Below are 144,179 nucleotides of genomic sequence, written 5' to 3' on the forward strand. Positions count from 1 at the left end.
CTAAAGCAAATCCCATTTAGGACCAAGGAAATACATCCTTTCGAGAGACTAAGTTAAAACATCCGCAGACGGAGGTCTCTCTTCCCTCCCTCCCATGACCATCCTTTGTCTTGGTGCAGTCGTTACTTGAGTCGGTTGTTAATACTGATTTTTGAAGAGATCCCTGATGGTGCAACTACAGGGTTTTACCTCTAACTCCAAAAAAAAAAAAAAAAGCTAGGCATGTGCACAGCCTTGTATGCTCACATGTGTGTTTGTGTGTGTGCCCGCTCTCTTCTATCTCACCCTCCCGTTTTCACAGTACTGTGCAGGAACATTACAACTGCCCCTTCATTAAAGTGTCAAGCCCTTGAGACTAATACTGTGAATGCATTTTTAGGGACCACCAATATGATGCTGAAGACAGGTATGATTTTTCTGTGGGATGACCCTTTCCCCTTGCCCTTCCCTTTGAAAATCTGGGCTCCTTTCAGCTGTCTCGGCCTTTGAATGCTGCCCAGTTTCCACTGCTGATGTTTTGGCTGAGCGCTGCTTCCTGGGGTACCCCTCAGTGTTGGCATTAGCTGCTTCCTGCCGTCACCCAGTGGCGAGGAGCTCTTTGTGGGACAAGACGTGACAGGACAACCCAGGCAAGTCCTCTTTGCATGGGGTCATGGGGCTGTGCAGTCCCCCACATGCCCTACTGCTGTGCCCTTGGTCAGCAGCCTTGCCCAGCTCTGGCACCACTCCTGGTCTTGCTACGCAAATCCAAGGTGGTTCCAGGCTCAGCAACAGCTTGATCATGACATTTGGTCTCCTGGTCATTTTATTCCTGTAAAGCACCTGAGGGGCTGGCACTCAGTAGGAAGCTGGGTCTTGCCCATTGCTGTCACATCAAGATGAGATCGCTGCCTGTGGCCACAAAACCCATCCCCAGTGACCTTCACCACCTTTCATGGGTAAGAAACGAGAAACCATCTGCCCATATCTGTCCACTTCTGACTGCAGAGCCTCAGGGTGGCTGCATTTCAACAAGCTGGGCCACAGGGCTATTGAAAGAGGTATGCCTCTATGAATATTCACCTATTCATACATGGAGATGCCCCAGTGAGCTTCACCTCATCAATGGTAATGCCTTACCCCAAGACAGAGGGAGTGGGAGCAGCAGGTGCACACACACTGGGCAGACTGGGAGATGCTGTTCAGCTATCTAGCATTCCCATCTGCATGCGCAGATGGTTTCTTGTGAGGAAGCCTGCCATGGAAGTACTGGCTGGTCATTAAGGTGTGTGGATAGGTCCTGGCCTCGTTTGGTGCAACATCTAGACAAAACAGGACAAAGCTGATGTCAGGATCAGGGAGGGAGAGCAGCATACCCGAGTCTAACCTCTCCCTGGAGTTTAAGGGGTCAGGGAAGCTAGAGAAGCGTGTGGGGCTGGACGTGGGACCTTCGGTAGCCTTCTTCACCCAGGCTCAGTGATACACACTGCCCTTGACCTCTTCCGTTTTGATCCCATGACCTTTGGGCAGAAGAGGCTGCTTTGAAGGAGAAACATATGTGAGATGTGTTGTGCATCCTCCTTTGGAGGAATATAGACACTGCTGAGCAGCAGGCCTTTCTTTGGAAGGGACAGCATGGGGATTTCTGTGAGGGGAAACGAGTCACCACTTCTACCAAGCAGCTGTGTCCCCTGTTCCTCTAACATGGACCCAGCTTGATATGCCCCTTCTGTGGTGGGCCAAAGCAATGCAGGAGTAGGGGTTGCACACGGACTACTTCCCTCCAGAAGTTTTTTTCTCGGACAGATCTGCCCACCCAGAGTGAAAGTCTCCCCAGCTCACAGAGACCTCATTCCTGTCCTTGTCAGGAGAAACACCCTTCCTACAGGTTGGAAGGGAGGGACAGATGCTTTATCAAAGAGCCTCATCCTACCGTTCTGGACAATTGGCCACAGCAAGCAATTTGGTGTGAAACCCTCCACTGCGGCAGAGCAGAGAGAGCGTAACAAGCCTGTGCAGAATCTAGCCTGGGATCTGACGTGCCTCTCTGGGGTCTCCATTCTGTACAGTATGTACATTGCTGCCGCCTTCTCCTTTTGAAGATATTTTTTAATGTCTTAAAAAAAAAAAAGATTACTTTGTTACAATCATTCAGCAAAGGGTTTCTGCGCCTGTAGAAAATATTAATAGACTATTATGAGGTCCTACAACTAATTTTTCCACACATATCATCTGTCTTTGCATGGTTATTAAACTCCAACAATATTTCATGCAATGCTTTCCTGCTAAATTAATTTGGTTTCTTCTTCTCCTGCTTCTTTTTTTTTTTTCCTCCTTCCACAACCTTTAAAATTAAATTGAATCTTCATAATTATGGCTTTTTTGTTGTTCCTCATATCTTTTTCTTTTCAATTTTCCTATCAAAGTGGCTATACAGTTTAATAAAGATGTAAAGAAACAGAAATGAAAGTGTAAGGGACAGGAAGGGCTGAGTTGGGATCAGAGACGGGGAGCTCTGGGAGAGCTGGGGAATTCTGGAAAGGATGGCATGGAGGTGAGAGGAGAACTGTATAGCACCGTTCTGGGTTGGTTCCAGCCCCAGCTGAAGATGACGTGGAAAGCCATTGCTTTAAATCACTCTTAACATGACAGCTTGGAGAAAGTGGCTTCACAACAGGACTCGCCCTAATTTATCCATGGGTATGGACTTTTGGCGTTGGTCTGGGGTGGCTTGGGGAGGCAGGGCTTGACAGCAGGGCTTACTGCCACCTGCCCAGCACTAGCTGAGCCGGTAAGAGGAGGTGCCCTTCAGGCAATACCCCTTTGTAAGGGAATGCCTGGCGCACGCTCACAGGCACCATGCAGGACTCCCGGGTGCAGGACTCTGGAGGCTTTTCCAGAGTTACCTTGCCCGTAAGCTCCCCTCTGCCTCTGCTCTCCTTCTCCTGTCACCACCTCTGCAAAAATCTGGGGACGTACTTGGCAAGGAGGTCACAGCTGGGAAAACAGATGCTTTGTTTGAATTAAGGAAGAGTGGTACAATAGAGAAAGTAGTAGCTGTTCAACTTAGAAATTAAATAAATTCACATAGAACAGGATTTTTACAATTTCTTGGAGCTGATATTAGCTAAGTCCCTCTGGGAGCTTGCCCTACGGAGGAATACCCAAGGCTGAGAATATTTTGGCCTCCTGCACTTTCCCATGCTTCTTTCAGAGCTTTGTGGTTTGTATTGCCCCAAACGCACAACCCTCTTGTTAGTCCACAGACCTGTGACTGAGATCTGCCCCTGAGGATCAGCGCTCAGGCCTCTGAACTGGCAGTGGTATGAGCTGGGCACCCAAGGGCAGGCCAGTGCCCAAAAGCAGCATCCTTCTTCACAAGCCCATCCCTTCTGCAAAGAGAGGTTGTTCTTCTCTTGAATTCTCTAAGCGCTGGCATAGGGAAAATGGGAACACAGAATAAAGACGTGTCTTTCTATTTTCCATGTGCTCCATGGTTTCTCTTGGAGATTGGGTCTGCATGTGGCCAGGACCTCACTGTGTGTCCTCCAGCACATGGTGCTGCTTAGGTGGCCAAGTCATTCTGTGCCAGACCAAGTGTGGACACAAGCAGAGATCTGTGAAGGTCTGATCTGTTCAGGACTGCAGAGACTGCCACGGGAATCACATCTCAGCCTCCGGGTCAGGCTGCCTTTATGGGATAGGTCAGTAACACCTTCCCCTACCGGGCCCAGTTGCTGTGACCATGACCCCAGAAGAAAAAGTGGTGGCCAGGCTAAGCAGAGGACTGCAATAGGACTCCCTTCTCAACTCAGTAAAAACAAGTTGCTTAGTTACAAGGTCATGGCTGGGCTTGGTGGAAACTGGCCAAGGGAGCTGAAAGCCCTGACAGGACCAAGGAGTTTGCCTTCAAAATGGTCCTAGATAGTGCTTATATCATGACCATATTGGGCCATCTTTGCTGAGCGGCCCATGTCCCTATCACTATTTTGCTGGGCTGGCATGTGCACTTACCAATAGGTGGCACCAATGGAACAGAAATGTGAAACTGTTTGCAAATTTTTCTGGAGAAGAGGGTGCTGGGAATTTTCCCACACATAGCTATAGACTTTTCTACAAACATGGTATTGATAATATCCTGCTATCGTAGTTGTAATACACTGGAATCCAGGAGGATCTTCAGGAAAATGTGACAATAGGAATCAACCAAAACTGCTTGTGATACTGCTAAACCGCCTGAATCCAGATTCACAGGCACGTAAGAGTGATAGATATTTAACACACCATATTTAATTATGTGACCAGCTCTGATTCTTAACTCAGAGCTTAGTTATTATTCAGGTATGGTTCACACGAGCGTAGAAAAAACAGCTCTTCTTGAATGAAAGGAGTGATCCATTTTCAGAAGGAATCTCTAGACTTTCCGGTGTCATCTCTTTGGACACTCAACAGGGACATCTTTGGTCCCATTTAGGAAGGGCTGAATCTCCTTCCCAACAAATACAGATGGAGCAGTGGAAAGAGAGAAACCAAAACATGAGGCCAAATTCTGTTCTCCCTTGCACTGATTTTAGAACATCATTGTTTTTCTGCTTTGGAAAGAAGAGTGAAGCCAGGCTGGTATACATTGGCAACCACGTTCCAGTCTTCTTCTGTGAACAGGGAACTTTTATAATTTTTTGAAATGCACGTGTAGAAAATACAAGATTGCATGATAAAGTCCGAAATGAATTATACTGGTCACTCCATGTCATTCCTTTGGCCATGGGCACATTGTCATCCTGCCAAGGTGATAACATGCATTTTATACAGCTTGAAAACAGTAACCTTGTTTCCCAGTATTTTAAAGATGATGAACATTATCCTTCACATCCCTTTGCTCATCAGCCATGTGTTTATGTACCAAGCATCTGGCTGCATTGTTATTTATATTACAGGAGACTGAACCAAAAAAACCCTTAACAACCTCCAAGGAAATCAAACACATTTGGGCCAAACCAAAGTGAAATGCTAATTTTTCCCATATGAACCACTGCTACAACAAAATATTTGCTGTTTATGATTATGCAGGCTTCTCATACTAAGGTTTTACTGTGAGATTTATGGATATGTTTGCATTTATAAACGTCAAAAGTTCCCCAAATTGTGACAATAGTCAGTTAAGGAATAATTTAGTAGTGAAACGTAGAACTGGAAAACTAAGGGTTGTGATGCATGAGTTCTAGCCTTGAAACACAATGCCAAAAAGGATAATTTGATTTTTCCCTGTATTGCCCATTGCTGCTTTCAATGTCTATGCCATTTGTTCTCATGGAGATGGGATAGCAGTATGATTTTAGGTTAATACAGTGCTGTTATAAATTGTGTCAAAAACTCTCTTACAGGTGGTCCCTGAAAGTCCTTGGGTTATGGCTGTGAAGGAGAAGGAGGAAACACCATCATTTCAGGCATGGTCCAGGTGTCCTACTGGAGCTAGTTGCTCTGTCAGTGTGGAGGTGGTAGGTGGAAGGCAGCTAAGACCTCCTGGCCAGACATGCCAGCATTTGGAGAGTACTTGGTCCTGGACCAGGCAAAAGGCACACAATGTTCCTGTAGCTTTTCCTCTCCCCTAATTGCAGATCACAGCCAAGCTCCTTTGTTTCTCTTTCCCGTGACATCCCAATTTCATCCAACAACGCATAGAAAATGGGATACATTGGTGGTGCGATCCTTCACTCTGGTGCTTTGCATTTCCGGGAAATCTCTTTTCCCTCTGATCACTTCCAGGGCTTCTCCCTGCGTTTTAGCCTGAGCCGGAAAGACTTGACTGCAAGAATCCCTCAGAATTCAACCCGTGCTCAGAAGCATCTTTCTCTGGGAGGTGTGGATTCTGGCTGCGCTTCCGCTCACACTGTCCCCTTCCCAGAGCTGCACTTCCCTCTCCCAAACACCGATTCCATTCTGCTCACAGCACGCAGGCGCTTCTCCAGACTTGGTAGGCATTTTGTTACAGAGAACCCTCAGATTAAAATGTCATCAAGAAAACAAACCACATCATCGAGCTCTGCAAAATCCGGTCCATCACAGACTGAAAAATAGAGGCTCTCCTGAAACGTAATATAGCATCCTGCGAGCTAGCGTGCGTATGTGTATGTGTGTGTGTGTGTGTGTGTGCGCTGCGGGGGAAAGAGCGGACACGGGGTTGGACGCAAGTATCTGCAATCAGGTACTCATCAGGCTTCTGATCCAGCTCCATTTTCGGTTCAGCCTTTAACAAATCAAGGAAGAAATGCCCCTGCCTAGGGTCACAGATAAATCTTCTACCCTGGACAAAGGGTAGATCTCCTTGTCAGCGGACTGATTTATTGTGACCTTATAGTCAGACTCTCTAATTTCTGCATGTGGCTATAGGTGCCGCCAGTGATTTGTTTCCCCTTTGGATACTCTCTGACTGCTCGGTAACGGGGACTGCTGTGGGCTTGCTGCTACCTCTCTGGGCGTGAGCTTTGGGCAGCGGCAGCTCTACCTGGGTGAGATACTCCGCAGGTAGTGCAGCTTCAGCGCTGAATGGGTTTTCAGTGCTTACCAGCTGGGGCCCTGAGCCAGGTGCTCTTCTTTGCCTCCTCTAAAGCCATAGCAGGCTTGAGGAGAGTGGAGATGAACAGGTTCATGTGGAAGACATAGACCAAATTGAGAGCTGTGAAGGCTTAGAGAGAGCTGCACTCTGGCTTCCCTCCTGTTGCACTCTCTCACTGCGGGTTTTCCAAGGCTCATGCTCAGGAGGAGCAGGTGTATCTTCACTTGCAAGCAGTGAGGAAGGAAAAACACACCGTGTCGTTCATCACAGCTGGCAGTTATCCTTGTAGGCAAAATTTCAAGCTTCGCTTTGGCTTCAGTCTCCATCCATTGGTCCCAGCTGGCCTCCCTTTCAGAGGGTGAGGGGCCTTTCAGTGCTGGCCTGTCTCCACTGGGAAGGTGCCCAAAACCCCTAAAGAGCTGATGTCTCGCTTTTCTTTCTAACACACTAAAAAGGCTACGTTGTGTGAACACCTCACCACAGGCATGAGTCACCTAGACACCTTTTTGCTGCTCCCTCTCCCGCTGCACAATGTCCTTTGTGAAGCCCAGAGCCCAGGACTGGACAATTGTCCTGTCAGCTGCACCAAGGCCAAAAAGCAGAGATAAATCACCCTCTTGAACCGCAGTCTCGCACCCCTGTGCTCTCCACTAGTACCCTTAGCTAGTGCTAAGCCATTCAGAGCTAATCCAAAGAGGGGCACCCAGGCCCTCAGGAGGCAAAATTTGCATGGAGACTTTCTCCTTGCACACACTGGGCATCTGAAGGGGTTCAGGCGATCAACTTTGGAGGCACGCTTCCTTCTCAAATGAGCACGAGGAGAAAATTGGCGGGCATGAGAACAGGCAAAAGTGGCAGGAGTTTCCATTGCTACCTCTCAAAGTCTGCAATGTCTTAAACTGGCACCGCTTTCCTGTAACATACACAAATTGCCTAGCACCTGAGCTACCTAAAATGTATTTCAGAGAGCTTGGCACGGCACAGCCCTGATCTCTGTTGGAACTCCTATGCTGAGTAATTGTGATAATTTATTGCATTGTATTAATTTTTTTAAAAGGAAACCCACAGGGAATGATATTTATCTGTATTTTATGCCGCAATTTTAAAACAGGTCCCGGCAACGCAAATTCACATTTCATGCAAAACTCTTCTGCAGGAAGTCGCTTTGTGCAGCAGCCTCCAAGTCCAGCACTACCCTCTCTTTTTATTCTTTACAAACGTACAAAGGGATGATAAAACAGCTAAGAAGCACGATCAGTAAAATTTCATACCCTGAGGGGGAAAATGGCGTATACTGCCCTGAGCCTGTAGCTGAGGCCAAAATATATAGAGAGAGACCTGGGAACTATTCTCTTTCCTAGTGCAATATTTTACTGCTATTGCCCTCAGAACCAGTCAATATTTGTATAATATATATATAAAAATAACCTGAGATGGATGGATAAAAACCAAGCAAAATCCACCTCAGAAAGCCTTTTATTCCAACTGGAAAATTGCCCTGCAAATGTACTCAACACAATACCCACTACTTCACTCGAAAGTGACAGTTGCAGCTGTTAACGCAGCTACATTATCTCATCTTCAGAGACAAATTTCAGGCTATATTTCACTGTAGCCTGGTAATGTATATATGCCCTAAAGACTGCTCTAGCTAGATCTGTCTTGCTGTATAGATTTCAGATACGGCTGTATACTTCCCAGGGTTTTTCTTCCCCCCCCCCCCACCTTTTCCCCCTTGTTATTTAGGGAGTGCAAGGAGGTTAATAAAAAAACCTCACGGTGCTTCCAAAATCATGCCGATTCGGGGCAGAGGGGCGAGCATCAGGAGGCAAAGGAGCCTGCCAGCATCTTTGGCCGCGGGCCGCCATTCCCACCGGACGAGGCGAGGTGGGTGGGTGGGTGGGGGGGGGACCGCTCTGCTCGAATACAGCCGGCGCCGTGGGCGTAAAGGTGAGGGAGAAAACGGCAGGGCTCCGGTCTGGGCCCCTTGCCGCCCCTCCGCTGAGCCCGGCGGCTGCCTGCTCCGGCTCGTCCCCCGTCCCGGGTGGGATTTCCAGAGCCGTTCCTCGCTGCTGACCCCAGCTCCTTTGCAAACCGGAGCTCAGGGGCTGCAATCAGGACTTCTGGGAGCACGTCAGGAGAGAAAATACGTAAGTAAGAAAAAGTATCTTCTATTAGGATTTTAAATACTCTCCTGAGTCTCTCCATTATTTGAGACACTTAAGATCACTTGACAAAGCCCTGGAGAACGTGCAGAAGGCTAGACAGGGACCTTTGATGGATGTGTTAAACTATCTAATGCTTCTTTTCCATCTCGATCCCCTAAAAAATGACTAATTGGTTGCTGTTCTTCATTACTGCGATTATAAGAGCGTCCCGAAAGAGCCTGACACTCCCGCATGCTAGATGCTGCCTATTCATCCCCAGCTCAGCGTGGGTTGCTGCTTTTAGCCATTAATTTTCAAGGCCAGCGTCTGTGCCACACACCACAGTGTCTGCATAACATTCGTGTCCGAGAAGACCCAGTGTTTCCGTACGTGCTTGCACCACGCTGAGTAATGCTGAGAGCGTTACTGTCCGTTGAGAGCAGCCTGCGGTTGGCCTCGCTTCCCAGCTTCGAGGCAATTGCCTCCAAAGAGCCACGCTAGCTCTCTGTGCTTCAGCTGGGGCAATAACTCCCTCCCGTGGAAGTGGGCTAGCATGGACAATAAAGGCTGGTTGGCTTTGGCCAGGGGCTTACTCCTTTGTGCAAGCGTGGAATTTGGCCCCCAAACCATTCTCGTGTGGCTGGAGGTTTTGGGAACGGCTGCGGTGGAAAGAAGTCTTTCTTACTAGAGCAAAGTGTGCAAACTTAGCAAGTTTTCAACCGGCAGCTAAAGCCCGGCACTTCCAGGACAGATTCATAGGACTGGAAGAGTCCATCAGGTGGAGACAGAGAAAACCAGTGGCGGTTGAGGAGCTGCAAAACCTGTGGAAGGGCCCAGGGCAGCTCCCTTTGGCCTTTCAGGGGCAGTGGGAATGGATCAGGCAAGCACAGTGAGGAAGACCAAAGCTGGTGAGCACTTGTACTCATGCACCAAATAGGGGAAAACTTTATGCAGAGCTCTGAATAAAGTTATTAAAAAAAAAAAAAAAAGAAGCTTACATTTTTATCTAGCTAATTTTCTTTCCCGGAATTAGTTGTTTGAATGGCGAAACCTGCTGGAACAGGAAGTGAGAAAAGCCTCGGACCGAATGGCTGCGCCTCCCAGGCCCTGAAATTTAAGATCTTTATAAATGATCTGTTAAAACTATAGTGACGATAAGCTTATGAATCATGATCTATATTAATCAGGGCTGCTGATACGGAAAGATTAATTGAAACGTGCAGTTCTACACAAATGATAAAGTGGTAACAATTTAATATCAGACAAGGAGAGTGAAGAAATTACACTCCAAGCTTCATGCATCATTACTATGGATATTAATATTTTACACAGCGCAACAGCATCGGGAATCATAATGAAAATCCATAACTAGTGCACAGACATGATTAAATACAACAGTCTTTAGGTGCTGTTTGGTGACGGGGGCTTAGCCATATTTCACTCCTGCTGCCGGTGATTCGAGTGATAGAGTCTAGACGTGGGTGATTAAAAAGTGTTCCTCCTAAAGGCTGTTAACCTTTTACTACTGAAATGAATTTCTTTGATTTTTAAATTATGCCGCTCACTCTGTTCCTTTTTTCCAAATCAAAACCTTGTCCAGAATATCGATAGAGCGGGTTCCCCAGGCCGTTGACAAAGCAGAAGTCAAGCACCATGCAGCACACGCTGTGGGGTATGGAAGGGTGGGAAGGAGAAAGAGTGGGGAGAAAACAGGTTAAAAAAACAGGTTTTCAGTGCTCGTCATTATGGCGGTGCATATATTAGATGTAATACCTGGTGCTGTGGTAGGCCATAAAGGTTTTATCCGCGGGAGTGTGGAATGGGCGCATTACTCACAAGTGGCAACAGCGCGAGTGAGTTATGCTCCTCATTCCAAACTGGCACCAATAAAAACTTTATGCTGCACCACGTCATGACGTCTTTTCTCTATGCTGGATTCATCAGCTCTAATGGCCCCGCTGGATTAGGCCCGGAACGAAAGGCAGCGTGCAGGGAAGAATGAGCCCTGACTCAGCATTGCAAAAACCAGCTCTTACTTGAGAAACGCTTGGGCTCCTCTTTAAATCCCCCAAGCTCAGAGCTTGAAGACATCTTCACTATCTGGTCATTCGGGAGACACGAAAAAGGAAGGTCAAAACTGGGTTATATGTAATTACAGGCGCTAAAAATGTGGAAGATTTTAAGTCTAATAATTCACGGTCCTGCCAGCTTGGACTACACCAGTGGCTGTTAGAGGTGTCCCACCCAAAGTGACCTATCCCTGCTGGAAAGGACACTCTCCTGGCTCTGCAAAGTGTGTGAGGCTAACCTGAAATCCACCGTGGATGCAGTTTAAGTTTTGCCATTTCCATGATGTTGACCGGGAGGGACCGACTTTGACTTTTCATAGGTAGAGTGGAGTGACCAGCCGCCAGCAACCACAGCATGGGCAATAATGCAGGTAGAATTGAAATGCTTCATGTTGCCCAGAGGAGCTGGTTTGGAGTGCCTCTAGCCTCAGGTGCTTGTCTCAGAGCCCAGAGGTCAGATGTCTCAGAACTCGGACCTTGTTTGGCCCATTTTTCAGACCCCCTTTCGTAGCTGGAGAAAAATCCATCCATCTCTCCCCAGCTGTGGGATAGACATCTGTGGGCACAGTGCTACCTGTGCTTTGTTTTTTGAGAAACAGTCCCAAAGCAGATTTTTGTCAGAAAGCTGGAAGGAAGTTAGCCTTTTCCAGACAGTGGAAACCATTCTTCTCAGTAAAACAAAGCACGTGTGAGTATGGTCACAATTTGGATGCTGTGGTTTGTACTTTAATTTTCATGGCTGACACCACATTTACTCTGAAGGAAGGCCAAATTCTGGAACCAAGGAAGACTATGATGTCTGGACAACATGGGTTTTGCAGCTAGAAACATGGATCAGTGTTTTCTGTCATATCTTGAATGAAACGTGGAGAAACTTGGGGTGTAGAAAGATGTTCACTGGCCAGGGTCTCGAGTGTTAACTCTGGTTTGTTACCACAGTTGGAAGGGTAAAGTTCAGCGGTGAAGTAGACAGTGGCCAAGACATGGACTTAACATCTACAGTAACTGAAGGGCAAGTCACATCGTAAGACCCATAAATAATGTGGGTACTTGATCTTCCACGAGTAGAATACTGAAAGGACAACAGGAGATACCTTGCTTTATGGGGGGGAGGAAAAAGTGAGCAGATACCAAGGTGGTGGGCACAGTACATGAACCAGACGAGAGGACGTGCAGTAACAAAGACGTGGCAACAGGAGCGGCAGGGTGGTGGGAGATAAAAAAGCTTTGGTGCTTCCCTTGTCATCTGAATCGGGCATCCTTTGGCTACATCTTACCTTCCCCCCCCTCCCTCCAGAGGTTTGAAAACACAAGGCTGAGAGAGAGCAGCTAATAATCAATGACATTAATTAATAGATGAATGGCAGAGAGGCATGAGTATTGCCCCATAAATGAAAAGCAAATCCCAGCCAAGGGAAAACGGCAAAACTGCAGCAATTTCTACTCTGTTACCCTTGAGATTTGGCTCCAGATTCAAAGGATAGGCAGGCGGAGAGGGAGGTTTGGGAGGAGGCAGGCGGGAGGGGGAGTTGGCTCATATTCTGATGTGACCCAATTCCATACAAAGCATCCTGTAACAAAACACGTCTCTATCTACAAAGTACAAGTAATCTTTGTTTTCAGTACAATACTTATCTGCATTTAGACCGACGATGGCAGTGCTTGGCTTATTTTCATGGATCCAGTTATCCTTTTTATCCCTGTGAGCGTGTGTAAGTGTGTGTGTGTGCATGCATCTCTGTGTCTCCTCCTCTCCATTCTCCTTGCAGTCTGTTGTGCCTGTGCCAACAGAGCAGTAGTTGTAGGGTGCTATTAGCCATCGGCAGAGGTGGAAATTCTGAGGGTCAGTATCACTTAAGGACTTTCAGGCTACCCAGATTATTTGGTGACTTAGGAAAGGGTGAGCTAGGGGTCTAGTCACTGTGGCATCTAATAACATCCTGAGGAGCACCTTAGGGCCGAAAAGAGAAAGGGAAATGCTTGCATTTTAGAACACCGGTCACCAGCCTGGGACTTGGGAGAAGCTGAGAGAGCTGCTGCATATCTGCTCTCCGAGTCTCTGCATCACCTCCAGACCTTTACACATCTGACTCTGCTTGCAGCTGTAGATAGAGATGGACTCTTGCTATTTGTCTGGATTGCACCTCCCAATATGGCAACCTGGTCTCAGGAGGGCCACCTACAGACACTACTGTAAAGCAAAGACAATACCAAGTGGTGTCTAAGAGATCAGTGTCCAAGACTCCAGCAACAGAGAGTCACAGTGGAGTAACCTGACACTAACTCTGACTATCTAAGTCATGAGTTGGCTTCTCTGGTTGTGCCAAAGGGTGATGATAGGTCACCAACTCCCATCATAGCTTCTCTGTGTTTTCTGTCAAGGAGCAGGCCATAGATGGAGGGTAAAATTACGGTCCGTTCACTAACACACGGATATAGGCACGATGCCTCAAGGCAGAAGAGAAGTAACTCCACTCCCATTTCTGCTCTTCAGATGAACTAGCAAAGTCCAACTCGCAGACAAGACCTGCTACGATATGTGATTTAGGGAACGCATCTTAAAATGAGAATCAAAAGCAGCTCAATGCACTCAGGCTGTCAAAGAGAAAGCTCAGAGACCATGTCACATGTGACAAAGACAGGCAGGGGAAGAAGGCATCAGGCACGGTAAGTTCCTTTTAGCAGAGCAGAGAAAACCCAAATACAATCCTGTTGTTTGGAGGTAAAATCAGAAGAAAAATCGGTCTGAAGATCGGTTACAAATTCTGCACAGTGAGTTGAAGAGAAGAGATTCTCTCTTCTCCTCTCCATGTCACAAAAGCAATGTCCTGGCTAGAAGATACAGTGTAATCCAACAAGTCCCTGGGCTAAAAGCCTTCCCGTGCACAACAAGGATTAGTCATTTCTCCCCAGAGGACTAAGGTCTCCGAAATTTTCTGGTCTTTGTAGTGCCACAGAGTGAGACTGACTAAATGTAAAGCCCCTTCAAAGCTTCAAAAATCTAGGAGTCCATGGAGAGGATGTGCATAGGTGTGCACAGGCAGGCAAACTCCACGCTTTCGGTGCTTGTAGAACAGGGTCCCAAAACCACAGTGGGACCTGAGGAGGTGTGGTGGACAAGTCACAGCATACTGGGGCATCAGCTCAGGACCTCAGAGGACCTCAGAAGGACCTGGAGGGTCTTTTGAGGGCCAGCCCGGTCTGTGATTTTTGTCTTCCCTCTCTTCTTTAAACCTTGGCCTATTTCACGGGGCATTTACTTGTTTTTAAACCTTATCCTCCACTTACTTGCTTTAATAGTTTCTATGTTCAGCTTCTACTGAATTCCAGTTTTGTTTCTTGTATTTAATCCTTGCTTTTCATCTGAATCCAGCCCTAGAGAATGTCTATGTTTTAAATAAAAATAAGAATAAATACGAAATGTAATACATGTAATTCCACAGTAATCATGTGTTTTACAGGCTGTTGACAAATTTGCTCAGTTAGAAGTAAATATACTCAACTCCCTCCGTCCCTGCAGTCAGTGGCCTCTGTTTATTTGGTAATCGGTACAGCCTCCTCCCTAGAGAGCTACCTGAATTGGTGCTGATAGGCAGATGACTCGCTTGTTCTAGTTTTTCCACATACTTATATATTTCCGCCTGGTGATTCTTCACTCCTGGCAAACCCTTGAATTGTCTGCCAGCTTTTGAGAAGGATCTCTAGGCTATTTTTGTCCCACGGTGGAAATAACAATGTTTTTCAAGCTCCGCTCATGTCTGGACAGACATAGAAGTGGTGGATGGAGTTAAGGTTGAATATCACTTTCAGCTTAAAGCTCCCCTCTACAAAGGAATCTGTTTACTGGAAATGTACTGATATTTTTAGTGTGTTATAACAGTTGAGGGTGGGGGTTGTGGTCAGACTTTGGGGTCATCTAACAAAGTAGTTCTTGAGACATCGTCCTGGAAAAGTCAGCTGCTCATATGCATGCTGGATCTTTTTTATTACTATTTTTCATGTACAAACTCTATACCCAAACTACGAATTTTATGTATGTGCTTCAAAACGCAGCTGGAACATGGAGATCCTTGGGGAGAAAGATGCGGGAAGTGCGTAGGGGTTTCAGCTACAAATCTAAGTCTTCACATTATTAGCACATGTTGAAAAGGTGCAACCTGCCTGTTTAGCAAGGTCTGAAGGCTTTGTGAATGGTCTGCTCCTGGCAGTGCTGTCACTGAGCCGCAGTTACACATCTAAGAGCCTGACCTTTGCAGTGGCCGGTTTCAGAGAAGGTCTGCTGAATTTTGTTGGAGCTCCTTTAGGCACTTTTACTCTGCTACCAACATCTCTGATATCAGGGTGCTCTTTCAAATATTCTGAAATGAATATGCAGACTCTTACAGCTTCAGAAGTAACATCAAGGAAATGTTTGTGTTCATTGAATAAAGGAAGAGAGAAGGCATTCAAGGTCTTTTAAGCATGATCAGTAGTTGATAAAAACTTTTATGTTATATACTTCCCGGTGAAAGATTGCAGAAACCAAAACTGTGAGGGAAACTGACAGTTTAGAAAAATATTTCAGTTTGATTTCAAAAAAATATTTAAGTGCCCCCCCAAACCATTTCAGATTTTTTTTTAAAGTAAAATTTATTTAGTTCTTACTAATGCAGTCCAATAACACAGTTAAAATGTTATCTTGAAATAATTCTCAGCCTGGCAAATCTGCCTACTTCATTCTATGACTTTTTTCTCTCTTCATAGGTTCTTTGACCACTGGAAAAGAGTGTGACCAAAGGAAAACATGTTGCTTTACTCCTTCCTCAGACACAGAGTGCTATGGGAGAACCATACCCATAACTCAATGGTACACTTTTGCAACCTCAGTGAACACTACAGTTGATTATACTTTTCCTTTTCGGTAAAACAAAAGATCTAAAAATGCTGCTTTTTATCATGAGCATATATGTTTTTAATTTTACAACATGTTCTGCAAAAAGAAAACATTTCTGGGCAGGAGACAAGTGGAGAGATCTGAGGAACCATTCATGGGCAAATCCTCCAATCCTCATGTTAGACTGAATAGCCTTCAAAAAGTTGATGATGTATCCTTTATAATCCATCAAACACACGGAAACAGAACCGATTTGGGGAACAAAAAGGTGAAGAAACTCGTGAAAAAGTGACAAAATGTGAAAGAATTAAAAAGAATAAGAAAGAGAAGACAATTTCCGTGTATGTTGTCAAAGAGAGTGCTTTTTTTTCTTTAAAATTTCCATTTTCATGTGTTTTGACTTGTTGGGACAAAAACCAACTGGCAACACATTTCAGTCACAGTAACTGAGAGAGGGTCCTGAGCCAAGGCTGTGACGTGATCCGGGAGATAACGCTGAGCACAGGCAAGGCCAGAGGAGTCCTCCCCAAATACGACCTTCGGCCCTGATGACCTGGGCTGTGTAGCAGCCCGCCCCAGGCTCAGCACAGGACAGGTAGGACAGTGGCTGTAGGTCTAGAAAACATGGTCTTGCAGAAGAAGTTGAAAGAACCGTGGCTGGCTCGTCTGGAAAGGAAACAAGCAGGATGGGGAGAACAGATCACTCCTCCTGCTCAGTTTCACTCTCAATAGTCTTCTACTAGCTAAAAGGTTGCTGAAATGAGAAAGACAATAAATTGTTCTTTGTATGTGCTGGGGAAAGGGAGAGAAGTAACAGCCCTAAATTGCAGCACTGAAGATTTAAGTTAGATGTTCAGAAAAACACTCTCGTGCTACAGATAGTGAAGCACTGGAATAAATTGCCTGGGGAAGGCTGTGGAGTCCCAGTTGTTGGAAGTTTTTAAAAAGAGGTTAGATGAATATCAGGGACGCCTTAGACCTCACTGATCCTGTCCTGGGTGACAGGAATGGACTAGATGGTGTTCTGTGTCCCTCCCAGGCCTCATCCCTGCCCCTCAGAAGTCTTTCATGGCATTTATTTTGGCACCAGAGAGGAGCGTGATCTGACAAAGCAGTGGCAGGACGTGAACGGGTGGCCAGAACTGGCTTCTTAGAGTCTCTCATAGAGGGGGAAATGTAAAATCTACGCACATTGGGTGGAAAGCAACCAGTGTTTGCTTCTAGGAAGTGCCAGCATCAAAGTAGCATGCCCCAAAGCCCTGTCACCTCAGCTTTGCACCACATTTTGTCACGAATAACCTCAGGGCCTTCAGGCAGGTAGTCAGCCCCAGCAACGATCCTCTGGATGTGGGAGAAGGCACCTTCCCACTCGCCTCCACGGGACCATCCCTCCTCTGAGTGGCCATAGGGCATCACCTGCACTTCTTCATGACTTGAAAAAAAATCACTTGAGTAAAATTCAGAGCCACAGAGATGATTGGCCACATCGTGGAGCATTCGCTTGGAATAAGCTTTCCCAGGAAGAGACTGAGGAGGAGGGAAAATAATGAGCCAGACCTCCAGACAACCGTGGTAGGCTAGGTTCACTCAGCTGCCTTCAGAGGGTCCTTGGTCCTTGTACGAGCTGCCTTTCGACAAGTGAGTCTGGAAGAATAAAAAGTAGCCTCCACAAAGCCACTGCAGAGAGGTCTGGGAATTGCCACAGACCACCAACGCAGCCATCAGGACATCTTAGTCTTCTGCTGGGGAGATGACCTGCGATAGCAGCTACCTTTTGCCGGAGTAGGGTAGAGTGAAGATGCTCATGATTGCAGGAGAGGAACTGTCTGAGAACTGGAGCCCTCTTCCATCCGTACGTAGGCTTTGTCCCAAAAAATAAGCGTGAGCCCCAGTACTCCACAGCTCTGAAAACGTGGTGGATTTCATCTCTGCTTCACTCTTCCTTTAGCAAGTGGCTCAGACACGCGTCAACAAGGGAACGGAAGCACTGTGACTGCAATTTCTAGGCGTTCATGAGTTATTCAGATACGGTGGCCAGCCACAGGAACCGGTAGACCGACCTTTTTTTAGGCACAAAAACAGACGCATAAAAACGTTGAAAAGGAACTAAGCTGCGATGCGGTCCGCTTCCGCGTGGGAGAGAGAGAGCGAACGAGCCGCATGAAAAGTTTTGTGTCACCTCTCCCCACCGAATCAGGGTTAACCTTTTGGGATTTTCGCAGGGCGCTGGAATTCTGGGAATAAACAGATCGGCCACTTTTCCAAGGGGACACAAAAAGAAAGAGAGAGGGAGGAGGGGGAAGGAGGGGCAGGAGAGAAAAAGAGAGAGAGAAAGAGAGAGAGAGAGAGTGTGCAGGGAGGAGGGGAAATGAAAGGATATTATTTTTTTTGTATCTGTCATTTCCCTGCTATCTCCCATATGACTTCTTAATCCATCAGAATGCTGGGAAGATAATGTTTTGGGCGAAATAACATGAGAGAGAGGATAGACTCCCAAGGACCAATATCTTTATTGCTCGGAGGATAAACGGATTATGTCAGCCATTTTCTGTTGCTGACAGCTTTTCTTATTAACCGATTTTATTTTTTAATCTTCCAGGGAAGAAATATGGTTTTATGTCACAATAAAACGCCGGTCACATCTAATTCTGCCCTCAAACAAACAGATTTCTGAAAGCCTTGCAGAGAAATTTGAAATAACTTTAAAGAGGGGGTTTTTGGATAAAGTCTTTATCCAGAGGCTTGTTCAACCGCAGTGTAAAAGGTTTAGAGAGAGTGAGAGAGGGAGCGAGAGAGAGAGAGAGAGAGAGAGGGAGAAGGAGAGAAAAGTCCCTCACAGTTGTTTTTCCCGGTTGATCCCTATTAAAAGAAACTCTTCATTGTGGCGTGCTCAAGGAAATACAGCTCAGACGAGAGAGTCACATGAATGCTAACAAATATGGCTATTTGTGTGGCTTACGCGCCGCGCTGGGCTTAGAGATGTTGTGCGTGACACTCAGAGAATGAAGGAAGCAATCATTAGAATCCCAGCAACCTGCTTAGCCGCCTGCTTTCGTACTCCCCCTTTTGATCTGACACTTTTTCCTTCAGTTTTGCCGGGATTACCGCGGAAGATGCTAATAAAGTATCATGCACATTGTAGGCAGAGCGATAAGAAAGTCTGCGCTGAGGAAACTTTGGAGTTTAAAGCAAGGCAGGCTCTCACTTGTTGCTGGTTTCCCAGGGCAGACCTGAAAATTGGGAAGGTTTTCTTTATTCCCTCGTTTCCTCCCGGAAAAAAACCCTGATGATGGGTACTGCATATTTCATGTGCGTCTCCTACGGGGATTTAGAGAAGTCTCCATTAAGCTGATCATATCCCAATCTCTCATGGACGTTTCTCTTCACCAGACTGCACCGACTAAAGAAGGGAGGGAAGCCAAGCCTCATCCCCAAATTTACTGCTGTTCCCCGGAGAGAGGCTGATATTCTGCCTTTTCTTCTCTTCTTCTTTCAGAAATACGCTTTCGCTCGTCAGGAATACTCTGCCTCAAAATAGAGGTTACGGAAGTCTTTATGTATGCTGAAGAAATGGAATGAGACGTACCCTTTTTCGGCACGCTGCTGCCCCTAAGGGCTCCAGATGCCATCCCGGTGAATGGTCCGCCAGGAATTAAAACTCAAGAGCGCTTCTTGGCATTGTATTATTATCAATTGTGCTGGCGCTTTTGGCAAGTAGAGGTCCACGCGCTGTAAGTTCTGGCCGTGCTAAGCACTGTACAAATACACCTTGGCAAGCTCTCCCTCTTCTAAAGAGTTGACAATCTGAGCAAAAACCGGAGGCATTAATGGCTCTTGTTTTACTAGTGACATGCTGAAGCCCTGAAAAATTAATGCCCTACCCTCTCTAGGAGGGGCTTTCCCAGGGCAGAGGTGCCAGCATGCTATAACAGCTAAGTTGCGCTCCGCGATGGTGGAGTGAGACCTCCGGGCATAAATGAGACAAGCTGCCCTGGGAAAAGGGACGTTTCGCTGGTTCGCCACACACAGGTTTTCTGGCAACCATCTGCTGTGTGCTGTCCTAGGACAGCTGCATCTCCGGTGTCCTCACCCTGCACCTCATCTGCCAGCCCCTCCTTCCTCACTGTCCAAAATGTTGGGTGTTCAAAGCCAAGCTGGCAGCAGAGAGGAGCAACTGCTTTGCCCAAGACTGGCAAGCGCTGCAGAGCTCCTGTTCTCCATTCCCCAAGCCCAAAGTGCAGTGAAGATAAGGCCAGCCGCAGTGCAGACACGCTAGCTCAAAAGGCATGCAGCCAAAGCTGCCTGGTCTGGCCTATCACCCTCTAAACGCAGACATAATATCCCATTCCGTGATATCTTCTCTGAATTGGATGCATGAATAACCCATTTAAGAATCCCCCGGCATGCATTTAGACTGATGAGGAAAGCAAGACAAGGCTATCTGTAAAATGTGGCCCTTCAGGCTTGGTCAGTCAAGGACTTGTACCATTCTGTGATAGGCACCAATAGTTGGTTCCCACTGACCTAGCTTTTGGGGCATGACCCAATTGTCTGCCACAGGAGCCAGGTCAGCCTAGTCCTCCTGCCCAGGCAGTTGAGGGAGACATTGGTGCTACGAATGGCTCAGTCAGCTCAAGTTCCTTCTAGAGATGCCACGTTCCCCATTCACTGCAGAGGGCTTTCCCTCCTCTCTTGGATTTTGTGCTGGATTATCACTTTGAGCAGTTGAAGTTTCACCTGTCCTTAAAAAAAAATCTTTGCCATCGTTCTTAACCTCCACAGCCTCCTGTGGCAGTGAGTTCTGCAGGTTAAAAGCTGATAGTGCAAGACTATTTTTACTTCTCAGGAGCGAAGAACTGAGATTGGCTTTCCAGATCCACCTCTCCTTTCACTGCCATTCGTTATTCTGAATACCTTCAGCAGAGCTGTTCTTCTCTCTCAGGTAAGCCGTCCCAATCCCTCCATTCTCACTTCTGATTAGAGGCATGAATAACATCTAATATTCTTATCACCCGTCTCCAAGCCCCCTAATGCTGCTGAAGTCTTTTCAAGACAAAAACCAGTACTGCAAACATTACTGCAGACAAAACTGCCTCTCTGACATATATAAACGCATTACCACATTCCCCAACCCACTCCTGGGTGTCCAAATGTCTCCTGTGCTTTTGCACTGCTGCTGTGCAGGGAGCAAAGCACAGAGCTGCTTCCAGTTTCACCAGAGTCTTTTGCTTTCCTGAATTAAAATAAAACCTGGGGGTGGACAACTTCAGTGTTTGCTTCAAGTATGTGTAATGAGAGCTGCTGGCAACCTGGCTTGTAATGGCTCCCTACTGAATGTTGGCACAGGAGCAGGCTGGATTTGAGCCCCAAAGCCCAGTCTGTATCTCCACCTCAGCTATAGTACCTGTATGGTGCATCCCTTAACGTTGTCTATGGCACACAGTCTGCCATGCACTGTCCTCTCAGAAGATAAGATCTTCTGAGTTTCCTAAAACAGAAAGTCAAATCAGCACTCAGCCTGGGCCTTGGCATCTTGGTGGTAGATCTGACCAGAGAAACAGTAGAGATGTGGATAGACATGCACATGAGATCCTAAATTCTTGTGGCCCTTATGTAAGAATGCTCAGGTACTACCTACTGCAACAGGTTTTTGTCATCTGAAAGACATTTTCTGTTACACAAGCAATTTTTTATTAACAGAAATTGTTTTTTACTAAAGACAATCACTTTCATCAAAAAAATGTTTTGTTTTCCCAATAGAAAAACAGAGGTGGGGGGAGAAAAAAGGGTTGCATGTTTAATCCCTCATTGCCTGAGGTCAAAGGAGAGGAGCAGAAAGCTTGAGGGAAGAAGCATGGGAGGCTTTACTTACCAACAATGAACCAGTCAAATATTTTATCTGGGAATTGTCCACTATTGTCTTTGAAACTTGAAATTTTCTCTTAACTGACCCTTGTAATCAACTGCTAAGGCCAAATCTCAGCCTCAAGTGGATGTTGATTACATAGAGATAGGATGATATCAGTAGTATTTTAAGTGCATTAAATGATACCTGAAGCATTGCATCCAAAAAGAAGGCTATGACCATTTTGATGAACTAAGAGGAAACAAACTAATCTTTCCGGGCATTTTCTCTTCCTACAAGCAGCTGGTTGACCTGATCAAAATCTGTGAAACTGAAACTTCTCCTTAACTAGTGTTAAATACTCATATCCCATGGCATTTTCATGGGGAAGATGAGGAACCTGGGCTGAAAGTGGGGACAGGCGAAGGCCAGGGGACAAAGCAGCTCCAGGGAGGTTCAGGCCGACATTGGGGATCCATCTTGCCCAGGAGGGTAGTACAGCCCCAGGACAGGGCTCAGGGAGTGCTTTGCTCATCCATGTCAGGATGAAATTTTCATACATGTCAGGATGAAATACTTTGAAGGCCTTGAAATTAGTGTTACCGTTTCACGGGCAATCTGGAAGTGTCAACCTACTCCACACAGATAGGTCTGTGTGCCCAGTCTGTGTCAGCTGCAAGTAGCTTGTGTAGCTCTGGGCTACATCTGAGTAAACAATTTGTAACAAATCATTTATTCAGCAAGTTTAAAATATTATTGGAGCCCCTCTTCTTGATCTAAAAGCATAAAGGCTTTTTATTTTCTTCTCCTCCTACAACTGAGCTGGTAAATGTCTTTGAATAGTTTCATAGTTAGCTGTCTTCATGGGCATGCACAGTACATCTATTTTAAATGCATAAATTTATTTTGTCTTATAGTGCCATGAGTGCCTATATGAATAACAAGACCATCTCAATTTTCTGTTGCTCATGCATTTTCAAACAGTTTAATATTTATTACATCAAAATCCTCCCCCTCCAGTTAATGAAGAGTGTGATACTCATTGTAGTTTACAGCTATATAGTCTAAAGTCTCAAAGTTTAGGTCGCTTTCAAACCTCGTCCCTCCACAAAATGCAACCAAAAAAAACCCCCCAAAACAAGTGAGACAATGCCCTAATCCCAACAAATGTCACCCCAAAGCCCAGCCCAGACATAGACCAAGTTGGTGTTGTTAAAAAGATAAATCTTTTCTTTTCACTCTTCTACACCTCCAGTCGGTGCAGGGTATTTTGATAAAGACTCGCGTTCCACACACGCCTGTGGGCAAAGGAAAGATTCAGTTCCAGATAGGTATTTTTCCAGATCCTCCCTTCAAAAGACATTGGTATCTCCTCATCCCTCCAAATCGGGAGCATAGGGCGCAACTGGATGGAGCCTCTGGACCAGGGTGTAACTCTAGACCTAGGTGTATCAACTGCCAAAGCAAAATGAACTGAGCTTCTCGGGTGATTTTCCCGGGGTCAAAGTATTTGTGGTGACCTCAGCCTCTTGTCTTGGCCCTTTGAGGAGACATTTGATCCTGGTAGGTGCTGGGCTGCGGCAGGTCCTACTAATGAGCACCCTTCCCGCAACTGAGTCCCTCTGCAAGACGAAAGCAGAAGCCAAGCAGAGAACAAATAAAGCCACATTAATACCAGCTCCATTAGAAACACAGAAAATAAATAAATGCTGTTTTCAAATGTGGAAAAAGAAAAAAAAATCAATAGGGAAAGAAATATTATTTTTAATCTTCTAAGAGGTTTTTACAAACAACAGGGAGGGGAAAAATTGAAAGCCATGAAAAAAGACTTGCCAATGTCCTTTTAACCTTTATTTATTATCACTCAGTCCACATCAGCCCCTGACTGCAAGATAATTTGGAATTTCATTTTAATTTCAATGTATCACATAATTCAACACAGCTTTCCATGATTTTTTTTTATTTTTTTGTACTGGAAACTTTAAAAATCTCTCTATAGGAAATGCATCTAAAAAAAAAAACCCATAACCCTTCTGCAGCAGTTACTTAATTTATAACATGAAAAGGGTTTGTGCTAAAATATGATAAAAATAAAATCAACAAACTTCAAAAAAGGAATATTCCTTAATAACATGCTTTAGCTTGAAGGGTGGCTGCTCCTCTGCTTTTCTTTAGCTTTGTCTGCTTCTTGCATTAGAGTGCAAGTTATTTTGAGATTGGCTTTTTAGAAGTCTTGTACAGCATGTTGTTTAGATTTGCTTAATGGCCTGAGTCTGGCTGTATTAATGGCGAGTTCAGAAGGAAGCTGGGGCAGGCTGGTGAGTGAAGGGCTTATGTCACTGGTGAGAGATAAGCAGAGACGGCCTGGCTTTTCCCATGTGCCTCGGACAGCGGCCCTGTGGGGACGTGCGGAGGAGCTGCCCGGTCTGCTGTGGGTGGCGGGGGCGAGCAGAGAGCGCGCCGAGCACCTCGGTCTTTGGCTCAGTATCTGTCTCCCACCGACCCTTCTCACCACCATCAGGTTTATCGACTCCTGGGCCAAGGACTTCTCCCCAAGGGCTGAGGATCAGCAAGGCATGTGGGCAGCTGGGGGAGAACTTGGTTGGGTGGACAGAGACTCGTCTTCATTCCTTCCTCCTTTTTTATAAAATTGTGAAGCACCTTTTAAATTATCAACTGTAACCCATCTCTGCCAAAGCTAAGGGGGGACTTCTAATGGTAACATGGGGAAATACCCATGAAGGAGTATGCCAAGGCTGCACGGCAAGCCCCAGGCTCGGCAGCTAGACCCTCACCTGCTGTCAGGCTCCTGGGCACCCTTCGAGCAAGATGCTGAGGTGCCAGCTCTAGATTAAGCTGGGAAGCTGGGCTTCACCTAGTAGGTGAAGCTCATCTTAACCTGTGAAACACAATGCCTGGGCTGGAGGCCTAAGAGGAGGTCCCATCTCTCTTGGGGCTCGAGGTCTCAGTCCTGGTCACTGCGTGTGAGATGAAGTCCCCAGCTTCTGGCCCAGATCTCATGTTTTCCTGAATGCCTCTTTTCCAGGATGGCGCCAAGATTTGTCCTTCCTTCCCAGCAGCAGAGGTGCACAGAGGACTCGGTCTGCTTCAGGTGCAAGGTGCTATACAAAGAGGCAGCATAACATAGAGCCAGAGATGGAGAAGGCGTCTCTTGAAAGCTCCAGTCCTGGTTGAGTTATTTACAGCTAGCTCTGTCCTCTGCAGAGCATTAGCATCAGCACTATGCTACTGCTCTGTGGCAAGTTGCCACAGGATCAAACTTCATCAGAAGAAAATACACATCAGGCAGTCCTTTCCACCACTCCTGGTCCCCGGCACACTGCCTTCCAGGAATGTCCATCCTTCCTCATTTCATACAGGGGAAAATGAGATACAAGCAGCTGAGCTAACTTCCCCTAGTCATCCAGGCAGATGGGGTCTAAGCTGCAAACAAGTTGCAGGTCTCCTGGATGCTTCTCCCTTTCTCTGCCCATTAGGCATCACTGCCTCAGCTTTTGCTCCAAGATGAGTTAGGAGTATTTTGAATTCTTCCCAAGTGAACGTGTGCATCTTTATCTCAATCTATGCCCAAAAATCTCAAAAAGGGAGCTCGAGGGGAAGTGGAAGAGAAGTAACTTCTTGATACAAATGATCTGCTTAATGAATGCCTCTGTCTTGGACTTATTTGTTGTCGTGGAGCTCCCTTGATTGCATCATTTTTCTTGCAAATCATGACTAATTTGTAAAGAAGTTCCTCTGGCTCTTTCTCTTGTTACTGCATTTTGATTTAAAAAAATTCCAGAACATTAATTTACTTAATAGGACCTGACACAGATGGTGCATTTTGCCTAGGATCTTGGCACTGGTTATGGGCAGAAGGAATCTCATATATTCATGTCAACTTCTCTCCACAGCCATGTTTATCAGGGGCTCCTTAAGTGACAGGCACAAAAGGTTTGTTTGTACTCCAAATTACCAGTTATTACAGAGCACCAAAAGGCCCTATCTCCCATCAGTGAGCTCTTTATTGAGCCTGCAGTGAAGATGGCATAGACCTGGCAATGAACAGATAGACAATAAATTGTCTTCTAAAGAAAACTATACTTTGGTCCTCAAAGTGGTTCCTGAAAGTGCTCTCTGGAGTGGTGTTATTCCTCCTGGATAAGCGACCTAGTCATGGAAAAAGACAATAATTAGAAACGCTGTTTTGAAGTATGTTGATGCCTTGCTACAGGGGCCATTCTGCACTGCTGTGATTGCTTGCCTGGTTGTGTGCAGAAGATGTCACTAAGGGGACCTTGCATCGCAGGTACAAGTGATATTAGTTGTGACATGCCAGCTGGGTAGGAGAAAGCAAGTCTTTGGCTGGGGATGCTTTAGAACATGGGTTGAGTAAAATCAGATGGGGATGCAGGAACTAGGCACCAAGGATATGCACTGCACTCTCTGCTTAAAGTCCAGCCAGCATTGACTCCTGTTCCTCTGCATTTCAGATATGAGCGTCACTCTGCTTGCTCTTTTCTCCATGCTTTGGCTTTGGCTTTGCAAGGACCTGGGGGAGCTCTGCAGATGTCTGGCTGGGAGCCAGTGCTGACCAGGCTCTGAGTGCTACGGAGGACATATCAAGCCTACCACCCCATGGCTAGTTAGAAGCAGGAGCTGACTGATGATTCCCTTCTGTGACCAGGGGCAGGAGGAGGGATGGAGCTCTTTTTGTCCCAGGGCTGCTTCCAAGCAACCTGCCACCGCCTCGAGAGTTTTCCAGGGTCAGGTCAGCTGAATTCTCCCCAAGGAGATGAATTCAGGTGTTCTCATGCTATACAAAACACAAGGGCTGCAGGGCTTCCCCATTAGTGCATGGACAAGATGGAAAAGAGGGTATGAAGCAGTGAAGGAGAGGTAGAGTGGGACCAGAGTGGAAGGGCATTGCCAAGAACATACTGGAAAAGCTCTGTCTGAAGGTGAGTTGGGGAACACAGATTAATCCATCACCTTCACAGATGAAGAATATAATCTTAGAACAAAATGACCATCCTGAGATAAATCTTACAGCTTTGTACATCTCTGCACTGCTTCCTTCACTGAAGGATCTAGCCAAAAATTTAACCTCAGGCACTTCTGAACAGACACCATCAAAAGGAAAATGTCCAATGCCCAGATGTGGCATTTGTCTCTGACTTGGCCTGGCTCAAAGGATAGACAGGGTTCAGTCTGGGGCCTGCAACACGTTTGTAGTCAGTAGTGTTATACAGAAAGAAGGTGAATCTTGCCCCACTGGAAAGTTAGTCTTGTTGTGCCCATGGAGGCTGTGGTAGAGGATTTTAAACCTGCAATGCTCCTAGTTATAGAAATGTTTTGAGCCAAATTCCTCCTTTTTGGGCAATCTATCCAGATAGTCCACAGGCTGTTTGGCTGCAGACAAGAAGATTGGTCTTCTGAACATGAAGGACAGGTAAATACAAGGCCACACAAAAACTACCAGCGCCTGATGACCACCAAGGTCTCCAGCTCCCTGCTAGATGAAATGGGCTGTACCCAAAGCCACGCTCTGCAGGTTCCGGTCCCACAACTGCATAAAAGACTTTTGCCAAAAAATAAAATATTGGCTTTCACTTTCCAAAGGAGCACAACTCCTGGCTGGGTGGGAATGGACGCTTTCTCTCTTCTCTCACTCATATCCACTGGTTTGCAAGACTTAGAAATATTAATGGGAAAAGAGACCAGGACAGCAAATAGTGCAGAGAGATACTAAATAAAAGGACGCACACACATACACTGGAGAACACCTGGCCAGTCATGTGAGATGATACATTTATGACATATATGACACATTTATACAAGGCAAGTAGACACAAAGGGTCCTGTCTGGGAGGATGTGGAAAGGCACAGATGAGCAGCAGTCAGAAATTTGCTTCTTCCCAAAGGAGTGGGTGACGAATTAGCACATGGGGGAGCTGGAGAGTGAAGAGAGAGTAGAGAAGGCAAAAGTTGCTCTGCATCCTGGAGAAAATGGCCTGAAGGAGCCCCGTTTCTAAGCCCTGTCACCTGTGTGTCTCTTAAACAGTCAATGTGCCTAGGAGGCAGCTAGTTTCATTTCGTGCAGCCCTAAGCCCGTTGTCACATTGAAACAAGAATAACAGCAGCTGGACTTGGCTGAAAATATCCAGGTCTGAAACAGAAAAGTAGCTTTTTGAATCAGTAGAATTATCCATGAACAAATCTCCCCTTTTTATTTCCTCAAAATATATGAACAATTGATAGTTTGGAGGTATAAAATGAAATAATTTGAACGTTCAGATATTCATGGTGCTCCCATGAGTGAGACAGAAAAAGGTCTATGAAAATTAAATTTTGCCTTCATTTCGCTGGATGTTTTTATCAGGGAAAACAATTTTATGGACCTCTTTGACAATAAAAATAACAAGAATAGTTTCAAATCAGAAAATTATTATATGCTGTATAAATCAGAACAAGAGACCAGTGTGGATGTCATGCTCTGTTTAACAAAAAGTTCGTTGCTAATATGAGATTCTGACCCTTAAATTTTATCAAAAGAAGTATATCTTAAAGTAAAAGATTTCAGACCATTAGGTAGCTCCTTTCTGTGCAAACTTTCGAGACAATTTTGAGGACCGTGAAAAGATCAAGAGGAAACCATTCAGTGCCTTCCAGTTCCTTCTTCCACCTCTCTTCACACACATTCAGATCCTTTTCTTCCTCCAGTATGTCCTACCTTGTGGCATAAACAGCAATATCCTTTAAAATGATCACATCTTTCTTTTAAGCAAATTCATGCAGTTAAATAGGTAGCTATGAGGTCAGCTCTTCAGCTGGTGGAAAAGGACTCAGGCAGAGACTCGGCAGGTTTCCATTTGATGCAAAATAGCCCTGGTAGGTCACCTGTCTAGTCTGGGAAACCAGAAAAGTGTCTCCAAGGCTTGGGGTGCTGGAAAAGCACTTTTTACCCTGAATGCCTTTTCTGAAGGTGTGTATCCATTCTAGTTAATCGTAATATATATTGGTTCTATTGTATATGATTGCATATGTATGTCATAAGGAAGGGGGGGGTGGGCCACATGTTGTGGTAGATTTGATAGAACAGCTTTGTGTCAAATGAATAGGTAGGTTTATTATAGACTTCCCTTGCTCCAAGCTCCAGATGAGAGAAATCCTATAATCCCGCCCTGCTTTAATACTGGATTAATGTGGATTTGTTAATAAAATGCTAGTGAAATCGAGAATAATTTGTAATTAACTCAAACTTCTACTCCTCGCATCATTTTGAATATTTTTCAGTAGAAATGAGGAATGGTTTGAGATGCTGCACACACTCCAGCAGAGCACTGCGAGTGGGAGTTTTGGCAAAATAATGGAACTACTGCCATGTATTAACCTGAATTCATGGCAAAACAAACTCCACCAAGACGGCACTGAAATACCAGTCACAACCTGGCAGACTCAAAGAACCAGTTTCTGTTACCAGAACCCTCTAAAATTAATAAGTCAACACTTTTGAGGAGAAAAAGTAAACTATTAACCCAAAAAGACAAGCAGTACACCAACACGTAAGTTTTGCAACAAGCAAATACAATATGAACAATAAGGAAACTAAGCAGGTTTAGAATTACAGCATTAATACTGCTCAGTTCTACCTCCTCAACAGCGTTAAGACATCACGTACTGTGTACATGGATTTCAGACAAGATACCGTTCTGATCTAAAATCTTTATAGGCACGCAGAAATAGAGGATTTGTCCTCCAGATCAGAATGGTAGGCCACTCATCTCAAAATCCCGTCTCTGGCAATGGCTAAAAAACGAACAGAAAAGATCTCTTTGTACTGTTCAAAGATAACCATGCTGTGCTCTGCTGTCAGGGAGAAGAAAGGCAAAAGAATGAGGCATGGAAAGATGTGCTGGGGCCAGCAAGACAGGGAGCTGACTTTGGCTGGCATCACCTGGCTTTGACTTTGCCACTCCTGCTCTTGGTACCCCCATTTTCATCTCCCATTTGTCTATGTACTTCTCTAAAACTTTAGCCCATGTCAATGGAGGATGACGGAAGAGTTTTACTGAGTGCAGTGGATTGCAGCTTGGCGATGTGAAGATCTGCCCTGGCTAGGAGGTCTCAGATGGAGCGGTGTGCATGGTCCAGAACACAGCCTCCAAGAGAGAGGAGAGGGGCCAGAGACACCAACAGGAGATCCAGAAGACATGGTCCTCAAGGAGCAGCTGGGAGGACTGCTCTTTTCTAGACTAGAAAGCAAAAGGCTATGGGGGGAAGAGGGCATGATAACCTTAAATAAGTAAAGGTAATTGCAAAGTGGAAGGTCATAAGCTTCCTGCGTGTTCAGGAGGAGTAGGAGAATAATGCGTTTTCAATGTGGTAATGGAGATTTAAGTTAAATGTTAGCAGCCATTGTCTATCATGCAGATGGAAAATCACCAGAATAAATTGCCTGTGGAGATGAAGGAATTTCCATCATGGATGTCTTGAGGAGGAGTCTGAGAGCAAGAAACACAGAGCTGATGCTGCCTGGGCCCCTGGGCCCCTTCACACCCTTTCCCACCATGTGCTCTACCTACTCTGCTACACTCCCCTGCCACAACAGCAGCAATAAGAGCACAACCTTAACAAAGACCTCCGTGGTTTGCAGAGGTCTCCAAAATCAGAAGACAGTCATTTTGTGTCAGGAGTCATGCCAGCACCTCACAAACTGCCGTGGCCTCTACCCCTGGGATTTTTGCACAGTTCAGCAACAGCATCAAGCTCTGATCTGTCCCCCGAAATGCCTTGTCTGGCTTGCTGAGATACTCACCTCAATGGTGTGGTATGCCATCAACTACAGCAACAGATCAGAGTCTTATTGTGCTGCTTCCTTTATTTATTGCGCATGTCTGTGTCATTGGTTTCATTGGGTGATTCCATTTGCGTTCAATCTTTACTGGAAAAGAATATTTTTCTGGCATGCGTATGCTGTCATCAGTTGACCTTAGAAGCACCTTTTACACCTTGAACACTAGCTATCTGCTTCATCTAGTCACTTAATTACTAGTTCAGCTCAACATTTGGATCAAAAGGTGTCTGTTAGCGGAACTAGCTGCTGAGAAGGACTGGTGAGTAAAAAAACAGGTAGGGGGCAAACATAGCAAGTGTCAAAGTGGAATGGAAAGCCAAAACCCCTTCTCTGTAAGGGTCTCTGTGTGGGGGATATTAGGTAGAGGGACCAAATCAGACTCCTGTCCTCTGGGCTGCATCCAAACACCCAACTGGGACAGGGTCCTGGTTGTGAAAGCCACCACATCCTTAACGTTGAAGAATGGAGACAACACTTTGCTGGCAAAGGAGGGGTAATCTCCCTGACCAGGAGGTACCTTCTGACCATCTCACTTATAGGTTTGCTTTTTCTTCCCACTGCTGAGTCTGATTTAGGAGTTGGGGAGAAAACATCTCCATCCCCTGCTCCCGTCTGCAAGGGACCGTCCCCACGTTGCTCCCCCTCGCCTGGTCCCTAACTCGTGAAACCCATGGCTTCTTGGGCACCGAGGAAACCACACCTGCAGCAGCAGAGAAAAGGCTCAAAAGGGAAGAAACTACCCTGTTTTCTCTTCAGATTGCAACAACACACATCTAAACGTTCCCTCTGATTACCAGGAAGGTCGGAAACAACCGGGCAACCCCAGAAGGGGCTGTGCTGTAACTAGAGGGACCACAGGGACTACAGATACGGCCGGAATTGGACAGTGCATGCCACATAAAAGAACATCAATCCCCAGAGAAAGCCAACAAGCCCACGCAACACCTCACACTGACACTGACTATCCAAATCCCTGTAGGGAAAAGGTGCTGTTTAGTTTTCTATGGCAAAACAGATTTCTGTGAATAAATCTCACTTTGACAGGGAGTCAGACAAATCCAGCATGAGTGACGCATATCTGCAACGTTCCAAACACGGGAGGATGCTTCAGAGAGAAACAGAGAAAATCCTCTGGCTGCATTAAGCTTGACAAATTCAACTGGTGTCACGGGTCACAATCTGCAGCATTAGCCATTGTTAACATCCATTTCAGTCTGGCCTTGACCACTTCACCTGGAGCTCTTATCATTGCCCACCCTTGGCTGCAGAGAGAACCCTTGAAACTTCCCGATAACTGACCCACAGCACAGCCCTCCCCTTGGATCAGACTTACTTGCAGCTGGGGTCATCTGTCCAAAAATCCCAGGAGTGTAGCATCACTCCTTCGTCTTCCTCAGCTTTGGGGACAGTGGGGACAGCCAGCTGCTGACTGCGGATAACAAAAATAAAGATGTCTTTTTATGGCTGCTTCTATCCTCTAGGCCAAACTTTTTAAAGGACTCATAACCTATAACTGAGACCTGATATTCAAAGAGGATTTGTTTCAGCTCTGGCTCTGGCTCTCTATTTCTTCCCCGTTTTTTCAGTCTAGAGACATTATGCATCCTGGCATGAATGTTTTAATGAGAATATTGTGCAGCATAAAGCTAAGCAACTCACTAAAGTCTATTACATCCTCTCAGCTTATAAACCTGCTCAGTTTATAAACTTAAGACTAATGACCAGCTGGCCTGCAATTATACGCCCCACCTCAATGAACAGTTATATTTCTAACCTGCCACAGCTATTTTTTCAGCAAGTTTGTGCCTCATTTAGGAGAGAGTCACTTTGGCCTGCTTTGCTTTTTTTAAGCTCTAGAGAAAAGTCTCTCTTTCACCTGCTAGTCTGCTGTGATATTCCTTGAGGACATCCTCAACAGCTCGGACCTGGCATTAGTAGGGAAATATGAGCCAGGCCTGACAGATTGCACGTGCTCTAGCTTGCCCTAGTGTGCCTGGCTAAGACCCCAGCCTCCTGCCCTGGCTGTAAACGACTCTCCAGAGCCAGGATGATAACACGTAGCTATTAGACACCATACAGAAATGCATTCAACTTCTTCCACCTTTCAAATGCCTTCTGTGTTTTTCTGCCATGAATTGGCTTCACCAAAAGTTGATTTTTCCGTATGTGAAACAAGCTGCCTTGAGGAATGCTACCCCGGTGGAATCACATTGTCAGACCTGAGTTTATTCTAATCTAATAAGATATTAAGATTGTCTAGGAACATTTCTACATAAGAAGTCTGTCTGAATCTTTCTGGCTGTGTTCAGATTTGTATATACACAGCAACCTTCCAGAAAAGCACTGTGGGTTCACTGTTACCCCAAGCTCTAACTCACATCCCTCCCTCACCAGATCCATCAGAAGAGCCTGTCCTCGTGGCTATCACTTAGGCAGAACACCTTCTTCCAAACCCACTCATGAGTCTGCACTCTGAGCACCTCGGCTGCTCCCACCAGCTCTTCCAAGTGTCCTGGACTTTTTAATTCTGGACCTTGGCAGAACCCGAAGTAAACAGACACCACTCTGCTGAGTGCTGTAGACCTCTCTTCTTCTTGAGGAAACTTGAGCACAAATCACTTACCATCCAGCTGATCTCTGCTTTCATTTCTGTCCTTGGAGACTCATTGTGCTTTGAGGTTCGATGAGGTATTTATGTCTCTTGAATCCATCTAGAATCTTATGTTTAATTTGGATCGTTTTTATTTGTACCTTTGCTATCTGTCTTCTTCATACCTTTGTCACATACTGTGAGATTTTTTTTTTTCCTTTTCCTTCTGGCCCTCAGATGTTAAGTCTTTGTCTAAGGCTGCTGTTTAAAAAGACATGGACTTTGGACAGTATCATAAGAGTGTCACAAGTGCTCCCACATCAATAGAGGCAACTTTGTAGAGAGAGATCTAATAACCTTTTATTAGACCAGCTAGTACAATTGGAAGAAATGGATGAGTATTCAGGCATACAAGCCCTTTTGTATCTCTCCAAAATTCACATTCTCTTCAAACAGCACTTTGCTTGAAACACTTTGCTTGAAACAGTTATCAGAGCACTTACACAAGACGCTCTCTGGGAGGGGAGACAGATCTTCCTTCTGCTGAGAGACAATTTCCAGGTCAAAAGCTTCATTTCCGTCTTTAACTTTGGCTGGAAACAAGGATTTGGTTGCCTTTCTGTTCCTTAGAAACTGGAAAGAGGAGACCTTCTGTAGGAACTTAAAATGCTTTATACAGAGCCCAGTTTGATAGAGGCATGAACATAGTCGGCCGGCTTTGCTAAACTCACTAGAATTTTTGCAGAAAGTGATGTCTCCAGCATATGAAAAGTTAAGGCAGTCTCTAAGCTAATTCTGGAGAAAGGTGCTGGCTTGTCCTTTTGCTGATTCCAGGATTCCTGGATGATTTCCTGGATGATTTCCAGGAACTCAGACAGTTAGCTGTAAAATCTCACAGGGAGTTCTAGGATGGAGAGGCACAAATGGTATCCCACCCCTTAGAGCTTCTCAGACCAATACTGACAAACCAAAGATTGTGAGACCTTGTCTGCAGAGAAGGGTATATCAAGAACAATAAGTATAACACAGATACAGAAATAACGAAAACATTGTGTTATTCACATGTAGATAAGGCAAAGAATCCTCCTCTGAGTTAAACTTCCCCAGAGGAATCAAAGGACAGGGATTCCTAAGAGCTTTCCTCCTTTGTATAAAGGTCCTTGAATCCTGGACCAGAAACATGAGTGCACTACTTAAAATGACTCATTCTGAGCTGCAAATAACATATGTCATACTCCAGGCCTTTGGAGAAAACCCTCCACGTCTGTAATGTTTGTTTTTCTACTTGCAAAGTATGTCTGAATCCTGTGTGGATCTGAAGGAAAAATAGTGCTGACTGACTGAGTTCACAAAAGCTCTGCAAAGTTGAAAAAGCCAAATTATTTTATATATCTCTATCATGGCTTCTCTTATTCATGTCGTCTCTAAATTATATAACCATGATCTTTCTAATCTCTCTTCACATGGATGTCTTTCCATGCTCTTAATAATTTCCTTTGCCCTCCCCTAGACCTTTTCGACGTCTTCATTCGGAGGCAGGGAGACCAGAATAGAACACATTATTCCAGGTGAAGGTGTATCATGCAGTTCTGTAATTCCATTAAAACGTTTTCAGTATTATTCTCTCTTTTTCAGTACAGCCTGGCATTTTCTTGGCTTTCTGGATCATCATAGTCTTTTGAGATTCCACTGAGCTCACGGAAAAGGCAACCAGGATTTGCAGGAACGAATTACAATTTTTGTCACCTCTGTTTTCAGGTGTTTCACTTGAGATACTCTACTTGGGGTCCGATTTTCAGAAAGCGCTGATTCTCAGTGGTGAGAATGTCTGGTCCTTTCACAACGATTCATGCTGAACATTGCCATGGGATGATAGTAGGGCAGACACTTCTTGGCAGTTCTCCTTCTCCCACTCTCCGAAAAACTTGTTCTGCTCCATGATTTTCACAGAGGGACAGTCAAATTTCTAGCCATCCTTTCTATCAGCAGTCTTCCAACAGCCCAGGGCTTTTCTGTGGAGGACCATGAGCCAGCAATGTGCCCTTTTGGCTAAGAAGGTCAATGGCATCCTGGGTTGCATTAGGAAGATCTTTGCCAGCAGGTCGAGGGAGATGATCCTTCCCCTCTGCTCAGCCCTGCGGAGGCCACCCCTGGAGTGCTGGGTCCAGTGCTGGTGCCCACTATAAGAGAGATGGAGCTACTGGAGCAAGTCCAGCAAAGGGTTACTAACCTGATTAAGGGACTGGAACATCTCTCATATGAGGAAGGACTGAGAGATCTGGGACTGTTGATCCTGGAGAAGAGAAGACTGAGGGGGGATCTCGTCAATGCATCTCAATATCTGAAGGGAGGGTGTAAAGAGGATGGGGCCAGACTCTTTTCAGTAGTGCCTAATGACAGGACGAGAGACAATGGGCCCAAACTGAAACGCAGGAAGGTCTGAATGAACGTAAGAAGAAACGTTCTTACTGTGAGGGTGACAGATCGCTGGAACAGGTTGTCCAGAGAGGTTGTGGAGTCTCTGTCCTTGGAACTGTTCAAAAGCCATCTGGACACGGTCCTGGGCGACCTGCTCTAGGTGACTGTGCTTGAGCAGGGGGTTTGGACTAATTGATCTCTAAAGGTCCCTTCCAACCCCAACTATTCTGAGATTCTGGGATTTGGTGTTACAGGAGGACTCCTTAGGACCTTAGATCAGACCATCAGCAAGATCAACTAATGCTAGCTCTACTGATCTTGTTAACTTTTATGACTAAACAGGGTTTGCCATGGGCAACAGGACTAAATGAGCAATACATATCAAAGAGTCACAGAAAAGCCGCTATGTATTATTGTCTCTTGGAGATTTGATGAGGATGTGATGAACTAGGTACTAATTACATTCAAAAACATTGTATTCTAAAACAATCCCTCCTCTAATCAAAATCAACACAAACGGAGTCATTCCCATGTTATAGCAGCCTAAGCAAAATATCAGTTATTAAAGGCAACACACACTGGGCAGCTCTTTGATAGGAAGTCTCAATATATGTCTTGATGAGGCAACAGGAAACTTCCAGTCCCAAAGCAGAGAGTCAAGATGCAGGTAACATCAGGTTCCACATTTTCAGTGAGTGCTGTGTCTTTTCACACCACCACACAGCCACATGCATCTGCGCCGCCATGCATGCGGCCGCAAGCGCAAGCACGCGCGCCCGCATTGCAAAAAGCAATTTTTTCTTAGCTTCAGAAAAGTTCCCCTTTCCACTTAAATAGCTTTTTTTCATTCATTTTTACTTTTTTTTATTTTATTTTTTTATTTATTTCTCTTCTGTATCCTTTTCAATCTGGAAAGTGACTTGGCCTCTCTTCCCCCCATCTATTTTCCTCCTGCCACTATTCAGTTTAGGCATGAAACACAGAGCTAGATTGAAAGCATTCAATGGCCATTCAATCGGAGAAGAAAAGAGCCCCTCAGAGCTTTATTAGATATGAAGATCCACAATAAAAATCAATTTCTGCCTCTTTATGCAGTTTAAATGACAAAGCACCCACCCATTCTGCAGCCATTGTGCCTGGGAAATGTAATTCAGTGCTGGAGCTGGGACCAGAACACCACGGACTCCCTGACCTGCGCCGGCAGATTCCAATATGATACAGACCTTCGCAGATAATGACAGCCACTTCATCTCGCAGCAGGGAAAAAGTTATCTGATATCTTTGAGGGTTAAAAGGCTATGTGGGCAGCATTTTTAATGGCGCTCTAAATCAGCATCTTAAAAATACCTCTGCTTTCTTCCCCCACCTTTCCCACTCTTTTAGTCCCCACCGGCAAACCCCCCTTCTGGCTCCATCCGCTGCCTTGTGCAGCCTCCGGATGCTCGGGGAAGAGTCCTCCCCGGATACTTAGTTGAAAGCGAACGGATTAGAGCGCAAACTTGATGACTACAAACATTCAGTCAATCAGCGTGACCCGCAGGAATTTATTTAGGGAGTGTCTGCAGCTCTCCGGGTAAGTGAGGGCTCCAAGAGTGCTGTGGGGCAAGCTTTCAGGTTTGGCTTTTGAAATGCCAGCGCCCCGTCTGCGTTGGGCAGATCTGAACTGTCCCGGGGAACGAGCAGGATCTGAGCTACCGTCCCCCCCGGTTGGCCTGCAGCGGCCACCGCCGCGTGCGTCACACTGCAGCGTGCACCGCGCAATCTCATTTCACCCCAGCTCTCCTTAGTTACGGATCGTTGCCACAACTCTCAAGACTCCCATCTCTTCCAAAACACCCGCTTCCCTGAAATCGGCATCGTATCTTGCTCTTCCCCTATGTAAAAGGCCAGTCTTTGTTTGAATTTCACTAAATACTTGGGCTAAGTCGTGTCTGAAGACAATGAGTTCTATGGGAAAGCTGGACCTTGCATGTAAATGCCTTTTCTGTTTTTGTTTATTGTTTTTCTTTTATTCTTAGGTTATGAAAAGGGGTCAGAAAAACTGCCAAAACCAAGCTTCAGTGCTCTGTATGTTTTCGTTTCTGTTAGAACAGGACAGATCTACTTAGGTGGATTATTTTATTGGCCATCATGCTAGCACCAGCACTTACAGGCTTCAAAAACGATGCTGATTTTGTCAGCAATTAAATCAGGAGAGGAAAACACAACAAGGGAAATGAAGTTGTGACAATCCTGAGACCCACTTTCCTATCATATCCCACTTTCATATTTGGAGGAGGAAACACTTTCACTTTGTGCTTCAGGATCACTTTTTTTCATGTTTTAAAAATCCCCTTGTAAGCAACGGCAGTGAATGATGTCACAATGGAAATGCAATGCTTTGATCTATCTCAAATGATTCTAAACACTTTCGTGACTAATTTTAGGACTTTGCAGGGAATGTTCTTATTTGAAACAAAGGGGAGTTGTAAGTGCCAAAGTGGAATTTCTGGCCTCAACAGAACTCTTGCTCCAGTTTTTGATCGCATACTTCCTCCAGCATCTCTAGCCAAAATTCCTCCCTTTGTAGCATAGTATATTTTGAATGAGTTGTAATTCTTGCTATTCCCTTGGCCTCGTGTGGCTTTATCTTAATGAAGATGTGCTGCATGAATTTTTAAAAGCTCTTGGGCAACCTTGGAATAAAATTTTAAGTAGAAGGAATGTGTTCAGTGGAATTAAGTTTTTAAAAATGTAATTTTTTTAATGTTTTGGGATGTTCGCAGAATAAACTCATCCTCTGTGACTTCCTCTTACTCCTGTAGGTCTCTGGAACTACACCTGCATTTATTCCCTGGAAAACACTGCCCTTCCTGGCTGTGGAAGGATGTGGAACCTGCCACCACCCATTGCTTGGTCCTGTGTCCTGGAGTGAACTTAATGACTTACCGCTGAGCAGCTGTTTTACAGTGGAAGTGAGTCTATGCAACATCCTTGCCCACAAATCAGATACCTCAGATAAATCGAGGCACAAAACGTATGCATAATACAGGTGTGAGTTCCTGAATAAAGGGAGAAAGCCTGCCACAGGGTGGAGTGCAGTCCCCTGGTTCAGCATGGAGAGACACCACCAGACCCAGCGAGACCACGACCCTTTCCTCCTCTGTCTGAATTATGTCAGAAACGGTGCACCTGGGTGCACAGCGTGCTCAGCAGTCCATGTGGGGCATTAAGTGATAGCAACCGCTGCACCAGGTTGGGGGTTGACCTCCTGGAAAGCAGCTCTGCAGAGAAGGACCTGGGTGTCCTGGTGGATGACAGGTTAACCATGAGCCAGCAGTGTGCCCTTGTGGCCAAGAAGGCCAATGGTCTCCTGGGGTGCATTAGGCAGAGTGTTGCCAGCAGGTGGAGGGAGGTGATCCTGCCCCTCTCCTCAGCCCTGGCGAGGCCTCACCTGGAGTACTGTGTCCAGTTCTGGGCTCCCCAGGACAAGAGAGACATGGCTCTACTGGAGAGAGTCCAGCGGAGGGCTCCAAAGAGGATGAGGGGACTGGAGCATCTCTCCTCGGAAGAAAGACTGCAAGAGCTGGGCCTGTTCAGTCTGGAGGAGAGAAGACTGACAGGCAATCTCATCAGTGTGTACAAGTCTCTGAAGGGGGGGTGTCGAGAGGATGAGGCCAGCCTCTTCTCCGTGGTGCCCAGTGACAGGACAAGAGGCAACAGGCATGAACTGAACCACAGGAAGTTCCATCTGAATCTGAGGAAAACCTTCTTCACTGTGAGGGTGCCTGAGCACTGGAACAGGTTGTCCAGAGAGGTTGTGGAGTCTCCTTCGCTGGCGATATTCAAAACCCGTCTGGACGCGATCCTGTGCAATGTGCTCTAGAGGACCCTGCTTGAGTAGCAGGGTTGGACTAGATGATCTCCAGAGGTCCCTTCCAACCTCAACCGTTCTGTGATTCTGTGTAAATGGGGACCAATTTTCTGCAGAATTTGGATTTCAATCTAGCTACCCAGAGACATCAACGAGATACGATTTCACAAGCTCCTGTGTCCAATGGGGAAAGAGGATAAATAAATTATTAAGGTTTTTCCACTTAAGGAAGTGGACCTGGAAATAATTACAGAGTCGTGATGAAATCGTTTGGTGATTACTGTCTCTCGAGACACATTATCTCCTGCAACTCTCATCGCAGTATTGCCAGTGGACAATCCAAAATGTTTGTGCTGTAACCAGGTACGTTGTGCACTCCTTGCTGTCATGAGGACAACTGAGAGGAAAAGAGCAACATGCAATCAGAAAGATAGAGGCTGTGGAATCAGGCTTTGCGACAGTCTCCTCTCTGGGAGTGCCAGGAGGGAAATAGCCAGTGGTTAGGGGAGCGCAACCTGGAAACCTTCCTAAGGACTGAAGTGCTAGGCAGAAGGTACTGACAAGTCAGGGGACTGCAGCTGGCTGGCAGGTAGGTGGGATTTAATGGTTGTTTCCAGAATTTATACCCTTTTAAAATCCCAGAAGACATGCCAGAAGTTACACATGAATAATGTTAGAGCCTGTAATCATTAGTTGCTTTGTCCAGGAGTAGGGAGGTGGGGAAAATCTGTATGTCTAAGGTCTGTGATGTAAACAAAGTTCAGTGGGAAAACCTGTCCCTCTCAAGCCTTGGTGGAGCTGAGTACCTGTGAATTATCTGGTGTCTAAGAGTTGTCTGGAGAATGGTCTCCTGCCTCAGATGGTGGTGGGGAGCGGGAGGGTGAATCTACAGGTCAGTGGGAACATTAACCAGATGAAGTGAGATCCAGCAAAGCTGAGCTAGAAGGATAACACTGTTGCTGCTAATGAGACGTCTTTTGAGACTTCTTTCCTCGTGAAGAGCAACAAAAATGCATAGACATCTCACAGGAAACTATTGTGCCACAGGATTAGGAGAAAGGATGGGAATGAGCTTTGACTTTGCACATTACACTCAGCACTCAGCCAGCCAGCAAAGTCCAGTCAAGCAAAGGCCAGAGATAGGATGTGATGGTCCAGGGACATCCTGGGCATCGCGTTAAGCCAAAACTAAAACATCTGCTTCAGAAAGAAAATGGAGCATGTCCGAAGATAAAAGAAACATGGCACAATACACAGGCCTGGGTCACAGCGGCAGGGGCCTGAGGCCTGGAAGGGAGAGCCAAAGTCAAGGATGGAGAGGCAGCAGCGTGTTTTAGGGGGGAATGCAGAAGGAGAGGAAGCCGGGTTAGGTGCTTGATTGCAAGAAGAGTTGCGGTGCAGATGTAACACACGCGTATGAAAGCAAATGCAGTTCTACGATGTCTCAAGCAAAGTTTTTCCAGTAGAGAGATGGAATTATTAATGGCACTGTGCACTGCACTGGTGAGTCCTTGTTGGGAAAAGTGCCGTATATCCCAGTCACCTGCTGCTGAGGAGAGACAGATTCACCAGGAGCTGTGGTTTGGGAGGGCTAAGGCAGTGGGCAGGGGGAGAGAAACCTGGCACACAGACGGGGCAGAGAGAGCTTGCCTTCGTTACTCCAACAAAAGAAGGCTGGGGGGGATATGCGACAAATATATCAGGGGGTTAAACAGGAGGGAGAGAAAAGAACTGCTCCAGTGGAAGGGCAGCACCGGCACAAGAGCAAGGTGAGATTAAAGTAGCCATGAATAAATTTAGGCAGGAAATCTGTGACCATGAGAAGACTGAAACAGTCTCCCAAAAAAGCTGTGAACTGGCAGGAGCCAAAAAAAAAAAAAAAAGATGAAAATATATCAGATTATAAAAGGAGTAGAATGAAGAGACACACCTATTTAGTGGACATAGATAGTCCCTTCCAGTCCCATGTTCCTGTGCCCCTAAAAAGCTACATAAAGAAAAATGTTTTCTGCATACTATGTATATATACTGTTTGTACAGATGGATTATCATCAATACAATCAAGGTCAAAGCCATCACGCACTCCCAGCCCTGGAATGTTGCAGTGACAGAAAGCTGGCAACCTGATTTAAGATGGTCCCATTTTTAGTAGACTTTTCTCACGTTTGTCGTCTGTCACCAGCTCAAAACTGTTAGAAACCTACGGCAATCAGCAGGATAAAGAATAGAGAGACAAAAACAAACCTCTAGGTAAATCATCTGCTTAAGAACAATGGTGAGAGCAGATTCAGCTGATTTTGGCAGAAGCAGCGATCTGGTGCAGCAGCACTGGAAATTTTTTCTAGTTGCAGCTTGTTCACAAAAGCCACGGGAGAGGGATACACCCAGATTGCAAGGTAACGCTTGCAGCGGTTAGGAGCTGTGAGCAATTTGCCTGCTATCCTTCATGGGCTGAACGGACCATAAAGTCTGCTTGCTGCCACTGAACAGGGAGGTCCAGACAGAGCAGCAGAGCAGCAGCACCAGCCTGTACAGTGATGTACAAGGCTTGGTGCCAAAGAGCGGCACATACCAGTAAAAATGTTTGCCTAGAAACAACATACCTTGGTAGTCGGGTTTTTGTGCCCAGCAGAAAAGCATCACAAACAGCCAAAGCAGTGAAGTTACTTGGGGCTGAGACACTGGGCAGTTAAATCAGTGCCAAGTGATAAGCCGGGGATAATAAGGAAAACACAAGACGGAGCAATCTACATACGGGTCTCAAACATGCTGGGAGAAGACAGCAAAAATGTACTCACCAGGTTCCTAAAAGTATAAGAATACATGTGGAAAACTGCCTGAGTTTGGGAATGTTTAGTTTATGAAGAAAAGGGTAGATGGTGTGCGTAAGAGCCAAGGTGAGAGCAGATTCAGCTGATTTTGGCAGAAGCAAAGATCTAGTGCAGCAAACGTCAGCAAATTACTTAATTAAGCCACTAAGGGCTAATAAGCCGCTGTGTAAACCAGTGAAGGCTGCAGTGAAGCTGCGTGTTAGTGACGTCGTCAATAACAGCATCTAAATATCTGCTTTTCTCTTGGCCATTGGCTGACCCTTGCTTAGACATCTGACTGCCAGCTACCACGTGTCACATCCCAGACAGCGACCCTCCATAGGTGTGTTCCTACCCTATGGCAGGAGCAGCTTGGCTCAACTTTCCCAGCTTTCACTGTGGCCTGAAGCATCTCAAATTATGTTGCATTTGTCAAGGGGTAAGAGAGCACGCAGCCAGATACCAGGAGCGGTGCAGCATGTGGTAGCTTGTTCCATCACAGTAATGTACAAGCGTGTCTGAGCTCCAAGAGAAGAGACACCTTTGGCACTCCTAACCGGAGGGATCAGGACAAATCACTTTTGTTCCTGTGTCTGAACTAAAAAGGCCACCCCCCCCCAAAAAAATGTGTGAATAATTAGCACAGACTGGTGGTGGAATTTCAAAAGGTGGAATATCAGTTCCTGCTGTTTTGTTACTAGACCCACTTACGAACCTCGCCTTCAGAGGGCAAAAGGGCAATGAAACTGCAAAAAGGAGTTCTGGTGCAGAAGGACAGACCTCTTGTCTAGCTAGGAGGAGCTAGTTAGAGTTGGTCGCTGCAGCACTGCGGAGCTGTGGTACAGAGATACAGTCAGGGTTGTGCTGGAGTCAGTCTGGTCTGGTTCAACAAAACCCACTGTTAAGAAATACCTGCAGCAAATTCTGCTCCCTGCTCTTGCTGCCTCATGTCCCAAGACTGTCTTGTCTCTGCTTGGCTCCTGGTCCTTCTCCTCCTCCCAACCCCTCCAGGCTTGAGCCCAGAAATCCTGTAAATCATATGACAGACTAAATCCATGCTGGCTCCTTGCCCCAGCCCCAGCCCAGATAGTCATCTGGCAGAGTACCCCAGTAGACAATAGTGATTCAGCCTTATATAAAACAGGAAGAGGCAGAAAAAGTGCATGACAGAGCATCAGGCAAGAATCACAAACATGAAGCTTCAGGAAAAGCTTCAAGATAACTGTAAATCACAGGTCTAAACCTAAGAGTGTAAAAGATCTCCGTAAAATTGATATTTTTGTAAGACACGATGTTCTGCTGAACAACTTCTTGAACTGCAGCTAGGCGTTTGGGCAACAGGCAAACAATGAAAAGCAATTGTTATCCTCTGCTTAGGAGCAAGGTGGCACCTCACAAGAAAGCAACTGGTGTACTGCTCCACTGAGGCTAGAGACCCTTTTACAGGTTGTCTCACTGTCGAAGGAGAATTTTCACGTCAAGGAGAAGTAGGTAGGATATCCTGCTGTCCCATCCACAGCACTCTGAAAGAGGTCTGCAGAGAAGGACCGGGGGGTCCTGAGGAACACTGAGTTGAACAGGAATCAGCTGTGCACCCTTGCAGAGATGCAGGCTAACTGCATATTGGCTGCACCAGTAGCAGCACAGTCAGTAGGGCAAGGGAAATGATTTTTTTTGCACCTTTTCAGCACTCGTGTGGCCACATCTGGAGTACTGTGGCCTGTGTCGGGCTCCCTAGCACAAATAGGAGGCTGACAAACTGGAGTGTGTCCAGCAGAGAGCCACCAAGAGGGTTTTGAAGCACATGATGTTCAAGGAGAGCCTAAGAGCTGCGTTTGTTCAAAATGGAGAAGAGGTGAAGGGGCAGCCTGATTACAGTGTTCCACTGCTTAAAATGGGTTTATAGAGAAGACAGAGTCAACGGCCCAAAAGTTGCACAGTGAAGGCGCACAAGAGACGACGGACACAAGTTACAACAAGGTGAACTTCAGATGGACAGAAGACAAAACTCTTCACGCTGAATACAGGAGCCCAGAGAGTTGTGGAGCTGTGACTGGAGAAGGCCCTGAGAAACCTGGTCTAGTTTTGAAGCTGGCCCTGCTCTGTGTAGAAGGTTGGACCCCAGACCCCAAGGTCTCACCCAACCTCAGTTATTCTGTGATTCTGCCTGGCTCACATTAATGGCGCTGTCTCCTGTACAGGCCCAGGGGAAAGGTCTGGGAGTTTCTAACTACAGGAGCGAGAGGACAGGCAACCAGCCACTGTGGGGGGGAAGCAGCTGACCGTCAGCTACTTAAGCCGGGTAGTTAAAGCTGGATATTGACATTGAGCTCAAAGGGAATGTACTGCTGAAAGAAAATAAGGAAGACCTGTGTGCTGAAACACTGCTTTCTGGCCAGCAGTTAGAGCAAGAGTAGCCCTGCTCTGAATGAGGATGCGGTTCAGGCACCCAGATCCCTGCAACAAACAGAAGCTGGGTCCAGGAGGCCTAATGCAGATCTGGAAACATCTTCAAAAGCACACTGTCTTTTTCAGTTATTTTCATAGTTTCTGAGGCCATCATCATGTTAATCACATTTGCATTTGTGTCACCTTTTCAACTCTTTTTCCCTTAAAACCATGGGGACTGAGTTTTTATAAATGATACAGAAAGTGGAGAGCCACCAGTTCCGCTCCCACTGCAACCACGTGCCTGGGCTTTTGAGAACATGACCAAGACCACAGGAGACATGCTAAAGTCAGGAGCTGGCAATGCTGCGTTTATCATGTGTTTAGCAGAGATTATGAGAGAAGCTGCAGGTAGTGAAACCTGCCATTTCTTCCTTCCATCTGCAGCGATTAAAATGGACCCTTCTTAGCTTTGGTCTCCTGCCACGTGATCTGAGAGGTTGATCTGGCTCAGCAGATTGGCAGCGGGGGCGTTGCAAAGCAAACATGCCGTGGGGCTGTCGCCGCAGGGCTTGGTTGTGCCTTCACTGTGTGCGCTGGAGAAACCCAGCTCCCCTTCAGGGAAGCACTCAGGAATTTTGTGGGGACTATGTTTGTATTCAGCTCCACTCATCAAAACAGCAGAGAGCTGAAGCATTTAAAACACACCCTCTTCTCAACGTATTGATGAGGTAGAACAAAAAAAGGTGATAGTAGGTCTTTTCAAGTTAGAAATGTCGCCATGAGAAACCGTAACCTCTCAGAAGTGAGAGACAGAAACCCTGAGGAAGTCAACAGAGGAACATCGAAAAGTTTCTACAATTTTAACTTAAAAAGTAGGTTCCCTTCTGGGATCACAATATTCAGTTAGGCAGTAGGATATGACGCTCCTTTCTTGAGGAGAACATGTAGCCCACTATGAAAGTGGCTTTATTGAGAAATGTTTCTGCACTGAAGTCTGTTTTGGCACTAGTAAGCCTTTGTGTAAGAGTCACTCTGAATACGTCTGTGTTAGCCCCACGGTCTGCTATGGACACAGGAGAAAGAGCATTATCAGAAGAAAAAGAGGTAGTTTTTTAAGGGAGGAAAATCATAAGCATTTTCAAGTGTATTCATGTTTGATTATTAGTTCTGCATATGATGCCTATGAACTTTGGCTTTTATTTCGTTAAGTAAGTCATTTGTTTCTAGAAAGTTCAAGTGTGTAAGGAGTAACTCCCAAAGAGAAAAAGAGATATCAGATGTAATTTGGGGTAACAAAATTGCACTTAGAGAGAAAAACTCCCCGTGACCAAAAAGCTGACAAAGACACCCCATCCTCCAAGACCTTCCCATTATGGCCAAAGGGACACCTGTAGCCAGTAGGAGGAGAAAATTTGTTTTGGTAAATATCTTCTCAGGAGTGGGCAGATCTCAGGGGTGATGAACTTCAGCCATTCATAATTGCACAGAAAAACAGAGCTGCAAGTGGAGTGGGTAAAAACCATCACCAAAACTGTCTTTTAAAAGTCATCGCTTGTTTCACGGGGATGCTCCCGAGATACAGTACAGAGAAAAACTTAGTGTAAGGAAATTCCAGGCAACATGAAAATGTGAGCAGCGGCCAAGGCTATTTTCACTGCAGGCCACCGCACGTGAGCTCTGAATAGGGAAGTACTTTCTGGCAATGCAGAAAGCTCAGGGTGTACCAGTACACGTTTACTAGGACTTTATACATCAGTAGTAGCTTATGGAAGCATGCATGAGTTTTCTCTAGGTCCCAGAAATGAGTGCTAACGCATGCAGAAATTACACCCAGGATTTATAGAAAATAATATATATGTGCATTTCATTGCATCTGGTGTTTTTTCCAGGGAAGGCAAGTATTGGTGATGCTATAAGACCATTGAAGGAATTGCAGAATGTCTTAGGGCACCTGGGTAATCCAATGAGATCTTTTCAGATAAATAGACTTCAGCTTGTTTATCGAAAATTCCAGCTGTTCCTCTGAATATTTTTGGAGTTGATCTACAGTCCAGCAGGCGGTTTTGTGCAGATGTTTAAGGCAGTATTAGAATAAAATGAGCAAGATGCTTGCACCATTGTATTGCAAATTGACTGAGCCTGGTCCTCAGCTGGTGTCCTGCTGTGCTGGCCAATAGCAGGTCAAGAGCTGGCCTGCGGTTATTCGTGATGTCTATTGCAGATCCACATCCCAAAGTGCAATGGAGTTTTCTTTGCTGTTTATTTCCAATGTGCATTGTGCCTTAGATTTTATTTCTTTAGAGAAGATTTATAAAAAGAACTGATAGACCAAACCCTCTGTTCCCCTTCCTGGGGTTTTATGTCTAAACTAGAGAGGTCTGGGGAAAAAATTAAGTGTTGTTTGGAAAAAAAAAGAAGGGGAAAGAAAGAGGCATAAGATCAGTTTCAATCAGTGATATCTGCCCAAATAAATAAGGAGGGATTTTTATCGTGGATCTCAAGGGCAGATCACCTAAGCAGGCTGGCTAGAGGGACAGGGAACCAAGTCAAGAACGCATACAAAGGGATTAAACTAAATACAGAGAAAAAGTTATTGGCTAAATTATTCCAAAGATGAAGTTCAAGTGGAAAAAAAAAAAAGCATTGAAATGGGAGAGGAGAGACTTTGGGGGTATGTGAAAAGAGCAGTACTTCACACTGTTATTGCATCTAGCTCCAATAGTTTGAGATCTTTCTGTTCTTCCTCAAGTTTGTGGATCCAAAACCAGCATCCCATTCAGTTTTTCACTTATGCAGGCCAAAATGACAGAGCTTTGATTTTACAGAAGTGTTTGAGTCAGGTTCTGATTTTGCAAAAGCCATGCTAGGCATCTTCTTAATCCGGTCTGCACTTGATAAGAACCAATATGTGAGAAGGTGAATGCAGATAAATGGTTCCAGTATTGGGTTATTTAGGCTGTTTATACATGCAAGCAATTCAGGAGGCTGCCTATTCACAGAAATTGCCTGGCTGAGGATGCCTCCACCCTTTCCCCAGACCACATGCAATACGGACATAAGAAAAATAAGGAAGGCTGGCAAAGAGGGCATGGCCAAGCAAACCAGGTTCACGCGTGGATGCCAACGACTATGGGGACGGCGTAGGCCAGATTTTTGGCTGCTGCAAACGCAACCGGACTCCGTCGGTTTATACCGGCTGCAGATCTACCCTGGACTCGCAGAAGGGAATAACTGGCTAAAAGCTCCCCGTGTCTCTCCCCGCGTTTTCCAAGACCTGTCAGAAGAAAATGGAGATCAAGCATTCGGTTCTTCACGTCTGAAGCGTTTTGTCCCCAGGTTTGGCTTAGTCCTGCCTCCGAGCCCTGGGACTCCATTCCCACCCCACCCACACACGCGCGCAGAGGCAGGCAGGAAGCCCCTGAGCTGCCAACTCAAGAATACGAGGCAGCATGAAAACACAGCAGACCTCTCCGTCTAGTCCTGCAACATGCAGATCTTCCGTTTGCTCTTCCTCCCCTAAATGAGTTTTCTAATATCCTTCGTCCTCCTCCCCCGGGAAAGGGGGGAAGTGGGGAAGGGTTTATTTATTTAGACTGCTTTACTGCCTGATCAGAATTACCCGTCTGAGAGGGGGATTTGAATGGCACCTTATCTGGGGTCTTTCTCCCTCTCTTTAATGCTTGAAATCGGAAGCTTTGCTGCATTTATTTATTTTTTTTAAATTACAATGGAAAGAGAAAGGGATTGAACAGTAAAGTTAAAATAAAATTTTAAAAACTTTAAAAGTACAATGCAAATGAAAAATGATGGTTTCACTCTTTGCCTTAAAGTAAAATAGCTTTTATCTTTTTTCCCCCTTACAACAGCCTCCTCTACCTAGATAATGCATTTGGTTAGATTTATTTGCTCAGCCCAGAAAACTTGACACTAAGGGGATTATTTAGTTTTAGATTCGCTGTAGTCCATAGTAATAGCCAACAGGGAAAGGAATGAAGCAGCGATATTAGCAGGAAGATGGGAGGGGAGGGTGGACGAGGGAGGGGGTAGCAGAGACTGCAGCTAAGCAAAACTGCTTGCATAAACACCATTAAGAAGATTTAGACATTGCTTTTCTTATCATCAGCACTCCTGGAAGAAATAAAAAAAAAAAAAAAGAGAGAGAGAGAGAGAGAAAGGAGAAAGGAAAAAGGACAGGCCCTGACTTGCTGTGCATGCGTTTCCATCAAGGTTCAACAGAAAAATAAAACCAGCCCAGGGTCCGACTGCAGCAATTCTGCCGACCTCTCCAAGTTACCTCATCACGGTCTGAAAGAGACATTTGTTCCACGTGTTAAGAGGAGGAAGGAGCAAGTCGATAGAGGAGAAAACGCAGTTTCACCACACAGACTCAGGCAATTTTATACATATCCATGAGAGCATATTTATTTTTCCCTAAAAATGCTTGAATTTTCTTTGTGCACCGCTGAGAAGTTGAATGCGCTCTGCATAAGAGGAGAAAGTGGTTCATGTGAGGTAGATGTCGAACTTTAATGGGCAGAACAGTTGGCAGTCCAACTTTTAGAAAACGTATCCCAGATCTGCAGTCCCTTGACTGCATGGAAGGAGACAGCAATTGCAAGGAGCTCTGCATCAGGTGCAGACAAAGGAAGACCAGAAACTTTGCTGTTCAGCAGAAGAAAATGTGTAGGAAGTCACAGGCGCCAGAAGCGCTCTCCAAGTGGATATGATCTGGAGCAGGCCACTGAGCACACAGTTGTCCCTTCAAGGTCCCTTCGTGGATGACAACTGCTAGTGCCTTTACCACAATGTGACCCAAAGGAGGGGCATCCAACCGACAGTGTCGCCGAGGAACACGGGGTCAGACTACTTTTCTCTGTCCCTACCATGCCTGATTGCAATCACCTCTAAGCCCACTAGAGGCATACACATCTCACGAGAGCTGATGTTAAACCTCATTTGTTGAGAGCAACCATCTGCTTGTGGTCCACTGACAAGGACGCCGTGAGCGGGTCCGAGGTTTTCCCTGTGTGAATACGTTTTACCCTAGAGATTGGATGTGAACAGCCAACAGCCCAGGTGCTTGAGTGATTAGCAAGTCACTCGGTCTCCTTTTCCTCCCTGCTTCCAGCAGAAGGATATACAAGCACTCCCCTTGCCTCACTCGGTCTCTGAGCTTTCTCACCCCAGGGCATTTGCTTACAGCATTATAAAAGAAGTTACTGCCAAAGACCTGAGTCAGCAGATCTCTGTTGCCAGAGCATCCATGGGAAGGGTACACAGATGCTATTTTAGAAGTTGTAATGCTCTGACTTTTAAACAAAACACCCAGCGCTGTGGAAGAGACATAAACCTTCACGCTTCAGGGCACAAAAATCTTCCAGTTACTGGGGATTAGGAGGAAAGTGTCCTTGGAGACGGTATTGTAGAGCTGCCAATGAGGATACTTCTTGCCCTTTCTTCTGGGAGAGCTGGATAGAAAACATGAATTCTATTTCATGAGGAATTCTGCGTTTTTGTTGTTTGGTCTTTATGCCATGGTGGAACGAGACTGAGATCTTGTGAATTTTCTATTAGAAAAGAATCCCTATGTCTCATAAAAGGCGTGCATAGGAGAAGAGAAAAGGGAAAGAGAAAGGGAAAATTCAAATTCAATTGGCTAATCCATGAGATGCAGCAGGAACTGCCATTTGCCAGGTGACTGCTCTAAACACTGGGCAATTAGTTAATTAAATTAACTCTGGATACAAGCACTTAAGAGATAACTTCTGCACTGTTTGCCCAGCTCTACATCACCTTGGCAAGCAGATTATTTGATAATAAGCTCGTCTCTCCTCATTTCTGCTTGATTCCTAAGGAAGCAAGGCCTATGCTGCAGTATTTTTTCTCCTTTTGCCATAATTTCAGAACCTTGTCCACTTTCAGCCAAATTAGGAGAGAGAGAAAAGCTTCAAGCTAATTTAGATGTTATGAGTTTTGTAGGAACTTGCATCTTAATACAAGGAGGGAAATGGCAAGGCGCTGAGTGCGCTAATAAGCTGTAATTGCCCTGAGCAGCATCACCTGGGGCATTGCCCCTCCCCCCCCACCCCAACATGGGAGCCCATTTCAGCTCAGCCCATGGCCTTCAGGCCCTGCCTGGGCTGGTCAGGAGGAGGATTGGTCTCCAGCTCTGTCACAGAGCCATGCCTGTGTCTGGCCATGGCTACTTTTGATCCAGATGCTGATCTGTGGACTGACTTCCCATCTTGACCGTGGACGTGCCTTGTTGCTATGGGCCTATCTGGTAATCGGTGGACCTGATCTTGACCTTCAGGCTAGCTTCCTGGCTTCACCTCAGACCTGCCTCATCCCTGTGAACTTTCCTGATGGTCGGGACTCTTGCTTGAACCTGGCCATGGTCTCTGGGTCTGCCCTGCTCTTCTCATTTGGGTACTGTGAGATGGGACCCTGGCTGAGGAAGTCCCTGCCCTGCCAGAGGTGTTATCACCCTTGGATCCTGGCTCCCTGTCTCCTGGGGAGCAGCCAGTTCTTGCTGTGCTCTGACTGTAAGATTGTAGTATATGTTCAATAACATCCCTCTGGTTTGGCCTATTGGCTGGCTAGTCAGCATGTATTGCCTCTTGCCCTTAAGAGGCAATAAGAGAATATGAGGGCAAGCCAGGGATAGAGAAGACTTCATGGGCAGGGGAAACTGAGGAGTATGACTGGAAGTTCTCTTGGGAGTTGTGGCTATTGTGGAAGGGGTGTAGAAATTTAAGTCCAGAAGAAAATGCAATTCATTAATTCTTCTACTTGTGGAATAACTTCCTCACGTGTTGCTATTGTTTGTAAGGACCTAATTAAGAGCTCATGTGTCCAAACATATGGAGAGTCTCCTTCCTTGGATGACCAGGACTGTTCTTCCTATTCCATCTATCACCCTCATCCTTAATGGGCCCTTCTAGTTCCTACAGAAGCTGCTGTGCCCCCAAAGTGGGTTCATGCCTGGGTAAGGAGAGGAAGTCTGCTCCAGCTCACTGGCATCCTCTGTTCTTTGCCACTTTTCTTGGTCAGATGATGGCCACCTTATCTTAGAGAAGAGGCATTTCATATTGGTCTTGATGAGCAGGCATAAGTACTATGCCTTGCCAGCATTCCTAGAAAGAAAGGGGGAAGTGGAAGAGTGACCTAGGCACCCAGAGTTTGCTGATGACTAGCATGCCTTGAGGATTAAATGGAGTCCCCGGCCATTAGTGTTCCTCTCTGTGCAAGGGGGAAGAGTGTGTCAGCATTGCCTTGGAAAATGTCTGAATCACTTCTCTCTTTCCTAGAAGCATCACTTCCATCTTGCCTGGCTTGAGCTTCAGCCAGCTGCTTTTCATCCAGGAGCTTATCTCTTGCAGGCATAGTGACATTGTGTGACAATGCCTGTTGTGTCTGCAGAGAAGATGTAAAGCTGGGTCCCAGCAGCTGACCTGTAACACAAGAGCTCCTGGTCTTCATTATCTCCTCCCAGTGCTGAGTTCTGTGCCTATGCTACAAGATTAGCTGTTCTCCCATAACATGCTGTTGTGTGTATGTGGAATGGGTTATTCCTTTTTTTTTTTTTCCCCCTAGGGCAACTGTTCTCAGTTGCCAGCTAACATTGCTCTTTGTTTCAAGTGTCTCTTCTCTTTTTCTTGGTACCACTCTCCTGTTTAGAGTAAGCCTCTAGGGAAACCTATTTCTGAGGGATGATGTGTTCAGCTACTTTCCACACTAGTCTTCTGCGTCTGCAGTGTGAACTTCTCTCACTTGCCATAAAGAACTCCTCCTGTTCATGAGATGTGGTGGCAGACTCCTTAACCTCTGAGGTAGAGGAGCATGTATAGAAACAGAGACCCCATGGTCCCAGTCAACCAGAGCCATCATCCACCTTGTTCAGTCTCCTGGCTCCAGGACTGGCCATGGTAAGGGTCTAATGGATCCCATTGCTACAGAACCAAGTGTGAAAGTGTAAGAGCACCTGTAATTTAGCAAGATTCTTGGGCTTTATATGAAGGTAGTTATCGAGTTGCCATGCTCCAGAAAATCAGGAGAGATATAGCAAGGATAAGAGCTTAAACTAGTGGTGAGCCACTAATTAATGCTCTTCCTGTGTTTCACCTGCACCAAACCACCAGGTGACAATCACTAAAGATGAAACAAAGGACACAGCTGCAAACCCTCAGTGGGTACTTGCTCTCTGTTTCGTGATTACCCTCAATGTGCCTGGCTCCAGCTGACAGAAGAAGGGTAACACATGCCCCTGAGGTCACTGAAAGTGGAAGACACTGGGGGAATTAAATTTGCCTGGCCTTAGCACTGCAGTTCTTGTCTCACCACAGTTATCCTTTCTGCTGCAAAGTGGGTCAGGGTCTCACTGTGCTGAGCAGGCACACGGTAAGAGACAGTCACTGCCTCTGAAAGTGTCCAGTCTTTGGTTTGCTCAGTGAGGACAGAACAGATCTGCTTACTCCAGATTATTCCAGCTCTGTTTTCTTTTGCGACTCTCTTGGTAGGTTTCATATGCAGATATCTCAGCAATAATCCATGCTTGGAGTATCTTTGATACTGAGAGAGGAAAACTTCAGAGGGTCTATTTTATCTTTGAGAAAAGTCTCTTCTTTAAAGGTACCTGCCTGTTGCTTCACAACTGCCTGCCTTTTCTTTAGTGAGTTGCTTCAGTTCTGTCTGTCTTAATGGGCTTCAACATGATCACTTTTGGATGCGATGAGGAAAGAATGAGTTGAAAGCAGATGATGTCAAGCAATGGGTAAATGACAAGGAGAAGGAATTTAATATTCAGAATCATAGGAAATGAAAACCAGATCCATTCATCTGCGAACAACAAATAACTTGAACTCCAGCAAGCAGTTTGTCTTGTAGTCTAGTTCACGCCTGCAGCAGGGGCAAGAAGGGAAAGTACTAAACCCCATTATTGTCAGAGTAAGAGATCAGAGGAAGGCAGAAATTAAACAATTTCCATATAGACGAAGCAGCAGAACAATTTTGGCATGTTTCAACCATCCACAAGAGACATATACAGCTGTCTTGTGTAAGTTGTCAGCTGGGTTATAAAATGTATGATCTATTTATCCAATAAAGACTGTCAACAAAGGGATGGGGAAAGCGTCCAAGGAAGAATAAAAATGCTGCTGGACAGGCTGCCTTCAAATATTGTGTGTTCCCGGCGTGTTGGAAAGGAGAACCCCCCAAAGATCCCTGTGGCAGGTGCAAGCTCCAGCGGAGGTGTGTAGTAGTGCAGGCCCTCAGGCTTCAGCAGTGTTCATGGCCATATAGTTGGCAAGACCTGGCTGCAGGTATTTGACTTTATTCAGATAATCTGAGTTGGTTTAATCTGTGCAGGCTGTGCACAGGTTCTGTCCCAAGCACTCTCTTCTGCGCTTTGTTTTACCTCTGTCTTGGCTTTTTGAGTTCGCGTTTACCCTTACGCACACATAACCTTCCTGACCTTGAGAAGGCTATGAACACCGTATGAAACTGAGCACCTCTGCAGCCTTATGATTGAGAGCACGAATGTAAGAGCAGACCAGAAGTCCACCTATTCTACCCTTCTCTCTCCAGCCACTGACAAAAGCAGGTGCTGAGGAGAGATTTTAGAGCGTTATTATGAACAGGGAAAGGATAAGGTGGTGTCTCCTAAAAGTACTCCTCCAGCTTCCAGCCACCGGTTCCTCAGAGCTTCCAGAACTAGAAGTGGTATCTTTGTACAAAACCTCTCTTAAGGAATTCTTCTTCCATGGTTTTGAACCCATGTAGGCTTTCAGCACAAACATCCTGGGAGAAGGCACTGCCAGGCTTTGCGGTGTGAAGAACCACCTATTTTGTTTGCAACGTGCCACCAGCTAGTCTCTTTTGATGCCCACCTGAGGTCTCCTACTGACAGGAGCTGTGAACAGCCAAGTGCTGTCTGTCCAGACTGCATGTGATTTTATAGTCTTGATTCATACCTCCTTCAATCACCTCCCTTCCAGCCTGAAAACTACCCAGATGTGCCAGCATCCCAGAAGAGTTCAGAATGCTGATGTTGGAAGGATAATGAGATAATCTTTCAAACATTTTAATGAGAAGAAGTAGGCCAGCCTCTGCTACGCAGTCCATCTGTTACCTTGGGCAAGCCATTTAAGCTCGTTGTATATCAGCTCTTCTATGAAGTGGGGTAATAATTTTGCTCTCATCTTGCCTACTTAGCACCTCAGGGCACAATAGTCTTTTGCTATTTCTATGCTGAGTGCTTCACGCAACAAAGCCTTCTGCCAGCATTATTGTCATGTAGACAGCAGTGTGAGACAGAGCTGGGCTCTGTGGGTACCTTGGTATTTTCCCTTGGGGTCATGCCTGTTGAGTAGCCCCTCCTAATCCACCTGAGTCAGGTGAGGGCCCTCTGCCATGCAAAAGAGTATTTCCTAAAATTGCTTTAGCAATGATAAAGCAAAAGAGAGGAAAAAAATGTGCAACAAAACCCCTTTGACATTTTGCAGCAATGGTGTTAATATTCTTAGCTATTGTTCCAGATCTGCCAATAACGTAAAGTTTAAAGGCACAAGGGGTGGGCAGTGGGGGCAGAGGAATCAAAGCAGACCATTAGGAAGAATGGTTATCTAGGTGGTTTGCTCTAGGCAAACAGTTAATCCAGACCTGGGAGAGAGCACTGGTAGTTAAAGCCCTTTAATGGCCTAAGTCCTATGATAATTAGTCCTGCCCTGGAGGTAGCTAAGTGAGCCACTCCAGCCTGAAATGGAGCTCATCCACTGCTGAGGCCATAATCCTCTGTGCACAATGAAAGCTGAACTAATTCACTGAGTAAACACTTTCTCAGTTACTTACACGCTGTCTTCTTTCAGCCTGACACCAAATAGATTCACTTCCAAGAGCTGGAAAGAAAATCAACTTTTTTTTTTTTTTTTTAAGCGACTGATCTTAGTTGAAATGGTTTTGGACTCAGTATCCAGGGATAACCTGGACAGATATCATCTTCCCTCTCCTAGCAGCACAAAGCAGTTGCTTTATTTCAGTCTATTACAATGGCAGAGAGCACAAAGGAATTTCCCCATCTACTACCTGCTCTTTTTTCCTTCCTGTTTCTTTGAAAAGGAGTATGGATGAGGAGGCTTGTGTGAAGTTCGTGCAGAAACTCATGGCTCTTTAAACCATAGAGCTCTGTGTTCTCAGCTCACCCAAGGACTCAAGCTGGGAAATTTGGCGTGGAGAAAGTGTACGTGGAAGTAGCATGCAAGAAAATACCAAATATCTTCAACTGTTGCAGATTACATCAGATTTTTCTACTTCTTCTTCCTTTTTTTTAAATTAAGGAATGAAAAAGCTCATGTGTTACACTTTGCCATTTCTATGTGCCCTCTGTGAAAATGTGCTGTGGGTGTCTGGTCTCTTCTGTGTGCCTTCCACACTCATATCTTCCTGCTGGCCTTCCCCAGCACTACCCTGTTTCCAGACCCCCCCCTGTGACATCAAGCTCTCAGTGCCCTCTGTGTCCCACCAAAATGCTCAGGAAGGGAACCAAGCAGGGAGCGGGGATCATGGCAGCTCTGCATGCAGGAACAGGCGCTCTCCCTCTGGGTGAACCTACCCGTGGGGTCTTCTGCCCTTCAGTGAGACACTGAGTGTCCCTATGCCCCTGCTGAGCAATGCTGCAGCTGTCCCTGGTCCATTTACCCCAGTAATTGTTTGATCTGTGCATCAGTGTTTGGGGAGAGGTGAGCAGAAGACCTACTGGAGCAAGCAATCCTCTGACCTGCCAAATTGCTTTCACCACATGAGATATGATCTCACTGAATTTAGAGATGAACCGAGTGCTTGTTTACATCTGAACTCTCTGTTTAGGCTCGCTTTAGAGTCTACAGAGAGAAATGGACATTTCTGGGTCATGGTCTATCCCATCTGAAGACTGACCTTCAGAAGAGGCTGGATGAGTTGTAGCCCATAAAGGTGAATTTGTCTCCCTGGGCTGTCATATGAGTCTTGACCCCCCCAGCTTAGCTACTGACACTGCCAATATTCAAAGACAGGTGAGATAATTCCACTCCAAAATTAGTGTTTTTTAAAAACTGTGAGTTCTTTAAGGCAAATAGCATGGTTTTGGGGTTTGATATGTGTTTGGCACCACCTCTCTGCAAGCTTTAGTCAGGACATGGCTGCAAATCACAGCCTGGTTTTGTAATTCACTCTTCACCATTTGAAAAGGTCTATCTGAAGATGTTTTACCCCAGTGGCCGTGATTTGTCCAGCTGTGGGCACCACAAGGAAAATGCGAGCATCTTTTCTTAGGCCAAGTAAAAATACGTTGTGTATGTTCTCTTCACATAAGAACTCCAATATTTGCTTACATCACAGGGGTGTTGTCACCTCCAGTGTAGGAAAGACTTCATACGGATCTTTTCCAGAAATCGCTCTCTGTCTAGAGAGATGGCAACGGCTGTGGAGTCTTGGTGGCTTTTGATGGTTTAGAGGAAAAGGTAGAGGCAGCTCTATCTTCCCTTGACAAAAGAGGAAAATCAAATCCCACTCAAATTTTATACTTCCAAAAAGAAAAGAAAGATAAAAGAATCTGCCAAAGAGAAAAGGATCTCGTAATCAAAGGAGGAAAACAACAGGCTTTGTTATTTTTTTGATATTAAAATGCACTGAAGAGATTATCAGCTAGAATATGGCCTGGGGAAAGGAAATCTCAGCAAAAATATAGTGGAGGCTCCATTAGTACATTTTCCACTCTACCAGCAATACTAACTTTATGAACTTAGTAGAAGACCCAGTCCTGAAGACTTTATGAAGACCAAGTCCTGACCGGCCGATTGGTGAGAACAGGCCAGAAAAGGAGGATTTAGACAGAGTTCAGCCTATTCTTGCCTCCTTGGTGTGTGCAAGGAAGCATGTTCATCCTTTACTTATGACCATGTTCGCTGGCTGGCCGCTCTCCGTGTGAACGGACGGAGAACAGTGAGCCACACAGGTTTCCCTGTGCGCTCCCAGTCCAGTGGGGAACGTGTCCTGCCTTTGGACAGGCTCAGAGAGGACCCCAGCCCAACAAACCCATGGAGGGCCGGATTGAACACTCAAGGCCTTGAAAGCACACGTTGCTCCTCTCTCCCACCTGCAGCCAGGTGGATGTCCCTGGCCCCCTGGCTCAGTGCAGCCGGGCCCTGTTAGGCATGCGGTGCTGGGCTATTCCTTGGGTGCGCTGAGAGCAGCCAGGGGGGCCGTCCTGGTCCTCAGCAAAGTGCTGACGGACAGAGAACACAAAAATGGTCTCTGAACCTCTTGAATGGAGTGCTGAGAGAGGCAGGGCATGCAGGTCTGTCTTATGAATGCTCTTACGGCGTAGAACTTACTGGTGAGTGGTATTACTGGTGTTGCTTGGAGCTAGGAGAAAAAAAAATCATTTTGAAGTTTATGTTCAGAGATATTTTTTTCTTGTGCAGGGAAAATGGAAACAAAATGGGGAAAAAAGAAAAAAACCCCTCTCCGCATCAGCAGCTGCTTCTGTCTCCAGGCTCTATGGCAATGATACCTCAACCCACCCATTCAGCAATCCATTATCACTTCCCTCCTTCCATTATTCCCCTTCAACCTTATCAGACGTAAGCATCGTCTCAGAGGCTCCAACTGGAGCCTTGTAATTGTCCCTGGTTAGAGCTCGATAGCACCTTGAACCGCCAGAGTAATCTCTGCTTAAAAAAAAAAAGGTCTCCGCAAGGAGACGATGTTAGAATTTGCCTGTGGCTACGTGGGATCTTTAATAGCTAACTCTTTTCTCTCTCCCTCTCACACACACACACATACGTTCACAGATAAATGGAAAATTCTATTTTTTTTTATTTATCCTCAGCCTTTTTAGTCTGCCTGTTATGCAGTGATCACAATGTTTATTACGGGTTTGCAATATTATTACTATTAGCGCCTGAGGGCACATGGCAGAAGAGGTAGGTGGAGAAGTATAATAACGACAGAAATTGTCTCTACAGGGAAAAATGGAAATGGCATTTTCTTGGGCATCTTGGTGTGAGAAAGGGAACTGGACTCCAAGGGGCAGACTCTTTATGTATCTCAGTTTTAGGCCAGGGCACTATGAGAGCCACGTGTTCCTTAATTAGGAAAGGAATCTTTTATGCTCTCCTTTGTTTACTTATTTTGTGCTAGGAAAGAAATGAGAGCAAATGATGCATAGTCCAGTCCAAAGAGCAGATGAGGAGGCTCTTGGCTTTGCTCTGCAATTCAAGTGCCTCTTGCGTCAGGAAGGCAGCCTCCTCACGACACAGCCAGCACAAAAAGTGGCAAAGAGGTGAAATTCTGCACCTGCAGAGTAAACCCTTGCTTCAGTGGAGTCAAGACCTCCCTCAGAAGACTGAAGGGTGGAGGGCTGTTACACCTAAAACTGATTGTTTACCTCCAATAAGTGAGAACGAGCTTTCTGGTAGCGCAGGCCTCCTCCACTGACCTTCTCGAGATCTTCATGTTCCTTCCCCAGAATTGACTCTCAAGCTGCATTTTTCTGCTCTTTTCAAAATGTCATTGGAAAATTACTGTCCATCATTTAATTGCAGACCTTGCACTTGCCTGCCCGTATCTGCAAGAGTTTCCATGAAATCTCCATTGTTGGCTGGCCTTTTATTCCTCATACTTACACATAGCAGAAAATTCTTGCTTTTTCTTTTAAGATGATTGCAAAGGGGAAAATGAATTAGTGCCAGTCACTGCTTTATGATACATATTTGGAAGACTAAAGAGTACAAAAAAAAAAAAGAAATTGTTAAATTATGAAAGTATTTTTGCACAATTTAGCATTAGACGTTATGTTCAAGTTGTTTTTCCTCTAAATCTCTCTTCCATTTTGGAAGATGGAAGGTCTGTGCCGTTAGGAATAAATTGCAAGGGAAACTTAGCTGAAGGACAGAGTATTTATTTGCTGAATCTGGTACAGTGGACCATCACCTCAGTGAAATGACACGACACTGGAAATACTATAAAACCAATTTTCCACAGGCAGACATTAAATTTCTTTTCTTTTCCTTTTAAGCATGGCCCATCAGGGCAGAAAGGGACACTACAAAAATATACCAGTTGGACTGTTTCTAATGCATTTTTAAGAATGCAACAACATGAGTTGTGATTACTTCGGTCCTGAGCCTGTCCCAGGGGATGGGATAGAGGAGTACTGTGAAGTTAAAAGGAAGCAAGTGAATCATAGCGGTTCTGAGGATGTGCCACAACCCACTGGACAGGAAAAGGCATGTTCCCAAATACGTCCCATCCTCAGGTAACTGTCTTCCTCTCTTTAGGCGTCGAAGCTTAAAAAGATTTCCATTGCAGCCATGGTAATCACGTCCCTCCTCCATGCACTGTTAGTGTTGTGCTCTCATAGGCAGCAGCTATCCAGGCTTTGCTGTCGTTTATTGGGTGCAGGAGGACCCGGTGACGAAGACGGGATTCAAACTGCCCTTTTGTATCATGTATATTATCATCTAGCCAGAAGTCAGCCTAAGTCACTGGTTAGGGCTCCCTTTACATCAGAAAGGGGGGGTCACTCTCCTGATGTGCTAAATTGAATGCTTCGTGAGAGGAGGAACGAATCAACACCTGGAGATGTCTGCTGGTCTCCACTGATGGTGGCAGGATTTGGATTCATGTTAAACGAGGTGACTCTTACCCAGATGTATTTTAGCTAGAGTTTGCCAGGTGCATGCCTAATCTCTAGCCCTGGCACAAAAGATGCAAGTGGCCCTCCTACCGAAATAGATGAGGGGGACCCCATGGTGTTACTGGTATAGATGTGCGCTGCCTGCTTACCAGGCCAGCCATCGGTGGAAGGTGCCTGATTGCTGGGACAGGCTTTTCGGTAGCTCCAGCAAACGGCGAAAAGCATGGGAGGCCTCTGCAGAGTTCATTGGTAAACCAGAATGCATGGGGACAATCAGAGATAGAAAAGCCGATCAAGATTTATAGATCAGAGTTTTGCATTCAAATGAGAGAGCTGGATCTATACAGCTGATCATAAAGGTGACAGGACCTCAGAGTCCCAGGGTATAAATCAGTCTCTTATATTCCAAAAGCAAAGAAAAGATTTGTAAATGAACATTTTTTTGCTTAGAACTTATTGGCATGACTTGTGATTATGTTTTAGGATTTGTAAATCTGTTTTAGGATTTGTAAATCTATTTTCTGACTTATAAGCCAATCGAATGTTTCAGAAGTCAGTCAGGGAGTTAAATCTGATGCGAAAAGTCATGGTTTGTAAATCAAACTGCAGTTCTTAGGTTAGCTGAGAGGATTTATGAATCTGGATGGAGATATCTAAATCTGGTTTATAAAAGTACTGATTTATAAATAAAACCCCAAAGAATGGCTTGGCTCCTGGCAGGCGACGAGTCAGGAGGTGCGAAATGACCATGACAGAGATGCCCAGCTCTGTCTATCGTGTGGACCCAAGACCCCCTGTCAGCAGTCCCTGCGCTGCAGCAGATCCACCCTTCATCACAAAAGGAAAGCTCTCGCCCCCTTTCATCGCATCCGGCATAATGGCGAGAGCCTTTGGGTACAAGCCATAGGGGAGAGAAGTCATTTTGCAGCCGTTCTCCAGACTTAGGTGAGGACACCAGGACCACCTCGCTGGTGGGGAGGTGAGTGCCCCCACCTCCCTCCCATTAACACAGAAAGCCTTGTAGCCTCCTTGCTATCCCCCCAGCACCGCAATTTCCACTGAGGCCAGGGGTGAGCGTTCCTGAAACGCTGTGCTGCTTCAAAAGTTTCACCGTACAAAAGTGTCTCTTATGTTAAAAAAAAAAAAATCAAATTTCTACAGTTCTAAAACTTTTTTTTAAAGCATTTAAATTTTAAGCTGGGGATTTATAAATGGGCTATTAAAGTTTAAGAGTTTCATTATAGTTTTTTTAAAATCATAATTACTTTAGGTAGGGGAGGAGGGATAGATCTACTTTATTCCTAGTGGAAACTATACATATATATGAAGTATCTATATAAAAGCTGGAACTGAGCTTATATTAATACAGTTTAACTGATATTCAATAACTTCACCCTCCCTTTTTCCTATTGTCCATATTTAAATACTTCAAAAAGAATTCTAATCAAGTGGAAATTAATAGGGGAGGAAAGACTGGGGTAGCAGGAGAGGGCTCTAATCCCACTCTCTCTTAATATTTCAAAGTCTCTTTTATTTTCCTAATAAAAAAAAGAGAGAGCGAGAGGGAGAAAGTGGAATTAATCCAGTGCTCTGAACTGTCCTCTCGTCTTACTGATTTAAATAAATTCCAAGAGCATATCACACCAGAAGGCCTTTCCTGGCCACGTGCCAAGCTGGGCTCTCACTTCCCAACTTTCCCTTCCCGCCTTCCCCGAGAGGGGCCGGGATGGAGAAGACCCACCGGTCGCCCTCCCTCTCGCTGCAGGCAGGTTGGACACAGAGCCAAGAAACAGCCAGCTGCAGAGGGACGGGGGTGTCTGCGTCCGTGTTTCTGCAGGGGGGTCTGGGCGTCCCGCGTCACCTCTTGGTGCTGCATCCCGCACCGGCCCAGCAGGAGGACAGCCAGTCTCATCCACCTGTGGTGGCCTGGTGGGACTTGGTGCAACCCCTGGTGGAGGGCCCCGGAGGGCTGTGCGTGCTGGGACCTCCGAGGACTCGCTCGTCTCTGCTCCCAACAACGGCCTCGCAGACCTGGGCACCCGTATCCTCCGCGGACGGCGCCGGAGCAGCGGCGGTGCCTCGCTCAGCACATGAGGCCAAGGCGAGGGAGAGTCGCCATGGAGCGTTTTTCCACGGGAAACAAAGGAGAAGCGAAATAGTCTGCCTTGGTTTGTCTTTGTTTCTCTGTTAGTGGTGCATTCAACAGCTCTCTGAAGACCAAGGAGCAAACCCTCCGCTGACATCAACCTGCACGGTTACTCTGTGCAGCTCCAAAGCTCCCGTGCCGAGGGCCTGCGCATCTACAACAGAGATCCCATCCAGCATAAGCTGTGCCCCAGCCTTGAAAAGTTATTCAAGCGCTAAGCACAGTGCAAAAACTGCAAGCAGCCTTGTTAAATCACACGGAGCAGAAGTAAGAATTTAAAGCTTTAAACTAAGCAGTAAATAACCATTTTATTAACCGAACAGCGCACACTAGATGGCATACCACTCCTTACCTACCGCTTTCATGGCTGTGTTATATTGTTGTTATTATACTCATTTTAAGATAGCATCCAAATTCGCACAGCATTTTCCTAATACAGGCAAGATCCCTGTCCTGTCCCACGCCGGCAGGCGCGTATCGGATCAACATACACATGAAATCGAAAATCAGCCTTGCAAAGGCAGCAAACCTCTGTTGAACTGAAGGGCGATGTGGCACATTGTTCTGAGCTTGAATTTTGCCCCCTGCCTTGATGCCACGTAGCATAATCAAATCTCACCCAGGAAAAATCGTTTTCTTCTTCCCAGTTTGTTTTAAAGGTGCATTCTCCTGCGGGGAAAGCTGCGGCTGTTCTAAGAAGAAAGAGATGTCAGGACCAGGTACATCCTAGCAGTCGCAGCAGTCGCAGCAGATAGCAGTCTTAACAGCTTGGGAAGAGATGGTAGGATCCTCCTTTTACGAGAAGCCTCGTCACGCTTTAGGGTTGCTCTGAACTAAACATTTTCAACTGCTCAATCTGGTTACCTGACAGGTTTTTAAACAAAACTTTTCCGCAGACACTTTATTGGGAAACATATACTTTTTTTAATTTGGAGCTTTCTGTTGAAAAAAGCTGTCTTACAGATTTCCCAGTCTCCGTATGCAGGAAGAAAAATGCATTGTATAAGATATTAAGTTTAGAAGTTGTAGAACAATGAAGAACTTGTGTAAGGAATCTGCAGATCTGGGTGGGTGCCTTCGTTCAACTAGACCACAACTTAACAGAGAAGCAAAAGAGAAAATAAAAAACTACAATTTGAAAACATTTCAAGGCAAATGACGGCACCCAGGAACAATCATACTAGCACACATATGAATTAAGATGAAAGGGATAAAGAATTTTCTATATGTCTTCAAGTCTTTGGTTTCTTAGAAATCTAACAAGCAAAACAAAAAAGAAGAAAATGATACCTATTCCAAACCCACCAAGGACGAGAATTTTGAAATAATGTTATATTTGTATCTGTAATATCTTCTCATGCCTGGCTGAAAATGCATACTGCCTCTGCCCAGAGCTAATAACCAGTTATTACCTACAGTGACCCAGCTGGGCGCTCAGGAGAGAAATCATACCACAAGATATTGGTGGGAAATACAAGCACCAGGCTGCAAATAATAAAAGAGATTCAAATTCATAAGGATTTCAGCTAGCAACACATCTAGAGGAAAATTATCACAGAGTCCTTGTGAGAGCAAGAAACAGTGGGGCCGTGATGCTGCAAGACACTTGTATGGGTGGAGGTGGGCAAGCAAAGGGACCACAAGTTAATGCCCATCACACAGCAGCAAACAACAGACCCAAAAATGTTCACCGCCTTCACAAAATGTCGTTACTGAGCAAGAAGTGAGGTGACGCTGCGTTCGTCAGCTGGCCCTCAACTGGCTGGCCACCTTCGCCACGGGAGGGATGGGACAGTCCTGGAGCGACAAATACAGTAGGACACCTCCTTCCCCTTCTCCTCCATGTCCACCTGCTGGGATAGACCTCAGGGCCCTCTTGGGCCATTTTGGGACTCTTACTGCAGGCACGCTGGTGCAGCCTGGGGAGTCAGAGAGGGCAAGGTCTCAAAGCTCCCACTGGAGGGTCTTGCTGCAGCAATAACTATTAACGCAAATAAAAGGGGCTACATACTTCTGTGTGTAGCTGTAATAGAGACTCCTTGGTGCATACCCTGCCCAGTTCGTCAGATACATTCTCTTTCCTTAAAACTGGGAAAATTAAAGCTGCCAGCAATGTATTCACTAAGCGTAGCTGTGTTCCCTCCCCTCCAGCTGTTCACAACTGGACCGTGATACAAATCAGGTCACCGCTCCAAAACGATAGCAAGTTTCAACTCTGATGTCTTTTGGAGTTTTTATTATTTGTAGCAAAGTGGTGCTTTAAGAGCCAGATGTAAATGTACTCTGTTGTTCAGTCTACTTCCATTCTATCAAATGATTCTATTTTGCTTATTTTTTAATGGAAAAGGTGGTTTCTGCAGAAATCCTTTTTTTTTTTCCTGGTGGAAGCCATCAGATTTTGTCTTGGAAGACATGCAGTCTGCACTTCATAACTCTATTTTTTCCCTCTTCACTGTGCTCCTGACGAGACTTGCAACCCCCTTTAGGCATCAGCACCTCCTCCCTTCCTGCAGCAATGCGATGTTGGGTAGAAGATCCCACAGCCCTAGCACCACGGAGGGCATGGCACATGTCCCCCATGGTGCTCTGCCCATGAGGCATCACCACAAGTACCGCTCCTGTAAGCTGAAGTCAGATAGACCTAAACAAGAGAAGAGATTCATTTCATTCAGCCGTAGCCCTGTAAAGAGTTGGCCTCCAGTCTGTTCTTGTTGTCCTCCATGTCTATGACAAGCAATGGGCACCTCACTCCACCTGCCCTTGAATGCCTCCCCTGTAGCAGGATCCATCCTCTCCTAGAGCGCTCAGCTCTTTTCATTAACTACAAATGCTCCTAGAGGACTTGTTCCTAAGTGACACCTAAAGCCAGGTGAGACAAAAGCCGCCTGCAAAGTACAAAACTTCAAATCAGAATTGTTCAGCTCTTTCCAGTCTGTAAAAAAGTACCAGCTCTGATCAAGAGCAATTGTCGAGAACGCTGGGAATTCCCAGAGGACCACAATTCCAGCTTTTGTTGTCCCTGCTCCAAAGAGTTTGTGATCTGAATGAAAAAGAGTAAGAAAGTATGTCGGCTCTATTTTACCAGGACAGACATGAGGCAGAAAGGCTCAGACTGGTGTGCGTCCTCTTTCTCGCTCCAGCCTGGCCTCTGAACTAGTTTCTGAGTTCTGAAACTCGGGTTAGAGAAGCAGCGTTCATCTCACCTAGCCCGTGCCTGGAAACGGCCAGGTGTCCACCTTGGGCCAGTTCTTTAGGTCCTCTTTGCAGTCGGAGGAGAAAGATAGCTGCCTTCAGAGGGCCCTTCACTCCATCAAAAAATGACCATGTGCATTTGCTGTATGTCATTTGTGCCACAATCAAGTCCTTCAATATACTGTACTGTTTTCATTCCCTGATCAGATGATCCATACTTCCTTAGAAAACAACATGAGCCCTCCTGCACTCCCCCAAAAATTCACTCCCTTTGGCCCGTGCTTAGTATAAATATTATCCAAGTTATCTAAAAGTCAGCCAGGAGAGTTCTTCTAGTGCAGAGATTCTCCCTAGCACTCAGGCAGATGTTCAACTGTTAGGGATGCTGCCTGTCTTGTGGCAACACTCTCATAAATACAGTCTGATCCAACCAGTTATCCACCAGTAAATGAATAAAAGATTTTGTGAATAGAATTGTGACCTGGCACGGTCTATTTGCAGAAACGTTTCAGATACAGCCTTCCCAGGTTTGCATAATTTCTAGTCTCAGCATTTCTAAGACAAGTTTTACCAGCATATCTTTGCTCTGTTTAGTTGCTGTTATGGGTGAAAAGGCTTATCACTCCCTGAGCCAGAAGGTAAAAGCAATTCTCATACATAGCACTTGGCCAGGGTGGGCTGGGTCCTGCGATTGGAGCCGGAGACATTTTCCATTTACAGATGTACACATGTGTACACTCATGCACATGCAAATGCTGGGACATCACATGCACTCTCTGACATTCATTTGCTAAACGACTCGTCTCAACACAAGCCAATATGAACCTGGAGGAAAGACCGCTACACGACTGTAGGAATGCAAGATAAAGCACTGTGAATACAATAACCCATAAAACTCAGCAAATCCTCCAGTTAGAATGTAATTTTACTGGAGAGAGGGGGAAAATAGCTTTTTTCTCAAAGAAAAGGTGGTTTAAAATTAAAATTCATTAAAGAAGGCTAGCTGACACATTTTCGTATTCTTTGAGGAAGTATATCTGTTTAATTTAATGCACTGTCCAATTAAAAAGAAGTGGTCCCTTATTACAGATATGATTTATTCTCTGATAAACCACTGATTTATGGCTCACTGGGGTATATATTTAATACCGTCAAAAAAAAAATGAAAGGACACCCAAAACTATCTGCAGTGCTACAGTGACTCAGTCTGAAAAGGATCTGAGGAAGCAAAGACCCCTGGGAGTTAAATGTAATCTTTGCCTGGGATAAAAGCGCAGAGAACTGCTGATCTTTACAAAAGGATCCTTTGCCACTAGTCCCAGCCACCCTCCACGCGCTCGCACACACGCGCTTCCTCTCTGCCTTCCACAGCCCAGCCGCGCAGAGCAGAGCATGGCCTGCCGTGGGAAAGCACAGAGTTTAAACAGGAGGAAAACCGGCATCGCTGGGGTTATCTCCCCAAATTCTTAATACCAGCAAAACAATGCACTAAGCAAAGCGTTATCTCTTGGTAGCTGCAGAGAATAATAATAATTCACTCGTTAATCTGTTATTTAGAATAGCAGCTTCTTTTGCACACGGCTGATGAATCTCATCTACAGATTTCTAAGTGCTTTTCCAATTGGTGAGCCTTATTTTGGAGAACTGGAGGTCCAGGATAAGAAAAATGGTTTGCTTCAGTTGACAGTGTGGGTAAGCAGCAGCCTCAGGAAGGGGCAGCAGGATTTCTCCGTAGGTGGTAACCAGGCTGCATGGAAACTTTTACATGAGTTATTCTTGCCTTGAGCTGCAGAGCGGGGTTCATCTCCTCCCAAAGCAAGTATTTGAGAGAGGCTGGGAACTCGTTTCTTGCCATCACTTATAAAGGGAGTGCAGACTGACTACCCAAATAGGGACATCTGCATTAGAGATCCTTAAACTCTGGCAGACAAATCCCACTCAAGGTATCTCAATTCAGAGGACAAAAATGGGAAGTGCAGGAAGGTTTTCTGTTGCCTTTTCCGTTGTACAAGACTGCGGTTCTGACCGCATGCTGCAACTGGGCACCCTTGCGCTGCTCTCATTTGCTGAGCTGTGCTGGCACCACCTCCTCTTGCCAAGTAGTTCATGCTGTGCTGTGATGGAGTACTGATACCCCCAAACATCCCAAAAGCATTAACTGGACCTCAAATACAAATTGATCAATAAGCATTAGGGTCTCTGTATCTGGGTTTTTGCCTCTTCAGAAAGAGCATCGATCTGCTTTACATGGTTTTTTTCCTTTACTACTGTGAAAAGTAGCCATATACTTTTAAGTAAATGACAACTGAGGTCCTCACACGATTGCATGACTCCAAGACCAAGTATTTAAGAAGAAATCATTTTTCCAAACATTGTAATTAATGATGAAACGTGAGCCTTTGCAAGGCCAGAGAGGAGTGTGAAGTCCCCTGTTTTGGTGTATGTGCAATGGAAGATTTTTGTGGCAGCCCACAGAGGCTACAACTGATGTTCCTCCTACAGATGAAGAAGCAGCAGCCATGGGCCTTTGCAGAGCTCTGAGACAGCCCAGCCCAGAATGGGCTGTTCAGGGAGAGAGAAGGAATGTTAACTGCACTTAATATTAGGATTTTTTTAGGGATTCAGGCATGATATGAACATACTCCACCTCTGCTGCTGGATGAGCACAGTTTGGATTGATGAGAAGTATGGGACAAAATTGCACTTCACTTTATTTCAAACTTCTCCCAAAATATACCTACCCTTACCTAGACAATCTCTACCAGTGTGTAAGTAATGCTGTGTTACATTTTCTTTAGCACACCAAAACTATCTATTTTCATATAGCTAGGACATGAGCTTGGATCAAGGATCATATATTCAAGATAAAGAACTATCTTGTAAACAGAAAAAAAAACCCTTAGGAATGATTTTTCTGCTTCTGCTTCTCCTGCATTCTTGTAAAAACCAGTAGGGAAAAAAAAAAGAAAGAAAAAAAACTCTGAAAAATTGAAGGGACTTGATGGCATTTTAATTTTCTGGAAAACGTTTATCTGAAATACCACTTTCTTCCCAGGCAGGGCAAAATGAAGTAAAACTCTAAGGTTAGCAGCTGGAGCAAAGTTAGGAGCTGGCAAACCTCCACCCAAAACCAATGCCAGGCTGAAATGGATCAGACACATAAGGTGTTGTGGGTCCTGGCCATCAGCTGCCCAAGCTCTGTGGTCCTCTGGGCCCACTCTGATGTAAAGGCTGCTGTCATACTGCTGCCTCTGAGAGCTGTGGCTCTGAAACAGTATAGAGAAAATAGACATGAGCAATAATTTGGTTTCCTTTCTTTATTTTTCCTTCTCTTAGTCTCAAGTGTTACTCCAGAGACAGAGCTACACTGCTGTCAGATTGGTGCAAACAGAAGAATCAGGCTGAAGGACTAGACAATTTAACGCACTCTCTCCCTCTTCCCCTTCTTTATTCTTTGATTTTCCTTTCTGCCTCACCAACCTTTCATCTACAAACTGATCAAACCGAAGGCGTGACCTTCACTGGGCAACAACCCCGTACAGCATGGCAATACGGTACTCAAACAGACGTCTCTACCAAAAGCAGAGCCGTGTGTTGGCTGATACTGGATCTCAAGGCTACGGAAGTACAACGCACACATGTTGCCAGTGTTGGCAAAGAGAGGAGGTGGAAGGAGCCTTTCCAACCCAAGAGCTTAAAAATTCTCTGTCGCATGGGGTCCTTGGACAAGCTGCCTTTCCGAAAAGCGTGCTTGAAGCATGAACGGCCTGGCTCTGCGCTGGATGTATGGAGCTGCCTATTTTGGTGTTATCCTCGGCAACACTCCCACCCAGGCTCCTACAGGCTCGGTCCGCTGCCTGCTGCCCCTTGGCCTGCCTGGAAGCAGCTAGCAGAGGCACAGCAGCCTCCTGCTCTGTGGGTGTACTACATACGTACCATGCGTGGTGTCTACTGTACCACGGCAATCCAGCCAGGGTGTCCCTGCCCACGTTCCCATCCTGCTCCTCCGGAGGTCTCCTTGCTCCCTGGGGAGCTGCGCTACCCAAAACTTCATCGCACCTCTACGATGGAGGCAGTTTCGGCCGCTGTCTTTCTCTGTTCCCTCTGCCCCTGGCTAGCAGGCAGGTTCGAGCCTGGAGGACAAAATGCAATGGCCTCTCCTGAAGTGATTCGTCATACAGAACATCCCGCATGGAGCCGAGAAGTGTTAACTGGTTTTCCAGATACCATCAAATACATTTAAACAAGCCTGATGCTTGAATGCTCTTTGCATCGGGTGTGTTATACATAAAATATGTTGAGTCAGTGATAGTGCCCTTATCTTAAGACAGAAGCCAGCAAAATTTCATCCGGTGCACTTTGTCAGATCGTTCCTTGACACAGACTGCCAGCAGCTCGCTGTGACAAGCGGGCGATCGCATCTGGCTCTAGGGAGAGGTGGTGTTCGCATTTCCCTCAGTTGTTAACTCCCCCCAGGCTACTCTTCTCTCTGGGGCCGGTAAACGAATGGGAGGATGAAGAGCACATCCAGCAGAGTTCTAGATTGTAGTAGGCAGGCTTTACAGGTGAGCAGCATTTTGGGCAAGACCGTGGCCATGCACCTTTGCTCTGAAGAGAGGGTGGGAGGTAGCTTTGCCTCTGCAGCAGTGTCTTTATGGAAGAACTACCACCTAGCTTCTTCATCTACTTGGCCAGCAGAATGAGCAAGCAGTGTGATCAGGTTTATCTTAAAGCTAGTTAGCTTTGTTACCAGTAGGCACCACGCCACCGCAATATAGGCTCTAGGGCAGGCTCCATAAGGCCCCTGCATCCCTGGTGACCGTCTCAGTATTGGAAGCTGCTGCCCACATGCACTACCACGAAGGCTCTGTTTCCTGAGATCCTGGGTAGGGAAACGGTCTTCTCCAATCCCTGCCGAGCAGATGTTGCACCTCCTCCCCAGCAGTGTCCCTCACAAGCAGGCAGTCCTCTTCTTTTGTACGGATTACCCTAATCCTAGCAAAGTATCAAGGAACACAACGGCTCCAGGAACAGGCCCAAAGGCATGGCTCCTTCACCTGTAATTCCCTTTCTGGCCCTGCCTGCAGCTCATCCTTAAGGCCACAGGTCTTGCTGAGGCTGAGTTGAGGTCCCCCAGAGAGCAGAAGAGCAGCTGGGGACACAGCAGACCCACAAACCCCGCTTCTGCCTTTTCTGTGGAGAACTGTGTATTTGATTTTCTTTATCTTCTAGTCCCCCATCCAAGCGCTGAAACAACGACTTAAGACATTAGTCTGTCCCTTGGGGTTGTTTCCGCTCTGCAGCTGGCTTCCTGTGTGACCACGGTAAGGTCCCCTTAGCCTCCCTGTCCTGTCCTTCGGTTTCTCTTTGGTACCTGGGGGATAACAGCACTGCCTGTCTCAGAAGGGTGCTGGAAAGATAAACACAGTGACGCATCCGGCAATGATGGGAAGGGAAGCAGATAAGCACCTGAGCTATAGAATATAGGCACGGGAATTATCTGAAGGCAGAAAAGGGATTATCGCTTTGGAATGAGTCTGTCTCTGCTGAACAGGGGAATATTTGACACCGTAAAAGTCTCTTTTCTGCATGCCCTGGCCAGGCTGTGAGCATACATACGGCCCATTCGCCCACCCACCAATTGAGAAACTCTCACTGATGTTTACACCCCCACCGCCATCATTTTCAAGTGACTTTTGGCTAATTCCAGGGCTTGGAAATAAAACCACCAGGTGAGACTCATACATACTGAGACTTCTTCAAGATGAAACCAGTCTTTGAAATTTCAACTGTGGCTTAGCCATCCTTTAGTCCTGAGAGCTGCATCTGCAGCTGGTACTATCAGTGTCACTTGAATTGAGCCAGCCAGGCAATCTCTTCATTAGCCAGCAGATCATGAGAGGGCTTAACGAATTATACGTAGACCTCTTGGCTCCTGGGTACCTCATACCAATTATAAAACACAAACAGTGGAACTGTTCACATCTCTGCATTCCTGTTCATTGAAAAGGTTGTCCGGCGCGTGAATCCGGGTACCAGAGCAATTTATCTTGACAGCACTGACACGCACAGAAACGCCTCTGGCATCAGTGGCTACCATTTCTTCTCCCGGCTGGTGCACAGGAAGCCAAACCTGGTGAACGTCTGTAAAGCAGGTAACTCCTGATAGCTGCTCCAGACAGCGTGGCCGTGAGGAGGGCACACAGAGACTTCTGTGCTTCACCCGCAGAGCAATCCTTAACACAGGCTGCCCCCAGCTCCCTTCACCTGGGGAAAGGCTAAGAAGTGGTCCAAAGAAAGCAGACTGGGCTGCCTTTAACACCACGAAAGAAGCCTTGCTATGAAACTCCATAAAGCACCAAGAACTTCCTCTTCATCTTCTCTCCCTCTCTCTCCCTCTCTTGCCTTCTCCCACCTCAGAAAGTAATCTCATCCTTTCGTCACATATTATTGAAATCCCAGCTCTTAAAAAAACTCTCATTTTTGCCCAGACTGAGAGCATGTCATTCGGAAGTGATGTGCAAGGCAGGAGATAACCAGGTAGAACTCAGCGATTCGCCACAGAAAATGGCTCCATGTATGGTTGTAATGCTATCAGAGTCCGTCCCTCAATAGCTCTTTACTGCTCCCGAGCTCAGAATCTGCTGATTCAAGAACTTTGCCTGCACGGGTGGAGGAGGAGGGAATGTGGGGTGGACGGAGATGTGGAGGTATGTAAAAATAGAGCATTTGCGGTCCAAACGGAGCACATCGTAATAATGCAAAGGCTCTTCTTTCTTTCTTTCTCTTTTTTTTTTTCTTTTTTGGTGGGGCGGGAGAAGCAGAGCACGGTCTCTCCTGCTCACTCTCTCATTCTGTGTCCTCATTTCATGCTTTAGTTGTGCTGATTGGGAGGGCTGAATCCCCTCAGCTAACTGCTTAGTACAAAACATTTGCACTCCAGTCTCAAATGTAGAGAGGTTAGAGGCTAACTCCATGCAGACAGGGGATTTTACAGAGGCAAGTGGGGTCTCTGCGGGGGTGCAGCTGCACGAGTTTTTTGCACTAGGAGGTCTTCCATCACGGAGGAGTCTGAGAACAAAAGTCCCACAGTTTCCCCAGACAGTTCTCTTTTAACCAGAAATATTATATGTCTTTCTGCATAAAGCAGAAGAAACCTTGCTCTGTTCAGTAGGCTTTCTTCCAGATGTGGTGGTGCACAAGCCTTTCGGGAGTAAGCGGGTAGGAGGCGGGGTAGAGGTTCACGCGTCTGTACAGTTTTGACCCCACCAGTGTCTCTGACATCACCCTGGACTCTGCTCTTGATTTTTATTTTAACTTTGGGTGTGAGCTGAGGCATCCAAGAGCATACTGGATGGTTTTGTTAATGAGCATATTAAAATTTCAGCTCATGCTTTTTGTAGGAAAGGTCTGGGAAACTGTGGCATAGGAAACTTGGTGTAATTGTGTAACTGCTGTTTGGTAGCAGAAGACATGGCACTGTCACCCTCCAAGCAGAGGATTCATCATTTTGGCAGGGGGGATATTACTTTGCATCACCGAGACAGCAACAAAAATCACTGCAGGCCTCTCCCTGTCAGTCCCTGTGGGTGACCTGATCCAGACGCACCTGGCAATGCTGGCCAGCCTCCTGCCCATCTCAGCTCCATGCATGTTACTAGGCTGTTGGTAACTTGCCTTTGACCACCAAAGGAACCAACTCTTCCATCTCCTGGTTGAAGAGAGGGTAAATGGCTGGTAATCTTAGTGGCTGTGGCTTGTAGGAACGGAAAGGCTCTTTTTCTCTGGGTCAGCTGCTGGGTCTGTAGTGTGGCTTTCCTGGGATCACGATGTGTTACTGCTGTGTGAGAAGCTCATCGCTGTTCCAGCCCACCACAGGGCTACAGCTTGCTTTACTGGCCTTAGGACAGGATGACGCTGAACAGAATTACATGTCATCTTCACATCTCCTCTTTTCTCAGCTGTTATCATTCTACTCCGAATGATGGGTTTGTCTGATCAAGAAAGCCTTTTCTCTCTCTAAATGCAGATCTCTTGCTGGGTGATTTTTTAACAGAGAGCATGATCCCAGGGTCAGGTTGATCTTTCACTCTTTGTCCTCTGCCCCCATCATCACTAGTGCGCAGCTGGGGGATTTCACCCCCGTCCACCCTTCCCATCGGAGGTGAACTGGCAGCCAGGCTAGGCTTTAAGTTCCCTGTCAGTTTTCTAGACCTTATAAATTTAGGACCCGTCAGCAAAGTAAAGGAGGATCACAATACCATACATGGAGAACTGCATAATCTTGAAGATGAGAGTAAAGGAAATGGGATGAAATTTAAGACTACTAAATGCAAGGTCATGCACTTAGGGATTAACAAGAAATTCTGCTCTAAACTGGGAGCTCATCAGCTGGAAACGAGAGAGGAGCAGAAAGATGTGAGTGTATTAGTTAACCGGAGGATGTCTATGAGCCACCAATGAGTTGTACTATGAAAAATCAAAGTTCCTAGCCTCTATCGGGTGAAACATTTCCAGTTCAGATCAGTGACACTGCAGAGGTGTCATATACGGCATGGACAAGATTTTGCCTCGGTCGTTCTCTGTGTGGAAGAGGTTGTCAAGCCCGCAGAGAGGAATCTGGAAAATGGGTAAGGGAACAGAGAGAGCTAGTATTAAGAGAGGATCTTAACAGCTTTTGGTTTGTCTACCAGAAAACTTGTTGAAGTGGCTGAGAAAATATATTTTTCCTAGAGGCAAATGGAAGAGCTAGAAGACGCTGTTGGCACCAGAGCAAATGAACCTAGCATGAATCAGTGTACACTGGAAATTAGAAATATTTGTGAGGCATCGAGGCAGAGAAATTGTGGGACATCCTCCCCAGAGGAACAGGAGAAATAGAGAACAAAGTTGTCTTACGCGGGAGGCAGTGTCTCTATGGCACAGCTGACTGGGAGGAAGGTTCGGTTTTGGCTGAACGTGCCCATGCATGGGCAGGTTGACATACGGAAGCTGTAGGTTCATTATCCCAGTCTGCCTGCTTCCAACAAGGGAGGCGCATCTCCACCCAGAGCATCCCAACCGAGAGCTGTTGCCACAGGGCAGCAGCCTGCGTCTCCATGGCCTTCTGGATCTTAAAGAAGCTTGCAGGAAACGGCCTGGAGCTAGCAGCAATCTCCAAAACAGCAAAAGACCTTGTGGGCCTGTTTCTGGCGTGCAAGGGACACAAGACTGAGCAGGTGAGGCTGGCGTAGCTGTGAGCTGTAGCTGCGCAGAGATGCCCAGACGGGCACAGGTAGAACCTCAGCAAGGCACATGGGACCCCCCCAGTCTTTCGCCGTGCAGCTGCGTGCACACACAAACACGCACATCGCTGACACGGTGTGTCACTCTGGGAACTCCCCACCGAGCCAGATGGGTGCCCCAGCCTTCAGGGGCCTCCCCTGCCACAGCACTTCACGCACATTGCAAGCAGCCTTTCACAGGCTGCCACGGGGGATTTAGTGTGCACACTAGGAACAGGTTTATACACCATATTTACTGGCGCAGGAGCAATGTTTCAAGCTGTGCTAAGGGGGTTTTATCATCCCCTTTAGCAGATCTCACTACATAAAGCATTGCCTTTTTTCCCTCACTGACACTTCTCATCGCTTTTTCCCTCAGTGGGAAAATAGGAAAATGGGAGATTCCCTTTGGCATCTCCCAAGCCCGCTCACCAAAGCCTGTTTACAATTTCTAGGGCTTTCCTACAGTGCTTAGGCCAAACCCTTGTTTAACCAGTTTCCCAAATGCGGTGAACAGTACCGGCCCCTCAGCAGCCTTGTCACAGCCTCCGCCACTCTGAGGGTGTTGCAATTTCTGGCTAATCCAAGCAGAGTGCTTTGTGCCTGCAGTCAGCCATGAGGGTCAGAGAGGAGGGAAGAAATACTAGATAACAGCAGCGTCACATACAGTTTTTTATCATCACGGTATTTGTTATATATTCACAACTGCAAATAAGCAGCTAATATGAGTGCAAATGCTCATTCAAAAATATACTTCTAACTAAGGACACTTGATAAACAGCACAAGGGAAGGTGCCAGAAGCGGCGATGTGACAGAGAGAAGATGCCTAGATTTATGCAAGCCGGCAGCAGTTAACAGTGGGCAAAGGTTAGTCACCCAAGTACTGAGCCCACCACCAGCTCTCTGGGGATGTTACAGCTGTAGCTGCACAGAGAAGTCTTTAACCTGTATGCGTGAGCACTGCTCTCCAGCATCATCACTGACAATCAAGGAGGTAAGGAAGAAGTTACAGCCTCTTTACACAGTCTGAAGAAAAGTCCAGTAACAAAGTGAGACAAGCAACACTAGCCCTGGGTAAGGGTTGGTGTGTCCCATGGCCAAGCCATGGCTCATGATCTGTGTTCAGCCAGGATGGAGCAGCAGCCTCCTACCCCACACCATCAGCATGGACCTTTGTGCCTGCCGGGGGGTTCCTGGGCCAGAAATGGTCCTAAAATGAGGTTAAAGAGCTGCCAGCGTTGAGTCTGAAGCTCAAAACAGAGGCCCTCAGGGCTCATTTTCAAGTCATATTTTTGTGCCCGCTGTAAGTGACTTCGGCGAGTGGTGTCCCTTTTTCCAGTGCCAAAAAAGTCCTGCCAAGAAGAAAGTCTTCAGGGCCTGCTCACATTCCAGCAACACTCCGGCCTCCAGAAGTCCTTTTCACAGCACACAATACGGCATTGTGATTAGATATAAACTGAAAGTGTATTTCCTGCCCTTCAGTAATTACACTGGCTTATGGGAGCTTTATTCAGCACGAAGCCTTATTATTCTGCAGAATGAAATTCTGTATAATTTTCCTCTCCTCCAATGCACAGATGAAAAATCATATTTTGGTCCGAGTTGGGAAGAAAGGCTCAGTTATCACTTGAGAGCGTGGTGTTATTTTCCCCCGGAATTAAAAAATCCATCTGGGTGTACGACCCCGTTCACCCTCCTGCCTCTTCATTCAGCCTTTTGTATGCATATGAACCTTATCAATTTCCACTGCTGCAGAAAGGTGAACCAAAACAGCGTGCCTCCCTCGGTCCTCCTCGCTCTAATGGAAACGTGCAAGCTGGAGCAATAAATGCATTTAAAAAAACCTTGCGCCGCTAAGAAGGGGAGGAAGGTACAGATGGAAAGGCTGGTTTATGGCTGTCTCCCATCAACCAGGGTACTGGTATCAGCACAGTCCCATTGTCAGTGCAGCCAGGGATGTCAGGACAGGCGCTGCTTTACACAACGCCCTGCTTTCAAGCAAGGCTTTCCTCTCAAAGCAGCTTTGTCCAACCTTATTTGCTTGGCTCTTGGTCACCAAGGGAGCCCCTCGTGAAGGCACAGCCCGTCTAACTCCTGTCTCGTATCAACCTGTTGCTTAGTGAGACGCACCAGACACTTTCTTCCTGGCACCCCTTCCTTTGAGAGAGGACTTGGAAGGTTAAGCTCCCATTTTTTCACATGGAGAGAGTTTACCAGTGATGATAAGCTTCACTGCTGTCGCAGGCATCAGTTCACGCTAGCTGCCAGACGGCACACCTCTGCGAGTGGATTGACGGGTGGTCCCGTGGTCATACACTCCACAGTCTGCTCCTACAGCCGTGAATTACTCTCTATTCCCTGGGTGCTCGGTGATGGTGGTGCTTCTGCTGTTCTTACTGTTGCTGCCACTGTCAGAAATAATGAAGGATAATGCTTCCAATAACAGGGAGAGCTTTGCTTGCGGTAGTGGTGGTTGAAGCCTGGACTGGGAATGGATTTCATCTGGCTAAATTTTGCTGCTCAGATCTGGCATCTACGGTAAGCCGGTCACATGGGATGAATCGCTCTGTGCCCACCTGTGGGACAAGCCCTGAGCATTTCCTTGCTGAATTTCCCTTGCCATTCAATGGGAGTGGGCTGCTGAAAACTGCAAGAAAAGACTCGCAGAGATGAACGGTTCAGACAGGACAAGGAAAACCTGGAGTTAGAAAAGTAAAAGCATAGTATAAAATAATGGCGGTAGGTTGGGATCGTTTGGTGGGAGTCTCACGTTGGCCTCGTGTCCTCCGGAAGCTGGGTCTGCTTTGGCATCGTTCAGAAAACTAGCCAGCGTGTCTGAAACACCAAGGAAGGGGAAAGCTGTCAGAGTTCCCCAACACCTTGGTGTGAGTTACATTTGCAAGAGTAGCGGTGAGCTCTCACCCAGGGATCCTGTGTGTTTCAGAGGGAAAAACAACTAACGTTCACTATGGCAAAAGACCAAGTGGGAAGCTTAATTGTGCCAGGCATGGCCCAAAGCAGAGTAGGAGACAGCTTCTGCCCTGTATAAGCTCCATGTTCAAACAAAATGTTTAATCACAGCAGGTGTTCCAGCTCTCCGAGCTCCTGCATGGCTATGCTGCTGCTCCACCCGTTTCAGTAAGAATCATCTTGATATATCCCATAATAGTCACCTGCTGTGATCTCTGCCAGCCTCCTGCCCCGTCTGCATTTCTGTTGCTCTTAAATATCTACCTCTGCCCACGCGGAGTCAAGTAGATTCAGGTCCCTGTTTGTAGTCACCCAGTTGGTGCACCTCACATTAAAGCCGAAAAATCTCGAAGAAGGCTCATTTACTTCCTTTCTCCGACACAAATTTACTGTGGCTGTGGGTATGTCTAGTTTTTCTGTATTTCTGATCTCCTCAAGGAGTCTGGATACAATAATATTTGCTGCCCTTGTGAGGATCACAGAATCACAGAATCACAGAATGGTTGAGGTTGGAAGGGACCTCTGGAGATCACCTAGCCCAACCCCCCTGCTCAAGCAGGGTCACCTAGAGCATATTGCCCAGGATCACATCCAGACGGGTTTTGAATATCTCCAGCGAAGGAGACTCCACTACCTCTCCGGGCAACCTGTTCCAATGCTCTGTCACCCTCACAGTGAAGAAGTTTTTTCTCCGGTTCAGATGGAACTTCCTGTGGTTCAGTTTCTGCCCGTTGCCTCTCGTCCTGTTGCTGGGCACTTGTTGCAACTGTGTTAATGGTCGAGGTATTTATATACCGTGATGCTGGGCACCGAGCAAGCAGGCTGGGTTAGACATATCTGGGAGGTCTGGAAAGGTTTTACGTTAGATGGACACTGCCACCAAGAAATAAAGATACTACCTTTGTTAAGTATTTAATGAGCACGAGTCCAGCCGTACCCACTTGTTACTCCATGCAGTAACAGTGGTGCTTGTCACATCGAACGTATTAATGAAGGCTGCGTTTTTGAGCCTTCTGGCTGATTGGTGAGGAAAGAGAACCTCTCTCCTCAGAAAATGTCATGCCTTCTCAGTCGAGCTGGCGAGCCAGCACTGCACGAGTATGAAAAGGAACTTTTTGGCATTTTTGTGCACTCTGAGGAGGGGGGTGGGAAAAAAAAGGAGCCAATCTGAAATAAAAGACGCAGGGCTGGAACCTTACCAGCGGCATCATGCGATGCTGACACCGGCTTCAGCAGGCCAGGCATTTCTAGAGCACAATAACTGGCATTAATATTCATGCAGGGAGCCCGGGGTAGTCAATGGGGATGCATCTATTAAGGGCAGAAGAGGGGGAGAAAGGAAGGTGGCAAAGAGGCCTCTGCTTTTGCTTGCTGCCCGCTGCCCCCTTAAATGAATATGGAGGGAGGGAAGGGCAGTCCATTTAGCAGGTCAGCGGCAAGCAGCGCTATCAGATGCCATGCCAAACTAATTCCTAATTGGGGCAGTGTTTGTCAACACTGACAGAGCCTTGATACACTAATCGCTGGAGCCACAAGCTCTGATAGCGATCTTAATCTCCCCGCTCTGTCCCTTTCGCACCGCAGTGAGCACGTCTGCCCCTTCCCCTGGCCCTGACCGTACTGAGTAGCTGGGCTTTATGCACCGGCAGGTTTGAAACAGTCCCCTCTTCTTCCTGTCTAGCTACAAAAGGTGAGGAGGTAAGAGACAGCTGACGGGGCAGGGGGAAAAACAACGTCTGGGGAAATTCTTCAGGGTTTTCACATTTAAAACAGCTTTTGCTTCATCAAGACGGGAAGCGCTCTCTATTCACCATGCTGAACACCTTTTGCCTCCAAAAACAAATGCAGAAAACATCACCATCTGCTGTGGGAACATGCTAGCTCCTTGGCTCCTTCCTACTCCCTGATGCAGCCCTCCTGGCAAAGCCTCTGATCGCTTTGGTGGATTTTGCTCCTTACAAAAGCTATAGCAGACAACTTCATAGATGAGTGACTCAAGTGCAGAGCAAGGATGGGCTTTAACAAAGATCAACTTGAAGGTCCGTGACTGAATCAAGTCTTCTAAGGTCAACAGTCTCTCCCAGCACAGGAGGTGAGCAAGCCCACTAAAGACTTCGTGTTTTTTCACCCGCAGATAGCGTTGAAGGGTTTCATGCTAAAGCAAAAGCACTGAGCACCAACAAAATTGCCACATGTCCTGCTTTTGTTGGAACACATCTGCAGTTCCATCCACTAGCTTTGGGTGCCTCAAATTTATTTCAGGATTCATGGAACTATCTCATTATTTCACCAGTAAAAATGTTTGTGATTTTCTTTGAAAATAAATGCAAACTGGTCTTTGCAGGGTATCACCAAGCTGACCAAAATGCTTCCTGTGGACTCAACACGAGAAGAATAAACAGCTGTTTTACTCCAAGTTGTGATCCTTCCTTATGGTTCATCCTAAAGCACATTCAGGTTAGTATGACGCTGGTAAAACCCTTCCATCCTGCAGAGTATCACCAACTCTTCCCATCACCAATGGGTCTCTGGATACAGTGATGACTTTCCACAACAAAAAGTTTCACGTTGGCTTCCAAGGAAACAAGCAGCTTTATCCTAAATTGAGACAGGAATCGCTGAGACGCCTCAGAAAGAAGAAGAGCCCAAAGGCTGCTCACAGATGGCTCTGGCCCCCCAAAATGCTCTGGTTAGTCTCATACTTTTGAGCGTGCCCCTGCTCTTAGTGGTGAATAGGCTCTCTCCTGTGCGCGAGGGACGCTGTGCTTGGAACTACAGCAAACCTCCTGCAGCTGCAGAATTGTCACTAGTGTTTCCCTCATTCATCATCCTGGGCTGCCGTTTGATGTCTGCTGTTTCTACGGTCCTCCTGGCAGGATGCAGAAGCAAAAGAAGACAGTCAGGTATCTTTGACTTGCATGGATTTATGAAGAGGTAAGGAAATGCATTTTCAATGTCCACGAATTCTCAGCGTGACCATGCGAGTCCACGGCTGTCCGTGTGCATAAACAACACGATGAAGTGAGTTATTACCAAAGTGAAAGACCACAGCTCCACGTCGGAGGGGGCTTTTGTCTTTCCTTTCACGCCAGCTCCAGGAGCCTGTCTCAGCCAAGCCTCCTTCATGGCATGTGCTATGCTTACCTGTGATTTATTGATGATAATCGTGGGGCAAGCCATTTGTAATCAAACGTACAACAAAGACATTCTCGTGCTGAGAGGGAGTGATAACGCACCATTTAGTAATTTTTGTGCAGTCAGTAATTTGGAGAATGAATGATAATTTCCAGAACTGAAAATCTGCAATGACAACCCTTAGTGCTATTCACCTTGTGAATAAAGATACCTTCCTCTCCGTGTCTTGTGATAAATTCCTTTTATTAGGGCCACTTATGTGGGACTTTATCTTAATCGTCTTACGTACGGGGCAGTCTCTGTGGTGAGGTTGGGTCGTTTTTCATTACAACCTCAAACATGCTCTATGAAGTAAATAAATACTAGTCAGTGATATGAAAACAGTCATTAAAATGAAATGGGCCATGGCAATGCAAGATTCTTACTCGCTACATACAGCATATCTGCACAAAAAGACATCCTGGGGAACAGAGGGGCCTCTCTCACATCCACCTGAGTAGGATGGCCCATAAACTAGGAAGCAAGGATATTCTTGACCTGCACAGCTGTGGTGACATTGAGCAGCGCCAATGCATCACAGCACAGCAACATGTACTTTCTGTATTCTAACAGTATTGTTTAAGCCAGCAAGGAAATTCAACTTCTCTACTTTTGAATTTCAAGTAGAAACACTTAATGAAAAGCCTAAGTGGTTTTAGCCAGGAACACTGCCTGATGAACCTCATGGTGTAATGCTTTATTGACTATCTGTTCAAAACTGGGGGACTTGGTGCTTATGGTGGTTGGTTATCAGCTCTTCCTCTCTAGGTAGCTGATGCAAATCCAGCCTGGAAACTGTCATCCGGCAGCAAAACGAGCGAGTGGATTTGTTTTTCTGAGAGCAGCTTGCTTCTTAAATATCATCATTAGAGCTCCACAATTGCTGGCTGGGCCTGGAGGCTAGATGGGCCTCTCCTGAGTATTACATCTCAAACATAACCCAAAGCCGCTGCAGAAGATGCCCTTCTGTTTGCAGGACAAGCACATCCTTTCCACCTGTGGTGGAGCTCCCTTCCGTTCTGCACTTCTGCCTCATTGCCTTCGGCACCATCCCAAGTTTGGACAAAACTCGGCTCCTGCTCCTGAACAGAAACGTACTGCTGGCTTTCCAGTCACGCAGGCAGGTTCCTCACATTGCAAGCATGGGGCAAAACCACAGATTTTTGGAAGGCAGACAGGGAATCCTGTTTCTGCCACAAGGCTGGGTTAAGTTCTCCGCTGCAAACCAGAGCCGATGTCTGAAAGGGCTGTTCGGTGTGTGCTTGCCAGAGCCCTGGAGGAACTGAGCCTGGGGCAGCTGTGTAGATGCTATCACTGACCTGAAAGCTGTATTGCCAGCATGGACAAGGATTTGATTTCTATATGACCAATATCATCCCCATAACAAGCTGAAGTGACTGCAGCCCAGCAGAACTCTTGTGAGGAATAAAGAGCATTAAATGCAAGGTCACAGGACAGAGTGCCAACACCATTCTCGGGTAGTTTGGTCTCTGGTTACCCACCGAAGGCCAAACGTGGGCTGTTCTTTGAAATTGTTACCCATGGTATTCACTCACCTGATCTCTTTGTCTGACTGTGAGCACACACCTCCTCACTCCCCTCTTTCCTTTCCTTGTTGCAGCTGTGATTTCATTCCAGACAGGCAGCAAAGTTTGGAAACATGCAGAGCATCCCTGTTCTATCTTTATCATTCCCACCGAGGGAAAAAGAAGAGGAGAGCTTTTTAAAACACCTGGATAAAATGTTCGAAAATGATGAAGTGCATTAAGAGCAGGAAAATCTAAATGAGGCAGAAGTAATGTCTTAATTGGAAGGACATATTTTAATCTCCTCTCTCTCTTGCACTTAAATGAACGTATACACACACACATACACACACACAAAGAATGCTAACAGAGAAGAATCAGGCATAAACTGGGAGACTACCTCGGCACAACGAAAGGTGTGCCAACCGGTTGGATGTCGCTCAGTCTTTGCCAGCTCTGCTTACCGTGCTACCCACCCCACTGCACACTGCTTTAAGATGTTCTTAAAGCCCGTTGGCAATGCTGCAAAAACCCTCCACCAAACAAATGTCATAAAAGCTGTTTGCGTTATGCTGCTTAGACAGATGGGAAGCTCCCATCTTATTAAGCTGACTATAGACAATATCTCTTACCATCAAAGTTATGCAGCTAGGATAGGGTTCAGCTAGGTGTCTGCATGAGGTGGGTGCCTCTGCTACAGGCAAGGGAGCTGTGGTCAATGACAAGTGGAATCTGGAAAGCTGTTCAGTCGACCAGGTACAGGCGTCAGCTTTGAGGTGCATTCACTTGTGGATTGGTGACCCCAAAGAACAGCAGAGCTCAGATGAACCCTTTGGTGAGAGCCAGAGATGAAGAACACTCCACCACATAGCACACAGCCTGCTGGGATGGTCTTACAGACCGGGGTGTAAGAAATTTGTGTTTGTTTTCCTGTTCCGCGTGACTGAAATCAAGGCCTTGGATCATCCCACAGCTTGACTGAAAGCCCTCTCTCTTCAGTGGGGGGAGTCCTCTCTCTCATACTCTGTGCAGAAAAAGATAAGTAATTAAGAAGGCTTTAATTTTAATGTTAAGTGATGCAGGAGAGATTTGGAAAGTGGGAAAAGCCTCTGAAATCACTTATGAATGAAGTACTGACTTCACACTGATAACAATATCCTCTTCTCTCAGAAGCTTGCTCTGAACACAAGCTTGTATGGCAGCCACCCTATTTCTCTCCCTGTGGGCCCAGTTTTCACAATACCACTCTGAGACTAACTTGCGAGGAATAGCTTGTATTCTCCTTCAGTTAGACAACTCCGATAAGATATCCTCTCGTTCCCTGGGGACAAACTTCAGCTCCTTCCCTGTATGAGCAGGGATAATACACATGCAGGTAGAACTAATTTTCATCCTTTCAGCCAAATGTTTCTTTAAAAGGAATCAGCTTTCCAAAAGCAAGGTGAGGACAGATGGCCCAGAGTTTAGGGCGCTGGTGGGGACTACTTAGGGCAGCTCTTTCACAGTCGCTCTGCATGATTTGGGGCAAGTCATTGCACCTCTCCTAACATCATCTGTCAAAGCCAAGCGCCTCGTCCAAGCTGGCTGCCCACCATCTCTGAGTGGTCCATGGAGGGAAAGAGATCTCTCCTCATGGGAGAATCAAACTTCTTAAGACAGGCAACACAATAGGCATTTCAACCTCCGCACATCTTGCTTTACCGACTATTCGGGGAGTTGAGGTCATTAGCTTAGTTTCTTTACGGAGGAAATGAGTCCCCTTGTGCCTTCATTCTTTCTCTATAATGAGATTAATGGTGCTTTCTCTCGCAAAGTGGTGCGGTGGAGAAAACCAGCCTGGCTAAGACAGGCGTGCTCTTTGCTCCACAGGCCAGCACTGCCCTCCCATCCTCCTGATGATGGCCGTCCTAGGTGCTCAGAGGAATTTCTCTGATAATACATGAGCAAATTCAGGGGTATGTGAATGAATCAACCGATAACTGCTCCAGTTGTCACAAGAGAACAATCCTAAATACTGTCATGACCAGGTGAACCAGGTAAGCAGAAGACACCGAGAACCAGCTCACCTGAGCACACCTGGTGGGTCAGCCTGCCTCCAGGTAGCCTGGACATGCAGACTGTGGAGCCATGGTGCAGGCAAAAGGCAGCACAGGGGGAGTATGCAAGCCCTGTGGCTACTCTGGAGACTGCTCTCTGAGCGCGGTGTTGGAGAAGACCACCTGCACGTGTGGTGGAGAGGGGCCTGGGGAGGAGTGAAATGAGGAAAATAGTTTTGGTGAACTCATTTGATAACTGAGCAAGCAGATGACTGACTTATTGCTGATAGTCAGTATTGCTCAAGTTTATGACACAAAAGCGTTTTCCCCTCTCGCCTGATTTGTTATACAGCGGAAGACAGTTTCTAAACTCTGAATTCATGACACTGCCAGATAGGTCCCCAAAACCATCTCCTGGTAGGGCTAGGCTTTTTGACCTGATCAGAAAAGGAATCCTTTACATAGAAAAGATATCAAAGATGATGTGTGACTCTCTCCATTGATCTGAAAAGGAGGGAGGTCACTGGATGAATTTGGGATTTTAATTTGATTAATCATCTTTTGAACCATGCTCATTGTAGTGCTTGATAGAGTCTGTTTCTCTCTTGATCTCTGCTGATTATATATTTTCTTCTAAATGGTATTTCTCATTTCTAATATGCTACTATTATTCAAAGTGTCTAATTGAAGTCTTTGGTCAGATCTGTATCTGGATATCAGCTTTAACTGTGTGTGTGCCGTACTGAACTCTGGTGCTTGATCTCTACCTAGTGCTTTCTTGGGCATAGGCATCTTCAAACATTTTATAGCATCACCGGCCAGTTTTCCAGTGGGATAGCAGCTGGATGCCCACACACAGTCCCCACTTGTGAACCTGGCCCGTCAGTGTACTGAACTTCCCTAAGACTCGAGCTGAGCTGCTCATCTTCTCTCCTCTGGAAGGGTAAGTTATGCGTGTAGTTCTGCTCTTCTCCTTTTAAATGCCTCCCAGTCTCCGGGATGATCATCCAAGCTTTTTCTGGATCAGGTCAGATACAGAAAGGCTTGAGGAAAGAGTTTGGTTTATAGTCCTTATAAACCAAGCGCCCTCCTCCAAACTATAAAATTGGTTTATAGCCTTTTCTGGGGAGAAGAAAGCTGGGGAGAAGCCTCTTAGTTTCTGTGTCTTCATTTAGCTTAACCTGGACTGTGGTGGAGGAAGGACAAAGACAGGCGATATGAAAAACACGTAAATACGATGCATGAGGAAATTATCAACGATACATTTGTCAGACCTGGAGAAAGAGGAAGCCAGTGCTAAGGATGAACCTAGCTGCTGTCTTCCGGAATCGAGGGTGGGTGATCAAAATCTCCTCTCTGACGGGCCTCAGTCTGCAATTCCTCCTGAACTCTCTTCTCCACTTTTAATAACATAAATAAAATCCTAAGTAAGTGAATTCTCTACGAAAGTAGATGTTGAGGACCGCCCTTGGGAACGCAGATATCATGGCTCCGTTAGCACGGCAAGACTGGCCAGGTAGGCTAGTACAGTTGACGTTAGCATGGAAGATGCTGTGGCCTCAGGAGGCGAGACTAACGTTGTCCTGCCAACGGCAGAGGTCCCAGCAAAGGTCGGCCTAGCCCGCGGGGACAAGCGAGGAGCCCCCGGCCGGGCAGCCTGGGCCGTCGCAGCAGGGCGCAATTGCACAGCGTGAGGATGGGAGCGAAGAGGGCAGCGGGCGCTCGCACCCGCGGGGCTGGCGGAGCCGGCAGGATTCCTGTGCTGTCGCCCATCGGCAAAGTGCTGAGACAACAAACTTAACCTCTCTGTCCACGGCGCGCCTTTCAGCCGCGGTTATTAAATCCCACAAAAGGAAGAAGAGGAGAAGTGAATAGGGTTGAAAGAAAAAGCACTTTCCCCATTTGGATTACCTCCTACAGAACAGGACCTGCCAGTGAAAGGCGGAGAGTGTAATTGCTGGCCTGAAAGAAGAAGGAAAAAAAAAAAAAGAAAAAAAACTATAAAAGGAAAGAAAGAAAGAAGGAAGGGGGAAAAATTGATAATGAACAATTTATCCTCTGAGCTAACGGTTAATTAATTCTGAAAATATCTGTCAGGCTAATGGCGGGGGGAGGGCTGTGCCACTGAACACAATTAGTAAAATAATAATAACAAAAAAGGGGGAAAAAAGAAGAAAAAAAGATTTTTTAAGGTGTTGCTATCTTCTTAGAGACCAGGCCCTTGGCTTCCCAATGTCATTCTCAACACAATTTTTTTCTTCTCTCCCTTCGTCTCTTTTCAGAAATTGTTCTCATGAATGATTTATATATGTCTAGTTATCTGGAGTGATTTCTATGGACCCGGGCGCATTGCTGCATAATTGTTAATTTTAATGCCATAATAGCTTCAGATGGAGGAAGAGATTAGGCGTTTATTGCACAATTAAATGAAACATACTTGAGAATCACAAAAGGTTCCGTAATTATTTCAGACCATTAATAAAATGGGCATTAAATTATATGGGACACAAAAGGGAAAGGAAATAGATTTTCATTACAGCAATAGAAGCCGAGAGTAGTAATAGATCCTTGTTGAATTCTCTTTCTCTCTCTCTCTCTCTGAAATTAATTGTTGCCCGGCTTATTTCAAAGCAAAATAAAAGAGAAATAAAGTGTGTTAAAGAACCTCTGATGAAAGGGCTTTGTTTGATAAGGACAATAGCCAGTGATACACTCTGGGAGGGAAAAAAAAAAAAAAAAAAAGAAAAGGAAGATTTGATTTTGGCTTCCTGCCCTCAGTCCTGAAGGCTGTACGGGGGCTTCGTGCGCGCAGATGAGTGCCTCTCCTCCTGTTCCCAGTACAGCGGGGCTCGTGCAGCGGGAAGGGAGAAGGGGGGACCTGTAAAGTTCCCCCTTCACCTTCCCAAACTCTGCCACCCACAGGGACAGCGGTGCTTTTGGCGCCGGCAGCACAGGATGCAGCGAAGCGGCAGGAAGGCCGGTGGTGCCCCTGCGGCGGGACGGTTCGTTACTGCCGCATGCGATGGGCCGGGGGGGGTGCGGGAACGGTGCTCTGCATTGCCAGGTCTCTGGCGGGGATGGTTTTCTCGCTGCCGAGCTGTTCAGCTCTCTGTCTGACAGCAATGTCTAACCCCTGCCCGGGCAGACAGGGCATGCAGGTGGATGAATTTCTTTGGACAGCAGCGAGCAGGAGATCAGAGTAAGCAGAGCAGCCTCTTCTAGTCCCCTGGTGTAGAGATCTACCCAGCGAACCCTTGCGGTCTCCTTTAGCAACTTTGCAATGGGACAGCTCGACACCAATGCAGGTTTCATCATCAGATCTCCTTCGGTGAGCTCATTCCCAAATCTGGTGCCTTCAACGTTATCAGAACAGCAGGAGGACTTACAGCTCTACAGGACAAGACCTGCCCACTCCATCAGACTTGTCACCCAAGAAAAAGGCAAGCACATGTGGCTTTTTGCTATCTCTAGATGAAGTGCCATGCAACCAATTTGCCTTGGTTAGGAGACAGTCCCAGGTACGGCATTACCGTGGAGAAGGAAGCTGCAGCTGGAGGTTTCCTGATGTTCAAACCACAATGCCCAGCCCCACCAGAGCCCGGGGAGCGTGTGCTTTGACATAGTGCTTGGGGGAGCCCAGTGATGACAAGGAGAGAGCTGGGCATGAGGAAGGCACTCAGTCCAGAACTCCTGCCAGATGCTATTGCACTTGGTAAACACAGTCCAGATCAATGCAGACTTGAATGCCATCATAACTTCACCTTTCGGCCTGGCAAGGTCCACATACAGGGCCCGCTTGGAAAGTAAGTGGCCTCAAGTAAGTGGTCACAGGAGCCCAGCTTTCAGCACTGACAGCCCTCTTCATAAGCTCTGATCCATGGCTCTTTATTTCCAACAGGAATTATTTCCAATGACAAAACGAGGGGGCATGTGCAATGCCTTATAGCAAGCTTTGGAGTCAAAACAAGTTCCTCCTTAAAATGAGGGACATCTAAGAAGCATAAGAAAATGAGGGGGAGCGCAGTTAGAAGCATATTGGTGCAAGTTTTTAGGGGTATCTAGAATATCTGGAAGTAAAAAGCAGCACCTCTTAGCAGCTTTAGAGGCCCGTAGGTCTAGGCTATTTAGGCACGATGCATTCAGGCCCATGATTGCAGTTGAAAAATCTGGCCTCGGTCCAAGCAGAGTTTGCACTGATCAGAAGGACCAATAATGCAATTAAGGTAAAAAGACACTGAAAGTGGCTCATTCAGAGGTAATAGAAAGTTCATCTTCCAAACTACCAGCCCAGCCTCATTGTCCTTATCCCCACAGCCTTGGCAAGCCTAAATGAAAAATACTCCTAATCCATCCCTTGGTGATTGGTCCATTAAAAGGTATGCATGTCCCACGCCTGGCACAACAAACTCCAGATGCTGCAGAGTTTTTCAAGACAGACAAAAAAACAGAAAGGTCTCAACCACTTGATGGCTCCTGAGAGCTGACATCCATTTCTGCACTTGGGCAGCTCTTCCATCACTCACTTTTCTGGATTTGGAGCAAATAATCCTAGAAATCCAGGGTCCGGTCCTGTGCACAGGGCAGGGCACAACACGAGGGAGCCTGACTTATCTCTGAACACAGGGATTCAAGCCAGCTTTATTGTTCCCCTGGGCAGATGGGGACAACTTCCCAGCAAACAATAAGTTTACCAAAAAAATACTATGTCTGAGGAAACCAGAGCAGCTCATACACCACCCCCACCCAAATTTGCCAAGCAGGTAGCTAGGAAAGCCACTGATCCCCATCTGGACTGGGTACATTCAATTGTTGAAAACAAGGAGTATCTGAATGCAGGAATAAACAAACAAGTAAGGAAGGGTGTCTCTTTCCAGAGCACAACTGCACTTGACAGTTTAGCTCAGCTGACGCAGATCAGACACACGGCAGCTATTTTTAGGCTCCATGCAGTGTTTTACTTATTAGCTGCACGCCGGGACTGCTCCTGTTCCTGCCAAAACCAAGAGGGAACGGTCCCTCAGTCCCTCGCTGGGGAGGGGAAAGGCCTTCAGCTGCCCTTGGTAGCGGGTAGCTGGTGGCAGAGCTGCTCCTGGGAAAGCAAGGTTTTTCACAGCAGGCTGCGAGGACGTTTGAGCGTCATCTTGCACGGGGCCTTAAGGAGGCAGGACAGGGAAGAGGAAAAGAGAGGCAGGGGAGGTAAAGGTGAGCGTCAGCCACCTCCATGCTGTTGTACCTGCGAGGGCTGTGGAGAACCAGAGCAGGCAGGAAGCTATTTCTGGCATCACTGCATCCGGGAAGGTTTCTCGCTGTGTCTCCAGCATGCTGTGTGCTGTTGCAAAGGGCGGAAAAGCTGGCACAAGCCCCGTCACCCCACACATCATCCTCCCCGTCTACTTCTTGCCTAGCGTACCAGTGCAGACACTTGCAGGGGGTCCAGCACTGTGCTGAGCACCTGAAGCTCCAGTAAGAGGATTAGGCCTGAAGAGAGAGGACTAGCAGAAAGGGCAGGGTTGGGGGGGTTGACAGGGAGAGATTTAGGGAGGAACTGGAGAAAAAAAAATTTCCAAAAAAAGGGGAGGAAGGGCGGAAATATTTGTCCACCAGGAGGAGGAGCAAATCAGAGCCTAAGCAAAAATATAAAAAATAAAAAAAACCAAAGCAAAATTAAGAAAACCAACCCATCACAAAAAAAAAAAAACACCTTAAATAGCTACAGACGGGAATAAAGAGGCTTTGGGCTGCTGCGCCAGTGCCCTCTCCTGGGCAGCGGGAGCGCTGCTCGCGGGGCCGGCGGCAGCGGGGCCGGCCGCCCCGGTGCGGAGCCGGGCGCTGCGCTGCGGAGCCGGGCGGTGCGGAGCCGGGCGGTGCGGTGCGGAGCCGGGCGGTGCGGAGCCGGGCGGCCCCGGGCTCGGGCACGGCCAGGGCCGGGGCAGCCTTGCGCCGTGCTGCCTCCGAGCAGCCGTGCGGTGCGGGCCGAGGGACAAAGCGTTGACGCTGTATGCTGATTTGGTACAGCACCAAAAAAGCAAAAAGGGTACTCAGGGGCAGAAGGAGGGGAGAAGGAAGTCTTGGGGAGATGCAGATGTTGGCCTTAGAGGAAAATAAAACAGGTGGTGAAATAAAGCATGAACAATACAAAGTATTAGAGGGTCTCTAAAGAAGATGAGGAAAACAGGAGCGCAGCGGGAGATGAGCCGTGCCACCCCCATGAAAGCAAATAAGAAGACTCAAGGCACAGGGTGAGCTTGATTTCAGTAAGGGGAAAGGTCTACTTTTTCCAGCTCTCTGACTCACAGCACAGGGCAGCTGCCCAAAGCAGGCATGGCAAGGTCTGGTTCCCCCCGCTGAGGACACTCCTGTTGGGGTGAATCGCATCGCTCGGGGCAAGGAAGGACAAACACCTTGTCTTCTGCTCTGGGGACAGAACCGCCCCCATCTGTCTTGCGCCCAATGTGCAAACCAATGCGCTGACACAGGGCAGAGAAGTTCCCACTTTGCGCCTCCTTGGACTAGTCTGTGTGCACTGCTGTTACACAGGGTCTCACAGCCGAGTAAAGCTCTTCAAAGCAGTATGTGCAACTCGCTTGTCAGGGACATGTAACTTCAGAAAAGTTGCTATTGTGTTTTAAGGAGGCAACGGCTAAGGGAAGGAGCTTAAATCCAGGAACTTTATGGAACAGTGATCTAAAATGGAAGCAAGAGGAGACAGCCTAATCCCAGCGGCCACTGCCTCATGGCCTGATACCTGACCTGGAGAGACAAAAGGATGAGGCTAAGGGACAAACACTATCACCTCACTGTGCCTGGGGCTGGGGAAGGAGGAGGTGCATGGCCAGCAGTGGCTCCAGCTTCAGCAAGAGGAGTAGGGAAGGAGCAGCCCTGGGAATGATCCAGGACAGGAGACCCTTGCAGAAGCCGTCGGAGACATCAAGGCATGCAAGACATCCTTGCTAAATGCAGCCTTAATGCACAGCCTTGGTTTGTCTTTTGGAAACTTTGATCTACTGGTGCAAGTCCATTGTTAATCTACCATTAACTGTTTCCTAGATCCATGTTTCTGCAGCTGTGATGAGTGCCTTTTCCAGAAGAGTAACAGTGAACTCCTAAGGTGGCCAAAATCACACTGCAGTCACTTGGGAACCCAGCAACCGAATGCCAGCAGTGGCCGGTGAGGACTTGGTTGTAGGCAGATAATACAGGTTATTGGGTAATTCTGAGGGGTCTCTACCAGCAAGTTTTAGCTTGAGTCTCTGGGGTGAGCAGTGAGACGCCAGAAAGAGTCTGAATTTCCATCGCCCCTACAGGGCATTACGCTTCAAATGTAGACAGAGTTGACAAGGCCACTCTGTGGGCACAAACCAGAAATATATTGGCTTCTGATATCATCTGACGCGATAGGGAAAGAGTCCCAGACCGCTGCTTTCTGCTTGCACTGAACCGGGAACGCGAGCAGAACAAGCAAGCAGTCTGGCCTTCAGTTAATGAGTCCAGGTCTCCTGGCTGCGTTTCCGTGCAGAGCTTCCCCCAGCCCTGCTGCTCGGCTCCTTGCTGCAGACTGAAAGAAATACTACCAAAACCTGCATCCCTTCCCTCCTCTGGCTGATGTGCTCCAGTCCGCTCTCGAAGGGGGGGCTGCGGCTCTTGACAGGCAGAGCGCCTTGTGCAGATAACACGCTTAGCACCATCGCCGGGGTGAAGAGAGAAGGAGCAGCAGTGAGTGCAGTGGTGCTTGTCTGCATCTTTTAGTCTCTTAGGCCCCAAGGCAACGGAGCACTAATCGCTCAGTTCCCCAGATTAACACTGGGAAATCCGTGATTTGGCAGCTTCTTGCGCTCTGGCGGAAAGCCCAACATTCAAGGAAAATTCAGGAATTCCTGGATTTTCTTCAATAGCCAAAGAACATGGCTGCTCCCCATGCCCCTCCTTGGCCTTTCTATTTGTTTTGGCGGTCGCTATTTAAAACAGTCACCTTGTCCTGGCAGCCACAACCCCATCCCATTGCCGTCGCACTGGGTCAGCATTGCCCATGAGAGCTGTGGTTGTGACCTTGTAGGGAGCAGACGCCCATGGCTCTTGCGCTTGGTGCACTTGCACTTGGGCTTCCTTCAGGGCCGTGTGACAACTGAAGCAATCAACTCCCTTTCATTAACAGGGGCTCACAAACTCTCCGATTAGCAGCATCCTCCTTCCAAGCACTGAAACTACGACGGCCCCCGTAATGCTCCGGAGAAGCCTGTCCTAGCTAATCCAAGCAGACTGGAAGCATCACAGGCTTTTGGGACTGGTGTCCATCATGTAGAAATAGGAGAAATCGTGGGAGGGGGGGAAAATCAGCATAAACTTTTTGGTTCAAGGGGACAGCTGTTTTGTTTCCAGCTGGAGTCAGCCACGCTTGAACGCAAAGGTCACCATAGGCAAAAAAAAAGCCCCTTGTGGTGAAGCCACCAAGGTTGGATTAGAGTTTCCTAGATGGGGGTCAGAGAGGGGAGAGCTTTTAGCAGTGATTTGCACTCTCAGAATGAAAGCTTTAGGATTTCGCTCCACTTCAAAGAAAAGATGCCCGGTTCGAGCGCAGCCCCTCCTAGTCACATTGGGAGGCAGGAGCGGTATTAGCACTGCTCACATGTAAGCGGAGGGAGCAGAGGGCTCGTGCCTTTCCTACGGCACCCTCGAAAACTTACAGGGAAGATTTCCAAGCACGGCGCAAAGATTTAGCCACCCAGCTCCCATTGACTGCAATATAAGTCAAACAAATAAATCCCCAGGCATTGCTTTGAAAACTCATTCCTTCCCCCACCAAAAAAAAAAAAAAAAAGAAGGCATTGCTGCTGCTGTTTTGATTTGGGAAGGGACAGGGGCAGGGGAGGGATTCAGAAAGGACATTTGTCAGCTGAGCCCATCTCATAGCTCTGCTGCTTGCCACCAGTCCAGGAGCTCAGCACTGGGCAGCCCCAGGTCCCTCCGGCTGGGGGACTCGGCCGCAGGAGCAGGACAATCCTTCCCTATAGCGTGTGCCAGCACAGACCCACCCTTGTCTTGGGGCTCTTATATGACGGTATTGTGACCTCGTGCTGGGCCCGTGAACCCCAGGAATTTAACATTTCACATTCACGTTGCATAGCTGGCTTATTCCTGGACACTTCACAGCTCTGGCCAGGAGGCACCTCCCCATAGCTGGACACGTTCAGTCTATAGCTAGGTCCTCCCGCCCAGGGTCTGGAGTCGGTTTGCTGTTTTGCTGTCCCGCACGATTTGGATCAGCAGCCAGAGCCTCAGCTGACGCACGCTGCAATCTGGTTCCTTTCACTTCACTGGCGCTGAGCTATTTCGGAGCAGCTGGGACCTGCCTTCTCTGCTCGCGGCATTTCACAGCCAGGGTGTCTTACAGGGGTGGCTCCCGCTGTCAGCCCCACTCTTTGCCAGGGAAACTGAGGCATAAGGGAGCAGGAGTGTATCCCCCCACCGCACCAAAGGAGAGCCAGCAGGGCAATAATACCCAGACAGCTCCTCAAAGAGGGAAGAGCAGATTTCAACACTGCTGCTAAAAAATGCATCAGACTCTGGGTTAGCTTGTGCAGCAGCGCCTGCTGCCAGGATCCTAGCCTGCTGTAAGCTGCACTCTGCACCACTAAAGCATGTGGATTGAAAAGAGTGGGGAAGCGATGCCAACAGAAAAGGAAAAGGCAGTGGTGATTCAGGTGCTCAAACAAGAGTCCTGGTGAGCCCAGGTCCTACTGAACCCACCACACTGCCAGGTCAAGAGATCAAGGACCCTCCTCTGCACATCCCCAAGCCTTCAACAACCTCCGCACACCCCGTCCAGGCCCCGCGTTCCCCAGTCCCCTTTCGCTCCTGAAACGGCCTTCACCGCTCCCTCCCCACCCATCGCCCACAGCCAAAATACCTGCGGCTGCCTAACTCCCGGCAGACAGGAGTTCCCAAAAGGGTAAAGCAGGGCATTAGCACTTCCCTTTAAAGAGCTCCTGCCTGTTTTTCTAAGCAGACTTGGTTCAGCTGTGATGCTGCAACACTTGGGGGGGGAAAGGAAGGATGGGGCAAGACTTGACTCTTTTACTTAGGAGACGAAAGCATTGTGGGCGCAGTAGCACCCTGATGTTGCAGAGCATTTGTTCTCGTGAACAACAGCTAAAAGTAGAAAAATGCTGTTATCCCAACTATTCCTACAACCCCATTGCATTTCATCCCAATCCTAGTCTTCAACAGTCTTGTTTTCTTTTCTTTTTTCCATTTTCTTGAGGCACGGTTTTGGTTTTATTTGGTATTCCAAAATGTAGAATATTGGTAAAACTATTTTTAATGGAAAATTTCTGGAGGAGAAACATTCCTGTTTTGCAAGGAAAAAAGTAAGATGCATTTGCATCCTTGAAATTTTCTGCATTAGAATAAAAAGCCCTTCCTACGGAACAGGCCTCCAAACACAAATATCATATGACAGCAACAGGAAAATGGAAATGCGTAACAGTTTCACAAACAGCCAACAGCTTTTTGCACTCTTGCTTTAGAAATCATGCAAAACTTTCAAGGGGGAGAAAAAAACAGTGTGAAATTCTGGTATCAATCCAGGTCTGCAAAAATAAAACACGGATTTTGATGGAAGGACAAATGTATTTGAAGCTGTTCTGCCCAGCTACACTACGACCAAAGGGCTAGTAAACGTTAAAGTATGAGCCGCTGGGTCTACCAGGCTAGAGGAGCCTGTCCAGAAGTCTTTCACTTCAAACAGGCTCTGTTTGTCCTCTCATATTCATGGAGAGGGATCAGACCTTGGGACCAAAGCTCACGAGGGATGTGAGCTCCTGGTCCGTCCCAGCACCGTGGGGCTGATGCAGGGAGCAAGCGGTCCGTGGTTGAGGACGTGCAAGGCAGCCACCCTGTCTTTCATCCTAGTCTGAACCCTGATGCTGGGTGATACTTTGACCCCCATGTGCCTCTGTATTTTGGCTTTCCTTTCTACCTGGGATTAGTGACCTGGACTTTGGGGAAGCGAGTCAGAGCCTTTGCCACCAGAGCTGAAGTCGGCAATGTCTGCAAGGGAAAAGAAAAGTGGATGAAGAATCAACAAAGCAGAGAGTCAGTTCTGCTCCACAGTTTTCCCTCTTTTACTATCAGCAAGGAACCCTGCTGGGTTTTTATCTGACAAAAATACTCTTTCCAGTGATAAAGACAAATGGGATAAAGAAAGATTTTGAATACCCTGAAACTGTCTTCTCACTTTGCCCTTGGATATTCCCATCCTGCTTTGTTTCTGCACAACGTGGCCCTGTGATCCTGCCAAGGATCAGGAGCGAAGCCCTCTGACTCAGATCACCAACCGCATACCTACCGGCTGACGATAAAAGACACCGCGTGAGTCAGAGAGAGAATCTTTGGGCTCCAATTTCTCTTAGTAGGTGATTAAATAAACAATCAGGACTGATTAATTAGAAAAGAATCCTGATCTGTAAACTGAAGAAAATACTCCGTTTACTGCATGTTTTACAACAGTGAAGGGGATCAGCAGATGGCTTGGCACGTGATCAAAAACTTCCTTACTGTGACACGAAAACCAGCCAGTAGCTGGCTGGAAGAAGACACATCAGAAGGAAAATTTTCTTCTCCTGGTTCTTCCTCATATTTGGAATCAGTTTTGGGGACACATCTCTGAACAGCAGCATATGTGCAGAAATAAAATTATCCACTCTTAGCTTCATCTCGGTGGCGGTGTCCTACTAGAAACTCGTTAGCGTCCGGCAGGAAGACCTCGGTGTTTACAGGGGAATAATAGCGAAAAAAAAAAGGAGCTAAACTATGTATTTCCTCTGCTTTGATGCATTTTAGAGGATAGCCCTTCCTGTGTCGTTGACTGACAGGTTTATGTAGCTTGATGCTGAGCTGGTTAGTTGTTGGGCATCCCCAGAGCATTATGGGAAGCAATGTAAAACCACAGAGGGGGGCAATAATCACCCGTGATGCTGGTGAGCAAGTCAATCCTATGGAATGGGGAGATTCGTATCAGTTTGGGGAGCATGTGGGACTGGTCAGTTCCTCTGGGGTGAACCTCCTCCACCCTAGGTGGCCAGAATCCTGCAGCGACTGCAGCTCCCTGGGCTGCGCCAGGGCTGATCTTTTTGATGCCACTTAGCTGTGATTTAGGGACTTCAGCGGATGGAGAAATGAACGCATTTCCAGGTGATCTGTTTGGCGGTTAGCTATCCTCAAGGCTCATCTGCGCAAAAATTGCACCACTTCCATGATGCTGCGGAGATAAAGCAGAACGAGCCCCTGGCTGAGGACACAAGGGTGTCATTACGTAGTTAGTCGTACCACCGCAACCTAACGCACCAAGCTTATTAGCACCAAGCTGAAGTGGTGGAAAGCTATCTCTATTCTGCTAAAACTATGCAACAATCACCCTCTTGGTTTAAAAACCTTGCAAGTCCTCCCTGGCAGGTCTGCCAGTGCAGGAACCACATAGGCCAGGCTGCCATATGAAAAGAACCATCATTAAGCAGGGCTGGGGAGGGAAGAGGACATAACAGTTTAGGTACAGAAGCGAAGTGGCCAGTTTTCCCTGTATTTTGCAGGTCTGGGAGATGACCTGATCACAGGCATCTGATCACAACAGAGTCAGGACGTCAAAGGGAAACGAAGATGTTTCGTTCGGGCTCGTGCCTTCAACTGTGTTTAGGTCAGTGTGATAACCTGTGTGCGAGTAGTCCTTCCTGGGGGAGGCGGTGATCAGTGCAGTTATCTGTGTGCCCCACGTTGGGGAAAGCATGACAAGTCAGTGCTGTGGACAAAGCAGTCATTCTTTTTGCTTGCCCTGCAAATTTGTAGCTGTTGATTAAATCCCTTTTCAGAGCAGAGCATTACAAGGCTCCTGCACGCTTTCCCAGGCAAAGACCTCTCTGCTCCTTCTGTGTTTTCATTCTCACGTTGGCCTCTGCCTACTGAATAACAACAGTAATTGGATGTGTTAAATAGCGCTGCTCGTTATTGTTTGGCTGGTAATCAGACAAGTCTCCCGTCCCCAGCAACCCGACCGCAGTGCATGGATGGTGGATGAAGGCCGGCCATAGCTCCTCCTCCTCCTCTCCTCCCATCTGCGTCCCCTCACCTCACCTCACCACCCAGCTCAGGCCAAGCCTTGCAAATTGTACTCCAGCGATAACGAGCTTTCTCTCCCTCTGTGGCCAGCTGGACACTGGCTGGAGGTACCTACAGGCAACCTCGAGCTGTAATTGCTTTAGCAGACAAATAGCTCAAGTCGAGGAAACGGGAGTGCAACCCATCCACTAGGCCTCAGACCTGCTCCCGTTTGTCCATGGCCAGGACGGGGGTGGCCAGTATAACAGAGGGAAATGAAATGGGGTTCATATATCTTCCCAGGTGAAGCTCTGCTGGTAGGCAATGTACTGCTTTGGTGTGTTGGCTCCTGGAGATGTAGGGGCAGCGCTGGTCGGCTGCTGCAGAAACTTGGCCGTCAAGCACGTAGGTGAACCCCAAAGCTCTTCGGTCTGACTGCTCTGCCAGAGGTCAGAGTCCCCTTGGCAAGGCTGGCCATCCCGCACGGCCCGTACGAGCAGCAGCTCTTTATTCAACCCGACGCCTTTGCGGAGGAGCGAGGAAATCCTGCTCGATGAGGTATGTTTGCCACTACGCGAGTCCGTATTCCTCGCTCTCAAAAAAAAAAAAAAAAAAAGGAAAAAAGCCCCATCACCAATCCGGGCTCAGAAGCAATAGCAAACGACCTGGATCACCAGTCAGATGTAGATACCAGACCAATAACAAGTATTTGCCGACAGCCCATTGGTCACATGTGTTCGTATAAGCCGTGCCATATCTCTTTATTATGACTAATAGACACACTTGCAGAAATCAGAATCTATTTCCAGGTGATTCATGAGCATGTAGGAAAAGGAAGGGGGGGAACAACAGACTAAATACACCTGGTAATTTATTTGCTATGAATAATTTGAGCAGCCCCAAGTGACGGAGATACCTTAGTTATTTATCCTTGGGGGCGAAATGTGCAGGTGCTGCAGACTGGGTGTGCTCCAGCACAGGCCCTCCCTTTAACGTTTTCCTCCCCCGCCCCAGTATAAACCTTTATGGCCGCATTTGGAACGGGATATGAGACATGCTTCATCCAAATCTTTCATTAATTGCAGTTTCTGGAATCTCCTGCAATCTAGCCTGCCAGCTAAACTATTCTTCTCAGAATGCGTGTCTCAAGGGTTAGGAAAGGGTTACTGAGTGCGTGTTCCCGTTTGGCCTGGGTGGGTGGAAATATTGTTTGCTTTCATCTCCAACCTCGTAAAGAACAAGCAGCTGCCGGAGAGATGGGTGCCCTGTAAATCACTGCAACAAATAAATAATGAACTGGGCGCCTCGCTTCATCGTAGGCATGTATATGCACTGGCACCGGATGAGGAAGGGCTCTGCGTAGACGAGCTCGCAGCGGGCCGGTAGCCCACGGCAGGGAGGTTGCAAATCGCACCTCCGGGCCCCGGACTCACAGGACTGGCTTTCAGAGGGACCCACTGGCTGCTCCTCTTCTTTGCTCTGCCTGAGAGCTGGTGGTTTTGCCCTCGTGTGGCTAAGAGCGTTTCTTGGGAGTGTTTGCTGCAGTTTTGGGCCAAGGTTGTTTGAGTTTTTCCTTGCGGGTTGCAAATGAATAATCTTCTTGAGCCCGGCACTGCTGTGCTAGTCACTGGAATAGCTAATGTGAGTCGCAGCTCTCCCGTATCTCATATTCTGTGTCACCATATTGTAACTGTAGGGTTTTGTCTTCTGGCACCACAGGACTGCAATGCATGTCATTATTTTTAGTGTTAAAATTCAGAGAGATTTTTCCATCAAATATCTTTGTATTTGTTTCCAGAAACAAATGATTAGCATTAGTATTCATTAGTATTCGTGTTAACAATTGATAAAGGGCCCACTACTGTAGTATCTGTGCATAGCACACAAAATTCAATTAAAAATATAATAATTTCCTCAAGCCACGATCATATAATCTGTACCATCCCCCAAATTAGTTCCTGAGACGTCCCCCAAAGTTGGATTTACTGCACAGGGATCTGTTTTCCAACGAAAAAGGGCCCTGAGTCAGGATACCGCAGTCAAATGAGCAGGGCCAAGCCAGGGAGGGCAGGAGAGGGCATGTACAAAACAAGCCAGGGATGCTTTTTGGTAACGCCATGTTGATGCTGTCCTGCTCCTGGGTGTTGAGTCTCTCTTACAGAAGATTATGTGCATCTGGGAAAGGCTGCTTTACCCACCCAGCCAGTTTGGGTCTCCAGCTGATCAGGAGTGGCTCGAGAGGTTAGGGAGCTTCTCTACCCAAATATTTTGCCTCCTCCATCCCTCTGGTTGACTCATAGCTTCTGGAGTCAAGCAGCAATTTTGTCCTAGCTCTGCAGACACTTTTTGGAGCCCCACCAGGCAGGAGGCCCAAGCGAGGCTAACGAAGAGCGCTTGTTACATGAGCTGAGACAGCTCACCGATCCCTTGGGAGGAACAACTTCTGTGGTCAAGGAGTGGACTCTGGAGAGGTCTTTCCCTTACCTCTGGGGACTGATCCTGAGACTCCACACCAGCACACAGTTTCCTCTTGGCATTTCGGGCATTTAAGTCAGGACTAACACCCCAAAGCAAACAAGCAGTCAGTGCAGAGTCTACATGTAATGTGAGGCACCTTCCCTGCCCCAGAGCACATGGCAGTATCCTGTTTCGCTGAGCCCTTGAGGACCGTTCCAGAGCCTTGAGGCGAGCCAGCAAGGAGGTTTGCCTCTGAGAGGGAAGGATGCCACCATCGACCTCCAGCAAGTAACAAAAGGCTTCTCTGAGGCATCCAGGCCCCTATAAAACAGTGTTTGATTGGAGCTGTTGCATTCTACCAACAGCGTGGGTATGTGTGTGCTTTGCAGATTTTCTGCAGCTAGTTTGTTCAGTGAGGTCAGCAGTAGGACTGAATTTGTGAGATCAGAGTGCTTATGGATTTAATGGGAGCTGACATTTGCAAGGGACCTGCTGGCTTCTCTGTGAAGCTCAGCTAGCTGGTCTCCTAGCTAGCCCACAGGAACGGGTGTTTGATTTTCTACATGTTCTAGGGGAGAAGTGCATATCTGAAGGTTGGAGCACCTTTTGTGGAGGTATTGGTGGTACATGAGGGAAGGCAGAAGAGGGGTGAGCTATGGCACCATGCTTACTTTATTACTTGCTTAACAACAGAACTGACCAGCTGTATAGATCTTGTGTCACCAACTCAGTCCAAGGCTGTGTTTGCCAGACAGGCTTGGTACTGCGGTCCGGCATCTCAGTCTTCAATGTGTCCTGCACGTAGTGTGATTTACAGAGGTTCTTGGATTTGAAGCAGAAGAGCATTTCTTGCTGCTTCTCAGAGCAGTGTAGTCTATAGCCAGACCCGAGGAGCACCTCCTGCTCACATTGCACAGACACCAAGGCTTTTGTTTCAGGAGAATAAAACAGAATGAGACCTCTCTCCCTAAACTTCATCTTTTTATTAGGTAACTAATAACAGATGCATCTTTTTCACCCTGTCGAATGCTTTCTTTGATACAACTCCCCCAGCAAACCAAATTCGTGGTCATCTCCAGCAATTCAGGACCTAAATAGGTCCTGAATTAGGTTCAAAAGGTCCCTGGTGGGACCCTCTGGTGGTTATCCAAATTCTTTTGGACCATATGATGGAAGGACTTCTCCAGAGCTGCAGCAGACAGTGCTTGGCCATCAGAACTAGTCTGCACCGACAGTCCTGCCTTTATATTGTGAATGCGTCATGGGGAAGGAAATGGCCTTCAGTGCTTAAAATATCGCAGTCCGCACCTGGAGCTTCACCCAGAGACTCTGAGAACAGTTGTGTGGACAGGGAGAAGAGGTCTGGAGTCTTTACAATAAGATAAATTGGCTGTTCTTTGGATACTGGGCAGGTTTTGAGGGTTACCTTCTCACATGCTTTGTATTTCTGGTGAATATGTTTAACTGAAGCGCCTTATCGGTGTATATGAGGAGAGCAGTGAGGAAATTATAGTCCATATCTGGAGAGAGGATGACTCTGTATGAGACGTATTGGATTAAATCCTTACTTGTGACAAGCTGGACAGCAATTGCCTATTTGGAAGGAGAGCTCCTTGGGGATGAGATTTATTCAAGCCTTTTCCTACCAGGAGGTTACACGCACAGCTGTGCCAGGCAAGGAGCTGATTATGCTGTTGAGAAATTTTAGTTCTCATGAGGAGTTTGGTGGGACTGCTGGTGACCTAAGGTGTGCTAATTCAGTATGTTTCACCACCAAACACTAAATTACAGTGCTAGGGACAGATGACATGGCTATAACATAGCCAGCGAGGCCTGGGTACCACAGATGAAATGCGCTCCTTGCTCAGCTGATCTACCAAGACCACCCCTGACTTGATCGCTCTTTGCAAACCCAGCCCATGGGCTCCCCTGGCCCATGGGCTCCCTTGCAATTTCACTCACTACAAACTGCGTGTCTGTATCCCCAAATTACACCCAGCATTATGTCAGCCTCGATGGCAGCTACAGTCCTTGGGACTTTACACCCTCTAGTATTTAAGGCTTTACAACCCTCCGCAAGAAAAGAGCAGCTACAGCATCGTTCAAGAATGGGTGGGGAGAAGCCTCTGAAGTTCTAGCATGATTTAGCTCCTGTAGGTGGGAAGCTAAGTACGCGCTTTTCTATGCCGTGGACCTGACTGTATTTGTGGGGGCAGATCTTTCACAAGAGTGAAAGCCTTTGACCAAAAAGGGCATTTTTGACAAAAATCTAACTCCACCTTATCAGCATGTGAGAAACTGACAGATCCTAAATAAATGGAGTGGACAAGAATTGAACCGGCCTTCACTAAAATAACAGATGCGCCTGCAACTCAGCGTGGCGCAACCCTCAGAGACCTCTGCAGTGACTGGCTTTAAACACCATTCGTCTCATTCAGATCTCCAAATGCAAAATCTGGTACTCAGGGACAGCACAAAGATTTGCTAGAACCCCGTGCCTATGAACTCTTGATGGGATTACACAGATCAATAGAAGGAGTATTTTCTTCTGTATCTTAGCATCTTGACCAGAACTCCACTTTTCATGTTATTTAGCCGAATACTCACAGTGAGATAATACTTGTCAGCGTATCCTCTATTTGCAGAACATAGCAGTCAGTGTCGGTCATGTTTGTCTGAGCTCGGCATGCTTCCCATGTGCAGCATCCGCTGATTAATGGTCAGTAATCCTGAAAAAGGCTGATCTGAAATACAGAAGCCTGGAGGTCAGTCCCCTTCCCTACCACAGGCTTTTCACCCAGCCTTGGACAGGCCTCTGTGTTTCTCCATGCCTGAGATTTAGCTGGGAATAATCACACTTCTGTACTTTATCCTGCACCGGGGAGGATGACTGTATTGCAGCCCATGAAGCCATCAGGCTCCCCAGAAACGGAGGCGTGTAAGTACCTAAGATAAACAGTTCAGCCTTGGCACTTTTCTTGAAAGTTGCAACTTCTATTTCAGAGCTTGCGTGCCTGAAAGCTTGTCTTTTTTTTTTTTTTTCTTCTGACTCTATCAGTTAGTCTAATAAAAGATACTACCTTTCCTTACAAGCCTTCTCTGCATTTTCAGGCTTAGGTTGTTTATCCTTTGCTTTATGCTACTCACAATGGCTAAGATTTCCTGGCCGTGAAATATCTTGGAAGTCATTTCTGTGTCAAGCACCCAGGTTTACATGCACGGCCACAGAGAATGTACTTATTTACTGGAGAGGCTCAGCTCTCCCACCTGACACAGGCTCTGCGTTTGCTGCAGTGACAGCAAGCAGCCATCTGCTTGGAGATCTTCAGCAGGTGTGTAGGCTGCTGGACCCAGGGACCCTCATGGGGCTCCTCGGGATGGGTCTACTCAACGCCAAGGAGAATTCCTTTCCTGCAGGATTTCCGCTGGGCGTTTCTCAGCCTTGGAAAGGCTGAGTCGCTCTGTAAATAATAACTAATGCTGCTAACCAAAGGCCAGGAGGTAGCTGGATTGCCAGGTACACTGGAAACCCTGTGGCACTTAGGCTAGGACGACGCAACGATGAGGTACGGATGTGGCACGGCCCCAGGAGTCACTTGCAGTGGTTGCACGCAGAGATCCTTCATGGCTACCATGGAGCCTGAGCTGCTACCAGCTACTGTCTAAGTCTGTGTGGACATTTTTGGTGCTCTCTACCCCGGGGTTAGGCACTTCACAAGGGAGGCAAAGTCAATGCAAATGAGCGCACACCTGGCTGCCGTCAGTGTTGCTCAATGCCTCGCCTCCGTTCCTAGAGGGCTATGCTTAATTTTATTCTCAGGCAAGGTTACTATAATTGGGTCCATAAAAATCACGCTGCAAGGCAGTCCCACCAGGTCACTAATCAAGACCCTTCCTCATCCACCCCCACCTCAGGCCCTCTGAGGAGACCTGGAAGTGTAAAACGCTCTGGACCTGCCTGGTGTCAGGTTCTTTCTGGCTGGGTGAGGGACAGGTTTCCCTGCACCGATGGTTCCCCGTGGTGACTGGCCACACTGCAGTGTTACTACACGCGTGGAGCTTGATCTCGGAGGAAAATCCACCATTTACCTCCGGTGCGGCATTTCTGATGCAAAAATACACATAACCTTTCTCTTTAACAGCAGACTGCAACAAATGAATGCTGCAAATGAATAGTAAAGAGATTGCCTGTGAGAAAAAAGAGTTCTGTAAACGCATATAGTACCATGTTTAAGAAAAAGGATGCGGCATTTATAGGAGACCATCCAGTGATATAGTCGCCTGGATAGCTAAAAAGAACGGAACAAAAATTAAGTTTTGGAAGGGCTGTAGACTCTTCAGTTTCAGGGCATAAGCCAGGTCTGAATTAACGGGGGCTGAGAGGAATCTTTATCTTTGGGGCAAGTTATTCTACTGCTGCCTCCCACAGAACGTGGTGCCTTCCCAGAGAGCACTTCTTGTTGGTCAACGTGAGAAAGCAGATGCCGGGCAAAACAGATCATAGCCTGATCCCATCTGCCACATCCATCATTGCTACCTTCTTCTGTCATGTGGGTGCAGGGTAGTGACCTGCTCCATTAAATCTAATCTTGTCGAGAGCTCTATTAGTGTAACTTTTTGCAGCTGTATTTGCATCAATGTTTTTCTCAGGGTTGGAAGGAGGGGAAGCTGAGCAAGAAATACTACAAACAGCAGAATGCACAGAGAATAGCCCATAAGTATATATTATGGTCTGTACAATTATCTCTGAATGCATCAGTGCTGGTGTGCTTGCATGTGTGTGCGTGTGTATTTATATAAAAATATTATCTGATGGCTATGTGCTTAAATGGATTTGTTTTTTAATCTGTGGCACATGCATAGAAAATGTGTGTATGTATTTGCATGTAAAATAACCAAATATGAAGGAAAAGTGTCAACATATTCAGCCTGTGCACTGTGTTAATTCCATATATATTTTTAAAAGCATTGCTGCTAGTGGAAATCTGTCCAGGCAGTTCTGACACAGGAAGGGAAACCTAAAGGCATGCAGAAAATCAGGGAAGATTATTGTCCTTACTATCTGTGAAAAGCACCAGAGACCTGAAAGTCTCTCCAAAACATGCTCCCTTCAGTTAAAATCCTCCCCCCTTTTTTCTTTAATGCATTAAGCATTAAAAAAAAAATTAAATATGCGGGTTTTTTTCAGCAACTAAAAGTTTACCTCAGGGTCATTCGCAAATTTTAGGTGCTATGTTCTTTGTCTGTCACTTTTGACAATTCCAGTAGTGCAAGCCTGACTGTGATTCCTAAGAGGAAGAGGAAGACGAAGGGAAAAAAAACGGCTCTGTTTATGCTGCTATTAGATTGCAGGCTAAATGATCTCATCTAATTTAAAGTTACTTCAAATGAACTATCTCCAAGAATATAATTTTAATATTTCCATATCTTCCTCTTCTTATCTTTCTGTACTACCATGATGTCATTCAGGAATAATAATTACGCTATTAGTTTTGGTGTCTAAACAATGCGGCAAGGAGAAATGGATTTCAGTGACTGCCCTGGAAATCGCTGCTGTTTAAAAAAAAAAAAGAGGGGGGAACAAAGTTCTTAAAAAGACCTCCCTCCTCGGGGGACGCGCAAGTGCAACAGGTGCCCTGCCAAGGAAACGGTAAGTTAGAAATGAAAGCGTCCAGCGAGGCAGACGTTAGCATTTCGAAGGAAATCTTTCTCCCTTTTGCTCTCCCTCTTCTTTAACGGGGACATGTCTACGATGTAAATTAACCAAATATAGCCCGAAATGCCCCAAGCCCCCGATCGGAGCGTGTGTAATGTACCAAAGGTATCAGCCAATGAAAGCAAGGCTGGCTATTTTTTTTTTTGTCATTAATATTGCAAAGCAACATTAACTGATTTGAAAGAGTTTCCTCGAGCAGGCAGAGCCTGCGAGCCATCACTCACTTCCAAACGATTTGTCTTGCTATCTGGATTTTTGAAAACGATGCCAGGTTTCCCTTGTTTAATCTCCGTGAGGAATGACAAATGATATATTTTTTTTTGGAAGAATCTGAGAATAGACAATGAAAACAAAGGGAGTTTTGTCATTTAAACGGCGGAGGGTAAAACACGATATACTGGGGCGAGGAGCGCGGGAGGGAGCGGGGCCCGCGCGGAGTTTAAGCGCGTAAACGCGCGGTTTAAACGCGGCGCCGCACCGCTCCCGCCGGGGACCGCACAGCGCCCGGGCAGCCCTTTCCGCTCGCATCGCCGTTTCCGCCAAGGGGCAAAAAATAAAAAAAAACAAACAAAGAAACAACCCGAAAACACGGTTCCCACGCGTGTCGCCCTGCCACGGCCCCCGCCAAGCCCGCAAACGCCCGCCGGCGCCGGCAGCGCTCGGGCATCCCTTTGCCGGAGCCGGGGGCGAGTGCCCCGACGGGGCAACGGGGACCGCGCGTGGGCCGGCAGCCACGCGTGGGTCGCGGAGGTCTCAAAGGCGGCGGTTGAGGCTGCAGGCTCCGGGGGCTGGAAAGGGGCCGCCTGCAGCCCGCTGCCTTGCTGGTGTCGGCTCCCCTCCCCGCGCACGGAAGCGGCTGCCCGGAGGGAAGGGGCTGCGGGGGGGGGGGGGGGGGGGGCTGAGCCTCGACCAGGGAGAGGGTTTAGCCCAGCAGATGCTCGCTCGGACCCCGGGGGCGGCCCGGCCCTCGGTCCCCTCCGGGCTGAGCCGTTCGCACCGCGTTTCTGGGCGCAACGGGAAAAAAAGGCGCTCGCGTCGCCCTGGGGGCAGCGGCGCCGAAGCCGCCGGCGCTGCCAGCCCCGTCCAGGTGAACGGATTTTAAACCAAGTCCCCCTCTTCCTCCTCCTCCTCCTCCTCCTCGTCCCCGGCCCCGCACACACGCGGCTCTGCCGGGAAATAAAAGTCATTTATTTGCAAGAGGAAAGGAAAAAGCAGAAAATAATGTCGAGGGTGGCTATTGTTATTACTATTATTATTGTTATTATTGATATTGTTGTTATTATTGATATTATTGTTATTATTGATATTATTGTTGTTATCGTTATTGTTATTTAGAGGCGGGGGGAGCTAGGTACCCACCAATGGCAATCCCTGCAGCATCCCCGGCACTGGCGGGACGCGCAAGGGCGCCGGTGGCGGCTCCTCCGTCGGGCAGCAGCCAAAGTTGCCGGCGGAGCCGCGCCGGTGCCCCGGCGGGGGGGACCGGGGGCGGCCCGAGGGGCTAGGGCGGCCGCCCCCTCGGGCCGCCGGGGGACCACTGCCCGCCGCCGCCGCCGGCCCAACTTCTCGTTTCTCTCCCCAAGCCCGAGCAGTTTTTTGCAGCGCTTAGAAAGCTCGGCGCGGGGGTCTAGGGCGGGAGGGGGCGGCGGGGGGGGGGGGGGGGAGGCGGGGAGGGATGGCTGGAGCAGGTTTGTTAACCAAGCAGGTGCTAAAAACCAATAAGCCTCGCACAAACGCGGTCCCCGCCGGGATTCGGGACAATTGTTTCCATTTAATAAATATTTTCCCCAAGGGCGTTCCGGGAGGCAGGCAATTATTCAAAGGGAAGCGGGACGCAGGTCGGCTCCTGGGGTTAAGCGGGGCTGCGGAGCAGGGGAATTATACCCGACAGAGCGGGCTGGGCTCGGCGCAGAGTGCGCGCCGCGCGGAGCCCCGACGGCAGCGGCGGCGAGCCGGTGCGGAGCCCGGCGCCTGGCAGAGCCGCCGCCGCCGGCCCAAACGCCTGGCCCGCACCGGCCTCCGGCACACGGGCTCCGGTCGGGGGTGCTTTTTGCAAAAGGTAGGCGCACCCCCTTCGCCGTCTCCGCCGCCGGGAGCGCCGAGCGGCTGCGCGACGCCCCCTTTTCCCTCGCCTCCCCCGCCGCCCCGGGCTCGCTGTTATTAGCGCAGCCCTTCACAAAAGCCTTGCCTTTAATCTGTGCGTTTAGTGGGGCTTTTTCCCCTCCTCCTTTCCTTCCTTCCGTCCTTCCTTCCTTCCCCCCCCCCGCCGCCGCCGCCGCCGCCGCCCCTCCCCTCCTCTTCCTCTCGCCCTTCCTCTCTCCCTCTCTTTTTAAGGTGTCCCCCTCCGCGCTGATTGGGCGCCCGGCCGCGCTGTGAACGCCCTGCCACTATGTCAGCCTGCGCGCCGCAGCCCCTCGCCTTTGAACTGCCCCGCGCCGCGCCGCGTCCCCACCGCCGGCCGGCTGCTGCGCCCGGCGGCTCGCCGCCCGCCTAGCCCGCCCGCCCGCCCGCCGGGCCCCGCGGGCCGCTCCGCGCCTCGCCGCGCCCCGCCCGGGCAGGGCTCCCGCCGGGCGACGGCCTTGGCGGCGGACCTGTGATGATCAGCTGAGCCCGCTCCTGAGCCCGCTGCTCCGCTTCCCTCCTGCCGCCGTCCAGGTGCTGCCGCCGTCCAGGTGCTGCCGCCGCCGCCGCGGGCGGCCAACGCGCTTCCCCCTTCCCCCGCCCCATCCCTGCCCCGAGCCGAGCTGAGCCGAGCCGAGCCGAGCCGAGCCGCCCGCCCGGCCGAAGCATGTCCAAGCCCAGCGACCACATCAAGCGCCCCATGAACGCCTTCATGGTGTGGTCCCGCGGCCAGCGGCGCAAGATGGCCCAGGAGAACCCCAAAATGCACAACTCGGAGATTAGTAAGCGGCTGGGCGCCGAGTGGAAGTTGCTCTCCGAGGCGGAGAAGCGCCCTTACATCGACGAAGCCAAGAGGCTGCGGGCGCAGCACATGAAGGAGCATCCCGACTACAAGTACAGACCCCGGCGCAAGCCCAAGAACCTGCTCAAAAAGGACAGGTATGTCTTCCCTTTGCCTTACCTCGGGGAAACCGATCCCTTAAAGGCCGCCGGGCTTCCCGTGGGGGCCACTGACTCTCTGCTGAGCTCCCCGGAGAAGGCCAGGGCTTTCCTGCCTCCCACCTCAGCACCTTACTCCTTACTTGACCCCAGCCAGTTCAGCTCCAGCGCCATTCAGAAGATGACTGAGGTTCCTCACACCTTAGCCACCAGCACCCTGCCCTACGCCTCCACCTTGGGATACCAGAACGGGGCGTTTGGCAGCTTGAGCTGTCCCAGCCAACACACCCATACTCACCCCTCGCCAACTAACCCGGGCTATGTCGTGCCATGTAACTGTACAGCTTGGTCGGCTTCCAGTTTGCAGCCTCCAGTTGCCTACATATTATTCCCGGGCATGACCAAGACTGGGATAGACCCCTATTCTTCAGCACATGCGACTGCTATGTAACACCCACCCACACCCCCACAGGCGTCCCCCCCGCCCCGAGCGAGCCTTGGGTTGCAGCCGGAACTGGGATTCATTCATGTGCATGTACATAAAACCTGCAGAAGCAAAATGCCACCCGAAGCAGGACTCTGCTGCCCCGTGCACCGTGCTGGGACGCACACGGACACTTACTTCCTCGGGGACTCGGGAGACGCTCTCGCTCAAACCCAGCACTCGCACTGAGAGTCGTCTCCAGGCTCGGGGGGTGGGGGGGGTGGGGGGGGAAATCTGCAATCGCAGGGTCAGATAGGAGCCCGAAACTTGTGAGAGTTGTAAATGTGTTCAAAAAACAAAAAACAAAAAGCAAACCTTGAACTGCCCTTTTGGGACGGAAGCGGAAAAAAAAAAAGAGAGAGAGAGGCGGTTTCGATTTTTATTTATTCTCTTAATGTGTCTGAGTTCTCTAGGGTCTCATGTCACTTGGACTTGACTTTGGGAAGTCCCGGTATTATTATGATTTTTTTTTCCTTTTGCACATTAAAAGACGATATCAACTGTGTTATATATATAAATATATATATATATTTTGCCACCACGCACTACTAGGTAAAATTGCTTTTCATGTCAGAAAAAGGCTCTTCAAAGTTAAAAAACAAAAAAAAGAGGGGGAGAAACATTTATATTTAAAACATATGATAGTGTTTGCTTAATTTAAAACAGATAGTCCTTAAATTTGTGTGATCCAGTGAGACTAGATCTAAGTTTACTTTAGACAGAGCGTCAGGTATGAAGTCAGGCAGTAGAATTGTAAAAAATTAATACTACTACTACTAATAATAATAATAACTAAAAAACCGAGTAAAAATGATGGTAATTTAAATATGTTTTCATAATGTCTTGGGGAAAGAAGAAATGTATCCGGCAGGATTTTACCTCGTTAAATCTTTTCATTTGTTGAACAAAGACATTTGGAATAAAGACAATCTGTCATTAAACGAGGCAACAACGTGGTGTAAATACAGTGCCCCGCTTTACGAGCGAGCTCCCCGCCTGGCACCCAGGCCGGCGACCGCTCGGGGCTCCGGGCGCTGCCCTCCGCCGCCGGTGGCCGGTGCGACGGGGCAGCCGGCCTCCCCGGCGGTGGGGGGGGGGTACCGGGCCGGGCAGGGTCCTTCCCCGACGGGACGCACCGGGTCGGACCCTACCCCGGCTCGGCGTAGCGGGCCGGGTAGGGTAGTTCCCCGACGGGGCGGACCGGGGCCGGGTCGAGCCCTTGGCCGGCCTCTCCCCTCGGCCGACCTCCCCGTCGGGGCTCGGTTTGAAAGCGGAGAGGGAGCTCGGCGCCGGGGAAACCCGACTGCTCTTCCCCGGCTTGGGAAAACTTCCTGAGCGGCGTGTCCGAAAAGCCGGGGAGGGTTGGGTGGGGGGGGGGCAGCCCCGGTTGGGGCCCGGACCAGGCGGGCGAGGAGGGGCCGTGGCAAGAGTCTGGGGGTGCCCCCCACCGCCCCGGTTCCCCCCTCCCCGTCGGGCAACCGGCCTCTCCAAAGTTGCCTCCGCGGCGTTGAAGTTTTCCCGGTGCGAGGAGAGACTTGCGAGGATGGCGTCGGGCGGCGGGGAGGGGGGGGTGTTGAATTAGCGCCTTGTCCTAACAATTAGCGGTGTTTGGTGGCCGGAGCGATCAGAGGATGTTTGGGGCGCTATTCATCAGGGTCCTTTGTAAAGGGAGGGAGTCTCATTTCAAGAGGGGGAGAGGTGGGCAGAGACGGAGAGGAGGAGGAAGGCGCAGAGGTCCGTCTGCAGGAGCTGAATAGCCGGAGTGATGCGTGTTTGGATGTGCTTTGCTCATTAAGTGCTCTTTGGAGACCGATGTTAGAATTAAACGGCATAACACAATTAACATACATGGGGCTTGAATGGGAGGGTAAGCGGAGGAAGAATAGATAGATAAATAAATGAGAGATCAGGCGAAGGTAAACAAAAGGCGAGAGGAGAAAAGGGCTGAAAGGAGAGGTTAGAATGGCTGCTCCAGCCTTGTTTAGCATGACAAAACGGCTCTTACAAATGAGGACAATTAAAGGAGCTGGCTTCGGGAGGGACTGGAAGCGGCGGGACGATCCGCTGGGACGCGCCGGGGCTGAATGCACCCGGCGTCGGGCCGGGAGGCGCGGCGCGGCGCCGGGAGCGCCGTGCGCTGATTTAACCCCAGCTGACAGTTGCTGTCAGCCTCGGTGATAACACCGATAGCTCAGTGTCCTTTAACATCTACCCAGATTAGTTTGACAATGGTCGGAGGTAGCGCGGGGTGGGGGGAAGCGCCTGCCCGCCGGTCCCCGCCGGAGCAAGGGGCAGAGAGGCGATGGTGGGGACGGGAGGATGGGGCGGAGGGGGGGGGGGCACCACAACCGCCCCCTTCCCCAGCCTCCCCCCAGCTTGCTGCCAGCCCCGGCTGGGACGGTCCGGGCCGCGCGGCGCCGAGGGGGCGCACGGCGGGGTCCCGCCGGGCTCGGGGCTGCTCCCCGGAGCGGCCTCCGCCGGGAAACGAGCTCGGGTGAAGCCGGTGTCCGTGGGGCAAAACCGGAGCGAGCCGGGCGAGCACCAAGTGACAGGGCTGGAAACTTTCGGGGGGATCTTTCCTTCTTTCCTCGTTTCTTCCTTTCCTTCTTCCTTTCCTTCTTTTCTTTCTTTCTTCCTTCCTTCCATCCTTTCATCCTTCCTTGCTTCCTTGCTTCCTTTCCTCCTTTCTTCCCTTTTCTCTCTCTCTCCCTTGCCCTCTCTTTCTTTCTCTCTCTTTCTATCCCTTTCTCTATTTTCCCCTCTGTCCATCTTTCTCCTTCTTTCTCTCTCTCTCTCTCTTTCTGTCTTCCTCCTCCTCGTTCTCCTTTTCGCCCTCTCTCACCTCCTTCCTTCCTTTCTCCTTTTGCCCCGGTTGCCCTGCCAGACTTTCCCTCCACGCTCTCAGCTCGCCGGGCGTTTCGTTTCCGTTCCCCCATCCGCGTTGTCCCTCCAATTCGCTCGCCCGTCTGCAGGTGTGTAGCTATTTAACTCGCGGAGATAAATAAATTAAATAATGATCTTGACACTGCAATGAACCGATTACTGTCTCTGATGTCAAAGGGAGACCAAAAAAAGAAAGAAAGAGAGAGAGAGAGAGAAAACAAAGCTATTCCCTCGAGGGGGAAACGCAGCTCCTTGTCAAACCTGTTTCCCCACAACTGTCTCCTTCTTTCAATAAAATCATTAAACAAAGGCTGCGGGGTTATGCGCACCACGCCTTCGGTGCGCGGCCGGGTGCTGTCCCGGGCCGGGCCGGGCGGCGCAGCCCCGCGCAGCCCCGCGCAGCCCCGGGCGGCGCAGCGGGACACGGGCCGCCGCCGAGGCGCGGCCGGCGCGGATCGCCCGCCGCGGGCTGCGGGGCTCCGGCCGCGCCGCCTCCTGGTCCTGCCGGGCCGCCTCGCCCCGCCGCAGCTCCCCTTTCCTTTTCCTTCTTTTCTTTTCTTTCCTTTTCCTTCTTTTCTTTTCTTTTCTTTTCTTTTCTTTTCTTTTCTTTTCTTTTCTTTTCTTTTCTTTTCTTTTCTTTTATTTTCTTTTCTTTTCTTTTCTTTTCTTTTCTTTTCTTTTCTTTTCTCTCTCCTCTTCTTTTCTTTTTTCTCTTCTCTTCTCTTCTCTTCTCTTCTCTTCTCTTCTCTTCTCTTCTCTTCTCTTCTCTTCTCTTCTCTTCTCTTCTCTTCTCTTCTCTTCTCTTCTCTTCTCTTCGTATCGCTTCCCTTCCCTTCCCTTCCCTTCCCTTCCCTTCCCTTCCCTTCCCTTCCCTTCCCTTCCCTTCCCTTCCCTTCCCTTCCCTTCCCTTCCCTTCCCTTCCCTTCCCTTCCCTTCCCTTCCCTTTCTCTTCCCACCTTGGCTCGGAAAGAGTTTCCTCTTGGGCTAGATGCTGCCCAAAGGCTGTAGGACCACCTAGACAATTGAAAGCATTCAGCTCGCCTTTCCTTTAAACAAAACAAATAACAAATAAGGGAGACGGAGGAAAGAAATCGGAGGGTGGGAAGAAACAGGCGAGTCCGAGCTGGAGCCCAGGTGCAGCCGTTCGTTCACCTGGGAGCTCTGCTGCAGGAGAGACAAAAGTAGAAGGGGAATTCTGTGATGTTAAAAAACTTTATTTTAAAGGCTACATTAAGCCACAAGAAGTCTCTGAGAGATATTACTTATTTCTGCTTATTAGTGATAATAGCCCAGTAAATTTGCTATTGAGTGTATCAAAGGCATTCAAAGAGACTTTGAAACATCAAAAAGATTGCAATTCTGATTTTACGGTTTTATTCCAGGCCCGACCTCCTGGCTACACTCCTTGATTGTAATGTTTAAAGTAAGCCGTGATCCTCCTCCTCCGCTCCAAACAGCCCCGGATGGCAGAGCGGGGCCGGCCGCGGCCCTCGCTCGCCCGCCCCGAGTGGCCCCACGCGGGGCACGCGTGGGGCTGCGGCCACGCCGGGCTTCTCCGGGCGGTGGCCAGGCGGCAGCTCTGTCACTGCTCCGGCTCCAAAGGGCCGGCGTGGAGGCGAGCAGGTAAGGACACGTCCCGCCTTGCCGGTGAAGCGCAGGCAGCAAGGATCCCCCCCCCCCGCCAGCCCACAAGGCACGGGTTTAAAGAGAAATAGAGAGAGAGAGGGGAGGAAAAAAAAAGTGCTTAGAAACGGCAATAGTGAGCTAAATCCAGCTTTGTCCCCCCACCCGCAGCCGGGCTGCCCCCCGGAGCGGCGGCCGCTCCGCGCCGCTCCGCGCCCGGCCGCGCCGGGGGAGGCGGCCGCCGCCGCGGGGCGGGAGGGACGGGGCGGCCGCGGACGGCGGCGCCTCTGCGGGCACCGCTGGAGATGGCCAGGTTTTATTTATTTTATTTATTTATTTTTTTTTTTGCGCTGCTCCTAAATCCGGAGTGAGACAGTCTCTGCCACTGCCGGGGCTTTTGATGTGTCTGTAATTTACCTTTTTTGTTGTTGTTGTTCTTTTCCCCTTCAGTGCTTAATTCTACCGCCCTGTCTTTCTTTTCTTCCTTCACACGCCTGTGTTCCAGTTGGGGGTGTTTCATAGGAACATCAAAGGGACAACCTAACCTTTTTTTTCCCTTTCCCTTTTTACTAGGGCAACTAACAAAATACTCGGTTATTACTGAACGCGCCGCTTTTGGAAAGCTAAACAAGAAATAACGTGCAGGCTCCGCGCAGGTCCACATTGCAACAACCGGTTGTACCCGTAAAAGCCCAGAAATTAAATACAGATTGAGCCCAATTTAAAAAAGGGAGAGTGAGGGAACCAGGTTCTTTGAGTGTGTGAGAGAAAGAGGGGAAGAGATGAGTAGCTGGTAATTATTGAAATATAAGGATGAGATTAATTCAAAGGAAACAAACTATGAAAACAATTGGAGCCGAGTGAAAAGCAAAACCCAGATTAGAATTTGCTTGTGGTTTGTTGTCTGTCTGCTTTCTTTCCTCCTCCCCACCCATTGTCACAGTGCAAGGCAATGGGATTTGCACACTTGAGGTGTAATAGCATTACTGCATTAATTAAAATTTTCATTTCACGTCCAGATTGTTTACTTATCTGCTAGAAACATATGTCGGGAGAAGTTGAGATTCTGGATTCTGCTCCGCTGCCCAAGGTGCAGCGCAATACAGAGGGGGAGAGGATGGCTTCAGATTTTTTTTTCTTTTTTTCATTGCATCCTCCAGCCTTATCTCGGTGCTGTAAATTATAAGGAGACTCCATTGAACTGAATATGAAGATTATATTCGCGAGCGGCGCGTCCTACAGCGGCCCCGGTCCCACTTTGAGATGAAACGAGCCGCCTCGCGGGCCCCGCGCCCCCCCCTTTGCCACTGCAGACCCCGAGGCTGGGGGGGTCCCGGGGGTTGGAGGACCCCCCCCCCCGCCCCCGACAGCCACCCCGTCCCGCACAGAGGCACAGCCGCACCGCGCTGGCTCCCCGCTCCGCTCGGGATGCTCCCTCGCTTGTCCCTACTCCCGGCTGGAGACGGTGGCGAGAGCCCTCCGGAGTGCCCCCCCCCCGACCCCTCTCCGCCCCCCGACGTGCTTTCCGAGGTCGCAGCAGCCCCCGGGACGGGGGAGCCCGAGCGGCCCCCGGGACGCCGGCCCCGCCGTCGGGGCAGCGGCGCAGCTCCGGGGCGCCCCTCGGCCGGGCAGCGGAGGCCCGCGGTGCACACGCGGCCGCGCATCTCCCCCCCGCCCCCCGCGCCGCCCCCCGCGCCGCGGCCGCGCCGTCGGGGCGGGCACCGCGGAGCCGGGCTGCGGCCGGGGCGAGGAGCCCGCGGGCGCCTGCGGCGTTTATGCGCCTCGGGGAGAGGCGGGTGCCTGTTTCTTTTCCCCCTCCCTTTTTTTGTTGTTCCCCCCCCCCTTTTTTTTTTTTGCCTTTTTTTTTTTTTTAGGGACCCCTGAGAAGACGGCGAGGTGCCGTCCTCTCCGCCGGGTCTATCTGTAATTGAATCTAGGTCAGTTATTCTAAAGCATGGGAGAGGCTGATTCCCTCTTTCCGACATCAGCCCGGAATTTGGGGGGGGGAGGAGAGGGGGGTCTTGCAATTTCATTTAAAATGTAATGGTGGATGAACCGATAAGCAAATAGGGGGAAAAAAAGGCTCTGCTTAAAAGAAATAAAAATGGCATGCTTTTAATATGCTTCCAGATGGGGGGAAAATGATTTACATGGGAGTTTATTTCCTCTTTGCTGATATGAAAGAATTACAGATACAAAACCCACTGATCTATAGAATAAAAAAAGAAAAGAAATGTTATTTTCCTGTAAAGGTATCAGTTCATTTATATTCATTTAACCATCCATCCATCAATTCACTTTCTCACTCCCTGCACATTCTCTCTGCTGCTGGTAAACCTACCCCACCAATATACTTTTCTGGAATATACAATGAAGTTTTCTTTAAAAAAAAAAAAAGAGATTCAGCTGAAGTAGGTAAAGAGAAGTTTCCCTTCTCCTCCCCCTCACCCCCCGCTCCCATTTCATGTCACAGATTTTGAGTAAATTAAAAAAATGAAAGAATATTTTAGTTTGGAAAAAAATGTGCGTGTGTGTATGTGTGTGTGTGTATCTATAAATAATATATGCAATAGAGGTGTTATGTATGTGTCTACATGTGTTTATCTATATATATATAGTGGAGTTTGTATGCTCAACATGTATGTACTGTGTCTCGACGTTTATGTTATACAGACAGTTTATTCTCTCTGTGTGTGTGTGCCTATAAAATAAAATGTACACATATTGTGCAGATATTTACAGCATTCATACATCATAAGTGCAAGGACATAGATTTAAACACACACTCAACATACATATGCTGTATATATATGTGTGTGTATATATGCACAATATATAGGATGCCCACCCATGTGCACATACAAAGACGCTGTCTCTCTCAATTGGAGCAGAACGTCTACATTTAAACAGAGAAAATTCTCTAAAATTCATAGCGCACGTCCTTTAGGAACGGTCAGGCACATACACCTATGCATGGCGCGCACTCGTTCTGGTGGGTGCACGCTGATGCGCACTCCTACATGCACGGCCAGAGAGAGGAGCCTACAAAAATTGAGAGGCAAAGCAAGAATTAGACTAGTCTCCTCAGACCTTTAAAATCTAAGGGCCACCTCTATATTTGTTGCATTTAGGAAGGCACTTGGACTTGGGACACGATTCCCTTTGTGTGAATAGTGACCAAAGAGCAAACCTCTCTCAGTGTCGGCAACGCGTTCAAGTGCTAAAACAAATTCACCCTGCACCAGCTCTTCCCAGTCTCTGCTGCCTCTTGTGTGTTAGGTGGGGCCGTATCCAGCCGGAGATGACTTGCTCTCCCCCGTGATCTCGATGCGATGCTCCTTACTTGCAGGAATAGTTACAAGGAGGACGAGACAGCGTGCCCCGAGGAGGAGGCTGTCAAACCATCAGTCATTTCCCAGAGACCTTCACTGAAACGGAAAGTGGAGGAACACAAAATAACTTGCTTTTCTGGTCTAACTGCTGTAGTAAAAGCTGTTTAAGAAGTTGCATTTTTATTATAAAAATAGGTAAATAGATAGACAGATAGATAGATATAGAAATACCTATTATACAGATAAAAATAGCTATCTTTATCTTCAGCTAGATATTGATATAGATCTGCATACGATTTTTCTCACTGCTGTCTGTTAAAAGAGCCCCAGCCAGCACGCTGGGGGTCCATGCTGGTCTTTTAAAAAAAAATCCATGTATAAATAAAACGATCAGCTGATCACTCTGAGATCAAACAATCCGGTGACAATGTAGATATGAGCTGCCTCGTGGAGCCCTACCCTGCACAGATTCACTATAAACATGCGAACCAGATCAAAGACCGGAGTCACCAGACTCCATATTGTAAGTACCGCTTACAAGCGTTAGCCCTACTTCGTGTTTTGAACCCATACCTGAATAAATACATAATCATATCACATAGCATAATTAATAAGAGTATCACCATGAAGAATGCTGAAAGGAAAGGCTGTTGAAAGAGAGTTCCTGAAGATAATCCTTTTAAAAGGTTTCCTTAAAATGCAACCGCTAGTGGGAATAAGGCAGGTTTAGTTCCAACATCTTAATACCTCTGGATAGCACCGTTTCAGATCTTGTAATATCTTTCCTTTAATATTGGCTTGAATTTTGATGTAGGACTTACACTTTTTGGAGGATCTCGCCGCTGCTGTGGTTTTGAATGGAGCACGTTCCTAGAGGAGGCCCAGCCTGGCTCCCTTTCCGATTGACCCGTTGGGATTCATAACCTTGTTTCAGCTGGAAACCAAATGTGGTCTCATCTGCTTACTCGTATTAATCTTTCTAATCTCACCGTTTTGGAGGAAGCGCTGGTATCCAGCGGCTTTGCATAAAGACCCGTTCGAGTAGTTTTCAGGGTGCTGCTTAATTTGTTTTTTTCTTATCCCGGATGACACGACAATTCGTGGGTCGTGGAAATCAGGTTCAGCTACTCCCTGAGCTCTTTGCTTTGAGGTGCCTTCCAAGTCCTCTGTCTTGCTCAGGAAAGGCCTGGCTACGCTGAGTGGCATCACGTCCCGGAGTTGGTAAGTAAATCACTTTTTTTTTTTTTTTTGCTTTCTCCCTTAACAAACGATGCCTGTGTAAAATGATGCAGAACCACACAGTAAACTGTGATGCTATGGGGATAAATGAAAAAGGTCAGGCCCTGCTTGATGTTTCCCTGAACCCTTCTCCCTCTCCCATCCCATGAGTTACTGCCTGGACTCTTCCACATCCCCAAACCTTTTGCCTGGCACAGGCCGTGCAGATGGGTGCAAAGCTTGCAAAGCTCAGACCGGGCAGCAGAACAGCTCTGCACTGAGAAGCCCTGGGAATGCTTTGGTCTTTCCTTTTGCTGTTGCTGCTTCTCTAAAGCCTTAGCCTGGGATCCTTCTTGCTCTATGTAAAGCATTTATCAGCAGGAAAAGTACGTGTTTGTGAGAAATGTAATCAAAATTGGCACAGAAATAGAAAGGCGCTTGGACAATGGACAAATCCACCCAGTAGCAATAATTAAAAAATGCAAAATACAAATGAGATTGAATTTACAAAAATTAGAGATTTTTTTTTTCCTTTTTTTATCCTATGACTGCGGACCGCCCTCCTGTAAATGATCCTGGTCTGAGTTTCTTGATCAGTGACAGCTTTAGTGCCCAATCTTGGTTACCCCACAAGGAAATTTTGGCCTTCGGAAAACCAGAGTTCCTCATTCCCAGTGATGCATGGACCAGGTCGTGAGATGTCAGGCTGTTGCGCTGAGGCATTATTCGTGCAGGGGAAAACCGTTTGAGGGTAACGTAACAGAGTTTTTGAGCCGACGCTGGCCGTTATCCTCTCTCGTGGAGGCTCATATCAACTGGCACCACTGAAGTTCGTGCCGAGCGGTCAGACGTGCAGCGCGGCTTTAGGCTGGACTGGCTGCTTAGACTCAACAGAGAAACCTTTCGGGCCTCCCGGGAGAGCACAATCAAGGAAGGATGAAACGATCTGAGCTCTTTCAACTTTGAAATAAGTGCACGAGGCAGAAAGCATGTCGCCGCCCGCGGGGCTTGGCAGGCACCCCTCGGGTGGGCACCTCTTTGCATCTCTAGGCATCGCAGGGCTGCTGGCTGGCCCTGGAGGTGCCTCAAGGGAGATGAGAGGACAGCGAGAGCCCGCAGGGGCCGCGAGGTGGCCAAGAGGTGTCTACTGAGGGATGCGTGAGGCCTTTCTAGCAGAGGGCTCGCTGCCTGCCCGGCTCGCCTGTAGGCCCCTGGGGCAGCCGGCGTGGTAGGACCGGCGTTTCCCAGCCCGCGTCGTGCCAGGAGGGCCACTGAGCAAGGGGTGAGCGCTGGGCCTGGGCACGGACCGAAAGGCAGCGCTGGCAAGAAAAGGGCTGTTTCTCTCCCCGCTATTGCCTCTTGCATAAGGAAAGACTGAAATGGGCTTGCTGCCTACTTGCCCGAATTTCGTTTTTCCTATTTTTAACTTTGGCTGCGGCGCTACCACATCCGGTCTTCCTTCATTTTTTTCTGCAGTGTTGGAGACTTCTGATTTAAGAGTGGGTATTTAATTGCTTATAATTTCTCCAAATTTCCATGTGTGCGTTTTTAATCTCTTTGCCTCCTTCCTTCCCCGTGAGCTATTAGCATGAGTCATTTTGTTTCCTGACACAGACAAGGATTTCCTCCCCCCTTCTTTCTTTCTCTCCATCCAGCACTTATACGGGAACTCCTCCACCAGGCAGTGAAAGGAGAAAGGGAATTAGATCTTTATCAGAGACCTTCTTTCACTCAAGGTTTCCTTAGATCAGTAAGTTAAAGAGATGCTAACAAAAGCCAAACAAATTCTTCCTCTCGCCTCCAAAATCCTTGCAGCCCATAGTATTGCCCTCTCCTCCTGCGCAGGCAAACCAGGAGGTGATGTGGCTGTGTCCTTCGCTCAGACGTGCTGCTGTCAATCTTCTGCTACGGTGTGATTTCACTTATTCTCTCTTTGAGAGAATAGAGCTCTAAAGAAGACAAGAACGGAATTGCTAGCAAAAAAAAAAAAAAAGAGAGAAAAACAAATAGAAAAAAAAAGCCCACCACCGCTTCAAATCCCTGCCAACTTTTCATGCCTTCGTAGCAAAGCCAAAAAATAAGGGCACAAAACCATTTTTCTTCATTTGCAGGTCACCTTGAAGGGTAGATGAGTAGCTCTTTTAATAGTGTTTCTTCTTTCAAGAGGATTTCAGTGAGAAATGTAGCAATGACTGAAATTCCCCATTTCCTTTACAGGTCTTCAGTTTTGTCTCGAGGTTATGTAAGCATCCGGACGATTCTTCACTATGGATTTTCACTCCGCTCCTGCAACATAGTCTCACTTGAGGTACTACAGAGGTTTGGCACGGACATGCTTTAACGTAATTTTGTAAGCAAGGATGGACAGTGCTTTGGACCCAGGTAAACCACACAGAAACACAGCTATTAGTTGTACTTTTGGCACTTAGGGCCTTCCAAAAGTGCTCCGGCTCCTTGTTCAGGGTGTGGGACAGCAGCTGTGAAGTGGTGCTCCTAGAAAACATTGCTGCCTGCCAATGCTGGCGCTTGGCAGAGAACAGGCATCTGATGTCCCCGTGGAGGCTAACCTCCCGTCATGGGCTGCAGACCTAGGGATGCTTGAGGAACGGAGAAATAATTGCTCCGCACTCAAATCAGATCTGCACAGCGAAGCGCCTCTTGGCTCTGTGGCCCACCCAGACACGTTCAAATAGCCGCAGCGCTGGAGGAGATGCCCGCATCTCTCTGAAACGGGGCACACATCCACCTTCCATCCAAATGTAGCCCCTTTGTTTTGTGCAACATCTCTGTGGCGCTCCTGTGAAAAGTTCCTCCCAAGCCAAGCAGGCACATATGAAAAAGCATGAAAAGGACATACAAAATAGCGTGAATCCTCAAACAGCGAGGGAGCACTAACGAGCAATGGAAGAGCAGGGACCTTGCAGAGCAGTGGGGAGAGGCTGGCAGACCACCCACAGATTTGGTGCGTGTTTTACTCTCCCGGCACATAGTGACCTACGAGGAATAAGGCCCCCTGCTCCCATCAGAGGTGTCCTGATGCTTTCTCATGGGTGGCTGGGACAACGATGAGAGCTGGCTGCTCAGGGGCATCTGCTCCCTGCCTCTTGTCCTAGTCCCTGTGAAGCGAAGGCTGCACAGAGCAGATCCATCCCCTCCAGCATGGGGCCAAGTGAGGATAGGACCCTCTTTGCCGTCTCCCTTGCTGGGATGTTGGGAGCAGCTGCTGCCTGGTTATAACTAACCAGAAGGTCAAGCTGTACATGTGCTTTATTTTAGGCAAAGTGGTTTTCCTGACCTTAACTGATAACCGATGAAAAAACCTTCTTCCCTACACATATGCATGTGTAAGTACAGACACAGAGACACACACATATGTATATAAATAGATCTCTTTAAATTTAAATAGATTTATGCCCAAGGACAGGAAGGTGGATAAGAGGTCGTTACAAAGAAAGAAGATACAGCATATCTGTATGCTCTTTTTGGAGGGTTAAATCTATAGTAGGTTGCATTCAGTGTTCATGCTCCTATGGCCTGGCTTAGTTTCTATTTTTCATTGTTGTTTTCACATTTGTCAAGCTTTGATGAAGGGGTAATGAAGCACCTGTGTGCACACAAAAGGCTTTCATCCTCATAAGGCACATCCTCATAAGGCATATGCTCTAGAGGACCCTGCTTGAGCAGGGAGGTTGGACTAGATGATCTCCAGAGGTCCCTTCCAACCTCAACCGTTCTGTGATTCTGTGTAAATAGACGTTAACTACAGATTAATCATCCCTATCTTGATAACATAACACAAGTATTATTCACTTACCCTCTTCACCCAGAAAGTGAGTTCAAATTGCAATAAGGAGGAGAGGAATTGGAGGGGAATACTAGCATTGCAAGGACAGTTTGTTGGAAGCGGTGTATTGATCATGGGCAGATTGGACGCTTGGCTATATTTAACTACTGAGAGGTTAGATCTTTTGAAGGCCTTTTTTTTAAAAAAAAAAAAAAACTTGTGTGTATATGTGTGTGTGCCTGTCTTGCTTTCTCACTGTGTGGCAAGGGACAGATATATTTAGAAACGTGCAGGCTTTTTTGCAAACTTGATTGCTTTACTTTGGAGCTCGGTGTCTGTGGACCTGTTCTTGTCGTGGCACTGGGTGTCTGGGAGGCTGGATGCTCCTTCGTAGGCTCCAGCCACCAAGTAGGCAGACGGGAGCAGAGCCTGAAGAAATCCTGGGCTCCCCCAGTCACTTGTGAGAGACCTGATGGGGCTGGAGACGGAGACGGATAGCTGTCTAACCCCGGTGATGCATCGCCACCTGCCCTGCAAGCCTGCCTTTGGCAGCCTGTTTTGAAGATGAGTTACACATGCTTCGACCACCTAAGTTTGGACTTTGACTCAGGCAAACATGGGAATTTCTGCTCCACTGTTTTATACGTGATGGAGTAGTTGGTTTTATGCAGGAAATTTTACCATTTGGGCTGATTTTGTGATCGCAATAGGAAATTAGCTTAGATTTTGGTTTTATTATTGGGTGGTCATTAATCACTCAGCCCCCACCTGGTGCGATCACTTGGCACGACGCTCTAACATCTATTTAAATTTCCTTCTGTTCCTCTATTCCCTGTGTCGCAGGCTGCGGTAGACCTTTTCAGCCCCATCCACTGTGACGCCTCGCTCAACCACCAGCGCCCTGTGGGGCCCTCAGCACCCAGACCTCGGCACAAGGGAACAATCATCAGTGCAGGGCGATGCCAGACTTGACTCCAGGCTCACAAGGCACTTACTTGGACATCTGGCTCCCTAGACCTCTTTGTAACCTTTGCAGAAATCTTTATCGGAGGAGGAAGTACTCGGTGAGATTGAGATTGTCAAGCAACATTTTCCTGAGCGGTGGCGGTACCAGTTCTGTTCCTTCTCAAGGCAGACGCCAGCAGCCTCCTCCAGCCGAGGGCTCAAGTCTGCCCCATAGATGTAGAAAGCTTTTTTAGTGATCTTAAAGATATGTGCTTCAGACAAGTTGCTACTTTCCAGAGGAAGCGGCTGCTGGATGAATTCATTTCCCTGGATGAATAGAAAATGCTGCAAGATTTGAAGGTATCGTTGCTTATTTGAGAGGAAGTATTGTACAGCATCTGGGCATTTCTTAAAGTGATCTCTTCTGGCATTTGCCTTTTCTTTTTTATTGTCCTCCTCTTTGCCTATCCTCAGCGCAAGTCTTCTCTCTCTTTTATTGATCAATTGCCTGGGACTTTCAGTGACCCAGAAGGTTCACGTAGCTGTCCTAATATTTTTATTTTTTTTTGTATTCCCAACTTAAATTTATCACTGGTCCTTCCCATTTCGAAATGCAAGGTTTTGACAAGGTTCCTTCCTTCTTCACATTCCTGTCTCTGTTGTTTCTTCCCCCTCCACCCCCCACCCCCCGCAGCTGGTGCTGAAAACACATTTTCTCACTGGCGAAGCTGTAACTCTGTTGGTTTTTCAAAGAGCTGGGTTTCGTTTCTCACCCACCTTCTTCTCTATGCATTCTACAAACTAAAACATCTCCATTCATGCTGCAGGCCACGGAAAAAACAAAGCAGTGGAGTGGGACATAAGTGTTCCAGAATTCACTTCTCTGACAGCACCGTTAACTAACATTGACCTGTGGCTGCTTCTGTGGCTGATGCATAACGCTTTAAAGTGAGTGTTTCTTTTGTTTTGTCTCCAGCCCAAGAATTCATTTTTAATAAGAAAACTCAGAAGTGTCTCTGAAGGATATGGGCTCATGAGCGTCGCCACTGTGTCGCAGATGTGGAAGCTTTCACCGACTCACGTGGTCCCCGTGGTCTCCAGCTACTTGGATTAACGAGGGTCCAGTGTAGTCCTTGCCTTCTCCTCTTACAGACACATGCAACAGAGCCTCAGAGCTGCCTTGGTCTCTTCAGGCATCTTCTCCACGCCATCACGTGTGTACGACTGCTGCTTGGAGAGCCTTGGAGCAGGGGAGGAAAGGCTCTCAACTTGTTAAGCAAGCATCTGGCTTCCTATCCTCGTTGCTGCTGTGGCTGGAGGAGCAGCATACTTTTGTGTAACTTAGCCTGCCTCAAGCCTCCGTAAACTCAGTTGTTAAATACGGCTCCGGCTATTTGTTCTTTGAAAGTCAGTCCTACTTAGCTGCTTGTTTTTCATGGCTCCTCTTCTGCTCTGTGTCCATCCTAATGTCTGTGGATCTGCTTTGTTATCAAATTGCTTCTAACACTTTCCCTTTTGCCCATCAGGATCTTTTCTCCTCTGTGAGGGTTTTCCAGTTGCCCAGGTCCTGCTTCCTGACCTCTGTTCTCTCCTCTGTTGCCTGTCATCTCCTCCTTTGCCTGTAACTTGTTCCCTTTTCTTCTGCCAAAGGAGAACCCACATTTCCTCACTTAGGCAACTGGCCAGCTCTCTCTTCAGTTGCTAATGAGGAATAAGGAACGGAAAAGGAAAGCACCAAATGCAGTTCTCTATTTTACTTCCCACTACATATAAAGGATGGTGAGTGCTTCCAGGAGCTGTTCTTTCAAGCACTGTGTAATGAGGTCCTTTGCTTCTAAGGGACTGTGTAGCCTGTACACTGGGGCTCTGCCTGGTTCTCATACCACCTGAATCCCAACCCTGCCACGGGTCGTGACGTGTGAACCAAGACAATTCACATCTTTGTACTTTTGTACTACCGACTGCCCTGTGCTTGGCTTGTCTGTCTCTTATGCTGAATCCCAGTTTCTCTGGCTATCTTTGGAGACCAGCACACCAGGTCTCTACCCCTCTATGGGCGGCATGTCTGGGGAGGTCCCCTTGGTAGATCAAATAGGCTGCATGCAGTTTCTCTTGGGGCTGTTGTCCTGATCAGAGCGTAGGGTGGCAGGGACCTGCTCTGCAGCAGCAGGAGGTCCTTGATGCAGGATGTCAGCTTCTGGACATTCGTCATGAAGCATGCCTGCAACCTTGTCAGCAACCTTGGAAAGACCCCAAGAGAAGTCAGTGACGTGCCAGTGAGCCAAGAGGGCCAAATGTTGCAGTGAAAATTGCAGGCTCTGCTAAGAGCATAGTTTTTTTCTGTTCGATATTTATAAAGCCAACGGTGCCTCCTCTGGGAAGGGGACCTCATGCAGCTGCAGCTGCAGCACCAGTCTAACAGGCTGCATTATATATAGCTGCTTTATGTCTCTGTCGGCCTCTCCAAGACCTCCTCCCACAGTAACTGCATCATTTTTTGAATGACTGCAGTGCTGATAATTGGCAAGGGAGAGGGTTTTCCAAAAGTTTATTCGGTTCACTTGAACCCGTGTCCTTGAAGTCTTGAAGAACTTGCCTACTCAAAGCCACACATACCTCTCTCCTGCACCCTCCTCCTACTCTGGGAAGGGGATTTGAGTGTAATGGATGCTGCTGTCGAAGATGTCTAAGCCTGACCTTCACTGAAGGTTAGGATCCTAAATCACACAGGCAGATCTAAAAATAAAATGCAGGTTCTTAAGTGACTCAGGCAGTTTTGCTCACTCTGTGGGGAGATAGGAGGTATTTCTAAATGGAATCAGGAAAGAAGGAAGCAGCTGGGCACATTTTAATTCTAATTTTTCCTATATATCAAGCGTTAAATTAACAAGTGAGGGAGAACACTTCTGAGGAGCTCTCTGCTGTTTAGACAGGCATATCAGGATAAAATTACTCTGTGCTTGCCCATGGTTTGTCTGGATACTCCTGGAACTGCACCACTAAAGAGTATAATTGTGCTGCTATTTGAGGCTTCAGAGCTGGTGCTGCAAATCCTCCCCTCTGTCTGACTACGCAAGGTTTGCTTGATGACGTTAGGAAACCATTCCCCGTAGGTGATTTTTACTGTGGCAGGATGCAGAGCTCCTTAGAAGACATGCTATTAGGAGAAAAGGGAGGATGGCTTGGGCAAAAGACTTGTTTTTATGGCTGTGAAGATGATTGGCTTAAATGTTTGTTGGAGAGCGGTTTTCCTGCAGTGTTTCAGAAGGTGGAACCTAATTGGCACAGGAAAGATTTTGCAGTCAGGAGGATGATTTCTGCTCCTGAAAGGCTGGTGTAATGCATAGCCTATTTCAATCTCACCCTACAGAATTTTTTTTATACTATAGTGAGATTAGGAACTGTTGTCATTGCCTTCAACTTGGAGTCATTAAGTTTAAAGTCCGAGTCCTCTTCTTAAAGTAAGTCTTTTATTTCTTGGGTGATATGTGGCACCGAGGTCTTTGGATTAGTTCGCAGAAGTCAACGTCACCTCCATGAAGCGCCACTTGGGGCTCCGCGCGGCTGGCCTAGCCCACATACGTGCGCTTAGAGTACTCGTGTCTCTGAGTGAACGGTTCGTATTGACTTTCTCTGAGGCTCACATATAAAATGCTTCAGTGCACCGAATGTGACTTTTTTTTTTCTCTTAAGTCCCAAGAGGACTCACTCCAGATATCCCCACTCAATGAAATGCTGTCTCTGCAGCGGGAAAGTAATCTCTTGAGTACAAACCTGGAAGTAGAGGAACAGGTCATTTCCCAGCAACCTTTTGACAGTGTCACCACTTTATGGGGATTTATGGACTCTGCTAATACATGGGTGTGATCCTGGACACTAAATGCCCCATTTTCCTCACCATTAAAGCTGTGATTATTTCCCTTGTACATTATTTTCCCTGAATACATCTCAAATCATTTAGGCGGTGGTATCATTGTTCCCCTTTTACAGATGGGAGAGTTGTGCTGCAGAGAGACACTTGGAAAGCTTGGAAAGTGGGTACAGGTGTATCCTGCATTGCTGAGTTCACCTTGCAATGCTAGGATGGCTAAGGGATGTTCGTGATGTGCTTGCTGATCCGGCTGATAAACGCGTAACCTTTTCTCCTTGTTTTTAAGGTTCTTGCCCCCAAGCGTGAGCACTTCCACAGGCGACTCTGCTCACCTACAGGCGCTAGAGCAGAGGTGGAAAGAAGGATGAGGAAGCTCATCGTATATTTCCAGGTGTCATTTAAGGTAGTAAAAGCTGGACACCCAACGTGACTATGCAGGATTCCCACGGGAATGAGCCGGCGGCTATTTGTGTACGTGCTCAGGGACGGTGAGGAGACGGAGCCAGGGGAAAGGAGCTGTGCGGTGCTGCAGCAGGACAGACCACCCTCTGCAGGAAGCATGGGATAAAGGAAAATGCTGGCAGCAGGGCAAACTGACAGCTCTCTGCCTTGCTCCAGTTCCAGCTCACTGTCTAGCATTTACCAGGGTGATACCGGTGCCTAAGTCTGGGGCATTTAGGATCTAAGCTTGCAGATAAAGAATACTGAGCCAATTCAACCACCTAAAGCAAAGATAAGAAAAATTAGGACTGGTTTACACCCCTGGCTTGTTCCTCATGAGGTCACAAGCTCATTTAATACCATCACCAAATTCTGAGCTGCCATGTGGACCTGGAGCTCATGAGATCTTCCTTCCCACTCAATCCAACCAGGCTGTCCTTGAACTCATCCTCTGCTCACAATTGTTTGTAACTAGCAAAATGAGACAGGGAAAACATGAAGATTTTCAGGGAAAAAAAAAAAGCTTTTTATATAACAAGCTTGAATTTGAATTAAAAACCTTGACTTTTGCAGATTTCCATCAGTTTTAAAGAGCCAGGAGGATGCCAGCACTGCCTATTCTTTATGGAGAGGTGGGTTTAGGATGCCCTCCTTACTCCCTCAGAAAGATTTCTCTTTTGAAGGGAGGAAGAAATCACACAGACTACACTTGTCCATAGTCAGCAACATTTGCGGAATGAATTAAAAGCTGAAACTCAAACTGAAAACTGATCTACAAGTAAGACTACTTTTGGTCTGAGGACACAGCCTGCATACAAAAGGTTACTATTTCAAGACTTAGTCTGATTTTTTTCTTCCAGCCCATTTCTCCAAAACCCAAGGCTCTGGCTTGCATCCCACCAGTCCTTAGCCTTCCCAGAATACTTTCACACACACCAGGGATTCAAAGAAGGTGATAGCAGGAAAGTTAGATTTCAGCTCCTACTCTCTCTTAGCCATAACGCTGACCTCCAGCTAACACAGATTATACCACAACACCCCTGCATTTTCTGCAATGCTCAGGAGATTGCAGTGGCAATGATAATGCTCCTGATGAGGAATTTACAATCTCTGATCAGTGCTGGCAAGAAATTCCTTCCATGCCAGCTACCCTCCCTGAGACTGCATCTGCAAATGCTTAACTTCACCCTAGTGCCATCACCACTTCCCTCTCTCCCAGCCTTTTGGACAGAGTCATGGCCAGGAATGAGAAGATATTTTTCACATCTTCCATTTTTTCACAGGTTCCCGAGGCACCTGCTGCCACTGCAGAGGGCAGGGCTAGAGAAGCTGCTGAAAGAGTCAAGAAAATGCCATGCAAGCACCATCCTCTTACCGGGCGTCTGGAGCTGCTAAGGTCCTAACTGGATTTCTGCCGTTCAGGCAGTTTCTGGTTGAGAGGAAGCTTTCAGTTAGTGCCATGGTGTCCCAGGTTTGAACTCTTGTGAGCTGTTGAGGCATTAGTTATTCCCCCTTGTTGCATATGTGTATGACCGTGTTTCCTTGCAAGCTGCAGGGGTACCTCAGCAGCGGTCAGCATGAATGCATGCATATCAGTGACATATCAGTAGAACACGTGAAGTGGCTTCCCACCAGCCACACCTTTACAGGCTCCAGGAGGCCGCCAGAGCTCCCATTTGGACTGCAGAGTCCCACTGAGATCATAACAGCAGTGTTTATGTGCTATTCTGATGCTGGTTTTAGCAGCATAAGTGCTTTTTAATGCATAGCATTACAGCAACTGTGTCTTATTCTCTCCCTTACAGAATGGCTGTCTGGAGGGATGTAATTCCAGCTTCTGCCTCGTCAAGCAGTCATTTACAAGCACGGTTACATGCCCACATCAGGCATGGTTAGAGCCACCGCTGAGCTTTATTTAGTCAATTTGGCATGCACCACATGAGAACCACCTTGACAGAATAGCTGTTGTCATCTCCAACATGATCAAGGATCCCGTAACTGCATCCAGAGGGTGATAGGACTTCAGAAACACACCCATGGGGAGGTCAATGCGGTGACACGCAACAGTGTCACCCAAGGGGACCATCACAAGGTCCCACCCTCTAGCATGCAAGAACCCTAGAGGACACCTGCACCATGCAGTGTAGGGTGGCCAGCCTTGTGGTAGCTCCCTGGCCACCAGCTTGCTGATTACACCCACATTGGCTTCTGGCTAGGAGTTTGCAGATACAGTTGTAGACCTTGGCCAGGAACGGCTCCTGCAGCCTTTGGCTGTTCAACATGAAACTCTGCTGTGGAAAAGAATTCAGCTTGAAGTGATATATCTATCAAAGTTACTCCGTATAGTTATTTTAGTAGGAATTGCCTGTTCTGACAGTGTTTTCTTGACTTTTGCATTTCCTGCTCTCAGAGGGCACCATCTTGTGAGGAACCGGAAGCATCTTTTATTTGGAAAAGCAAAGGCTGCAGATCCAATGTACTCTGCGTGAAGCTGCGGATTCACTGTGCCTACGCTACGCCAGGGAGCTTATGGAGGGAAGATTGCACGTGGTGTTGAAAGAACCATAGCATAGTCTTAAAATAAATGCAAATACACTGCCTCCTTTATGAAACATAAGTGAGAAAGCCCATGCTTCATGAGATGTATGAGGGCTCTGACCCACCTTCATTAGTGTTGCTATTTGTATAAAGCAAGTAATTGCGGTGAAGTGCCAGTCATGTGCTGGTTACGCTGAGAAGTCTCCATGAGAGGTTCAATTAGGAGGCAGAAGCTGACAAGCTTCAGTGTGGGGACCCTTGGAGAACCTTTCCAAGATTAGTCATAAGAGCCTTTTAACACACTTTTCATCTGCACATGCCAAAGTACTCCATAAAGAGCTGCCTGCAGCTCTTCTCTTGCATAGATAACGGTCGTGGGCAAGCAAAAAGGCCTGTCCAGCGTTGCTCAGGGAGAGGTGGGGGCAGTGGCTGAGCTTGATTTCTGTGTGCTAGAGCAACTTCTTCGGCCTCTATGTTGAACAGTTCATTCTGGAGGGACGTGGAAGTCCTGCTGGAAAACAGCAAAGCATCCTTGGTCCTAGCTGCCTGAAGGACAGCGGCAAAGAATGTGTGATGGTAGCCGGTGCCTCAGGCACTAGGGAGGTTTCGGATATCCCCGTTGTCTTTGGGGAGGTTTGCCAGTACACTCATCCAGTTCTCTTAGAAGCTGGCCACCCCTTTGCCTAGCACCCAGTGGCAGTTTGCTCAGTGCAAATCATCAGCATCCACTTGACTGCTTCTTCTTTCACTGCGTGAAGCGTAGCAGTTATTTTAAGCGCTGGACCTCCAGCTAAGCACTGATTCTGGTGGAGATGCTTCCCACATAGGTTTCAGCAGCCCTACCTGTAGAGAAGAAATCCAGCTTCCCACTCAAAGAGACCTTCTACCCTGGTCCTCCTCCCATTCAGAGTGTGCTTAAAGCTCAGCTCCTGTTTCTTCCCAGGCCCAATGTCTTCCAGCACCTCCCGTTGGGGTCCTGCCTCTCCCAGGAGCTAGGAGAGATGGCTCAGAGCAAACAGACGTTACCCTCTTTGCCAAGATCTGCAAATTCTGGGTAAGTTCCTAGTCTGATGCCACCTTGTCCAGGTGGCAAGCAGGAATCTGACAGCTGCATGGAAGAGCTGGAAGATATAAAACCAAAGAAGTAAATAAACATGTGAAATTAATAAGCAAATCTCAAAAGCTGGAACTGTATTTCGCCGTAAAGAAATGCTATTTACTGCTTTTCTGTATCTATCTATTATAACTGCTTTCTGATGTCTGTTTTTCTATATCCATTATGTTGCTACAGAGGTTCCTGTTTGCCCTGAAGTTCAGCAGTAGATGAATTACACAAGCGATTTCCCCAGATGTTCCTTCAGGCTAAGAAAGTGAAAAGGCCAGAGAGGATGCGAGAGATGCTGGATGTCACATAAGAGGCAGAGAAGCAAAATAGCGCTTTGGGGCTCCTGTGGTTGTGTTCCTCTGAGGTGACAATCCGTGCCCCATGCCTTCGGCTAGTCAAACTCTGCTGGCTTGAGCATACAACAGCCAACAGTTGCTCCAGCCCCTTCCTCAGAAAGAGCCCAAAGCAGGGGCTGTTGGGAGTAACCTGGGGACCGGGAACTTTTTTCTCACTGGGCGGGCAATGATGTTCATAGCTTTATCTGGGGCCTGTTGTGACTTGCATTGATAAAAGGACTTTCAAAATTCTTGCCTGCTCTGTCAACTTGCCATGTCGGGGGGAAGGAGGCTGAGGGAAAACTGATGGAAAATATTTACTAGCCTAACTACTAAGTGAGCTCTCTCTAATGGAGAATTTAATCTCCAAGACATTGTTATCTCTGTTAGGTTTTCTGTATCTTAGGTATTCAATAAATGATTGCTAAAGTAATTCAGCATTCTCCCCTCAATCAGAAAACCCAGCGCTATGTCAGTTACCAAATCACACTCTCATTCAGTAAACAAAATCTGGGCAGGGTAGGTACCTGGGCCAGAAAACTCTGAAAGTAAGTCTTAAATGCAGGCCTGGAGTTCCTGAGCTTCAGAGAGTGATGGAAACACTCCACGGCCAGAGATTGTAGGGACAATGTAAGCAAGAGCTATGAGAAGACATCTTTGGAAAAACGACATCAAAGAGCTACGGGAGGACAACTAGGTATTGTGATGTTTGGTTGTGACACGGAAACACCTGCCTGCCTCCCCCCACCACTGAACACAGCATGGCTTTTTGTCTCTCCCTGCCCTGGGGATCTTCCTTGTGTCCTGCATTGTTGCTGGGGAAGCGTGCAGCCCCAAGAGTCAGAGGGATGCTTTTATTTAATGATGACAGCAAGCCTAGCATAGGTGAAAACACTCTGTATCAAGTCACACTTACCTTTCCACTGTCTCCATACCTCTCTAGATATCTCTCCTGGGATGGACCCACTAGATCCATCTGGTGACACATGCCACAATATTCCTTTGACCTGTCTTCGTTAGCTATGTGACTGCCTTTACTGTACTGCATTCCCACTCCTTCCAGCCCAACATGATGGCTGTGTGGGGCTTTCCCATTCTTTTGTGGGTGCAACCCCCATATAATGATGTGACCCCCAGCACTTTTTTTTTTTTTCAGCTTAGTTGTACCTCAGACGAGTGAGTCTGAGCACTGGAACTGGAGTTCCTAGGTTCAGCCCAGGCTGGCGGCACAGTGGTCCCACCAGGTCCGTAGGCAGCTCTGTCCTCTTATGCCTGTGAGAGACATAATTCATCTCCACACACTGCAGAGCACTTGCATTCTGCCTTTTCAGGCCTGGGTCAGGCTTAATACAGTCCATGAAAAAGGCTTAAAACAGCAAGGTATAAGATTGAATTATGGTCTAATCTACCACTAATAGAACCTGACCAGCTCCATTATTCAATGTCAAATCACTGCATTTACTATTAAAACACAGTGTGAACTTCCCTAATTTCTGTCGGGTTAGGACCATATCCATCATTCTTGCCTGAACCGGCACCAGGGCTGTGCAGATAACACAGACAAATTTAATATGGTAAATTCACCTTAGGAAGCCTGCTCTCACAATACTGGTAAGGGAGGGGCTGGGCAGTCCTAGGAGAGAAAGGATGGATGATAGCAGGCTGTAGTTTGACATGGCAGGGGGTAATGAAATTGCATAGTTCCCTTTTAGGATGGGAAAGTCTAACTAGCTTTTATGCTCTGACAGTCTGACTCAAGACTGTGCTCAGAGGGGAGGCAACAGAGGAGGGACCGATCCTATGCGGTCATGCAAAAGAAAGAAGTAGAGACCCATAACCACAATTTGTAGATGTGTAGGTAGTGCCACCCCTATTGTAGCCATCACACCATAAGGTTGCAGCCTCTTTGTCATGGGTCATGAACATGTTAGACCTCAACTCGTACCTTCTCTCTCTAGCAATGCGACCCCTGGGAAGGCAGAGGTGTCAGATCAAATTCACCTTGGTCACTGGTTGACAGCAACCTGTACTCCTTGTGAGTAGATAACCCCTGGGAAGGAACAAATAGAATTGCTTTTATACATCTCAGATTAACCCAGGAACAGCACTTACATGAGTTAAATGAAGACCTTGTAACCTGGTTCAGTTGTGACTCAGATCAGGATTTTAGCTTTTTTGCAGAGGTGGAAAGTACGGCTATTAATCTGCAGGAACACTGAGCCATCTTTGGCAGGAAATTCTTCTTTATGTGCTCTCTCTTCCTTTTCTTTCTTCTGTATCTGTACTAATTCCAGGAATAAACCATGAAAGTAAACTCTATCGTGTTAACCAAAAAGTAGAGAGAGAAAAGCCCTGGGGTACATCAGGAGTGCTGTAAGCTAGAATAACCATTTTCAAGAGTAAACAGAGTCTGACCACCACGGAGATTAACAGAATTCATTAGGAAAAAAAGGACTTGTCATTACTAGGTCTAATGAGTTGACACTGGTGAAGAGGGATATGTCACTATGGAAACAACAAATATTGGGAAAGAAAATAAACAATTCTAGCTGGTAGTGAAGACCTTATCTGGCCACTCTTTTTTTCATTGCTGCTTCCAGCCAGCAGGATTGCATTGAAGAAGTTTCAGTTTTACCCATCTTTGCCTGCAGCACAGCTGCTTCATTTTAAAGATCAAGCGAGACCATGCTTCAGTAGTTGTAAGGTGTCTCGGACCGCACCATGATGGTGATGGGCCCTTCCCGTGGAAAGTCTCCGTCTGATGAAGAATTAACAAGGTTCTGTGCCTTTTATTTGTTGGGTACGAGTGTATTATCTGTGCAACGGGTGTAGGCTCCAGTCAAGCTACTCCAGCTGAGCCTGAATAACCATCTTTGGGGCTACACTGTATCCGGGGAGGGGGTCCTGTTCTGAAGGGGAAGGTTGTTACTGGCAAGGACCTTTCCTGAAACAGTGGCAGAGGCACTGCTTATTCTGTAGCAGCAAGAATGGCCCTGCCGCAGTGGAGCATCTGCTTAGAGCAGGAGCTGTGTAAGCACCCTCAGGAAAACACAGGCCATCAGTAACTGAATGGATAGAGACATCTGTGATATGGGGAACATGGTGAATGATCCATGCTAGGATATACAACTTCAAATCCAACAAGAACGTACTGGAGGCTGCCGGAAGGAAAAGCTGTAGAGGTTGGTGTAGCACAGGATCTCTTTGCCTCCCTTCCAAGCCCAACTGGAAAATGATAACATTGAACCAGAACGAATAGAGATTTGTGGTGCTTCATAAAGATGCACTATTCCTGACACTTACTACTAAATACTTGTGATGGGTTCATTCAGGCACAGCCTGAATTCCCACAATTATTGGGATAAGAAAGGCAGCCAAACACAAAACCCTAGTGCCAGAACGCTGGAAGTCTATAAACTGTTGTGCTAGCGTGTGCGCTAATGCATGTGACACTCACTGCTGTGCCAGAGCCCAGAGCAGCATTCACCAGCGAGATCACCAGGTCAATGCAGGGCCTCCACCATCACTACTATGAACAGGTGAATTGATTCAAGTTTTCCCACTCCTTGAGATAGCAAGGAAGCTCACATGCAAACAACATCACTTAACAGCCCAATGGAGACCCACATTAGAAACGTCTTCAGAGGAGCTGGTGAAAGACACCCACATCCAGTTTGTCATCTCAAAAGATGAGCATGGTGATATGTCAGTTACTTATGGGGAAATCTCAGAATATATGTGGCAGACTTGGTGGAGTAAAACTCATGAAGGCGTGTCTCTTTCTCCATCCTCTCCAGTCCTCACCTAATTGGCCCCCTTTGGGTCCTCCTTACCTCAGATTGACTTTTTGCTCTGGCAAGGCCTCTATTGGCAGGTATTACCTGGCAAATACCTGGCAGGTATTTCTGAATGACGGGATTTCACCCAAGGGAACGAATCCTTGCTGTGAGGCTAAGCATCTTAACTGGTGAAAAGAAAGGAAAAGGCCAAATTTTTGCAATTGAAGCTGAGAAAGGTATCTGTCTACCTGAATCCATTCAGAGGAAACTGGTTTCTTCTTGGACTTGCTGGCAGGCTGAGACCTAGGAGATCCTCTGTTGCCTCCTGCACCACCATCTGTGTGCACGTGTGCATCACGGCCGATGGATTTGTCGCCTGTATGACTTTGTTGACAGAACTGTACTGATTGCACATGATCCCAAACATATCACTAGGCACACTGAGATGAGCAATGCTCATTGCCCCTTGCCTCCTGTCCTCTATATGTCTCATTTAAAAGGTGCCATTGAAGAGGGTTTTGTAAAGTGAGCCATTGAATCAGAGCAGTACAGTGCATGGGACAGGGAGTGCTGCTCTGTCTGTGCGCTGCTCCATTATTCATTTCCTATTTCTGCCTATACAAAAGGTTAATCCACGAGGCGCCTGTCGCACAGGGAAAGCAGCTCTTTGGAGACAGCTCCATATTACTTTTTTTCTAGTGGTTTTTCAAGCATTATCTCTCCTCTGTTTCTTCTCTTGCAGGGTATGTGTAGGGGGAGGGAGCATGCAGGATAATGAAGGGCTTCCTCTTCCCAGGCAGATAGCTCAAGAGGAAACTTGATGTGGCTGGTGCAGGCAGGATGGATGCTAGGTTATTAAAATGGTGATGTTTTCAAATGGGGGTCCTTCATCTCTCCAGTCTTCACTTTCACCAAACTTCACATGCTAGGAGAATAGTGACATCACTGTAACTTGTACCTCCCTCTTGTTTCCTTCCTGGGAAGGCTGCTACAGCCACCCTCAAACGTCCCAGTGCTCACAGGTGGCAAGTATGTCAGTCACCTAGTTAAGGAACATGTCAGGCAGTCTCTTATGAGACTTAAGCAGACTCCTTAGCAGACTCTGCTGTCTATCCTTCAGTTCACGCTGTGGAGCTTTAGGCCTGGGAGTACCAGCCTTATCTCCTGACTTTCACAAAACACCCCTTACAAAGCATTTGGGAGAAGAATCCGCCACTTTTGTTTTGTGACCAGACAGCAAAACAAAGGAGGAGGTAGCATGGCACGACCAGTGGCGCACCAGCCTCGGGGTAAAGGTTTACAGGATGTATCCTCAGCATATGTTGCAAGAGAAAGCACATCCTTCCAGCAGAACAATGTGAGGGAGGCTTGTGGGGCTCTACCTCCATCTGATGCTCCTCCTTTCCCTGAAAGGGAAGATACGTGTCTTTTACTGACGTCTAGGGCCTCTGTCCTGCTGAGCTTCCTTTCTGTTTTGGGGAGTGGACAGGAGAAGACACAAAGGACTACCTTTCTCCCAGCAGGCCACAGGGCAGAACTGTTGGGAAGCCCCAGGAGAGCTGCATGTGCCAGCCCTTCAGTACATCATGGTACTTGAGACTCAGGACGAGTTTCTCCCACTGCTCAGAGAGACACCAGGACATGCAGGGGGGTAAGTGGGGAGCAAAGGTGGAGGCTGCTCCCCTCATCAGAGTCATAAAGGCTGCACTGGCTTCGATTTCCCACTGCGCTGTCCTGCGTGGCCAGCCAGGCGTGACCTGAGCCACCCATGCCCAGATCATCCCCAAGTTGGCCAGCGTGGACAACTGGGTGACCCTAGACCTCTTCCATTATTCATCCTGCCAGTCTGATCTCACAGAGAGAGTTCAAAAGGTTAGCTTGGTATTAATGTGCTGAATGGAAGGATGCTATAGGCTGGAAATTGAGCCTGTCACACCAGAGTGATTCTCACTGATGGCATTTGATTTGCCATTAATATTAATTGTAGTTTTTGAGGGACACTCACAAAAATTTGCCGCGTGCTGTCTCAGACACCAGTGTTCGCTGCTGGAGAAACAGAAACACCTTCCAGGAGTTATTCTTAAAAGGCTGAACTTCCTGCTACAGTGAAGCACAGAGGTGAGCAAATAAGAGGTGCTCAGGAGCCCCAAGGGCAGTGGGTGAAGTGGAGCCTGTAAGTCATACCTCCTTGTCTTTGCAAGTCATTCTGTAACTCCTGGGACAGTACAGGAGGGGAAAATAGGAGTGTCTTGAAAACCATCAGGACTGTCAGACAGATGAGCAGGATACAGGTAACAGCAGGATTTTGTGCCTTGAGCTCACGCTCTGCTTCCCACTGGGATACTATAGGGTCTGGAGCACCTTCCAAGTGTGGCTGATATGTGAGAAAGGCAGTCCTGGGGAAAAGCACAAATAAAAATGGAAACTCCGTAGATTTCTGTTTCTTAGGGACCTGCAGCAGAAAGCTGGGAACATACCGTTTTCTCTACAGCGCTTGCACCCTTCTTCTGAAGAGGTCGCTGGTGGAGATTCAGAGCCAACTGGCTGAGTGGTTTCTGTAGGTAGAGTCTACAATGAGCCAGTTGCTGTTAACCATTTGAAGACTGAGACTTGTATCAGATAGACTCCTATCTTCACTGCAGTCAATGAGATTTTGCTATAGATACTGTTGACTCCAGGTATATCCTGGTAACAATCATTCCGTGCCTTCTGGTACAACCGGCTGCAGCACCCTTTGCTCACGATATCCTCCTTCTCAGCTGTAAGTGGTATTTCTGCCTGCACTGGTAAGGTCAAGCCACTGCTGTCCCAGTGCAATGTATGACAGCTGAAAGATCTCCTGCTAACTCAGGATGTCCCATACAAAGCAGCCATGATGGGTCTTCTCCTGCCACAGCAGGCCAGGCCTTGCAAAAATGCACCTTGCAAAGAGTACTCCACCATCCCAAAAAACCCAATCACTCTCACTTTGATCCAGGATTTCCGGGGTGCCTTGCTGCTTGCCGAGCAAGTAGTGCCATCATGGCTGGAGGCTAATGTCCACACCCTTTCAAATAACAGGATGGGGTTGCAGAAATGGAGTCAGATATATAGCTTCTGTGGGTTGGCTGAAGAAAAGGCAGGGGAAGCTTTGTGTTTCTAGGTGAATCCCACCACAACAAGATGCACTTTGTTAACCATAGTTATTGAAAAATTAGGTGCCTACATGACACTGGTTGTCTAGGCTCCTTCTGTACTCCACTGAAGGACAGCAACAGCTTCAGCTCTGCTCTTGCAGGTGCCTATTTCAGGGGAGGACAAATCAACCCTGGTGGAGCCAGTATCCCCTGCTGCTCAAGGAAGAAGTCTAGATGATGAGTTTGGATGAGGTACCTCATTTTTAAATGGCTACAACTGGCAAAAAGACTTGGCACTTCTGCGTCATTTGGCTGACCAAAAATGTTTGCATAATTCCACTGGGGTTTTTGACTAAAAAGGTGGGGTGGGGGGAGGGGGAACACCCAGAAAGATTAGATATTTCCTTTTGATTTGTTCAGAATAAAACGTTTCAGATTTACAAACACTAGCTCAGGATCAAGTGAAACGTAAATGAAATTACAAGCAAAAGAAAGGAAAATCTGTATCTGCTATGAGAAAGTTTGATCAAAATTGTGGTGGGAGCAGGCATTGTTTTGGCGGGATTATAGACCTGTTTCACATTGGAGCTCGTCAAAAACAAACCAAAACGAAACAGTTAAATCAAGAGGAAGTGCTTCATGCCAGCCTGTTACAAGCAGAGCCTGGATGTTGTCCAGGACGGAGGTGACATGCCAGCCAACTTACAGTATGTTAGCTAAGAAATACTGTTAAAGAAATATTTTTACATCTGGCATGGGGACTTTGAGGAAGTTCCAAGTTAGGCTTCAAAGTGTGCCTGGAGGGGAATGCTTGTTATGTCATTGTCCCAGACAAAAGTCTGCTGCTCAGGTGAATGTGTTTGTTTTAGTGGAGCCTTTAATCTGCAAGCAACCGAGTAGCTGCAACCTAGACAACTTCTGAAAAGACATTTGAAGAGGTCCAAGGTGCAGGGGCTAGAGACCTTGACTTGGGACTAAAGACAAATCCCGTCATATCATTCCTGAGTTATCTCTCTGTGTCTTTTCTTTAAATCTGTCTATCTTTGTCATCATTTATTTAAGGGAAGGTGGAGGAAGATTGCTCTAAACTGTGTAACGTTATCAGTACATTACTATTACATTTTCCTGGGCAGAGAACCAAAATTTAAATCTACCAGAAGTTGACAGTGGAAGCAAGTGAAATGTTCTTGATCCAGCCTTTCCTTGAATTAAAATATGGCCTATGAACTGGAGAGGTTCCTAGCTGCCATGTGAAACCTGGGCAACCACCTTCAGCAAGACCTGGAGCGCTGGTGGTTGCTGGAGAAGTCCAGTGGTCACAGTTCCATGGTGAAGAGCTTATGAGGGGCTATGGGAGGAGGACTCCAGGGTGCTTCTTGTGGCCATTCTGTCAAGCCTTTATACTCACCCATAAGTAACTCAGGGAAATGAAACTAAGGGAAGGGCACTGATTTCTGCTCAGATAGTGACTGACCAAGTAGATTAGAGACGGAATATTTCCTAATTATGAAACCATGGAGACGCTAGCACAAGAGGGTATTAGTTAGCACCCATTTCATTCCTAATGTGAAGAGGGGCTTGACATTTTTGGAAGAATCGTGTGTTGAGCTTTTCTTCAAATGCTGTGGACAGCATTTGTTGTCCCATCATCTCAGGAAAGCTGTTGCAGAATGCGCAAAGGCTCAGGAAAATATCCTGTAGAGGCAGATTGCTAAGGAAGGGAGTGAAACAGCCCCTTCTTGAAAGGGATCAGATATGGATGGGTGACAGAAATACATGAAATAACAGAAGACCTAGGGGAGAAATGGCTTTGTCTCCTAACACAAAAACTAGTGGAGAATCAACGAAATCTGAAAGGTGTGTAATTTAGAAACAATCGAATAAAATAGGTTTTGTGCAGTGATGGGCAAACCAGGGAGGTCGTTTGCACAGAAGGCTACTGAGGCCAAGAACTGAGGAAGATCTGAAAGGTGATGTAACACAGATGCAGATTAAGAGCTATCAATGCTGGTGACAATAACTGATGTAGAAAGGTGAGGGTTAGGACATATTAATACCCCTATTTCTCTAAATATTGGAGACTTTCAATATCACATCAAGGATATGATATCAGGGTCTGGAGATGAGACAAATGCAAGACTGCTGGGTCTCTTGCCTTACCTCCTAAAGCCGGGTCTCTTGCCTTACCTCCTCCCAGGCCTTTGGACTGGGTCCTCTATTCAGACAGGCAACATGGCAAGCTGTATCTCAACAGCACCTTTCGGACATATCAGGGTTTGCCTGGGGACTGTGGTCAGGTAGGAGGAAAGGGATATTTGCTGTATTTCCCAACAAGACAAAGCCCTTGCAGAGATTTGCACAATGCTGCTTTCCTTCCAGACTGCTTTAGTTTTACAGAACTCCTTCGTTTAATTGAAATACATGTATATCTACCTAAGTACATGCAGCTAGGAAGAGTGCTGGTTTTCATGTTGTCCTAACCTGCATATTAGGCGTGCACAAATCCTTCTTGCATGCACAGGGGAGACCTAAGCAGGGGAACATCACAGAGAATCACAGCAAGCCACAGTCCTCCCCTGTCTCCCCAGCATGCACACACCCACACATATTTGAATGCAGGATTTTCTGCAGGTATTAAGTTCCTCTGGGTTTATCTGAGAGCAGACTGCTCTAGTTAAAATAAACACTGTGCAGCAGAACAGAAAATAAGATGTCACGGCAAACTAAACATCTTCACTTTTGCAACATACTAAAAAGCTCTTGGGTGAGTAGAGATGGGCTAGCAGCAAAGGAACCTTGCAGCTCTTTCTAGCCCCTCGATGGGTGGGTTTAGCCAGCCGTGCATTTCTGTCTTGTCATCATTCACAGGGAAGAGCTGGGTAAGATGGGCGTAGGCCAATTATCTCATCTAGGACATCTTTAATTTTTACCACTAAAGAATGCATTTCATTTGCAGAAACATCTTATTTTCTGTTCCACTGCACAGTTTTATTCTAACCAAGGTGGTTTGCCTCTGGATAAAGTTTGAAGAACGCTCTAGCTTGCTTTCTAATAAGAAAAGCTTTGGAAGCTCTGATTTTATTTATTGGTCCGTTTTATTTCCTGTTCTTTTTCTGCCTTGTTTAGTATGACTGAGTGACCAATTCAATAAAAAATGGAAAACTTGTGTGGATTGTGTAATAAAGCAGAGCAGGTTACTGAAGGCTCTGTATTATGCTTTCAATATTCTTTACAAAATACAGATGTGAAATAGAGATATGCTGAATAAGATGGGTCGCTGATATTTCATTTCAGTTCATATTATTGCTATGAAAAGGAACAGTCACTATATCTTCTGAGACATCCACAGGGAATATGCTCTTGGGAACAGCCATGTTGTTCCTTGTAAATGCAAAATAGAGACTAGGAAGCTGTCCTGTCTGATCTCTGGAAGGCTCAGACATATGAGGACGAGACCACAAGATATTTGGGGCAGGAATTGCCATTTGCAGCATGCATTGTGCAATGTCTGGCATGATGGCCCTGTACCTCCTGCTCTTGGGAGGGAATAACACTATTCCTGCCAGCTGCGGCTGCTCTTTCGGTACAGGACGAGGCTCATCCCATATCATCATCATCCCACTGATCCATTTCCACTGCCAAGGAAAGAAACCCCATGATGTTTAAATAGCATACTTTGCCCAATAAATAGCGCCTCTCTGCACGTGTGCATGCTGCACGTCCACACAATACACATTCTGCTGAGAAGCTCGTCCCAACTTATGACAGCTCCTGCACGCTCACAACTTTCCTTCCTTACACAACACGCCGTTTATTTTCCCTTTGTTGCACTGATTGCAGTTGCTTGTGCACAAGGGGGAAGCAAAGTACTGAGGAAAAACGGGGAGGGCAGAGGGCTGTTATCTCCATGTAAGAGGTATTGCGCTGAAATGCTCTTCTGCAGAAATGGTACGCCTTGGCAGCGGAGTACCAGTGACATATAAGATAGTGAGGAGCCTGTTTTCACCTCCTTGTTCAGGAGGTTTGGCTAAGGCGGAGTGGGGGTACGGTACAATCTTATTTTGGAACGACAGAGGTTCTGGGGATTCATTTGCAGGAGTTTTCTGCTCTGCTCCGGTGGTAGCACGATGGTAGCACTACCCTGTGCAGGTAAAAAGTTCAGCAGCTTATGGAGAAAATGTTATCCCCCAGCAGCTGCTCATGAATTCTTATGTGCCAGCAGCAGTGCATGAACCATTCTTTGTTGTAAGATAAAATCTGACAGAAAAGCATAGCTCCTGACAGAAAAATCTGATGCAATTAAGTTTCTGTGCACAGCTCATAAACTTTGATATGGCAAATAATGGCTAAAATTGATCTTAAATCCAACATTAAAAAAAATACCCGAACCCCCCACATTCCACCAAATTGACTCCAGGTATCCCGCCTAAGCCTACCTAACTTTGTATAGGTAGGTCATGTTTTTTTTTCAAAAAGAAATACTAGTCAACACTGAAAAAATAGGCCAGTGTGGATAAATTCCAGGCAAAAGCAAACTTCTAATACTACATAATAACAAAATTAATTCGGGGGAAAAAGATTAGTCCGAAGCAATTTCTCTTGGAAAATCCACATAATTTAAAGGCAAATCCAAGGCTATGGGCTTGATTTGATCACCAATTTAGATCCCAGCTTTAACTGGAAAGATGCTCCCAGACACCTTTGTTTTCATCCTGTATTTGCATCTTTCCTTTGGAGGCAGATTAAGTGTTCTTGATTGTTGGACGTGGGACAGTGGTGCCAGTGGGAGACAGGGACATTGCCGCAAAATGATGGCAACATAGAAGAGGGAGGTACTGGGCGCAAGCTGGGAACCAGCAGGGCAGTCTCCTAGCTGATGCAGGAGATGTGGTTCTCTAAAGTGGGTCACACTGACACATAACAGGTACCACACGTAACAGGTTCGACTCACCTACCAGACCTCACCACCCTTTCTCTGTCAGACGTGTGACTTCATGATTCTTTTTTTTTTTTCCTACCTGTTTTCTTCCATATTCTGGAAAAGCTTCCTCACCCCTGTCCAAGAAAAATTGTTTGTCTGTAATGTTTGACCATTCATGAAATCTTTATGTGTAGAGAAGATGATCTGTGCCGTTTTAGAGATTTCTGTCATCCCTTTGAGTCCCATATAGCTGGATTTAGCACGCACTGGAGCACCCATTTTTGTTAACAGAAGGACATGGGAAATGGTCTCCATACTTCTCAGAGTAAACTGAAAAAGGACCATGTGAGCATCTTGAATATGAGGCAAGATAATCTGGAGAGGAAAAAGGGGGAAATGGACATTCTAAATCCCTAAAATACCAGATTACTACTTTGAACAGAACTTCCCGTAGCCTTGGCTTAAACTCTGACATCTACATCCCCGCTCTTGAAAATTGAAAACATGGAGAAGCTCAAGAATTGTTTCTTTTTCAGACTGAAGATAGGAGGGTGCCAATTATTCGTCCTTCTGGAAGAGGAATTTCAGTTTTTGATCTCCTTTCAAGAGAAGGTGCTCCATCTTCTAGGATCATATTTAACCCATATTAAAGTTCCTGTTCCTTCTCTTGCCACCACAAACAGCACAAATTCCAATTCATTCCAGTTGCCTTGGATGGGGTAGCGTAGGTCTAGAGCCAAGCGTACTCCTTTACCCTGAGCAGCAACTTCTAATGCAATCCAAGTGAGGTGAATGTCAGCATTTGTGGAATAAGCTACTCTAAATAAAAAAAAAAAAAAAAGGTAATCCAAGGTGACCTAAGAGCATTAAAATTGACTAAAGCAAATAAACTAATAAAACAAGGATAAAACCATATGCAGGAGCAATCTCAGCCAGAGAAGGAACACAAGATTCACTGGCTCTGTGCACGGAAAATCCAGGGGAGTTTTATTTCGAGCCCAGTGTGCCTAGAGCCAAGCAGTCACCATATCACCCCATCGCTGAGAGGTGGAAACAGACACCTGAGCAAAATCTGCCTGCAAAGAGGAATTTCCTCAGGCAGTGTACCTTGGAGAT

The 144,179-nt window shown here is 47.3% G+C and overlaps 1 protein-coding gene across 1 annotated transcript; it reads left to right on the forward strand.

Annotated features, from left to right (window-relative positions):
* Window positions 1-108,416: 108,416 nt before the first annotated feature.
* Window positions 108,417-109,139, forward strand: SOX14 (SRY-box transcription factor 14). The gene is made up of 2 exons (XM_068954735.1): window positions 108,417-108,688; window positions 108,842-109,139. Exons 1-2 carry the CDS (start codon window positions 108,417-108,419, stop codon window positions 109,137-109,139), a joined length of 570 nt encoding a protein of 189 aa, XP_068810836.1.
* The last annotated feature ends 35,040 nt before the right edge of the window (window positions 109,140-144,179 follow it).

This window comes from Struthio camelus, chromosome 9 (assembly GCF_040807025.1).
Source record: "Struthio camelus isolate bStrCam1 chromosome 9, bStrCam1.hap1, whole genome shotgun sequence".
Taxonomy (NCBI): domain Eukaryota; kingdom Metazoa; phylum Chordata; class Aves; order Struthioniformes; family Struthionidae; genus Struthio; species Struthio camelus.

Coding starts and splice junctions, on each gene's coding strand:
- SOX14 (XM_068954735.1), top strand. CDS start 108,417: ATGTCCAAGCCCAGCGACCACATCAAGCGCCCCATGAACGCCTTCATG. Junction 108,689..108,841: donor AACCTGCTCAAAAAGGACAG/GTATGTCTTCCC, acceptor ACTTGACCCCAG/CCAGTTCAGCTCCAGCGCCA.